Below are 125,921 nucleotides of genomic sequence, written 5' to 3'. Positions count from 1 at the left end.
TCGGTCGAATAAAAGCCTAGTAAATTCCTTTAGTCGACAACTAGAATTGACGCACTTTCTTTGGGCATTCTAGCACCATGGATGGCATACTTCACTTCCACTGAGCATCACAGGCTTTCACTAAAAGGAAATTAATGTTTTTTTTGTATCCTGCATTGATTTTTAGATTGATTGTGTTTTAAATGTTAAGCATACAATAGAAGAGAATTACGAATAAATCACGTGCTTTTTATGCATAAGTTGGTATAATAATACTATAGTTTCTCATACTTATGTTGCTTCGTATTTTTCTGCTCAACCATAGGTTTAACTTCGTGATTTCAGTTAAAAAAAATTAACAGAGAACATACCATTAATTATGGAGGGGGGGGATATTATAAAATTTGTTTTTTCTACATTTATAAATATCTATAATCGTAGTTTATTATATAGCCACAAAATAAATATTTCTTACTTTTGGAGATTAGTTATTACATGAAATAATATTTTTTAATTTATTTATTCATTTGTTTAATCGGATCACTTGATTGTGATTTATGAATTGAACATTCTTATACCAAACTTGTATTTCACCGCACATTATAATATTCCTTTGCTGCTGGTTTAATTATACAAGATTGCCTTTAAGTCCTGGTCATAGGAAAAATCGTTAATTTGGCGGTCCATGAAAAGAGAGGTTGTGTTTCCTCATCTTATATGTTGGAATATTTTACTTTAGGAAATGGTACCGAGCTACTCCTTTGATAGTTAAATATATATACAGTAAAACCCCGTTTTTACGTTCCCGCAATTTACGTTTTCCTGCCATTTACGCCATTTTCCGTTGGTCCCGTCTTAAAGCCTATTCTCACGATATATTGTTTTCCCCGCCATTAACAACTTGATGTGGACGTTATTTCCCGTAATTGGCGTTTTTTTCTCGGGTGGCAATACTGAATTTCGAATCGATTTCCTCTCATTCAAATCGATTTCCGCGGAAATCTGCACATTTCTGTTCCCAGATGGTGTTCCTTTCGTCTGTAGTTTCGTTTTCGCCATCACGGTGACCTGCACGCTTGCAGCAGTAATGTAGTGATGAGCGATACCATGATTTTTCAATCACAGTACGAATTGATATTACAGAATTTCTGCTACTTAATTTAGCGTGTGAAAATTGCTTTCAAGTTGCGGTGGTAGATGATCCATGTTAGTAAAATGGCGAAAAAAGACAGAAAATATATTTCGGTAGAAGAAAAGATGGTAATTCTGCGACGTGTAGATTGGCATGCCAGAACAGGTGTGCATTTAGCAAAAGATCTTGGACTCTCCATGTCCACTTTGAACACGATAGTAAAAGACAGGTCAGGTATTGAACTCAATGCAAAGCAATCTGGCGCTATGTCAAAAAAAAAAAAAAAACGAAAATATATCCGGACATCGACATACGATGAATTGGATAAACTTCTGGATGAGTAGTTTGTTTCTACGAGAGCGTCGGGAATTCCAGTCGATGGTACTATACTCCCAGCGAAAGCCCTCGAATTTGCTGCGAGGTTCGGGATTAATGGTTTTACTGCGTCAAATGGATGGATTGATCATTTCAAGACTCGTCACAATATTGTCTATAATCAAGTGTGTGTGGAGGAAGTAATAGTGCTGCAGGGGAAGCTGTAAACCAGTGGAAACATGAACCTAAGACTATTATTCAGGACTACGAACCGAAAAATATTTTTATTGTTCATGAAACTGGGCTCTTTTATAACATTCTGCTAACTAAAACATTGTGTTTTAAAGGAGAGAAGTCACGGTGGAAAACACAGCAAGCAGAGGGTAACTGTTTTCCTCATGGTCAATGCTGATGGATCAGAAAAATTACCTCCACTGGTAAGTGGTAAATTTAAAAAGCCAAGGTGTTTCAAGAACGTGAAAAATCTTCCTGCTAAGTATGATGCCAACAGCACAGCATGGATGACCAGCAGCATCTTCACATCCACCATGCATGCTCTGGATGCTAAAATGGGGCAAATCACCGCAAAATACTACTACTGCACCCTGAAGATCTGGAGCTCAGAAACATCATATTAGTGTTCTTTCCCCCTAATTGTACAAGTGAGCTTCAGCCATTAGATCTGAGCATCATCCATGCATTTAAATGGATATATAGAAAAATGCTTGTTGAAAAAAGCTTTGTTTATGCATGATAATGGTATGGGCCCAAAACAAATTACCATATCAATCCTTGATGCCATGCATTATGTGGCCAAAGCATGGTTGCATGTTACTCCTGAAACCATATCCAACTGTTTCTGAAAGGGGGTTACGTTTGTGGAAGAGGAGGAACAACTACAGGAGGAAGAAGAAGATATGTCAGAGCCCAACAACTGGTATGTGATGGATGAGTCTTCCTCATTTCAAGACTATGTAGATGTTGATGCTGGTGTGATCATATCAATGGTACTAAGTGTAGAAGACATCCTTTCCAACCACCTTGGTGAAGAAGAAGAGGAAGAAGTGGTTGAAGAAGACTGTGATCAAGAACCTACCGTCCCTACTAGTAAAGAAGCAATGGAAGCTATCTCTGTTTTGAGGCGGTATATTGCAAGTGCATCAGGAGACGTTGGAGCATTTAATGCCTTATACACTGTGGAGAGGCAGGTGGAATTTATAAGAGGGCAGAAAAAGCAAAAACAATCAACAATTAAAGATTTTTTAAAATATATAAATGTAAGTAATTGTAAATTCATTTATTTTCAGTTATTAAATTTTGTAATCTAGCATGTAGACTCACATACTAGCAGTAAGTCATCTTTTAGCCTTTTTTTAATGTTTTTTTTTTATTTTGCATTTCCTGCTGTTTACACTTTCCTGCTATTTACACTTTTTTCCATCAGTCCCCTGGAAAGTAAAAAAGGGGTTTTTACCGTATATATATATACGGTAACTTTGATGGCAATCTTGGCACACATGACATATCAAGTGAAGTGTGGTAACTGCTCATCCTAGCTACAAATAAATAAAAAAAAATAAGAAACATCATTTGCAACAAATTTCCCCCGTGAATTTTTTATTTATTTCTCCCCACCCAGATAATTGAATTTTTCCAGAACTCAGATGTATGTATATCCCACATTTTATTTATGTATGTAGGGTATCCATATATCTGAGCCCTTCTTATTACAGTATTATGGATAAATGCAGAGGGAATGTTATTTAATGTGAGTATTTTGGACTTAGTAGTGTCATAAATAGAACATTATTAATGCTGGCAGGTTATTATGGAGCTGTAATAAGAATCTTTCATATGTAATTATGAAGAATATGACTGATATTATGATAGCATCTAAACGGAGAACTTCACTATTGTCGTATACCGTTTTCAAGTTGTATGCTTACACAAGAAAATCTGAGCCTTCATACTTAAGGTGTGCATTTTGTTAACACTGCTGTGTTCCAAAACCGCTTACAGTAGTTGATATATTCCATTTAACTAGTCGTGGGTTTCAGAGTCGATTATGGATGACTTTATTGGAAGTTTATTGGAAGTAAAGGCATCACCAATACCGACTGAGGTATCGGTGATGCCTTTCGTTTGAAAACACGTGGGTTCGAATCTCGTTTAAGGACGCGAACAACCTTTGCAGAGCATTTTCAAGTGAAAGTGAGTTAGCTAGTCTCATACAAGGGGATAGGAGTTTTCATCCCACAAAATAGACAAACCAGACAAAACAGTACGAAGAGTTCCAATTCCATATACTTCAGGTATTACCAAACCGATTTCAAGAATCCTCAAGAAATACAACCTAGTACCTACGTTTGTTCAGTTCAACAAACTCTCCTCATGGTTTCCTTCTTCTAAATTAAAAATCTTACCCAGCGCATCATGGGATTGATACTGGCCACAGAATCTTTTGGTCTACTCCACCGATGCCATGCCGCTTCAAGTTCGAACGTTTATTTAAGAAGAGTGCGCCCTGTTGCATCGTCCTAATCCCTATTACATTGCATCGTTCCTTTTGCCACCAAGCGACTCGTACTTTTTTTTTATTTAAATAATACTTATACTTTATTAACGTTTTACTGTGTATTACTAACTTCCCTGTCACTGATGATCTGTTAATTTCACAATAAAATTTTATTATTATTATTATTATTATTATTACTTCTGGGTTGTATTTTAATCATTTCATTTATCTTCATGTCTACCTGTAGTCTGTTCAATTAATATAAAGAAAAGTTATATATCGGGTCTGACTACTTCGGAATATTTCACTGGTTGTCAAAAAATATGGATCATGTAAAGATTCGAAGTGTGTTATCTCAACACACTTCGAATCTTTACATGATCCATATTACAATGGGTGCAAGGAACTGATAGAGGTCCCATTAGCCGTGAATAATTTCTGCTAGAAGGGGAAAACCTTCACCAGAAATTAGGAGGTTATGCGTTACAGATATAAAGAAATTGGAATATTGATTTATGATATTGTTTGAAAAAAATAAAAAAGGAAATATCATTGTAGTCATTCATGAGATGAAACTTTTACATCATATTATAAATAAGATATAAATAAGATATATCAACTAACCACTTACTTGCACACGTGTAAGAACTCCAGACACCTCTAACAAAACTCAGCGAGTGGCACGGATGATGTACAGGTGCGAATTCTCCATGCTTGCTGCGCAAGCTCATTAATTGAGAAAGCAGTAATATTTATTTGTTAATAAATGCATGCATTTATAAGCATTCCATTTAGGTTTTTATTTTTGTAGACAGAAGACGTCTTAAGCTTGCGCGGCAATTATTTAGCTTAGCGTTGTGTATCGAAGGCAGATGTTTGCTCGTTTAGTCAAAGCTACCTTAGCTTGCTCGGTTGTAGGAGTTTACAGGTCCTCGCAGCAGCATTGTGATTTCATGCGCGCGTATAGCCATTTCACGTCGTCTCACCTTGTTGCTTAAACACGGGCCATACGCAGTGGAAGTAGCTCTAGCCAGTGAGCTTCAGCCAGCCTTTACAAGTGTGCATGTTGCTTGGGAAAATTAAGTTACAACCAACTTTTTATAACGACCAGTTCATAAAGAACCGTAGGGTAGAATTTGTATTCAAGTAGCTAAATTGAAAAAGATAGAATATCATTTGTAAAATAAATGTTGTATTTGTATGATTAAATGTACATAAATTTCTAAATATATAGTTTTAAGTGGTCAGTAATTCATTATTCCGCTAATCAGACTTCAGTCACACCTCTCACTCCCTGAATGATAACAAGAGCAAGCGTGAATTTCAAGACCAGCATTCGCCCCTGATGATGTAAGATGTCAAAGCTCACCTTAGTGGTAATTTTGCATGAAAAAAAGCTACGAAATTCATTTTTTTTTTTATCACTAAGTTATTTTCACGAAATTTGTAGCTCTTAAAAATGAGTGAGTAATTCATAGAATATGTAAAACTAGATTGGTGTTCGAAAATGTACCAGGAGGGGGGTGAGGACTGGAAGGTTCTGATAAACTCCTAGAACAAAAATTAATTAATTTTATGTCTCCTTATGTATATTAAAAGAAAAAGAACAAATTATTACAATTTGATGAAACATGGGGGTTAAAGAATTTTAATATATATTTTTTCTTGTGGTTATATCAGTTTATATGTTGCTTTAATATCATTTTTGTTCTAGGTGTTTATCAGAACTCCGCCCCCTCCCCTCGTAGTGTAAAGAAGCACTACCTCATATATCTGAATTAGTGACTACGGCATGGGTAAGCTGATTATTTTTCAATAAAGACTGAAGTGGAACATGTTTGTATCCGAATGGTTTGATGACCAAACTTCAGAACAATACGGAACTGATGGGAGTGAGGAGGAGTTTACCTTTCTTTGTTGAGACAAAGGAAAAAAACCTTGCTGTGGCAAATAACCCTTCTAGCGTTTTTCGCATATCTAGTTACGTTAGATAATTTTTGATATTAAAACCTTGATGATCATAAAAAAAGGAAAAACAAAGATTACATCTACAGTGCTAAAGTTGTTTGGTTTCCGCCCAGCCAAACCAAAGAGGGTTTTTATTTATTTATATTTTATTTTATTGGTAATAAGCTTAATATTCACTAACAGTGTGAGTTAAAAGAAATAATCATTAAAGACTGGAGGACAAAATAGATTCTGACTCTCTAATTTGGAGTTGTTTTAATCCAATATTGTTTTTCACGAAAATATGTGGTAGCTTTAGCAACAGTAATAATAATAATAATAAAAGTAATAATAAATAGAAACAAAGGAAATAAGAAACAAAAAAATGAAAGTAAGAAGGGAATAGTTTGAGAAAACAAATAAGTGCAAGCCAATCTATATGCGATATAAGGAAGAGGTGGAGAATCTTGAGTTACATTGTCTGTTTCATCGGAATTTGGTAGTGATACAGATTACGCAGTTAATTTTTTTTTTTTTCTTTCTTTCAGCACTGAGTTATTAGCCGATCTTGGAATTGGTATACTTCTGTACCGGTTTTTTTCGCAAAAGCATAAAACCGACTTAAACCCATTTTTCGAGTTAGGTTTATGTGGATATGCCGCAGCAGTTAGATAATTCTTGGAGTTTTATATCCATTGACATCTAAAATGGAGTTGGTGAAAAGATAGAAAAATAATTATTATTACTATAACTTTAAATCGCGTACCACCTTAGTAGCTTCCTCTTAGAATTGAATGAACAAACTTGTAATTTTTGGTTAGTTCATTAGATAAAAATGAGATTTAAGAAGCCGTTTGATTTTTAAGTGCGGAAATTAAAAACACGTGTTCAGTGAATAATCTAATTTTGGTGTACTTTATGTTTGGCATGGTCTCTTTCTATTTGTGCTAATCTAGTTTTGGATGTTTCATTTATGTAATTAGCTGAAAAATACGTTAATATTGTCATGTATTTATTAAATGAGGACCTTGTAATACTATTTCTGTATATTTTCTTTTTTAAGTTTAGTCAATATCGTCAATATTTTGGTACGTATCTGATGATGCTCATAGAGCATCATCAGATACATACTACTAAGTGATGGTTAAACCTCCATCCAACTTAAATTAAGAAGAAATTATTTTATTATTATTATTTTTTTGTATTGATTATAACTTAATACTTTTTTTTTGCTCTTTATTCTTGCCCATTCAAGTGAACACGGTACTAAAAAGGTTTTACAGAATAGTATTAAATGTTCACATGTTATTGAAATCAGATGAATAACACAAATAGAGCACAAAACAATAAGTTTAATTTTTTTTTCTGTTCACAGAATCATATTTGACTCCGATAATACAAAGAGCTTCTGCAGATGGTGTGAGGAAAATACACAAACAGGAATCACAAGAGATTGTAAACTGGGTAATGAGAACCTTAGTACATGGAATGTTACATACAGCTTGTGACTATATCAAAACATTTATAACTTACAACCATGCAACCTCGAAAAGTAAAAACAAGTTTTGCACAAGCTAAGAACCCCAAGTTTTGACTTCTATACTTTTTAGGGCGAATATAGTCGCCTTAGAACCACAACTTTTATGGTAATTGGATGATGAACAATGATAACAATACTACGTGGCTTTTTGTCAGTCTAACTGCGTATGGAAGATGATTTCTGCAAAACTCTAGTCGTTACTACATTAAACGAAAAAAGAGACACTCTTTATCTTCTATAATGGCTAGTCATAGTAAAATCTGTCTTTGGATAGAAAACATTCCTGCAATACTATAGAAAGAGTACACGAAGGCACTTAGGTACGGTTGTTGAAGAATAAACGATTTCTTCAGTTTAAATGGATAAAATAAACCCGAAATGGTACGGCTTAATCTTATGAGTAGTTCAACTAAAACAATTAAAGCTTTCTAAGTTGAATTGTATTATTAAACAAAAGTTAGATATTTTAACTACTGAGTTTTTTGTTTTTTTTTTAAACGTAATAAAAGTTTTAAGGAATATTTAAAAATTTAGTGTATATAGTTATTAATAGAATCAGATGCATCCCAAAGGAGGGAGGGAAAAAAGAGAGAATTTCGTGCACGTATATGTATGTGAGGCCATATATTTTTAATTATATACTGTGGCCGATAGAAGCAGGACTTTTATGTACAACTGTTTTGTAGTCGGATACGACAGTGATATCGTCATACCCCCGATGCTCTGTTAAATGAGGTATCAAATACCAACTTCGGAGAAGTCAAGGTAGGTTTTAAATATACAGTATATATATTTTTACAAATTTATGTCTTCTTTCATCAGTGTTTAAATCGAACAGAATGTAGCTTGTGCTCCAAATATATAGTCTGAATATTTCAGTCCGCGTGATGAAAAGTGATCAAAGTGGAATGGGCTTCATTCCATCAGATACGCACATCATGAGCAGGAAAATACAGTGCTTCGTGCGCACATTATGAGCAGGAAAACACAGCGCTTGTAGATCTTTTATATCCACTGCATATACAGATTTTTGTTCTAGTATTTTGTATGAAGTCCACATGATCTTCATTGTAATGGAAATGCAATGATTAGTTTACTGCATAGAAGCAAACACTTAATATCAAGCAACCTTTTTTTTTTTTTTGTCTGTCCCTGACAGAAATAAGCTAATTCTATTATACTATTAGGCAGCACATAACGTAAAATTGGAAAGCGAGTCCAGAGAAAAAGTTCTGCTGCAATTCTGCAGCAAGAGTAAGTAAGGATCATGAATCGTGCTTAATCCACTCGGAGTAGCCGCATCAAATGTGATAGGAAGTAAAATCAAATTCCTACTTACTGTGCAATATAATTTTTTTTTTTTATTTGAACTGAGGAGGTTACATTTAATATGGGAATTGCAATGACTTGAATATAGTTATGATATTATATCATGATGTTTATTATTTTCTTACAAAGTTGCATTATTTATATTTGTTACTCATTTCTTGGAAGATTTAATAGTAAAATAAACCAATTTTAGGTGAATGGGCGCTTTTGGAAGAGTAATAAATATATAATTAATTTAAATGTATATATTCTTAATTACATACGAACGTAGATGTAATCTGTAATGCCGGAATTCCATGAAACAGAAGAGGAAATTGTGACACCTCTTCTGTTTCCTGGAACTGCGACACGAAAACAAGTTATTAAAAATAATAAAGGTCATATTCGGTTTGTTCTTTTAAAATACAAATATGATAAGATGTTTATTTAAATAATAGTTCATCTTGCTTTGTTTTTATATTTAATTTTGTTGTTTTTTAATCTAAATTTATAATTTTATATGTAATATCTTCTCCGATAGACTGCAGTATCGTATGCAGTATACGTACTAAAGTCGTATTACCTACTTTTTCAGTTAGTATGTGAAATACAGAGATTTAAGAAAGAGGTCAAAACGCACGAGGCTCACTTACCACATCTTTGAAAATCAAAATAATTTATAATCGTTAGACTTGGATAGTTTTCTTATGTCTTAACCATCTAATTAATTGCATTTCAGTGAAAATAAAAACTAATTATTCCTCGTGAGGTTGCAAATACTCGAAACCGAGTATGACAGTGGAGGAAGGGATGTTCTTCGGTAAAGCGAATACCTTAGAAATCAGTTTTTAGACAACTTTTGTAAACATTAATTCATAAAATGTGTTTCATATCTGCTGCATACGCTGGATGCCTCCTTAAATTTTAAATCATTGCATTTCTATATTTATCTTTTCAGTGCAATGTAGTTATTTGGTGCAAACATTCAGCAGTTTTCGTGCAAGGTTCACATAAAGTAAGTTTTAAACTAGAGCTCTAAAAAGTTCTTTATCTTATTAACTACTTTATAATTTACTAACCGGAAATGTAACAATAGAGAAGCAATTAAAGAGAATTCGTGCTATCTACGATTTCTATCTCCAGAATTATAGACCATGCTCACATGGAACAAAATAATATTTAAAAAAAGTCTATAACCAACATTATTCAAGTTATAGGAGTATACAGAACTTCTTCATCATGGTTTTTCTCGCTGTAATAACACTTTAAACGATGAACACTTTCAAGCCGCAAGCTTTTCTTGCGCACCAGGATGCACTAGATTCTACATCTTCAAGTATCCAAACCATTTTCACTTACACAAGTATAACAATCACAACGACAATTAGAAATATAACCACCACAGCGGCCTTCTGTTGCCACAACATATTCCTATGTACCATCATTCTTCTTTTGGCCAGTATATTTTCAGTTTCAGATGCGGATCCAACATACGAGCTTGCATTGGTTTCTTTTCGAAGTATCGGCAAAACTTTTACTAGGGATTTTTACATTAAAGCAATTTCATTGGCTTAAAAAACTTCTATTTTTAATTATTATTACTTATCTAAATTTGGAGTTAGACTGAATATTCAATAATCACAAAAATCCGATTAGTTACCTTTACTAATTCTATTTGGTATCTTGTAAATATATCTTAAATAGATTCAAGATGTACAAAACAAAATTTTGTTTTTTTAAATATTTTAGGTGATACAAACTAGACAGTATATACAATCGTTACACTATTTAAATAAGTCATCATGTTACACACTTAATTACTACTACATGCAGACAGAGCACAGCTTTGTTCTAAGACAAATAAACTGCCATACGATACAAAATGATCATTAGGGTGCCAGATTATATTTCAAGTACCAAACGCTACATGCTACACTACACTACACTAGCCCTATGACACTGAAAAATGTGTAAATACCTGAGATGGTTGCCTGAGTTGATTTCGTGTTTGCTATTCTAATTGTGGGATATCTTCTGGCGGCTCCTAAAAGCAACCACATTAGTTTCTCTGTCTTTCATTTGTTTAAAACTACATTTTTTTGAGTATCTTAAATTCGATTTCCCGTTTATCTAATAAACTTTTCAGTAACTTTATTTGACGTCAAAGCGACTACACCATCAGTATATTCAAGTCGCTACGGTATTATGAAACAGAAAATAAATAAACTGAATATATCACAATATGTAAACACCTCATAGACATTAAAATAAAAGAATAATGCCACTGGATATACAAATACTAAATTTTAAAAAATCCCATAAATGGTAGAAAATAGGATGCTCTAACTGATGATTTGGATAAACTCAGGTAAACACCTTTTTTTATCCTGTCAACAAACATTAGTTCATCAAACAATAGCTACAAATAACAAGTAACTGAGAAATTTTCCAATAATTTGTAAGGATTTCATAATAATTTCTCTCTGAAAGTACATTTGGCATCAATGAAATCATTAGCTGTATACACGGTTTTATACATATCCATCTTTTGCGTATATGAATATATACATACATTATCCTGTTATATTCTGCTAATGCATTGTAATTGGCAATGAAGTTATTCCAACGCATTTTATTATTTAAAATATTCTACGGAGAATATTAGAACAAATATCTTGAAATAATTAGGCTCATTAATGGACGTGACATAATGTAATGTAAGCATGTGGTCGGTGATATCTTATTGTTCAGATATTACAAGTTCATTACATATACACGTAAACCAAGAACATCAGATTTGTTCAAATTGAAATGGAGAGGAAAGAACTCTCTCTCTATGGATTATGGGATGCGTTTTCTTGCGAATCGGTTTAAATCGTCATATAAAAATCAGATAAAAAGAGAGAAATACGTCTGAAAATGAGTTTTATTGCTTTATCCTTTAAACTTCCAAGTATATAAAAGTATTTAGGAGAAAATATAAAGGACTTTCATCATGTCTTAAGTGCATCCATCCTAGGGTTTTTTTTTTATTTTGAGGAAAGACAGTTATTGTAAGAAAGTATAGCGATATATATATATATATCGCTATCAAAAAAAAAACCTAGCGATATATATATATATATATCGCTAGGTTTTTTTTTTGAGGAAAGACAGTTATTTGTTACGAGTAGATATCAGCGATGCGACACATACACGCGCACGCACGCACGCAGAATCAACACGTGTGTGTGTGTGTGTGTGTGTGTGTGTGTGTGTGTGTGTGTGTGTGTGTGTGTGTGTGTGTGTGTGTGTGTGTGTGTGTGTGTGTGTGTGTGTGTGTGTGTGTGTGTGTGTGTGTGTGTGTGTGTGTGTGTGTGTGTGGTTCAATCACTTGTCGAAATGATTTCTTTTGTTGAAGATTTGAATTACTTCAGTGTTTTGATTTAATTATCATTCTGTGGAAAAATGTTTCATTCATCATTAAGAATGCATTGGTCACACATACTGAACAGAAAGCGAGGTACCAATATGAGATTATACTTCCCTGATCCCCAGATTGACGCGATTTTAATTGGTGTTCTTTTGGTAGATTCTGAAGTGAACTTCACATATAGAAAATAATGTTCCTCTAAATTAACGCAATGTGCCTATTAAAATTGTTCTTGGATTTTTCACAATGTTTCCATAACTAGAGAAAAAAGAAACAACAAAACTTGAGCTAATATAGTTATTTTAGCAATGTTACAGAATAATGTGCGTATATATATATAAAACGCACTTCAAAGGGTGTGTGTGTGGGGGGGAGGGGGTGATATATAAACGTACTTTCAAAAGACAAAATGTATAATTATAACATTTCTGAACATTTCATTATGCAATTTCAGTGATTTAGAACTTCAATGGTTTCGCAAGACATGTTATTACTGTTGAGGTGATTATTTGTTGAGCTCACAGGCGAAAAACCCTGTGAATACAAGGAACTTAACCACAAGGAATTTGATTTGGCTGCCAAGCAAGTTACATAAGAAAGTGACGAAAACAAAAATTCGAGGATTTTTGCTGGCAGCGAAATATTCTTTGCACGTTTACAGAAAAACAATTGTATATAACCAAAGCCTTTGTATAATATATATCTATATATATATATATGATTTTGGCTATAGTTTTAAGATTACTTAGAGTTATTTTCTCAGCTAAAACTAGCCTTATATTAGGAACTATAATAACTCAATAAACTGTTGGCTTCAGAGTTTCGCTGAACCCTAGAAATATTAAGTTGCTTTGTGCTTTTTTTTAACTTTTTTTTAAAAGTAGGGTTTAATAACTATTACTGCGCAGTACCAGATACGTTATTTACTACAGTATGATGGAAAGACAGATTTTTGTATGCAAACAGCAAATAGCAGCAAAAAATTATTTGCTCGAAGTCTTATTCCAGCTTTAGACAACAACGAAAACATACAAGGAAAAAACTGTTGTTAATTATTTGTACGTTTTGACAACGTTATAGCAGTCTTGATGTCATTTAACTTGATATTTGTTCATTTGCGTATGATCAACTTTATGAAATTTTAAACGTATTGCATTCTCTGTATGGTTAATCTTTTTTGCCTTACTTTTTTCCCTTTCTTTCCATTTCTTCCGAGGCCTGTTGTTCCATAATAAATATTCTCTACATTTTTTTTTATTCAAGATTCACTTAATGTTATAGTCAGGAGCTTCTCATATTTTCTCTTACCATGTCTTCACAACACACACACACACACACACACACACACACACACACACACACACACACACACACACACACACACACACACACACACACACACACACACACACACACACACACACACACACACACACACACACACACACACACACACACACACACACACACACACACACACACACACACACACACACACACACACACACACACACACACACACAATCTTAATAAAAATTAAGTCCCCCACATCTTAATAAAAATTAAGCCACACATACACACATTACACGCCACATATATTCCTTATCCCATCAGTTTTCACTTGGAAGCTATTTCAGTCTGAAGTAAAAAAGTGGTATAAATTATTTTAGTTCATGTTATCCAAGTACTTTCGTGTACAATTTCATTTTTCATATGGAACAGTATCTGGAAGAGCAGTTCCTTCGCAGTGGTATGAGAGGAATTCAAAACAGGCAATTAAAAAACAACAGTACGCTGCTTCAAAACCCCGTTGGACAAGATGTGATATTAAGCAGGTAGATAAGGATCAATAAATAAATTATTTTGAGATGATTCATCTGACAAAAAATCAATACGTATGCATTGTATTCCCTGAATATCTATCCTTTTCATGCACTTGTCTGAGTATTTTCAACAAATTTTCTTTTACGTTCCGAGTTTTTTTCTTTTAAGTTACGAATATAACTTTAAACATCAAGCAAATGACACTTTTTGCTTCCATTATTCATCTTTGTAAATTATTTTAGAGTTAACTAGTACAAAAATTACTATTAAAAAAAGAAAGAAACAGATCAAGGAACTTTGGCGACATTGCATTGCATTGCTTTTTGGGTAATTATTTAATTCGCAGTGATATTTCTAAGGTTATCAGCGAAACTTTTTCTTTCTTTGTTAGAACGAAGCCCATCAATAGAAATCTCGCAAGAATTGAGCATGTATTACACGGTGTTATTTATTTTTTTATTTTTGTCAACCGTGAACCGCTTTGCACACACACCTAGTTTGAAAGATAATCCTAATAACATGTTAAGATTTAGGAACTTGTTTCATCAATTTTATCAATCTACATATCTATATGTAAAATTAAAACACACTAATTGAAAACACGTGTAAATAGTTTCAGTTGAGGGAATATTAATAGGAACTTACACAACGTTTAACATCTCAGCACAACCACAGTCTTCAGATGTTCAAAACATTTGATGCTATGACATTGTTTAGATATCTATACACATCTAACCGGAAAAAGAAAATCCACATCGGTGGACTTCTTGATCCTACAAATCTACCGAATAGAAGGGAGAGAAAAATATGGTAACGAAGCAAAGGACACAAGAAAATCATGTATGAGCCCCGCTTTGAGAAAACAGTTATCCTTTACAAACATTGCTGTTTTGTTATGTGTACAGCATAACAAACAGCCTTTAACACTTAGCATTATGCAAATGAATTGTATTGAAATATTATTCATGCTTGTGACGACCGCCTTTGCAATATTCATGCATATGAGGTGTCTCAGAAGAAAGACTTAAGATAGAAATAACTTTAACACCTTCAGGGAAAATTTTTAGAAGAATCGCCATTTAAGAACTGCTTTTAAACATTTGCAGTTTAATGGAGAAACAGACACACGACATAGCATTTTTTTTTCTTCGCGCAAGTAAAACCTTATCGTGTTAGTGAAGTGACAAGCACGAAACTGTGCGTTCTACTTTTGCTGGATTCATCTTTGTAGTGATTGCAGGACGATGCATACCAGTATCAAAATGGAACCTTAGGGAGCAGATACGACAGGATTTTCGACTCTCTAGATGAACAGTTAGATTAGAAACAGCAGACTTCAGAATAAAAAAAAAAAGACATAAAATCAAGAACCCTATAATATTATAAACTAAAACCCTGCCAAAAGACCAGGGGAATTCTTGCTCAGTATTATAAGATATTTTTGGCTGATCTCTAGCTAATACTAGTCTTATCCATTGGGTGTAAAAAATACTGGCTAAGAAATATGAATTAAAAAATAAAACCGGCACACTACCACATTTGCACCTTTTACCAGAAGGGTGGGGATGTCCCTGAATGCGACTATAAGAGGTAGATTCTTAATGCACGGTTTGGCACGCAAATTTATTTTCCTAAATAGCAACTAGTTTCCATACGTTTATTCATGACAAATGAATCAGAAGTTTCTCAAGTCCAGTGTACAAAACAGAAAAAAATAGGAACCCTGTAGATAAATAACACAAACGCTTATAAATACCTAAATCTGGACATGTAGACATTCATTAAATATGAGAAACAGGAACAAGGCTAAATTAATTCATATTCAAAATATTTCACAAATCACAAAACCAAAATCGTGGTCAACTGAAGTCAATGTAAATTTTTTTTTACAAGAACTATAAATTGTTTTGAAGAAATCCTCAAAATTTTGGAGTTAGGAATCTTGAAAATTTTTGGAATTATTTCATTTATGTACACAATGAACATCTATCTAACATGCAAGGAACTTTACGATTATTTTTTCTATTTAATTCACAAATTCGTTCTTAAAAAAAAATAAGCAGAACAATATGCTGTCAGAACCTCGCCGCAGTTTAGAACTTCCACTTGACTACATATTACAATCTGGCCCGAATTACTTTGAAAACGTGCACAAAGTCGCTAAATTGAAAGCTAGCTAACTACGTCATATTCTAAAGTTGTTTTCTTATGGCCAGGAAGAATGAACTCTGGAAAGAGTTGAGATAAAAGAAGATATGCCTGGACGTTTCGGTACCAAACGAAGTACACTCTTTATACACGAGCTTTTCACACTGTGGCCTATCTTGGAAAGTGATATGGATGCCACAACAAGAAAGAAGATGATGTTGTGCGTAGTAAAAAATCAAACACTGGAACAAAACTCGGCCTTCAACTGTGGCAGTAGATGACTAAGGTAGTCTTACCTGAGGCTGACTGTAACTGACCCTGAAAAAAAAGTAAAGGAAAATATAATTTTAGAGTATCAAGGCAATATTGCCCCCAATCCATTACTACCTTCATCATCATCATCTTCGCTAAGGCAGTCGCCGTTGCCATGAATACGGTTATCTGAAGATTCTTCTTTCTCGTGTAATTCTCCGTTTACGAGCCGAATTTTCCTTTCGATTTTATTTCTATAAAGAGGGATCTTTTGTCTTTCATCGCTTGCGGATGCTTCATCGTAATCTTCATCCAACTCGTCGTCCACTAACTCAGTTTCAGAGTCACTCCTTGAGCTGGAGAGGTCCAGTACCCCTTCGACAGTGGAGTCTGGTGCTAACTTGGATGCGTTCGGTACAATAACAGCAATAGGTCCCTCGATGGATGGCGTAAGGCTCATGTCTATTGCTTGGGTTTGCATACTTCTCTTATCTCGAAGAAACAATTCACGTTGCTGAGGAGTGAGAATACGTATAGTGTGGCGTGGTTTCCTGCGAGACCGGTGGGGAGAGATATCCGCATTAACACTAGGCAGCTGCTCTTGTTCAGATGAAGAATTATTTTCTAAAGCAGTGTCTTCCGGTTCCGATGACTGAAGCTCTTGTTTATCACCTCTCATCTGACACTCTTCCTGAAGATCTTCATAGGCCTTTGGCGGTCGTCCTCTTCTTGGCTTGCCAGCATTAGCTTCGTCCATTGGGCACTTATGATGAATCAGATGATGCCGTCGACGAAACCGTCCCAAACATTCTTTACATTCAAAAGGTTTTTCTCCTCTGTGAATAAGCATGTGAGCCTTCAGCTGGTTGCTGTCAGAGAAGCGGGAGGTGCACATTTGGCAAGCATAAGGACGCTCTCCTGTATGAACCCTTAAATGGCGGCGTAAGTTGGCCACTTGAACGAACTGACGTTCACAGTGAGTACATTGATACGGTTTCTCTCCTGTATGCAACCTCATGTGAGTTTTCAGATGGTGATCTCTTGTAAACCTTTTCTGACATTCTCGGCACTCGAATGGCTTCTCTCCTGTATGTGTACGCTCGTGGTTTTGGAGCACATGCTTATATCCAAAACAGCGGTTGCAAATGCTGCATACAAAAATTTTATCCCTGTTATCGTTTTTTAACTTAGAACTGGTCTTATTAGTTCCTCCGTTGTCTTTGTCAGTACCATCCTCCAGCCCCTCGGCGACAACGACATCGATTAGAGGATAGTCGTAACAAATCAAAGGTTCCTCTTTGACGTCGCAGGAAGCGGCTTCATCTTCATCGGTTCCTCCTTGAGATGCTTCGCCTACGTGATTGTTTCTTGATTTTTCTGGTACGGAACATGAGATATTCGAAGGTGAATCTCCATTAGTGGTCGTTTTATTTTGGGTTGTTTTAGTTTCCACATTCGTAGTTGCACTTGTTGTGGTGACAGAAGGGTTCTTGGTAGATGCATCTGCTTGTCTGCTGCCATCTATTCCCTCTTCCTTCATGGTCAATCAGCCGCTCCTGTTGACCTGGAGATAAACATCATTCAGATTAGATAAATTAATAGAGTTGTCTATTTAATCAGATTTTTATTTATACCTATCTCTGGTCATCGTTAGTTCTGAAAATGAATATTTACATTTAAATGAAGTAGAGAATTATGAATCAAAAGAATACGAACAGCAGATGTAAACCAAACTGCATATATTCAGCATGACCTTACTATGATGCAAAGCTTCGAAGATAAAGAATGATATCGCGGGCTTTGTATTCCTTTGGTTGTTTAGCAAAAATGACACTAGTTGTCATCGAAAAATAAACAATCAACGTTGATGTTTGAACCCCTTAACCTTCCAGCTTTGTAAAGTCCATTGTTTAGCATACGAGAAACAACATTAGATGCCATCGAGGATTAAACAACCAATTTTAAGATTATTAATTCTCACCTGTCTAGAACCTTTGCAAATGTGATACACCAATTACGTATAAAATTTAGTAGCGTGTTTTACGGTAATCGAAACTGTGACCTAATGAAATATCTACGTTTCACCATTAGTTTTAAAGCTTACCTCCTTCCTGATACTGGTCAAAATAAAGGTTTTCTCTGAAATTCTCTACTCTGTGTAAATAAGATTCATTCTCATAAATAAGACTCATTAACACGTATGGCTGTTGGCAAATGATTTTCATCGGCTAACATGAGACTATAACCCTGATTGCTGAAGGGCTAGTGTGATTTTAAAATGTACTATAGCACACCCAACGTATTAATATACGATAGGTTTACAACCTTTCATGGGCAAGATTGTCATAAAAATATAATAAAAAAGAATAATAAATATGATGGACATAGCATTATGGGTAATTCTAGAATGGAATATTTAGAACCATTGGCATACACCTGACAGTAACCATTGACAGTACCTGATAGACTGCTTGATTGCCTAACAGTAAATTTGGAGAGGGGAGATCACTAACGATTTCCCTCTCCACTTTGTCACAGTGACTGCGGGGATTAATTGATACTTCAATTAATACTTACTTTTGCAAGTGGTATATTTATTATGAAATTTCAGAGTTATCCATAAACTTGCAGATAATATTGTTAATATGGCTGCCTCCTAGATATAAACATGCTTCTGTCATTTTCTCCTATAAAAGCATACAAACCAGTGCATGATAAAAGAAATGAAAAGAAAAAACGCGTGTAAGTGGCCAGTGCAATATCCTTTTCGAGCTGAGCTGTTTAGTGAGTATTACGTTTCTCCATACGTAGGGTTTTATCAATGAACTGTACTTTCATTTGAAGAGTTTCATTTTAAAACAGAGAAAGCCTGTGTTAGATATTTCAATTCTTGCTACCGCAATGGTTGGTTTTCTTTTAAGTGCTACGAGTTAATGATAAGCTGTCAAAGTTTCGAATTAATTTGTTACCAACAGCTGCACCTGGAACGGTAAATTTGAAAACCATGAAAGATTTTATTCCAATAAACGTTGTATAAAGTTTTAGGTAAAAATATTTTTGGCATGGAAACTCTTGCTGCCACCAGCTACTAGTATTATTAAGAAAGCCTTTCCCCCTATTATTTAAATTTTCCCTTTTAAATTAAAGGAAAAGAAAGGAACAAGCTATGTAAAAGTTATATATTGCAATAACATCGCTCTGACTATATATACCTCATTCATCCCACTGGCGCAGTTGGAAGAAAGCAAACAAGTGCATTTTGGCTGGAAAGGATATGTGCAACATGAGTTCAAATCAGCCTTCCAACCCAAATTGTAGGAAGCATCAAGGATGCAAGCGGTATTTTTATCTCCCTCCAGGACACTTGTTTTGCTCTCTCAAAACACAGAAACCGGCAAGTGAATATGCACAGTTGAGAGTTTTTATGTTCTTTTACGCTTATGCATAAACGTCACACTGTACCATGCATGCTTTCCATACCAGATCCGACAGAATACGATGGTTAATCTTTATTCTCGTGGTGTCCTATGCCTGTATGTGTATGTATTCTTCTGGCAATTTGCCCGTTTTGCGGGATGAAAAACGGGAGGAAAAAACCCTGCCATCTCCGTATGAGACTGGCTAACTCACCTTCGGTTGAAAAGTCCTAATAATGGTTCTTTAATTTCGACACAAGATTCGAAGAAGGTCTTTCCAACCAAAGGGCATCGTCGATAGGTGTTGGTCATGTATAATAGACAGTGTTGACATCGAGAAAATGCAGTCCAAGCTAAAAGTCCCATTTTCATTTGGTACGATTTGTCAGCTCGCGACAAAAAAATACTTGGAAATGCTCCAAATTTGTGAAAGGTAGGCTGTTTCTCTGAAAATGTTGAGGAAATACTCTTCATGTAAGACGGAGCCCCTCCTCCATTCTAATTTGTATGTATGATCCAGGAATAATTAGCTATTTACTAGGAAGACGCCGAAGTGCTTTTCGAAGGCTTGTCCCCAACAAAGTGTAAAGCTATGCTATTGACTTTTTTTGGGGAGGTATGAGTTAAAGGAGACAAAAAATATTTGAAAACAATATCGGTGATGCTAAGAAATTTTTTCTGGAAAAGTCAGCAGAGGACGTAAAAGAGAAATTACAATAATGTGTGGAAAATGTAACAGCTTATGATAATTTTCTAAACAATCAAATGAAAAAAAAAACCCTCACTAGTGATTGATTCCTTTATTGGTTAGCACACGAGCCAATTACTGTACTTCCAGGATTTTGTAGTTGTCCAATGAACTAAATTCCATTTATAGTTTAAAGTTTAGCTGTTCGTCGTTCTCTATTTATGATAGCTCTTTGTTGACCCAAACTACCAATTAAAGCAAAAGTTTAGACTATAAAGGGGGAAAAATCATAATTACGATATTGGGGGAAGAAGATGGGGGGATTAAACTACAACAAATATCGACATTGAAGGTCTTGATCTGATTTTTACCTTGCGTAACTTAAAGAGATAAAACACAATACTTCAGAACTGTAGCCGGTATTAGACAATCTCATTTTTTGCTTGTATTTCACGATTCGAGCCTGATATCTGACTCAGATAAATGTAGATTTTATTTCGTTAAATAATTCTCAAACAGTAAGCTTTATCACTCCACCACATCTAGAATGAGGACATCTTTTCTTAGAATGAGATGCACATTCTAAGATGACGTCACTCTAGAGTCGCCACTCTAGGCGTGAGGTTAGAAGGCACAATGCAGCATGGAGTGAATGAAAAAATACGACAGTAAGCGTATAGAGTTCCGTCGATCGTCTAACAAGGAACCACATTACACGTTCGGCGAACAACGCGTGTGGAAGTTTCTAGGCTTCATTTCAGTAATGAACGGGAAAAAGCAGCTTAGGGTTCGTGGCCACCGCAGGAGAATACAGAATACAATCCACATCAAAGGGAAAGGCTGCTGAATTAAAAAAAAAAAAAAAAAAAAAAAAAACCCAAAGGAAGAGGCAGCGCTAGAAATATTCTCAGAAAACGAGATTCTCCAATCACTTGATATAGACATTGCCGAAATACACACAACAACAAAAGCTTAATTTTAAAGGGCCTCAAAAATATGAACGCAGTTAAAGTTCGTATTATGATGCTCGTTTCCCCACGGATTTGTAAATAATATCTGATTTTAATATCACATACGGATTATTTCGGATGACTGTTTAATCTAAAACGAGTTTAGACTTGAAGATATTATTGGGGCAATGACCCACCAAATCGTGCTTATTGTGTATGGCAAAATTAGTGCAGTAGTAATATTCATTTTAACTGAAGCTAGTTAATAAAATCAGAGTTCACTTAGATATGCTGCTTTATCTCAAATACAGGAAAAAGGCTATTTAGAATTTTAAAAATCGCTAAGGTATAATAAAATTAAATTAAATAACGAAATTAAATTTTCATTCATTTTTAATACCAGATTTTCAAAAATTTCTCATTAAGAACTGGCAACCAAGTTGTTATCTATAATTATCGAATATATTGTTAATATTGTTAAATTAGCTACGAGTTAGCCTCCTGCCGAATTGTGTCGATGTTCGCTCATGTTTCTTTCATTGCTCAAATATTGACTTACGTGTGTAATCCTTGGTTTTCCCATGCGCTGAATAGTACAAAACAGAAGGGAAGACCCAACAGGTAAATATATACACTTTTGAATCGTCCATACTGATAATTTCTTTGCTTACTGTGATCATGAAGTGGCATAAAACCATGTTCGATCTCTAAAGCAGGACTCCTGGGTTGCCTAATACTCGGCGAACCCATGATAAAGATACACTTGAGGTTCATCCTACGGATAGAGCTTTGTCATAACTATCTGTCTCTTTCCCTAAATGAAATCCTAACCCAAAATTAGAAAATGATGACACGATGCAAAGAACAAAATGCTTAAATGCAAAATACGAACATTTCCAAGATACGGTAATGTTAATTAAAACGAGAGTTTTCCAAGGTTAAAGACGCATAGCTTGTTCAGTGATAATTATTTCTGATTACTAATCAGTAAATATCTGAGAACTGAGCACCCAAAAAAGGCAATGATAACAGAAACGCAGCATTATTGCATACTAATGGATCATGAAGATGCTGAAAGATCTGCAGAATGCACAGTTTATTATTATTATTATTATTATTATTATTATTATTATTATTATTATTATTATTATTATTATTATTATTATTATTATGTACGTGCAAATATATATACTTTTATTTATTATGTATTAGTATGTATTATTTATTATTAGTATTTATTATGTACGTGCAAGTATCTGTTATGCACAATTGTGTTCATGTAATGTGTTATAAATATTATATATAAATAATAAAGTTTGATTGGAAAAAAAAATATTATTACGTACAGAGCCTCCATATCTCAGTCGGTATAGACGAAGCCGTCGGAAAACTTCGGTTCGATTCCTCTCCAAGACGTGAGGAATCTTTATCTAGTCTCATAGGGAGGTATGTTTTTTTTGTTTGTTTTTTATCATCCAGAAACTCAGATTTTTTGTCCCCAGAATAGGCAAACTGGCCCCGTCAACACACCTCTACAGTCAGTCAACACACATTCTAAGTCCCCCCCCCCCCCAACTCCAGACTCCGCGACAGGCCGGTTGAGGATTTCCCACAGTTGCATAATCATAGTGGACCCTACACCAAGCGGGATAAAAGCGGTATAAAGAGGAAGAAGATTATTATTATTACGTAAACAGATACCGAATCCTCTAAAGCTGTTATACTAGATTTCTGTAACCAGATGAAGTCTCGAAATACAATAAGTGATTGATATAAAGATGATTGCACAGCTAACTGTAAAGCTCTTAGAAAAACCTCTGATTAGGTTACAGGCCCTGTTAAAATCTATTCTGAAGGCATTTAGAAAATCGGGATCTCCCGTCATTATCATGCCTCATTCCTGTAATCATGTTAATTCTTCTTTCTGTATATAATAGTCATAAATAAACACAACCCGCGATCATCTATTTTTAGTGGAAAATCTATTCCTTGGAAAATTTTCTTATTTACCTTGAAATGCGAATGTATTTTCTCATCATTTATTCCACCAGATCTGTGGACCATATTGAGATCTTAGGAACACGAATGAGTTGAGAGTTAGGAAGAAAGAAGTTTATTCTCAATGTATTTAAATTTCTGAAGACATTTCGAAGAATTTTCACCGAAAACATATACTACAAGGAAATTCCAGAAAATTACAAGTAGAATGACATAAGATGGCTGAGTGTGAGGAAAATTTTTCAACGATACAAAGCTGTATTATAGTGAAGAAATGATAAAGGCTGGCTCACAAGAACACTTATAATAGAAGATTAAAATAAGAAAAAACATTCAAAATGTATATATATCACATATCTAATGCTTAAGATCCAATAAATAAAATCTGTAACTAATAAGGAGGCTTAGGAATCTATTTATCACATCTTTTCTTACCGAGAAAATAACAACGATCGGCACATAAATAAAAATATGTAATAAGGTCATCAGAAAAAGATGGGGCACCTTATTTCAGGTGATATTTACGTGAAAGTTTGTGCCTTATCTTCAGCAGTATTCGATATATCGCAGTCATAAATAATATTTGGTTTTCCTGAAAGAATAATAAACGAATTCATAAATCTTCGACATTTACGTGAGATAACTTGATGGACATTTATGATGCTGTTTATAAACGATGTAATCTCATATATAAAGACGAAATACTGGAATCATCTGTCTAGTTGTCTGTTGGCTGTATATATTTGCACTGTTGGATTATCAACACTAATTTTTGCATTGCCCCTCCTTTGACTGTGGGAAACAGATAATAGTAGGCTGTCTTTGGACCTAAATTTCTGTCATTTCCCTTCCCACAGCCGTGCAGTTGATCTTACAATTCCATCGCTAAAGTTTTTTTTTTTTTTTTTTTTTTTCACTTTGTAAAGGAGAGCATGCAAGTAACATCCCTTAATAAATTAAAATTTCTGTTTTCGAAATCTTATTCAGAAATAAAGTACTCTTTCGTAAAATTCGTAGAAAAATACTTGGAATTTACATGTAATTCCTTTTACAACATTCACTTATATAAATACCACTAAAGAAAGATCTCCTATTGAAGGTGCATGTTATTATTATTATTATTTTTTTGGAAAAAGTAAATCTAATTGACTACGTTCAGAGTTTGTTTCTGGCAACACCAGATTGTCCAGTAAATAAAAAAGCTAAAACTAGAAACCAAATCTACAAGCAGTAAAATTCTTATTGAATATATTGAATATATAAAACAAAGCTCTGCGACACCTGAATACTTTATTTAGTTTTCTGATTCCCAAGTCTGCAGAAGTGACTGAGAATGGTTTGCATAATTAGGTGGACTTTCCTTCTGATTATATACGTGATTTATGCAGAAGTTTCTTAAGGAGAGGTGTTATCAATTAGGGAAAAAAATGCAATAAAACGAAGACATCCATTGGGTCTTCTTATTTGTCGAAGGACATTTAAACTGTTTATGCATTAAAATCGCAGAAGTCAAGGTCAGGGTGAAGAGGAATGAAAAGGTTTATATAACAGCAAAGAAATTAGGTTGGCTTAATAAATAGGAAATGAAATTGGGAAAAAATATATATATATATATATTTACAGAACGGAATCTAGTAAAACACACACATATTCTACAGAAATCAAACTAGTCTTCAAAACAGTCTCGAAAAATTTAATGCGGAACAATATCAATAAAAATACAACAGCTTCAAGTTATTATATAATGCATATGCATTGCATACTTATTTTCGAAGTTATATCACAGAGAAGTCACTTAATTATGAAAGCTAAATACTTTTTTAAAGCGTTCAGATTTCATAATTAAAGTTTTTTTTTAGGAAGGCTGAGTACTTTATAATAACTTTTATTTTCCCTGATATTAGTATAATCGGGACAATCTCGTTGGGAGACAGATATGCTATCTGCATCGGAATTTTACCCCCCCCCCAACACCCAAAAAATTAGATAAAAAACTAATAAGGTTGAAACATGAGCGACCAATAATTCAGAAACTAAAATTGTCGAAGAAGTCTGCAGAAGATCAAACCAAAACACAGAAAGCACAACAAGAAATTGTCCTTTCTCATTCATAATCAGCTTCACCAACAACTCTGTTAGAAATAAAATGCTAAGGATAAATAAAATAAAACGGCTCCCGACCATAATGCTCAGGCTTCTAAAAGCTGAGTTTCATGTTAGAATACTTTACACTATACTTTAGGGACTTCTCCCCATAATTCGGGAAATGCAAAATGATAAACAGAATTCTGTGCCACAAAGACACAAAACTGTTAATGAGAAAACGCTGCAACTCCAAAGTACCTAATCAAAAGTTAAACAGATCTCAACCAAGTGTCATAAAAATGTATATGTATAGTTTCATACCATATGGCAAATCGTCATATGGTCTGTGGCGACAGCAGTCGCCACAAACTTTAATAAGTCGAAATCAAAGTAACACACACACAAAGCAGTAACTACTATATATGCCTGATATTGCTAAATGCCTTCCAGTAAACTGTCTCCACAGCGAACAGAAACCCTCAGAATACCCTGCGGACACTCTACAGATCAGATCATATTGAAAACTGTATCATAACAAAAATTTAAATAAATCCTAAATAGCGCCTTTTTGCCATAATATCTTTTGGAAAGCAACATAAGTGATTTTCAAGATACCATGTGAATGTGACAATGAAGACACCGTGTGATGTATATCACGTATTGTCAGTTATTATGTTTGTTTCAGAACCTTGCTTAACTATTTAATTTTACTTACGTAAATAAGGTGTATATAAGAAGTTATTGTTATAGTAAAAATCAATCTACCACTAGAAATAAATCCGTCTAGAAAAGCAACGGCATGAAATTCATGAATTACCTAAAATCTAATTTGCCTAACTACACTTACATACACCACGGTGTGTGTGTGTGTGTGTGTGTGTGTGTGCGCGCGCGCGCGCGCGCGCGCGCTTTTCTTTCCGTAAACAGAGAAACTAGCCTGAGAATCATAACTAACACATGACTAGGGTTCATATATTTTTGAAAAAAAAATACGGGACACTTTCGGTTTGAATAAGCCAACAAAATTTTATTGCTTTTCTTACTTACGAACATCAGCAAATGGAAAAGAATTTAATTAATTATAGCAATCTTAAAATTGAACTTTAAACAATACTAATCATTGATCTTTGCCTGTGATATACTTCTCAGATGACTGTATTTTCTCAAGTAAAGAATGATTATGTTTTACCAAGTTATGAAATTTCACACAATCCTTATTGAAAAACACTTTAACAATGAGCATAGCTTTCACAGTTTCTACAGATAACCTATTCTTTTCGTTTGTCCATAAGGAGTTCATCCGGGAAGTCTTTCAATACTAGCATTTGTAATAGGAATGTAGCAGAAGAACTCAACAATCTTATTCAAATTTATTAATTCATTTACTCCAACACTGTTAAATAATTCATATAAAATTTCTCCTATAGATTTTGCTTTAATTTCTTCTTTCTTCTCTGTCATTGCCTTTTTCAAAATCATCACCTCATCAAACAGTTCGGTTTCATTGATTTTTGTGTTTGGGCAGACCTCTTCAATAGTTGTTACACTTTTCTTCACACTTTTCCAACTGAGACTGGCTTCTGGATTCTTCAATAAAATCCAAGACAAACTTTCAAAAGTAAGAGTGTCAGAAGACCATTCTTGGATGTATTCTATACAGGTGTTATAAAATTCATTCTTATAATTACCATAATTCTTCTCAGTGATGAGTCCATCTTCAATTAATGCCTTCAGTAAGGACTGTTCTTTCCTTGTTGCAAAATCATTATCTCGTCTCTGCTGAAGTTTCTCTAAGAGGCTTTCCATAATGGATTTTGCTTCAGCAAGAGTGACTTTCTCACCTTCAATTGCACAAATTGTTGCATGAAACATTTAAGATCGGCATTCTAGAAATGTGGCTATTAGCTCTGAAACTGGACTACTAAAGACATTTTTTAGAAACAATGGTGGTTTATCAAGTGAAAGAACATATGATTCGAGAACTTCGTACATCTCATTCATCCTTTTGAGAGCAGGGTACAGAGACAACCATCGCGTTTTTGAGTGCCCTAACACTATCTTGTACTCAGTATTTAAAAAGTCACAAAAACCTTTGAGTGTATGCATTCTAACAGTATAGATATAAAAATGCCGATATAATTTTTCAGTGACAGCTTGAACGTCCATGGGCAAGGTATCAGCTGCACATTTTATAGCATTATTTATGATATGGGATGAACAACCAACTCCTATCAATGTACGATTCAATTTTGATTTCAATTTATGAAAAACAGTGTTCTTTCCTCTTCTGGAACTTCCACCAAAATTTGTATTAGTATTATCTGCTGACAAGGCAACAACTTTCTTTTCAATATTCCACTTTGTCACTAGTTGCCATACGTATTCTGTAAGTTGGTCTGCAGTTTCACACGGTAAATCTAAAAACTCTAGAACCATAGTTTTGATGGCCTCTTCTGGTATGAAGTATCGAACTAGAACTGGAACTATTTTCAAAGCACCGTGGTTAGAACTGTCTATCATTATTGACACATAATTAGCTTTCTCAAGTTAGTTTCTGAAAACAGCCATTGCATAAGGTGCTAATACACTCACAATTATAGCTTGAGTCTTCTTTTGACCGCAAGTGAACTTTTTGTCATATAGTTTCCGGATTATTTTCGACGTGCAGTCCATCGAACTGAAACTCTGGTTGTGCATGCATACATGATATGCAAATGTAGCTTCATCAGCTGCAAGATTTCTTTCCATTTCACCCATTGTTTTTTTTAGAAAAATAATCTGACACTTTACTACTTACACTTGCATTTTCTGCTAATTTGTGTCTCTTCGTAGCGATGTGCTGCGTGATGTCTGACCGACCGCCGTGTTGTATGCTGAATATTGCATTACATTGTGTACATTTGACTTTCTCGTCGACTTTGCCATCACAATTATATGGTATAATAAATGGGTATTCAGTCCTTAGCTTTTCTGTAAGAGCACACTTTCTCTTCGGCATTTTAAAGGCATATAAAATAATAAAACTAATTACGTTTCATAACAGATCTGTGTCATATCAAATAAGCCTTGCTTAGTTATTACAACATCCGCTATTTGTACTATTCTCGCAACATGTCAGTATTGTCAATTGATAAGACAATAACTAATATCGAGTTCTTGGCAATTACATGTTTTTTGTTTACGAATGGGAATGTTAAACACAAATCTACAAATTACGGGACAATTCTGCGTCCCGAAGAGTTTTATTGGGACGCCAGGACACAAACTCGTAATAAGGGACAATCCCGTAAAATACGGGACATATACAAACCCTACACATGACACCTCAATACAACTAAATAATTATACCTGAAAAGTATCTAACTTGACTCTCTTAGAGTATCAGTATTATTTCCAGCATAATATAACATTCAGTATGTCAGTATGTGCGCATACCAAAAAGGTTCATTTACATGGCGTATGCAGTTTATTTTATTTGCGTATATTTTCATTTCTCGGATATTGCAAATGTCAATTTTTTTCTTTTATATAAGTAATACTTATACTACTTCCGTGAACGTGAGGTTTAAATAATGTTGTCCATTTTAAAAACTCTGCTAGCGTATTTATTTATACGCACAGTTAGCGTTCTTAGTTTTTCAACCGAACAAGTTATCCAGCTGATAGTTAGACCGCCCAGAATATATCGACGATGTGGAGCTGAATTTTATTTTTATGACTAAATGCTTTCACAAAACCACAGCTGTAGAAATAACTTTTCCTTATCTTGACTATCTGAACAACTTATGTGTATGTGTGCGCTCGCGCTCTCCAGCGATTAAATTATCTATGGATAAGATATATACCACAGGAATCCGAATGTTTTATGAAAGGAAATATAGCGATTATGGCAGGAAATCATCTAACTCACCTGAAATTTTCTCAGAATGTTTTACAAAAATGGTAATGAGAATAATCACCTTTTTCCGATGTGTGAATTGAAATACATCTACTACCACTACTATATGTTATTAAAATACAAAAACATAAGTTTTGCTTGAATTATCTGGCTGCAATTTCTGATATAATTGATCGCCAAACTGCCGTTCTTAATCATTAAATCACAATCTTAACCAGACTGGCTAAGAATTGTCCATTTTTAACATAATAATTACTGATTTTAATTTACAGACTTTTCATTACTTTTTTCAAACTTTGCTTCAGGACTTCCCTGCACAAACGATACATCAGAGCGAGTCCACAGCAAATAATATCAGCCTGATTTTCATAAACAAAACTCATTTTAAATTACTATAATATTTAAAAATAACAAACACAAAAGTGTGATCAACTACACAGTGGCTAGAACATGTACTGCCGTGATGTCAATTGTTTCCAAAATTTTAGAGACGGTTAAAAATTGAAATGTCCAAAATTTTAGAGAGATACTCATTTGTATCCAACTGCATGCAATTTATGTAGCAGTAGGCTTCGCTTTAAAAACAAATTTGTTGCAATACGATCAATCCATTAGTAAAGGTTTGAATGAATTTTGAATTATTGCAGGAAGTTTAGAGTGTATTTATTATATCATGACTAACAAGAAAAGTTTATATTATTATTATTATTATTACATTTATTCCTGGGACAGTTTAATGTCTTATTACAATGCACTATTATCATAGTAACATCTATAATCAACCACTATATAAGTGCCTAAATACGCGTATAAAAGAGAACTTTATGCCAATAATAATAATATCATTATTATTCTTATTAAAAATAATATATGTTAGAAATTAGGAAGGAAAGTAAGTGCGAATCATTTTTCAAAAAACAATAAGTTATCAGTTATAAGAAAGTGAGAGTAAAGAATTTAAAGCCAGAAATGTCTATGTGTATTTCCAGTGATTTATCTGTGATTAATTTCCCTTTAGTTTTCAAATATTCTCTACTTCTTCAAGCAATTACTTGATGGTGTAGAATATTAAATATTTTCAAAAACATCTGTTTGCACATAACGTCCCTTTAGAACAACAACAAAAATAAATAAAAATAGTACAATGTATATATATTATTAGGGATTTCTAATCTATGTTTAAAATATCTCTGCACCATATTCAATGCATCTGTTACACAGCATATTTATTACAAAATAATGGCAACTCAAATATATTCCATAACTAAAGCAGGAGACACTTGTAAGTACTCATTATTTTCTTCATCTCAGGATGGTTTGAAAAACACGATTCTTCATAATCATAACTAGCAACTATGTAATCATATGTTTATTATCATAAAAGAAATTTAAAAGCTCAGTGACGTTTCCTTCGAACTGATTAATTATTTTAATGGTGAAAATTATTACTATAAAATATTTGTTATCATTATATGGTATTGTGTTTTAAATAAATATACGTATACAATTATTTATCTAAAAGTGAAGTAATAGCATTCTTTAGAAAGCATTTTTTCCAGTCGGAAGGATGTAGTGAGACACACGAAAACACCACTGAAAAAATTAAAATGCAGAATATGCATACAGCGAAACATAATGAAAATTGGACACTCGATGGAAATATAACTTAAGTGGGAAGAAATTTTAAATTTTAAAAGCAATAATTAAGTAATAATATTTAATTATTAATTTATTTAGCTTAATTGACAAATTAATTAAATGAACTTTCACGTCTCTGTAGTAAGTACTAGCATCAATCCTTACATTTTAATCTTTCATCACTTGAATGCATTCAAGGGAAGAACTTCACAATTTACTTTTTTAATATTTTTGTTTGTAATGCAAAGCCAGTTTCCTAGTGAAGTTGATGATTCAAAAACTGATGCTGTTTACGTCATGTCAGAGATAAATTCTGTTAACCTTCATGACACAAACAGATTCAAGTTATAAGTCAATGTTTTGTACTTTACTGTCTATACTGTGTGCGTGCAACCTACCTGTAGCATTTTTTTCAGGGGTGCTTCCAGGGTCAGTGAGCGGCCCTGTCCCCTCTGCGCTGAAGCCATAGCCTTATCGGTAGGCGCCATTTATTCCTTCTGTGATTTGTCGGACACAAGAAAGCAGCACGCGACGCTGAGCTAATGGCGGCCGTCTCCGCTCACACCTGCTCTATCCCCATGTTAATGGTGCTGTTTTTAAGAGGGAGGGGTGACCAAACTAGCCAGATAAAAAAAAGAAAGTGTGCCATGAAGCCTGGCGGAGTCGAAAGAAAACTACAATCTAAAAGCATCTAAGAAACAACGCCTACATGTTTGAACTGAACTAGGATATGAAACAATTGGTCTGTGGAAATTTGTTATGGAAAAAACATAACGTCCCTAATCTCATCATCAATACCTTTATACAGTGCATGTTAAAGCACTGTGGTTTTTCTAACGAATGACGGCGCTCAAGAGCCAACAGCCAATCTCTTGCATCCACAATTCCACGCGTTTCATTACGTCACTCATTCACATTTTTCGGAGAAGAAGCTTATTATAAAACAGTTCTGATAGGATAGGATAGCGGATAAAAAAAAAACGCTCTGTCACTAAAGGAGAAGCGAGACTCTGCAGGGGAGAAACATAGCGCTAAGACAAGTAATCTTCCTAAGGAAAGAGACTCACCTGACATGGTTATTACTGCATAGTTACTGTTATTATGGGAACAGAATGACAGACGATGTTTGCCGTTAATCTTAGGTGCTGTCATAGATGAGCGTTTCCTCTTCTCGAGATAGAGGGATAGCCAATAAATGCCATTTATGTATTCATTAATTGAAATAGCTTATTATGCAGTCTTTAAAAAATATTAGCATGCAATTATGCTCTGATTTTTTCCTTATATTTGTTAAATTGAAAATTATTTTGTTTTGTTTATTTTTTCCCGCAAAATATAAATGTTTTATTGTCGATTTTTTCCCTTTATAGTAAATTGCAGAATTCATAATACTAGTATCATGAATTGGAAGAAAGAATGAAACATTATTGGATTAGATTATTTATTGGCTGCAGTTTGGGAAATACTGCTTAAAAATAAAAGGGCTGTAAGGTTGCTCAAGAATAGCAAAGTTAGAAAAGGTTAAGGAAAAGGAAGAAGTTGATGAGTTACTGCACATCATCGTTTCTCTCAAGCTCTAGTAATATAAAATTGTATTATATTACGTCTCAAGCTCGAGACCTAATGTAATAATACAAATGCATCCCATAATTATATTATCAATTGAACATTAAAGTAGTGATTTCATAGAAGAAATAAAATAGATCATAAAAGGAAAACATCAAGTACAAACATATTTCTCAAGATGGAAAGAAATCTAAATTTAATAATTTAACGAGATATCCGAAGTTCAGAAGGTTTTATAAAACAGAATCCCTGAAAACAATAACTAAATGCATCTACATAGATTCGACATTCCACCATCCGAATTTAAGGATTGAAAATGTTTTTTGTGACAAGAACCTATATGATGAAGCTATTATAAAGATGTTATCTTTATCTGAAGAGAAGCTATAATTTTATCTCCTTAAATCTGCTTTTCATTTCTGAAGTAATTCAAAGTGTACTATTTGTTTCAATATGTTGCATACACCGTGTCTAAAGTAGTTTGAAAGACTGCTACCAAATAATTAGAAAGGACTCAATTGGAGCCGTTATACAAAGAAAGAAAACGATAAAAAGTTACAGAACGATGAATCTGAAACTATTTCATATCAGATGATGGGCAGAATTGTCAGGGATAAGAATCAAGATTTCACCGGAATAACAGTGAGGTTACCATCAGTTTGCTATTGCAATTGATACTCACTAACTTGTTGTCATAACGTAGTGATCGCTATTAAATCATCTCACAGTCAGTATGATAATATAAAAGGAATTCATTTTCTAGTTCTACGTAGGTTCCCCCGAGGCGTCCTAAATTATTGAGATATTCTTAAATGCATATTATTACAAGTTGAAATAGAACTATCGATGAATACGTTGGAAGATATCCAAGATTCTGTTACTTAAGATCTAGCGGGGTTTTTTGATAAATTTGTCCCTTCAAGAATATTTTAATCAATTTTAAAGATTAATAAGACTACTTTTAAATATTTTCAAAAATTTCAAAAAATCTAATGTTTGATTTTTATTTGCTACTAAGTTAAAGCACCCAAGAAGACTACTTTCGTTGACATATACCGAAAGCCCGTTGTGTTGAAGATAGATTTATTCCACCGTTTCCATATGCCATAATATGGAAAAAGTATATGTGACGTGTCACATATACTGCCACTGTCGCATATTGACAATTTTGATCAAAGATGTTAATACGCATAATTTATGCTCAACTTTAGTTAGTTATTCATTTATGTGTATATTAAAATGTATAATATTTGTCATAACAAATTGAAATATGAAACTATAAATAAATGAATATTAACCTTTCAGAAATACTTAAAGACTGAATTTTTTTTATCAACAGTTACTGCTTATGAAGTGGGTTGAAAAAAGTTTCCAGACTGATTGCTGGATAAGACTACTACACTGAGCACAAAGCTCCTTTGTTAGGTAAGTAAAGTTTTCTGTTTCAAATGGGCTATAGAAACCGTCACAATGCTAACACCTGCTTTCAGAGAAGAAGCAATAAGCAGAACTTACATGTTAGATTGGATTTACAAGGCAAATGTGTAAAGACATCTGTTGATTTTGTGTATGCGTGTATGAAATTGTACATTTACAAATTTATTTGGAAGAATCCAACTATATACTTTGTGATGTCTGGAAGAAGATGTGCAGTGAAAACGGCCTGAGAGATAGCATACTAAGATTGATTTCTCCACTACCAGCACCATCCCATGACAACATTCCCGCTCATTCTGCTTTATTTCCGTATAAATTTATGGACTAAACTGCAAACCGGTTGTTCAACACTCTTCTTATTTTTCTAGATTTGGAATCCTGCAATTTGTATTAAATTTGGAAACTAAAAACATCATCACGATCCCCTCCCCTCCCAGAATAAAAAACATGTTCCCCGAGTTCAAAACACGATTTCAGCAAATGTGTTCAATCAACAATTCAACAATGACCCTGTGTCTGTGTCGCTTGTATGAAGACGCAAGGGAACTACTTCAAAGGATAGACAGAATGGAACAGCAAGCAAGCAAATACAGTTGTGTTATCGGAGAGAGAGAGAAAGAGAGAGAGAGAGAGAGAGAGAGAGAGAGAGAGAGAGAGAGAGAGAGAGAGAGAGAGAGAGAGAGAAGAATACAACTGGGAAAAATTTGATCGCATACTGTACATATACCACCAACATCAACAACAATAACAATAATTTTAACTTTTACTCAATTCGAAAGAAATTTTTTCTCCATTCACTTAAGTGATTTGGCAAAGTATAATTTTTTCCCCTTGCCTTAAGACTGTGCACATTATAAATTATTTTGCAGGACGATGTTGCTCTTCTACTATTTCGCACTTTGGGGAGTCTTCTAATAACTGATGAAAGAGGGACATTCAAGAGTCAAGATCTACCCAGATGTGTTATCGTTACAAAAGCTCTATTCATCGGATATATTCATTTTAATTCATTTTAATTAGCGTTCCACAGATCTTGACTTATTTTAAGGTAAATTAATCAAAATGAGGTATCTCTCGTTTTTAAATGTAGGGCTATAGGTAAATCTTAATGTCAACATCGTTTAATAGCAACCTGACTTAACATTTCAGGATAACCGCCTATCACGTTGAGATGAGTGGTTTCCAACAAGGATTACCTCTAACAACTCATTCATGGTTATAAATTATTATCCGGTACTTTACCAAGTGTTTACAGTTTTGCAGAGAAATGCAGGTTAAGTTGCAGATAAATTTATTGTCATCAAAATCAAAGTAGATTTATTTGAAATAAATTTCAGGTGAGAAATTTTTTTTTTAAATTTCAGTAACCTCAGCTGCAGGAATATTTTAGTTAGTCATTGAACTCCCCGCCAATAGGAGAATTGTAAATTGCATTAATCCAACTGGAATAGTTAAATGTTTACGCAATTTTAAAGAATGATCTGCATATCTTGATTCGTACATCAGTATAACAGGCAAGAACGAGCAAGGGCAACCAAAATGCTACCATCTTAAGCAATTTGTTCATTTTGTACATTTAATATGGCCATAATTGTATATAAGTGGCAGATTTCTCTTTCGTGATTAGAGACAAACATTTTTATTTTTACATGGATTTCTAGACATTTTAAAGTAATTTTCAACAATTATTCTAAATGCATAACACGGTTAGACACACTAGCTACATTCTCAATGAATATCGTGGTATATTGTGCTTCATATTTATACATTGCATCAGTCAACCAATCTAAGATTAAGGTAGTATATTTTGCAAAATTCCATTTTCATTAATCAATTGAGCTCTAATATATACATAAGGGTCTCACTATTTCATTCTGTATTGAATTCCCTTTGGCTTGAAGGATCTGTGTTCGAATCCTGTGTTTTTTTTTTCCTCCTGAAAATTCTGGTTTATCATTTCGCAATCACTCAAACCGGCATGCAAACAGGAACACATGCAATTTTTACACATAAATATATATTTAGGCATAAGACTAACACTTATCCTAAAATTATGGTTACGAAAGCTGAGTTCTTGGTTTTATATATATATATATATATATATATATATATATATATATAAATTATTATTTCTAGAGATATTTCTAGAGATCTGAAAAGAATGAAATTGACCAATTTCTATCTCTAAGCAATAATTTTTCTCAGAATCAAATATGTGTATTTAAATATATTTAAATATATTTAAATACACATATTTAAATCAGAATCAATGTTAATAAAACGGAATTTGCATTTAATAGATATCTTTATATAATTCCAGAAAATGAAAAGTAGATTAAAGAATCGAACGACTCCTCGTTCAAGAAAGTGACTAGTTAATAGAACTTTCTTATTGTGGAGTATTAAAAATGAGAAAGAAAATTTGCGTAACCTTTAAAAAAAAGTGAGTCAGTGAGGAAATTAACTGGGCTACATCGGATGGAACAAAATTATGTTCAAAGAAATAAGCTAAACTTTTACATTACAGTTCTGTACTATCGTATTAAGTTGCGTTACTGTATTGAGAAAGGCATTCATGAACGAATGTAGTTAACTTTTTTTAGTATATTTATTTTTCAAAGATAAATTTGCATCCATAATCTAAACTCTAAACTATCTTGCATTTTTTTTTGATATGATGTTATAGAATTAAAAAAAAAAAAAAAGAGACCCATAATACTTGCTTTGGCTCATTTTAAAACAGTCATTATTTAAACAAGACAAGACTAGAAAAGACGATTTTGTAATGAGACGAAAAACATGTGACAAGGTACATGAAACAAGATTTTAAGCTTCTAGAATTTTGACGCAGGAAGTGCAAACAGCTCACAAACCTTTCGAAATTTAACTAAGATCCTTATTAATTGAAGTTTCGATCTGTTCTAAAAATGCACAGTTATCTTTAATTTATTTTATAATGTTGTTTCATATTATTAAAATTCAGGCCTATTGTTCATTTTTATCCCAAAATTCTGTGCCATCGTATGCAACATATTTGACCATATTTTGCATAATAAGATGTGATTACCGACTGGTGTGTGATTCCATGGGAACAATTAGGTTCACGGAACTACAATTTATAATTAAGTGAAAAAAAAAAAAACGGGAGATGTTCGTCATCAGATCATATCTCACCAAAATGGGAAACATTATTAGATGAATTTTTTTTTCGCGTGGCGTCATTATAGTAGGACTCGTGCGCTAATGAGCGACTGAGCAGTTTTCTAGTGCTATGTAATCATGCAATATTACACAAGCGTTGTACGCTGAACTGTATTAGTAGAAATGCCATCACAAACCTCATTTAATGATGCCTGTGCTTAGTAAGGTCGGATATAGTAAAAAAAAAAAGAGAAAAAGAAAGCTCTTATTTATCTAATTATAAGTATCTGGAAGACACTTTAGCGGATTCTTTTGCATAAGCCCACAGTACATACAGTTGTATGTATAGGAGAAGTCTGCTCTATTTTTGTGTATGAATCTGATATCTGTGTGTTCATTTATTCATTTTTATGTACTTGCAGTCATTAATTACTATTATTATTTCTTATTGGCATTAATATAAAGACATAAATAAGCGATACGTTCTGTGTTTTGATGTAAACATTTAATGTTTAAGGAGCATTTATTGTTTACAACTATTTAATCCTGCATAAAATCCCAATCCTTTAGCAGTACCGCTCTCCTTTCAGTGATTCACTCCATTCCTTAACACGCAGAGACTCAGTTTCTGTAGAGGTTTTTGCATAATTTTAAGGGTATTTCTGAACTTCCAATTTCGAAATCATCACCGAATTCTTTTCTTACTTTTCATTGATATTGTTTTCTTTACAAATACCTTCATAAATCAGTATGCTTCTCCCAAAATACAACCTCCGATTGTTTGTCATATGTCCATAGAGAACGATTTTCCATATATTTTCTCTTGAACCTTCAACTCATCCACGCTAATATTCTGTTCCGGTGAAAACCATTTGCACTTAACCGTCCCATCGATGTTTGCTTTGTGATGATGACGTTCAAATGATCGGTGGAAGAATCGCTAAGAAAAAAGGTGTTGAGATGATATAAGGAACAAACTAAGATGATGACAAGTTATAAAGTGAATAATGAAGTGTATAGGACAGATTTTTTTAACTACTTAGAAATTTACGCACATATGATACAAACAATCGTAGGTTGTATTTTGGGAGAAGCATACTGATTTATGAAGGTATTTGTAAAGAAAACAATATCAATGAAAAGTAAGAAAAGAATTCGGTGATGATTTCGAAATTGGAAGTTCAGAAATACCCTTAGAATTATGCAAAAACCTCTACAGAAACTGAGTCTCTGAGTGATAAGGAATGAAGTGAATCACTGAAAGGGGGAGGGAGTTACTGCTAAAGGATAGATTTGGGATTTTATACAGTAAATAGTTGTAAACGTTAAATGCTCCTTAAACACAAAAATAAGACCTCCGTCAAAAGAAGAGAAAAACGTATTTTTTTCCGATGATGAGGTGGCAATAGAAGATACATTTATGACGTAAAAGCTGGAGGATATTGTTTTGATAAAAACATAAAGCTAACTTTGTAACGATCTACATTATTATAATTGAGATATTCTTTTTTTTTTCGATAAAGAAAATAGGAGAATGAGTTTTAATAACAGTCAAATTAACTAAATTATTTCCTGCCCCCCCTTTCGTGTAGTATACTAAAATAGTAATTAAAGAGATAGTGATAGATATCGTTAAGGAATTGCACATTTTGGGAAACGAACAGGATTGCTAATTGTATTGTGAGTCAATGAAAGAATGAAAAGAAAAGCTATCGTCCACCATCACACGGTGTAAGCATCTAAAGAGAAAAGCTGGGTTATAAAGAACCAAAATGCAGCCATTACTATAACATGCAATGACTGAACGGTTGTTCTTTTATTTAAACAAAATTTCTTCGCATTACATGTGCCTAATATTTCTATTAGCCCAATTTTCACATTTCTTGGAAATTTTAATGAATAAATTTAATTTTCTTAATTTTAACTTTATTTTCTGAAGTTGTATTTTTTTATTTGACAATAATAAAATATTGATTTATTCAAAGGTTTTTCTTGTGGATCAAGAAAATTAAGTATATCCCATTTTCTAATGATTTATGTAATAGGAAATAGAGCTTTAGTATTTCAAGTACGTCATGTATCCCAATTTTAAATGAATTTAAAAAATTCCATTTATTGTGTGAAAAGGATTGATTTTTTTTAAAAAAATACCATAAAATCGGATAAGTAGGACGAGGAAGCATATTTTAAGAAGACATTTCAGTTACTATTGAGGCGCAAAATTTCGTTCAAATGAAATAAATTAAAAAAAAAAAACATGTAGGCATGCAAGAAATTAACATAAGCTGGGTTGGAAGACCCTCATAAGATCATTAAGCACGGCAGAGTTAAATTTTGCTGCTAATTACAGAACGTTCCTGCATAACAACCGTTGATATCATACACGCTCCATGCGTTTGATGTACGCGTTCTTCTGAATTTGTAAAAAAAAGTACATTTGTATTCGGTTCATTCCTTCACGAACAGTTAAGTTGTTTTGTATCTCTTTTATACACCCCTGACGAAGCCAGACGGCTAAGTTGGCGAAACTTGTGGTGTTTTTTACTTAGTATCAATTATTAAAATCCTTCGGTCAATATACAACCACGTTTATGTTAATTTCTTGCATTCATTAGATGATCGAAAATAATATACAGTCGTTATGAACATGTAGGCATATTTGCAACATTACACATTAAAATCATTCTGTATCTAAACAACCAAGTAATCTGGAGTAGTGAAGTGGTACGTCAGGTACCTCAGACAATTAAAATTTATTAATTTTAATTGTCTGAGGTTATTAGATATTAATTGTCTGAGATTTATTAACAGATTATTAAAATCCTTCGGTCAATATACAACCACGTTTATGTTAATTTCTTGCATTCATTAGATGGTCGAAAATAATATAGAGTCGTTATGAACATGTAGGCATATTTGCAACATTACACATTAAAATCATTCTGTATCTAAACAACCAAGTAATCTGGAGTAGTGAAGTGGTACGTCAGGTACCTCAGACAAATAATTAACAAAATACTGTAAAAAATACAAATATTTTCTACTTGAACTACTTTTTTTAGAATATATTGTTCGGTTCTCAATATGGACATCACCAAAATCAATGCAATGCTGATAAATTATTATACGTTTCAAGATAACCAATTTTGGCATTAAGGCGCGCTACTATCCGGTTTATTTTACTTAGTAGGCATTTTTAAACCACAGTTTTAAAATACAACAGTTGCGAGTTAGGGGGCAACGTTGATGATGTCGACCTTCCTGTTAATTACTGTTCAAAGGGAAGAAATGATTTTCTTCTAGTGATCGCAAATCCCGATTGTGTGAACTACCAAATGTTTTATGCACACTTTATTCATATGTTATAAAAACTTTACTATGGCTTTATAGTTATCGCTCTATCATTTTGCTGCTACTTAATGTCCATCTAACTCGACTCCGGAGAGTTGGGTCCTAACTGTTCCTCCTTTATCAGACAGCTTGAAAAAAGCAAACCTTATTAAACTATCTCCCTTCACAATATAAAAAACGTAGTGTCCACGCGAACAGCGGAAGGTCTTTCACAAAGAAAGATGACGTCTGAGGAGTTCAGCAAGTACCACACGGAAAGTAGCTGACAGCTTAGCAAACAAAATCCCTCGGCTCAATTATATCCCGGTCAAGTTTTTCTACAAGGTGCTAAAGGATACACACACACACACACACTCGTGTCCTTACGTTGAGGTGACCGGTTTATCGCTCCTTCTATCTCTCCATTCATACGTCATTTTCTTCCTGCAGCCAAACCTTTTCCATGACACTCACCCTTTGGACCGCAGCCATTGAAAGCGTGGCGTGGCGCGTGCGCTCAACCTAACAGGTACACATGACGCTTTTTTTCAAGATTACCTTTCCCTTCGCTCCCGCATGGGGAATGAACATCAACCCTTTCCTGCCTTCGCTTTGCTGGACAGTTTTTTCGCGCGTTGACTCTGGTAAAATAAGGCTACGGAAAGCTTTAAGCATCATCGAAACTACATAGAGGCTTTAGGCAAGGTTGCTGGTAGTTAGAGCTGTATAAGAGAAAATATAGACTTCGTGTGTTTTTAATTTGGAGAAAAAAAAATAAAGGAGGGGATGAATTATAGCACATATTTCCATGCAATAACCCAGATAGTAAGCCAAAATGAGTAAAAAAATTTTATAACCATCTACTATAAATGGATTATATTGTATTGTATAACTCATGAGACGATAAATTCTTTTATTTCATATCACACATATAATAAGAAATGTGCAAACTTTCCGAAAATGAAATTATTACAAAAAATCACTTACAATAAAAAATGATTGCATTAACAGTGGCAAAAAAAATGTCACTCCATAGTGACAAGGAGTAGTGTACAATATAAATTCCATGTTGATAATAAAATATGAAATGGTTTATAAATATATTTACCATAAAACTATAAAAGAGTTAATAATAATTGTCGCTTAATAAATCAATGCTAAACGTATCTATAAAAATATAAAGAAGTATTTAAGAAAACAACTAAGTAAATGATCGCAGGCAATCATAAAAAGTATATTTTTATAGCATTATTTTATAGTGACATGGTTCATTATCATAACACTTAAACCTGGAACCGTTTCTGGATTCTGCACTGCAATCATATAATTTCGTTTTACATAATTTTAAAGCATTAAAGAAGTCCGATTGAAACAACCGGCACATTTTAATAGGGATCTTAAATACCAAATTTCATTAAATTGCACCCAATGAGATAAAGTTCTCAATTCACAATGCAGTTGATATTTTCAATATTTCTGCCTATTTTCATTGTCTTTGTCTTTTTAATACTGACCTTCATACCATATCTATTACAACAGTTATTCAATTTAGTCAGGGAATCTGGCAGACTATGCGGATTTATTTAGAAGTATAACATCGTTCGCATAAAGCAAAGAGCTGAGATTAACACCTCCAATTCTGATATCAGGTTTAATACCACTTTCCTTCATAATGTGATCTATATAGATAACTAATAACACAGGGGGATAATGTACATTCTTGTCTGACACCAGATTTAACATTAAACGATCTTCATGTACCTCCTTCAATTCTAACTGCTGACTTACAACTCAAATAAAGACTAAGTATTGCTTGATATAATGCCCCACTGACACCATATAACTGTAGCGTATTGAATAGCTTCTCTCTTGGCACCTTGTCATATGCCTTTTCCAAATCGACAAAACTTAAATACAGATCTTTGTTATATTCCCATGCTTTCTCGACTATTTGTCGTAAAGTGAAGATCTGATCCTGACAGCCTCTATTTGGCCTGAATCCAGCTTGTTCTTCACCAAGCTTTTCTTCCACAATTCTTCTCAACCGTTTCTCAAGTATACTTGCATGAATCTTGCCAGGAACACTCAGTAGGGAAATACCTCTGTAATTCTCACATTCAGTTTTATTTCCCTTTTTATATATGGGTACTATGAAAGCTCTACTCCAGTCATCTCTAATTCGTCCCTCTATCCAGGCCTTCTGAACTATGCAGTGCAGCCACTGTAAGACTTTTATACCACCATACTTCAGCATTTCTAGTCGAATATCATCTACTCCTGCTACCTTTCCACATTTCAAGCCTTTGATGGCTTTTTCTACTTCAAGTATAGATATGTATTCCTGACTGCATGTCTGGTCAGTGTTTTTTACCACTGTGCTATCATCACTGCTTGTTTCATTTAGCAGTTTTTCAAAGTAATTACTCCATACTTCAAGGATATCTTTTTCTCCCGTTTCATGTCACCTTTATCATCTCTAACTCCTTTTACAGCACTCTTTCCTCCATTCCTAAGCTTCTTCAACAACCTCCAGAATATCTTGCCACCGTCTTGATATTTATTTTCTATGTTCTTGCCAAACTCCTCCCATGACGTTTGTTTAGTCAGTTATACACAATGTTTAGCTTTCTTACATTTGTCTCTCTATTCTCTAGGAGCACAAGCTTACTTATTCCCCAGGAACTTTCAATATGCTTTCTTCTTTTCCTTCACTGATTCTTTAACTTCCTATGTCCACTATGGAGTTCTGATTTTTCTATCCTTGCAGACAACCTCACCACATGCCTCTCTGGCTGAATCAATCAGTGTTTTCTTCATGGCTTGCCACCTCCAAGGTTTGGTTCCTCCTCTCAAACTCTTTCATTTTTTCTTGAATAATATTTGTGTATTTTAGTTTACAGTTCACATCTCTCCGTGAAATGTAAACTTAAAAAAAAAGTGATGTTTTCCCACTGGTGCAGGACACCAGCGTGTACACAGGATTTGAAATTGGAAGTGATCACCATTTAGTCTCGAGCAGGATAAAAGTGAATTTCATATTGAAAAGAATAACATGTAAGAAAGTTTTAAAGAGCATAAAAGTTGAGCAGCTCTCAACTTTTATGCTCTTTAAAACTTTCTTACATGTTATTCTTTTCAATATGAAATTCACTTTTATCCTGCTCGAGACTAAATGGTGATCACTTCCAATTTCAAATCCTGTGTACACGCTGGTGTCCTGCACCAGTGGGAAAACATCACTATCAACAATAACAGTCAATGATACTTTTCTTATTCCTAGCCTCTTCTCTCCATGTGAATTCGTGCACATTTTTATGTTGGAACATGGTGTTAGTAATAACCAGTCCATGTCCTAAGCAGAAATCCAACAGGTTTTTGCCATTATTATTAGCTTTTCTTTTCTCCTAATTTTCCCAAAATATTTTTCTGTCTGACAATCATTTCCTGCTCTGCTATTTAGATCCCCGAAAAGGATCAACTTTTCCTTTTTCATTGTGTCAGTTGCTTTCTCTAAAGCCTCAAAAACATTCCTCCACTTCTAACTTAGTAAAACCTTCTGTGGTATCATAGGCACAAATAAGTCTCATTGTCCTGTTCCCCCCATTCTCATATTTGTCCACACCCCTCTATTTGAGACTGCCTGCCATTCAAGAAGATTAGTCTCGTATTTAGTGTTGAATACTATGGCTACTCCTTCTTTTCCTTGATTGTCATTGTCCGAATATAACATTTTGTATTTATTGCTCAGAAGGATCTCACCAGTTTTTGTCTTTTTTTTGCTTCAGTCACCCATATTATGTCGATCTGATACTTATCCAATTCCTCAGCTAGCTCCACTTCTTTGCCATTCAGGCTTCTTATATTGATAGTACCAACCTTGAACTCTGGTGACGTTGAGTTGGGGAAAGTTTTAGGATTTGTTCCAGTAGCTGACTTTTCGCTGTTTGCCCTGGTTCCCTGGCGAAAACAACGGGGGCCTTGTTTAACCGGGCGACGCCCCAGCCGACACGAAATTCTGTCATGTTGTACCATCATTTGAAATTTTGGTTTAAGCCAATAAGAATACAATTTGGTCGGCTAAATCCCAGATTGCCAGCCATCCTCGTCCGTTCAGCATCCACCTAACATGGTGCACCACGAGAAGTTGAGGATTGGACATTAGGTCAGAAGTTTAGGGGCGGCTCGTGCATAGGCACTGCGGAACTGCAGCACCACCAATTTTTCTCGATATATCCTAATAAATATATTTATTAATTTATTTATATTTGCTTGCAATATTTAATTTTATCATCAACAATCCTATAAAATTCGCTTATTTTGTATAAAAAATAATAAAAATCCATCTTGTAGCACTTAGGAGGGCGAAGGACGCTAGCAGCACTGTGTTTACCACAGTATCATATTGCTATGCGCACAAGCATATGCACATCATAGTGAGATACGAGCTATTAGCGTAATGCGCACTGTCCGTTGCGCAGTTCCACTGTTGTTTATATGCAGTTTGCGCCAGTAGTAGAGTGTTCTTAGTGCTTATCGTGTTTACTCCGTCTCTTTAAATATTCGGACATTACAATTAAAGGATTTAATTGTAATGTCCAAAAATTGTAAATCCGTTCCTTTAATTACAATTAAAGGAATGGGTTTTATTTTTAAGTAATTTTGAATTATACTAAACTGTATAATTTTATCGATAATAAACAATATTTTTTCATGAAACAAAACAAGAAGAATATATTTTATTTTTAAGCAATTTTGAATTATACTAAACTGTATACTTTTATCGATAATAAACAATATTTTTTCATGTTTAGTTTTTTTTTTAATTTTTACCATAATTTTGATATTTTATCCAAACATATACACACTGTACTTACAGTGTATATGTATATTTCGAAAGTTACAGCACCCAGACGATTTTAAGCCAAGAGCCGCTACTGGTCAGAAGCCCTGGTCGGTTCTCCGCATTCCTATGAAGGCTATGGGAGGGCTCCTCTCAGTTATATAGCTTTGACCCTTAAGCACCCACAAATGTTAACCAAGATCTCAAATATCAAATTTCATTAAATTCCACCTATCTAATGCGAATTTATTAATATCAGCTAGAATCGTTTTGCCAATAAAGTCACTAAAAAGGATCCCATTGCAATAAAAATTGGTTACATGAATTATTGTTGTGTACATTTTAAATATAAAATTTGATTAAATTCCATAATTTCAACAAGTTTTGTTTCTTTGTGCTTCTAGATGGTCCAAATGAAAAAATAATATAAATAAATAAATGAAATGGTGTGGCAGAATTTTGTACGGATGAAAAATAACGAAATTGAATAAAATACGTCCATCCAGAGTTGTGCATAATTTATACCCTGATGGACAGACAATATGCATCTAACAGACACTTACACATTTTGCGAAACCTATGGAAGTTGTCTCAAGGAGGAATATGGCGTGACACAATTAACATGCTATACCCGGAATTTCAGGCATCGCTGAATTAGAATCATGGTCTAAGAATATTTAGTTGAACTAGTTGGAGATTGCTGATCTTTCCTTCTGAGATCACATTAAATCGCAGTAACCTGAATAATTGCGCATAGTCATTAATAACAGCAATATCTTCTTGCGCTATTAAATTGCCATTTTTAAATTGAGAAAGTTGTGAGGGGAGAAGGAATTCCGGAATTGATTGACTTTGGTATCTCCTCAGCTAATTTTTTGCATGTTTGGTTGAAATTTTATTTACTCTCAGAGTAAAATACATTTTTTGAATAAATAGTTTTGAATATTTGATATCTTTCCCCCTTCCTCTTCAAATTAAGACAGCTTAGTTTCTGTTGAGTTTTATGAAGACATGAATACTGCCATTTCAGAATAATAACTTTCAACTGTATAATATAATCAATATGTTTATATGAAGAAATGTAATCGTAGGATTCCTAAAGAAAATAAAAAAACGATTCCGGAAACCTCAGAAAACGAATCAAAAATGAAATTGTTCATTACCATGGGGAATGAGGATTCCCCATGGTAATGAACAATTTCATTTTTTCATTTTCATTATTTTATTTTTATGTCTCCATATTCTGTACGCTATTATTTAACTTAACTCTCTTTGAATTCATCTGGATTGCAACTATGTTAACCAACTTCATTGGACAATTTATTACAGCTACTCACAACTCTCTCGTTGAAATTATATTTAAAATAAACAGTAAACTTCGTACTGCTTTCACGATTTTAAATAATCGCCCTTTCGTAAGCATGTTTTCCGTAATTTTTTTTTTCCAGCGATAAAAAAATTTCTGCTTAATATTGTTCAGTTTAGTAAGTAACTTTACATTTGAACCATACACACGCAATTGTTTTATTTCAATAATTACAGCGACAAACCTTGAACTATTCAACTCAAGTAATATCTTCAGTTATATGCTGTTTGGGACTAGTAATGCCACTAGAAATTTTGGCTTATCCATATCTTCTTGGATAAGCAGAAGGGCATCATTTCCGCTAGCTGCTTGACCAGTTTTAGCGTCTGCAAACTCAAATAGCAACCTTGTAACATCAGCAGCGACATCATTAATGAAAAGTAAGAATAATAATGGTCCTGCATTATGGGGAACACTGCTAGTTACTTTACTCATTCCAAATCCTAATAATTCAGCGCACCTCTTTGCTCTTTACCTTGGTTGACCAGTCCTTTATTTAACGTATACCTTCACTTGCTTTCCAAAGTTCTGTATTATAATAACAGATATTTATTGTGGAAAGATATCATGCTTTGCCAAGATCTGAAGAGCCGTGTAGGCCCAGTCGGTAATCATAATGGTCTTTGATTGAAAAAGAACTGGGGTCGAAATCTCGTCTAAGATAAGAAAACTCTTTTTAATGCTTTCGAGCTGAAAGTGAAAACTCTTCCATTTCCGTATGAGACCGTATCCGGTCTCATACGGAAATGGAAGAGTTTTTAGTCCCAAAACTCGGATTTTTCGTAAAACAGGGACAAACCTGCCAGCAGACCACATGCCTAATACACCGGTCTCATAGCTTTCGTTGCATCTGTAGTATTTCAAAACAACCCAAAGCCGAAATCTAAATATACGAAATCAAAACAAACAGCTCCTTGCAGCTAACTCTTCAGTCGCGCCCTAGTAAGAACTAAGTAGGCTCGTAACACGATCTATATTTTATAAACTCATATTGGAATTCCTGTAAAAGATCTTTCCATTCAATTGTTACTATAAATCCTATCTAAATACTTTCATTAAGTTTTCTTGATAAAAAGTTCGGCTTCTTGATATCAAGTTGCTGCACTAGTCTCTAATCTCTTGTCATTCAAATGTCATTTTCCAGCCTGTTGGTATAACTCTCTGGTTCCACGAGGACTTAATGATCACGACTAAAAGTTTACAGATAATTTCTATAAATCACCTATAAACTTTGCATATAATTGCTTTATATGAAAGATGTCGATCAAGTTTTCACTTTTGCCGTTGGGCCTTTCTTGAACAGCCAAGTAGTCATGTTATGTCATTATAAATAGTTTTTTTTTAAATATCGTTTTTTTCATAAAATTCTAAATATTTTAGATAGAACAAGTAAATACCTTCAGATACTTGGGATGTGATTTATCATCCCAAGATAGTTCGTATGATTTATCATGCGAAGAAGAAAAGACACCAAAATACCAAACTTTGTCAAAGTAAATGGCATAATAAATAATATATTTAAGTCATCGCTTGTAGAAAAACACACTAGAATCAGACTATATAAGGTCTTGTCAAAACCAACTCTACTATACGAAAGCGAAACAAGGACCATAAAAAGGAAAGATGAAAAACGAATTCAAACAGCAGAAATGAAGTTTCTCAGAAAAACAGCTGGATATACCCAAGTGGGACCATAAAACAAATGAAGAACTTTTACAATCCCTGAATATAAAACCAATTAATTACTACATAAGACAGTATAAACAAAAATGGATAGAACATTTAAATCGAATGGACAAAAGCAGACTACTAAAAATATTATACAGATACAAAATAAGTGGAAAAAGAAGAATCGGAAGACCAAGAAAGAGATGGCATGAGATCGGAACAGGCCACGTGGCCTAAAATCCATGTTAGGAAGAAGAAGTTCATAAAAGGAATTTAAGGGTTTTTAAGATCAAAAATATCTAAATATTTTACGAAAAAATTGTCAATATCTTTTTCTTTTTTTGTTTCATTTATTATGGCACGTTTTATGTGCCATACCTTAAACAAAAATTTTTCAATTGTTGAATTTATTCTGTTATTCAAATTATCATTCAATTATTCAATTTAAGCTATCCATAGTAACTCTTCTCAATGTACTTTTTAAGTAAACTTAAAACTATTTTTTCCACGAAATTCTAAATATTTTAGATGTATAAAAATTTGATTTTTAAAATCACAAATATCTAAATATTTTAAAAATATGGTAATAAATTTTACGTTCTTTTTATTTATTATGTTTTATGTGAAATGTATTTTTACCAGTCTGTAGACTAATGCAGGAAAAAAAGCATCGATTAAAAAACAGCAGAGAAGGAAAAATCAGAAATTTGAAGAAAAAAAAAGCAGCAAGGAAGGAAAACCAACAACATAACCCCCCCACACACACACACACATCCCCCACACAAACGGAATGCTGACTTAAGCACTTTTCGTAGCATAAGCCAAAAAAACGCAATAGCGTGGATTTTGACACCCAGGAGAGGTGTTAAAGTGCGGAGTCGAAAATGACCTTCATGTTTCCATAACTAAATACGGCAGCTATTTAATGTGGCCTATGCATTTGGTCCAGGTCTGTATAATGGAAAGATAAATAAATCGCCGACCTGGTTGGCCGAGTGGTAAGCGTACCCACTTTCCAACCAACAGGTTACTGATTCGAATTCCACCGTGTGCATGGATGTTTGCGAATGTCTTGAGGTGGGAGATGATATATATATATAATAAAAAATAGAAAGAATCCTTAGTCCACCCACGGCATGAATGTACTATGGTTTCATAAAAAAAAAACTTCGTGGGTGGGAGCCACATAAAAAAGTTAATTTATAAAGGAATCAATCTGTAATATTCAAGATGCAGGCTTACACGAGTTATAACTAGCATCTTCATCCCCCTAGGTCTGTTATTTATTAATAATGGATGTGTTGGTGAATAGTTACAAAATGTTTTTAAAGCCTTTCCATTCTGGGAAAGTTATTGTCAAGTGACCACTTAAAATAAAAATCTTCACTCAATATAGTTCACTTCTGGAGAAACTTAAATCTCTACCTTATATCTGACTTTTCAGTTTCCAGACAATTACCAGTATTACCACTGCATGGTCGTTCTATGCCCACCGGGCTAAAACGGAAGAATCTAAAGCTGATTACATTTATTAGCTAATTTAATATTTGATAATAAATAAATTAAAAAATATTTTGAATTGGATATTCAAACTATTTTTGTACCATTAACTGATGTGTTGAAAATAGCAATAATCTACAACAGCCAGAAACCTCTTCGTGGTTTTGCCTTCCTAAATATTCGAATCATTTGTTTAGTACTATGTGCTAAGATTAAGACAATAACGTGAGATTTTTCCTGGCAATTTGCCTATTCTTCAATGTGTAAAAGTACAGTTAGTCCTCAGCTTAAGGTTGGGTTTCGTTCCCAAGATTCCATCATAGGTTGAAAGGGTCGTAAGTTGGAAATCACTATATGAAACCACAAGAATATGTTAACAATTAACATGCATAAGTGCTAACATATGTTCGTCAGTTTGTAATATTTTTAACAAATTATACTCTTTATTTATAATGAAATAATACAATTTACAAATTATAGCACAAAATTAGTGTGCACAGTACTATACTATAATAAATAATGAAACTTGAGTGTACAGTGCTTCCCTGTACTTAAAATAATCAGCTGGAAACATATGGAGCAGGAGAAATTTTTTATAACTGCTGCTTTATTACCTGGACGTTTCATCGGATGAGGCTGGGTCATTAACAACAAATTCTTCAAATTCAAGTACTGCAAAAGTGTTCTGGCAATATTTCGTCAATGTATAGTGTGGCCATAAAATAATTTTCCCTCTTTGGAAGCATCTGTAGCTAAAACCAATAAACGGAATGAGACCAAATTTTATATTTAGACTTTTGAAGGATTGGGGAGATGATTTCAGCGAAAAAAAAATTTAGTATAAAAAATCTCCGACAGGGGAAATTTTGGCGCTGGAGGAGCCGAAAACAAGCGGATAATTACATTAAAGGCAGATAAAATGGAATAATAACATTTCGACGGTGTAAGCCACAGCCGCGTCACTCATTCCAGCTGACAATGATAATAAAAATAATAATAAATAAACTAAAACAACAACTTGCGAGAGAACACAGAAATTAATGTAGTGATTGAACTCACAGGAAATTAGGTTTTATTCATCAGAATCAAGGTCCCCTGGACCACATACACGATTTTCAATGTGCTGACCTTTCTTGCACTGCTTTCCTTCCTCTGCCAGGTCTAACTCCTAGTGATCCAGTTTCTTCAAACTTCTTAATCATAGCTCTCAGTGCTACAGCTGACATAGGACCTGTACGCAGGTTATGACGCCTTCTAAATTCCCGAACGGCCACTACGGCATTGCACTGTTTAAGGTAAAACAACTCAACAAGTAAAGCATGCTGAGGCAAGGTAGGATGCATATTGAGCACAATTCGTAAGTCATTCGAATAACTGCCTGAACGTTTCCCAATCCCTTTTTAAGTGGAATTGGTGGCGCTGCTGCCACGTACGCACAGTAAAATTTGCATAATCCTTTTTACCTGCGTTTACTACAAATATTTGACTGCTTTCGGCACCTCCAGCACCAAAATCCCCCTATCGGTGACTTTTGGTACTAAATCTTTTTTTCGCGGAAATCATCTCCCCATGCCTTCAAAGGTCTCAATATAAAATTTGGTCTCATTCCGTTTATTGGCTTTAGCTACAGATGCCTCCAAAGAGGGAAAGTTATTTTATGGCCACCCTGTATAATCTGATTGTTTAGGCTCGTCTGCAGGAATGATGAGGTGACTACAGGAGTGGGCTTTAAAAATAAGTACATTACGTCCAACTTTGTACGGTATACCTTTTTTTATATATATAAATTTATTTGTAGCAAGCAGCTGCAGCTTACATCATACTGACTACTTTGCTCAATCTGTCCATTTTGAGGTCTGTTTCCTCAAACAACAATCCAGTTTTTTAGTGTAAACTTTTTTTTTTGGGGGGGGGGAGATAACGTCTTTCTCTTCCTCTTGCTCTTCTGCAACTTTCTGCGCACTTCCACAGCTTCCACTATCTACTCTGTTTCTTCATTGTCAACCTTCAGTTCTTTAGTTAACAGCACTACCTTGTCACCAATCTCGTGTAAGGCCTTGTCTTTTCTAATCCTGTGAATGTATTAACATATATTTTCATTGGCTTATTCCAAATACCGTTCATACACTTTTCTATTACCTCTCTGCATATTGCATCTACACAAACTATACACGATGCAAGATATTCTATTACTTTCAAAAGTTTGAAGGTTTTCCTCACTTTCAGTAGCAAAGCCTGAGTAAAAGTATTTTTCTTAAAAAGTTCCTTGAAGGAAATAACACTCTGGTCCATGAATTACAGATGTGAGGTGATATTCGCTGAACATCTTGATGGAATGGACTGGCTGTAGTAGAGAAGACATTCATGATAGAGTATCATGCTGTTTCTTTGACATGATGCTCCATACTACAATATGCATGCCAAATTCTGTTTCATCTTCTCTTCCCTTTAATTTTTGCCGCTAATCTAAAGTTATTCCATTTTTTTAGGTGAACCTCCACCCATGAAAAGTTGTGAACCTGTCGTACCGTGGGTGTGCAATTAGAGTCAAAATGGTCCAGGGAACTCTGCTCAGGAGAAACAAGCATGATCTTTTACAATTGTCTTCAGGCTTCCGATAAGCAGGGTTGTTGTCTCGCACGTGGAGAAAATCGTTTGCCACCTAAAGGCCATGATACATAATTATATATGTCACAGTAGATTTCGAGCACAGAGTCTGCTGGTTAGAGAATGGAGATGCTAATCTATTCGACCATCAAAAGCTACTTTCACTATGATTATAATCTTTCTCTTTTCTTTTGGTTCATCTGCCACTGAAACTTTAACCTGTTGATGATTTCTGATTCAACATTCTACGACCACTTAAAATAAAAATCGGTTCCAAAAATATTCCCATCTCAGTCATGATTATTAAATTTTGATTTTCATTCTAATCTCGTTCTTAAATCTTAATTCTAATACATCCAGAAACGTAGCATATTAGTGCTATTTTTTTAAACATTGCATCATATTCCATCTGCATCATATATGTGGACGGATATTGAACTGAACCAGATCAAATCATAAGATGTAAATGGGTAGATATCATATTAATTGAATTTTATAACGAAAATCCAGTTAATTTGACATAATGTCCCCTCCCTCCATATGTTATTATTTCTCCTTCATTTTTTGATAATCTCACAAAGTCATGCTACACTAGAAATCGGGATTTCCAGTGTAACACTGAATTTCTATTGAAATTATCGAGATTTTTTTCCCTAGGCTTAAATTAATTTCTAGAAGTAGACTCAGCCATGGATGCAACACCTTACTCTCAAAATTAAGATACGGAAGAGGAATTATTATATAAAATATAAATAAATAATATGGGAAAAGTAATAATAAACGGAAAGGGAGTTTGTTATTATTACGAAGGAAAAAGTACTTTTTTAGATATGTCTCTAGCATGATCAATTCAACGTATAATTTCACAAATACGAAAGATATATCTGGATGAAATTAGATTTATTTTGATATAAATGTAGCATAATATATCTTTATTTCCTTTCAGACAGTTATACCGCTTTCGCTATTTAGGTAATTGTGTATCTCTTCTTCAAGTAAATAAACATTAAACAGGATAGCAAGCATCGTGAAATATACATCGGTTCTTTCATAAGAAGAACGGTATATGTTTAGACGAAAGACCCTACACAAATATTTTAATTTAAAATATTTGTTATGCTTTTATCATATATGCATAGGTCGTTTTATAAAATAGATTTGAACAATACTTAATATTAGTTAAGCCTTTTTAGGCATCAATCAAATATGAAGTTGATAAACAGTGAAAAATAAAATATGGAACTTTAATTTATTATTCAAATCAACGAACGTAACTTACTCCTGCCTCCGTCTTCCACTTGGTCTTTACCACGACATCTGCTTCCTGCAAGAAAATATGAATATTGAGAAATAAATAATGCATAATGATTTACTCTTTTTGTGCTCAAGTATCAAGTATAATATGTGAGATCGTAATTCATTTCTTTTCCACTTTCAGTAGAATTCAGTGTTGCAAAATAAAGGAAGGGATTGAATTAATTTAAATTTGATTTATTCAGTTTAAAGGATTCCCCCAAAACTTTGAGAAATACATTCATATATTCACGAAAATACTACAGAACTGTGAAACTCTGGTGTTACTGTTGTTATATTGCCTGCATTGTATGGGGGTAGTGCAGAGAAGCTACCTTCGTGTCGAATACTTCCCCCTCCCCTATACTGTCACGTTCATGCCACAGATGATATTTATTAAGCATGTGTGTGTGTGTGTGAGAGAGAGAGAGAGAGAAACCGTTTGTTTAATTTAAATATTTTGAATTGATTTAAAGAATTATCTTAATATACGCTAATTTATAATACTTAAAAAAATAAGCATCGCATAACAAAACAAAGGGGGGGGGTGTTCAGAAAGCCTACAAAACATAAATGAAGCTTTTCTATCTAAAACTTACAGCAAAAAAAAAAAGAAGGTCACATGCATTTTATTCAGTTAGATTTCCAAATGACTATTTCATCTTGAATAAAGAAGAATGATTCCAGATCAGTTTTGTAATAAGAAAAAAATCACAATTTTCTCCATCGCTAATCAAATTTGATGCTATAACCAAAGAAAACAGAAAATTACAGAAAACTAGCATAACCTATAATATATAAAGAATATGTTCGAGGTAAATACGAAATTAAATTAGACCATGAAGTCTTAAAGGTCGTAAAATCTTTGAGGTATATAAAGCATATGCCATAGAGATGGAAGAGTCAGTTTGTCTTCTGCAACTGTTTGGTGGGTTTGTTCAGATCATTGGAAGAAATACCAAGATCAAATACAAAGTTTGTCACTTGACATTTGTGGAGCATCTCACAACCAATATTATTTTGAAAAAATACGTGAAAGGTTAAATTGTTGAAATTATGCTTATTAGTCGAACACTTTCACAATTCCTAGAGCGCTGTTACATGTAATGTTTTTTTCAGGAAGTTCAGAATTCAGAGATGTTAAATCATTTCATGTGTAAAATCCTGACATTTTTATATTAGCTAACAATATTTTAAGGATATATTTCATGATACATCAGTATAAAAAACAATATTAATATAATTTATAAGAGATTAAGTTGTTTATGATCATTTCTTCCACAAAAGGTTGGCAACTCAGAGAGTATATTTAGTGCTGTGGGTTGGCTAAGGATTAGATAATCCAAAATCCTACTTTAAAGAGAATAAACATGGAATTTTTTCTAGCCTGTTTAAGCTTTCATAAGCAGGAATAATGGTCTCACATCGGGTGAAAATCATCTAGTACCTAGACTTTTTTTAAAAAACATCTATTCAGCAATAAGATTCGAACTCATAGCCAGTATGTTGAAAAGAAGCGCTGTCAATTCAGGGAACCTTCATAGTACCAGATTTTTAGGTCTTCTCTACTAAGCTATTCATAAGTAGAAGGTTTGAAGTTCTCCTTTCGAGTGGCCAAACACTTACAGTTTAGAAATAGTTAGTATTTCTAAACTATCAGTGTTTGGCCTAAAATGCAGTTAATATTACGTTAATATATAACTTTGTAGCATCGTTTTTCTAAAAACTAGGTTTATTCACATATTCTTGCGTCAAACATGTGACGATCAGATTATCAATAGTAAAAAAAATCATCATCATCATTCATCATCATTATCATCCGAGAATAAATTATATAACATCAACCTTCCTATCTTTGCCAATGCTCTCATCTTTTTTGTATCTCTCACCTATGAAAGGTTATACACATATAATATATTAGCATCGTGGGTGAGCTAAGGATTTTTTTTAAATAATTTTTTTTTATTTATTTAAAAAGCTCTTTTTATTTTTTTAATTTTTATTTTTTTATTTTTATTTTTGCAAAATCAGGAAATCCTACGCCATTACCAGACATGGGACTTTTTCAAGCCACTTCTACTAAGTGGGTCTTACACCGTGATGAAATTCGTGTATGAAACACTTAATATTTGTTTCTTCATAATATTTCAATCGACGTATGGAGCATCTTTTTACTTACTGAACTTTATGTAACCATCTCGAAGAAACTGGATTGCCATCGGTATGACTATCTTTTACACAAGATTAAAAGACAACCGACTATCAATCACAAAAATAAATATTCTCTAGTGTCCAAAATGCAAAAAGAAGTTTAGCTGTAATAAAATGTAATTAAAATTATAAGTAATTTTAGTATATTTTAAACTCTATGTTTCCTTTTATAATCACTTATAAAAACAATTCATTAAATCTTATGAATATGTGTAATTTTGTTACATTTTCCCCTTTTAAACACTTTCTTACTTTTTCTATTTCAGCGTAAAGGAAATAGAAAATTTTTAATTTTTTTTTCTTTTATACACAGCACTCTTTTTAAAATGAATGCGTTATGATTCTAAAAGAAGGCTAGAGCAGTACGTGAAGCTATCACATAAAGTTACACTTGGCAAGTGTCTAAATTGTAGATTGTGTACAGTTTTTTGCTTGTTTGATATCTTCAAATGACTATTATTATTGACTATCCCAAACATATAATTTGTGCTTGTGAACGTTGTTAAAGTATTCAGAGTTGATAATAGGGTATCAGTTGGTAATATTATACACAGTCGGCCTTCGTTATGACTAAAAGGTTTGTCATAATTTGATGCTCAATCCACTATCGTTTCTATAATAAATTTACCGGTTCAGATACACTTCTATAGCACTGGCAATCAATACTTGTGGGATAAAGTTACCAACAATAGAAATCGATACTACAAAAACTTGTTCTTATTTTATGTAAGGGAAAACTTTGTTAAAAATATTTTTAACTGCAACTACGAAAACATTCTTGCATAGACAAGGTTAAGACTGCAACAGATTGCAAGTGAAATACACACACAGACACATACTAACAAAAAAAAAGTCAGGAGGGGGGGGGGGGGAACGGAATAGGTGCAATGAGAACAAAGCACAAGCGTGTCCGAAAACTTCCCTGAAAGTTTGCGTTATTCTATTTTTCGACTACGGCTGGCTGCACGAGGGACTTAGGACAGGAAGCGGCCAACGTCCGTTTCCAACTGGCGGTACATGACCACAACAACCCCGCCTCCACTAGACTGGTTTTTCTCTGATCCTCCAAACTATCAATTTTCCCAATGTCATCAACTGTTCACCAGTACTAACCACTACCAGTGTGTCTCTGTGTGTGTGTGTGTGTGTGTGTGTGTGTGTGTGTGTGTGTGTCGTGAGGACGGGTCAACTGGCCAACAGAGAAGTCTATTTGTCACAACAGGAAGACAACATCTGTTTATTTGTGATAAGCATGACACGCTCTCTTTGTTACTTTAAAAAAAAGCATTCTAAATAAGAAGGCTTCGCTTAGTAGCAGCTCTTAAAGCGAGACTAGTGAAGGTTTATTGTGTTTTTTTCTGATAAGGTACGGAGGTGTCAGCAGCGCGAATACTGATAAGTATATAGTATCAAAACAAACAAAACATCATTGGATCTAATTACAAAGCTGTCCTGTTTGGTTTGGCATAGTCATGATCACTGCTACCACTATACCAAACTTTATCCTTAAAATTTTAGTGAAAGACATCAGTGAAGTGTGACACCTGGATTAAAAATGTCTTGTTTTTATATCTTTTACTTTTGTGGGGATAAGTGTAATTTACAGGGTGATTTCAAATAAAAGTGTCTGCTTCATTGTGGTTATAAAAAAAAAAAACTATGATACGAAATGAAAATTTAACACAAATTTAGTTTAGATTTACTATATACTTGCTAAATATATATATATATATATATATATATATATATATATATATATGCTATATATATTTACTGTATATTTGCTAAACAGTTTTGCTATATTTAGCGATGAATTGCAGCTATTTCATTTTAACTACTGCCAAAACTTGTAACAGCTGCAATTCAGCTAATGAAAATCATGCTTTCTTCATAAGATAATGATTTTGGTGACTGTATGGTATACAGTATTGTTCGTCAATTAAATATTTCAATTTATTGACAATGTAGTTCGGTGACTCAGTGCAGTGTATTGTCAGATAATACACAGCACTCTGTTGAATAAGGCTAATTTAACAACACAATATTGCAGTTTTCATGCAAAATGACGTGAAGAAAAGAATAATTGGTTCAGCCACTTTATGCTTGCTACGGGAAAAATTCCACTATGTATTCCACTGTCACTTCTGTCGAACACTATATGTTCATCAGAAGGTGAACATATGGGATTAATGTACTGACGAGATGGGCACGAAATCCAAAATAATCCTCTGATTCAGTTTCAGATTCAAATAAGCTTGTAGCTTATTTGGATTTGAGACTATGACCATATTTGAGATCATGACCATATTATTGAATTAATAACTAGCTGACCTTTTCTACAGGGCAAATTGAGAGAGAGCTAATAAAGTTCGAACAATAACACAGCAAACTTAAACTAAAGGAATACCTCATTATTTTCAAAGATTTTGGCCCTTCGAAAGCGGAACATATAGTCGTGTGAGTGGAACTAAAACTCAGTGTTCGGGAGGCAAGGTTGATTCTTCGAGATAATACAAAGAAATGAAAAGGGAAGTAGATGTCGGGGATGGGTGGTTTGCATGACTAAGAAAGATTAGTGAAACAGGAAGGGCTCGAAGTAACATTAGATACGCTCAATAATTAAGTGCCAGTCAATGACAGTAATAATTATAGTAATAACGGTAATGATGTTCGCATAATATTAATAATAATGTTTATAATTATGAGCTTTCTAGTAGGACCTCTAAGCAAGCATATGTGGGACATTGACAACCGTAAGCGACGACTGTCATTGTCCCACATGTAGCTGTCGACAAAGCATAAGTGCTTTTTTATTTCGTTCAGAGTTTTTTCCCTCCATAAAAACATGTTAATAACTAAGTACGTCTAAATGACTGCTGATGCTCTGAAACGACATCCTTAATGGTTGTTTTCTGTGATGTATAAAATTCATATCGTTTATTTATTTTTGGGTATTAGTTTTTTTAATCCATTTTCATTAGCAGTTACATTAGCTGTAGTTTTAGTAGGGAGAAAGAAACTGATCTGCTTTTATTTATGTTCTCTATAACAAGCACATACTATGCTGATGATAATTCTTCAGCACCTTTCAGCTTGGTTTGTGCGTGCCTAAAAGTATTTTGAGAAATCTTATGTAAGGTTTCCTACTATGAAGACCTCTGCGAATTGCATTGCTTCACACTAATACATACGCATACCTAAATAACCTAGTTAAAGCACGCACACATATTGAATCTTTATCGAAGAAGCCATTTCACCAGTTGGAAAGGAATCTTTTGCAGAAGAAAACCTATGCAGTGTGAGTGAAACTAAAACTTTGAAAATAACGAAGTACTGAATTCCTTTGGTTTTAAGCTTTCTGTCTTATTGTTCGATTGTATTGCTTCTAACTAGTAGCATTACTTTGTTGGTACACTGACATATAAATTATGAATAAATCGGTCCGTACGGTATAATGGTACTACCAGTGATTTTTCAAAGAAATATATACAGTGCTGACTCAAGACATTGTAGAGTCACAAGCATTATCAATTTTGGAAATTCCAGCGACTCTAAAATTGGAGTCCATGTATAAACACTCAGGATAATTATTGCTGTAATTATCCTGATATGCATTTCGCTAATGAGAACGGAAACAATTTAATGTTAAGCATAAAACTATGCTTTCGTTAACAGAATATTAAACATAAATATATAAATATTTTGATGATAAAAAAGTAATTTATTTTAAAATAAAAGTTTGCCTTCGAGCTTTTGAATGTATAAAATCATATAAAAGAACCTTGGTGACTCAGTTCAGTACACGTCATCACTATAGAAACGTCAAGCTTTTCCTTGTAATGTAATACTAAGGCAAATAGTAGAACGAACTCTACTTTCTTTTGGTAGTTTAATAAATTATAGTTGAAACATAAGCTCATAAGTGCTGATTATCTTAAGACCTGCAAGTTATTATTTCATTCAGAATTATTAGCCCAATTATTATTAGCATTATATATATCGAATATTTCATTTTTATGGACTTGCAAACGAAGACTGCACAAATACATCTAGTGATCTACACAAAAAATGTAATTTGGACTTGAAATAAGGTGGTGAAAAAGGAAATCTTTCTTTCGAGTTCCCAATTGGCAAATTATTATATACTGTAGTCTGACACGTTAAATGGATTTTACTGAAGTTCTCTAAAAAATCATACAAATGTGCTTTCTTTTTATTTGTGGAATTGCAACAACATCGTATGCTGCAAAAGCCTCTCCTGTTGTACTTTTTTTAATGACAAAAAGCCTCTCCTGTTGTACTTTTTTTAAGAAAATAATAATAATATGCTTTATAGACATGAAAAGCTGTCTCATTGGGAAAAATTCATTTTGAAAAATGAATTAAGTTTTGAATCGAAGTGAATTTTAAAAATACCTAAGAAATTGGAGCGTGTAAAAGTTAGATGCCTGCCTAGTAGATGAACAGGTCATACTGCTATCCAGATGAATCACAGTATACTATTAATAAAATAGCAATATGGGAAGTTAAGATTTTAAATGCCCATGTCTATTAACTGAATTTTACTAAAATTTGCATATCATGACGTTGAGTTTTATAAGATAAAGACGGACAAAAGAGCCAAGCATATTTCTGATTTGTTTCGGATATCTTTAAATAATCACTTTCTCTTTTCTTTTTTTCCCCTGCATGCTGACTTGATAGGGTATGCAGTTAGCTCACGGTAAACCTGAACTAGTGTAGGGGAAGGAGACGCGCCATCGAATATAAGAATGAAAAGAGAATAAGCTTTGCATGTTTAAGAACTACTAATGTAAGACACAAATTACTGTTCTCTTAGTGCGACAGTGCTTTAGAAATGATCGTATTTGTTTGAATCACGTATTTACTTTTAATTCTTAAAATAGGTTTATTGTAAAATTATTGGATTTTCACATGAAACTAAATAGGCAGATAATCTGGAATCATCGCTCTACCCACGAATAAGAAAAATATTTTGAGCATCTAATCAAATTAATTTTTCTGTCTGGTAATTGCTTTGTTACTACTTTTTTAGGGAGAAAAAAAATGGAGCATTGAGATTAAACAAAGATCTTGAAAGAGATGTCACGGTTTTATTTTTTATGTTCATATTTTACTTTGTTTATTTTTAAGGGAATTAATCTTTATTTTTTTAGAATATTTTCCAATGTACGAGTTTACATGTATGTTGTATCTTATTTGGATACAAAAAGTACCAAAATAAGATTAGATATCTTATTTGATGGGGTAAATGTCGATACTTATGGTTCATGAGCTAATATTTAGAACATCAGACTTAATAAAAGCAAAAATATAATTAATACTAAAACTGCAATTCTATAATTAAACATACTAACTTAATGAATATTTAATAATAATATGTCATAATACCTAATTTTCAATTTTCTAGCATTGCAATCTTAATTTTCATCTGTTCACTGTCAGTGAACAGATGAACTGCTGTCAGTATTTTTTTTTTAGCATGTCCACACATTAATTCTCACGGATTATCATTTTGTTGAGAGTAACTTCTCCAGCCCATCGTATACTGACAAAGAAACTACTAAAATTATTAATTACTTTTGTAACTAAATTTTCAGTTAGAAGCAACCTTTCCCTTAACATTATTTCTTTCTGCAATTGCTTAATATTATCATCCTTCGCGTCATCTCTTTGCTGTTTTAAACTTTTTATATTTGCCTGTGCCGATCTTTATTGATTGATTATTGTGCCATCTGTATGAACAAAGTAGTCGACGTTTCTTGTTCAAAGATGGGATTGTCTATTAAGTGAGAAGCAGTAGACATTTTTGCTTCAAATGATCTGGAATATGCTGGTTCATCAATCCAAAAACAGCAAACGGATGCCAAGAAGAATAATATTAAGCAATTGCAGAAAGAAAGAAATACAGGTATTAAAGGAAAAACATGGTTTCTTCCATTTGAGAATTGTTACTAAAGAAAACAATAACCTTACTAGTCTCTCTTCAGCGCATGGAGAAGTTACTCTCAACAAAAATGATAATACGTGAGAATTAAGGTAAAATGATGAGAAGGCAGGCTGCAAATCGTGACAGAGAAAAATAATCTGTATTGTCTTTTTACAAACTCTAAGTAACGCTCTTTAAGGATATTCATTAGAAATAATAAATTAATTATTGTTTTGTTGTTTATAAGAGACGCTTGTGCTATTAGAGATTTCTTCAATTAACCATATATGGAGTTAAATAAATAGTATTACTTATCCTTTGTGTTTTTTCCTGTTAATGGAAAAAATTAATTAGTTTTTACCTATCCAAATACAACGTTTCAACAGAGTTACCATCCTTATATTAAGAATTTAACTCTTGAGTTATTTACGTAAACTAGCATTAAATATTCATACAAAATCATCTCTAAAGACTTGCTTCACTATACAGTAGAGGTCATAATTTCCACGATTATCTTGAGATAGACGTGAAAATAATAATGAGAATGACTACAATAAGAGACAGTGGTGTATAATTATCTTCAAGACAACTAAGGCCATGAGACGTCAGTATATTTTGTCTATCAATTGTATTGTTTATTTTTTTTCCTCATGTTTTTTGTCTGCTTCGTGAGAAAACTCCGAATTTCCAGGAGCAAACAGTTTGCCCCTTCGTTCTTCGAAAATGGAAGGGTACTTTCTCTTGGAAATTTAGAGGAGTGTTTTTCTCCATAAAGAGTGTAATTTCCCGAAATATTTTCTCCTAGAAATTTAAATCGGTGTGAAATCTACTAATTCAGATTGATTTTAACAGGCCTAGAGATACTAGTAGTCGCATACATTTTTTGGATTAGATTTAGAAGTGTTTTCAAAGAAAAGACTCTGCGCTAAGGTTAACAACAGATGTTGATTACCAGCTAGGTAACACGTTAATAAAATTATGAAGAAATGTTCTCACAATCCGAAACATGTTTTCGAAATTCATCATTAATGGGAAGCGCTGACTTTTTGAATGCTCATATCCGAGAAAGGCAAACTATAAGTTTCGTCCTCGAAATGTTGAAGTTTTAGTTTAATGAATAAGTAATAAGTATTCGTAGAAGAAGAAAAAAAACAGGGTTATTCCTCTAGGAAATTATCCCCAATTTTTTAGATTATAAATATTGCGAATTGTTTCAACTCCTTCACATGCACTTTTTAACTACTGAATATCTTAGGAACAGTATGTTTATCATCCTTTTTTACGTGGGTCCGCGAAAGGGAATTCAATTTTATTAGATTAGGGGGAATTTTATCTACTCACAGATGGGACTAGCATGTAAGATGAATTTGTCCTCTCAAGATCAAGTAAAAAACGTAAGAACAGAGAAAGAGAGAGAGAGATTGCTTGAGGAGCACAATGCAGGAATGATATATTGAAACTGCAGAGATTCGGATGAAAGCACAGTGCACCTTAGCATGAATTTAAATTTCGTTTACAGTATAGCTAGAGGATGTGCATTCCCCCCCCCCCCCAAACGAAATATTAGTTGATGCATAAGAACTATTGGCGAGCCACAATGCTATGCTGAAAACTTTCATCGTTAAATATGACAACAGTTATGAGGACGTCTTAAATGGAGTTCAAATGAATTTTAATTTTTTGACGTCTTTATTGGTAAATTAATATAGGGATTCATTTGCTGTAAAGAACGCCCAAAATTCGGATATAACTTTTGTACATGAAGAGAAACAGTCAAATAGGGTCCACGTGTGCGTGCTTTCTCACATTCTGCGAGCGTGCAGAATACCAGTGCTGCGAGGGGTATAAAAGGAAATCATCGCTTTTAGAATGTCCAACCTTCTTAGTGGCGTTATCTATGAGGAAGTCAACATTTCGCTACAGATTGTTACCCTATACTTAAAAAAAAAAACTCAGTTTCAATAAATGTACGTGACTCACATCATCAGATTAATATAAACGGTGCCCAAGGAAATTATAGAGGAGCTTATTCATTGTTGAACAATGCCTTCGGGTGAAAATTCAATTATACAGGCACCAAAGTGCTTATTAATGGGTAAAAGAATGGTTCGGTGGTTATAGAGTCATTGAAGACTAATTGTGAATGTTAAAAGAATCAGACTTTCAATAACTAACTTCTTTAACCCACAGATGCAGTACTGTATTTATAGATTTTTTTGTTTTTAGGTTTAGTTCAAAGGCAATAAATGAGTCAATAAAACACTGCAGAATGGATGCTCATGCTTAGCACTATCTGCTTATTGACAAGGTTAAGATTTACGAGTGGCTAGGAGGGAAATTTAGTTGGGAATAATAGCTCTGCCTATCACTAATATTCCCTGTAATCCGAATAAGTGAGTTGATCAATCATTCCTATAACAAGTCCAAGTACAGTATATGGTATAGTATACATAACTAGGTACCCGAACGTTACCGCTAAAACAGCAGCTTATCCAAGTAATAAGTAAATAATATATAACTACAAAAACGAATAAAATTAGATTAATGCGCATTTAAATATTATTTAAACATTTAAAACATTTAAACATATGAGAGTGGAGTTATCTGCTGCGATATATCATATCACACCAGATGACGCCACTCTTGAGCGAACCTGGTGCATGTGTATGGAGAAAGTGAAAAATTGCATGGAAATTAAATTTATTTTAGTTTATTTAATGAAAAGGAAATTTATTTTCATTGAAAATTAATTTAGGTGACCAGGGAAATCTGCAGGGCCACTGACTGCAGTGAGACAGACAGTGGCCCTGCAGTGAGACAGAAAAGCAATCCTAAACAAGATTGAAAACTTCTAAGAATACACGAAATATAAAAAAATTAATAAATCTGTGCAAGCATAACTGCGTATTGTTCTCACACCTGACAGTACTTAAAATCATTGCAAGGAAGAATGGAATTACAGAAGAGTCATGGGATGGATATATAGGAGGCGCGCACGCACGCACACACATATATGCGTCTCCGTAGCTCAGTCGGTACAGAAGAAGCCATTAGGTCGGAAAGACTTGGGTTCGATTCCCACCCATGACAAAGAACCTTTATCTGGCTCTTTCGACTAAAGGGGAGTTAGTCGGTCTCATACGGAGGTAGGGTGCACATCCTCTAGCTATACTGCAAACTCTCTCTCTCTCTCTCTCTCTGTTATTATGTTGTTTACTTGATGAAATGACAAATGCATCTTCCATGCTAGTCCCATCTGTGGGCAGATAAAGTGCCATAATCTAATAAGACTGAATTCCCTTTCGCGGACCCACGTAAACATGCCATGATAATATGATGATAAACATGCCGGTGTTCCTAAGATATTCAGTAGTAAATAAGCGCATATGAAAGAGTTGAAACAATTCGCAATATTTATAATTTACAAATTGGGAGTAATTTCCTAGAGGAATAAGGAAAGCAACGGGACACCACCTTGTTTCATAATCATTGCTTGGTAAAATAGCATATTGCTATTCAACCAACCATAAGGTTGAATAGCACACGCACACACACACACACACACACACACATATATGCACCCTCTGAGGGAGGCTATTCACCAATGTGCGGCCAACATTAAGTGGAATTTGTCTCTCCATCAAAGCAGCACTGAGTTCAGCGACAGATCGAGAACGTGCTGTTCTGGACCTCAATCACCGCTCCAATTCGTTCCACAGGTGTTGAATGGGGTTGAAGTCAGAACTCCGTGGGCAAGGGCAGTCGTTTAATACCCATCTCTTCATACCATTCCATAACAGCTGCAGCTTTGTGGCATGAGGCATTGTCGTCTTGATAGTAACACGGGCTCGTTTCATAAAAACTCCACGGTGTTGGTGGCACCTGCTATCCAGAATATCAAGGTACTGAGCTGCCTTGATGGAACCACGGACAATAACCAGTGGTCCCACTCCAGACCTGCTGAATGCACCTCCCACACCATTACTTCTCCATCACCAAACTTTATTTTGGGTACAACACAATGCTGTACGTTCAGCAGGCTGTTTCCACATCCTGCCATCAAACTAGAAACAAGGTTCACCTGTTTCTAGTTTGATGGCATCCTTTGAGGGAGGCTTTCCACCAATGTGTCGCCTTGTTCTTTGTTGTGATGCTCGGCTTGTGTGCCGCTGTTCTCCCGTGGAAACCCAGCAAATGGAGTTCTTATCATACAGTACTAATGTTTACCATGATGTTACTGGCGCTCTGGAACTCATCACGAATGGTCTGCGCCGATTGTAGCCAGTGTTTGCATGCCATCCGTTTTAACATCCTCCTTTCCCTGTCAGTCATTTTCGGCGGCCGCCCTGGATGTTTTTCTGCACTAGTGATGCCAGAAAGTCTCCATTTGTTGATCACATCGCCAACCGTTGATTTGGGATGCTCCAGTTGAGTGGCAAAGGCACGCATGGACATGCAACCAATGTGACAGCTCACGATGACACCTCTCTCGAAGTCGCTGAGTTCACGTCGTGTTGCCATGCCGCTGTATTCAACTGCTACGATGAAATACTGCTTCCTACTATTCCTACTATCTGTGCACCGGTTTTTATGTTATTAATAAATAAGTGGAATGTTCCATATCTCAAATAAGAGGAGTGTCCGGACTGTTATTGGCAGATATGTATATATATATGAAACAAAACGTACCTTAGAACATTTATTGTACTAAGGCAGAAAACACATGCCCGGGTCGAGAAACGGCATGAAAAGCTAGTACGTGGATGATTAGTCAATTTAAAAATGTGAGGTACGATGTAGAGCACAATATATGTGGACGTGTGTGTGTGTGTTTTCTCTTTCGTGTTGAATGTTAAAGTAATATTAGCTTTGGCTCCTCTCTCTCTTACTCCAATTATTCTTTTAATTTATTTTCATTAAATTATATATTTTATTATCTCATTTATATTATATTTGGTTTAATCAAATACGCTGCACCAGGGTCAAGTTAGGATAACAACTTCGAACATGATAAATTGGTGCCGTCATTTTCGTGTGGCAATTAACGTGTACTGTGGTAATCGCTCTTGGCACAGCGCTATACATGGACACAGTAATGTATTAATAATGAACAGTGACTTTTACACGTATCATAATTAATAATTATGTTTTTTTTTCTGGATAACTAGTATCCAGTTCCAGTAATTTTTCTCCTTTTATTTACTCTTTAATTTTTTGTAATTTTTGTAATCAGTTAAAAATACTGTTGGTTTGGTTGGCTAGGACAGCGCCTTTCTCTCTCCAACTGATAGGTTGTGAGTGCGAACATGGAGGTTCATGAATGCTTTAGGCGAAAATGGTGAATTTCACCATTTTCTCCATTCTCACAACGGGCGGTATGAGAGCGTACACTACTTATTTGGAAGTCATTAGAAAAGTCCTGTGCTTAGTCTTTCTACAGGATTTTCGAATTATCTAACCTTTATTTCCCACTTACTAATTAATGTACGATACCATTACAACTTTATCGTGGGGAGTTACATCATTAATATATATATATATTATCCAATCTTTTAATATTATATATATATATATATATTTTTTTACAAAATAAGTTTGAAAAAAAAATATAGAGCTGTCTCGATCATCCTTCCTTGAGTCATTAAGCGTTCCTACAAAACATACTGGAATACACCTAAATTACCGAACATTCCTCTCTGAATAATGAATTTTGGCATTCAACACTTAAAACATTTTTTTTAAAACTAAACGAAATAGTATTTTCAATTCACTCCATGGACAGTTCACGCCAGAGCGGCTTACTAGTTCACGAAGTTCCAAATATTTATCAAACACTTTTTGCCGTTGTTAATATCTTATACTTAAGCAGTTCTCTTCTTTTCTGATTCTGAAAAGTATATAATTTAAGATTAAAAAAAGTAAAGTATGCTGTTAGCCAATTCGCAAATAAAATACATGCTGTTTCTCCAAATACTACCTTGCTTGCTCAACAAATAAACGTTTACTTTGTTCTTCTTTGAATGCATTCAAAGATAACCATCCAGTGAGTGCTCCTTCTAGTCTATTTCGGATTGTCTTTGTAACTATGTCGCATATAAGTTACTTACTCATACGAAACATATCTGCTCACTAAAGACGATCTGTTGGAATCAGATAGAAATATTTAATTTTATAAAGTGTTATTAAACTTCTTGTGCCTAGGTGTTTCATTTTTTTTTAATATCATAAACGCTACTATTAAGTCGATGTTATAATTTAAGGTGACAAATGATCGAATATGTTCGAGTATTTTTCACCCCCTAAAATTTAATTTAATTTTTATTTATCTTTACAGTACCAACAGTAAACAGTATTATCATCACCGTGTTTCGCTTAGCAGTGTAGAATAAAGAGTACTCAATATATACCGTATCATTATATATAATATCAAGGAAACATGAACCAATAATGCATTAAAAACATTAAATGCTAAGAAAGCATAGAAAACTCTCTCAAAACACTTCACAAAACATATTGCAAACCATAGAATTAGCAAAGTAAAAATCTTACCATGACTACAATGTGTTAAGATAGTACAAAAAAATCCTTCCGCATGTTTCACTGTCAGCGTTCAGCATCACATTGCCAGATTCCTGCGGTTTGTCTCGCAGCGAATGTGTCTCCTGTTTTAATGAGAATGGCAACATGCACCACAGATAACTGAATACATAAAAAAAAAAAAAAAAACACCCTTTACCTAGCTGCTTTGTTAAGAAAGCACACGTGGTCTGGAGGTCGCCAATCACATCCCAAGATTTAAGGGTCTATTTCAGACTATTTAAAAATAGTAGTAGGGTGGGAATTTTCGGGTCAGTAACTATATGACCTTCAGTGTCGGCTTCGGAAGGCGTCCTTTAGTGGTAGCTTGCCAAAGTTTCGGTAAACAGGCGCGTCACCTTGCCGGTCAGTCAATGACCGTCGGAGTATACCCCTCGACGGTAACCATGCAAATATCACTAGAAATAAACACACAGACACACACACACAAAAAAAATTGTGAGGAGGAGATACAACTGAGTACTCTTTTTCTAATCAGACAAATTAGTTTATAGTCTTAAAAATAATTCTATTATTACTTAGTTATTTCGTTTTTGTTTTTCTTGAACAATATATATATATATATATATATATATATATAAATTTTACTGTTATAAAAACGATAGATAAACTGCTCAGAATAATAATAAGAAAAAAACACTGAGTTCTCATTGAGAAAAAAGGGGAGGAAGCAAATAGTTGGTCAATTTTGATGAGAAAAAAAAATTAGCCAAAAATAACATTTGAAACAAAAACTATGTTGTTCTGTATTACTACATGATGATGTACCGTTTCAGCTATTCCTTCCTTACTGTGTGATGGTACAGCTGTGAGTGCCCTTTTTACGGGGGGGGGGGGATATGGCACCATCTAGTCCTCCCAAATTTTATCCGGAACCGGCACAGGCTGACGAATCAGGCCTATGGCTGGGTCAGTATTCCTGGCTGTATTCCGTGTGTGTTCATGAGACCGGTTTGCCTGCTTTCGGGATGAAAAACCCCAGATAAACTGGCGGAAAAAACCCTGCTGCCCACGCCCAAGACTGGCTAACTTGGCTATGGCTGAGGAAGATCCTTAAGCTCCTCACGTCGTCGACGGGAATCGAACCTAGGACACTCCTTCCCCAGGCATATGGTTGCGAAGCGCAGAGCCATTAGGCTAACCGCGCGGAGTTTCAGCTATAATTCAGTGGTCTCGAAACTTTTTTATCTTTCTTTCATGAGCTAGTCAGATGCTCAACTGCTGTGATTCTCGCAAAGCAAATTAGAATTTAGAAAGAATCTAGATTGCTGATTTGTAACGCCAACTGTAATAATAATAATAATAATAATAATAAGCACCAACTGCCTATTTTACTAGGAACATTCATTCTCTTAATCCGATCAACAAAAGAGGAAGAATATATATGCCGTAAAAATCTCATTAGTTTTAAAGAAAGATTAAAAATACATTTGTTTAATTCCCAAAGCGAACTACCGTATATAGCGTAAGGAAGAATGTTATTGATAAGTGTTTTCTGTGGGAACAATTAGTGGATAAGATTTCGTTACAGGGAAAAGAGTTGGTTGTGAAAAATGCTATTCTTATTAATGCCATCGTTAGTTTTATATCCCCCACCTCAGAACTGGTAAAGTCTTACCGTGGGGTCTGAGAACATGCCCATATGCAATGTTAATAGCTTATGTTAACAAAAACTGTAGCAGTTGTGACACAATATGCTAAGAGTACATAAAAATGCTTAAAGAAAATCTTCAAATTGATAATAAAAAATAGCATTGTGTTTGAGGATCAATGACAGCACCAAAAAAAAATTGTAAGGAACCAAAATTGAAGAAACGTATAGTAAGCAGGCAAGCCAACTGACGGCGCTAACTGATATAGGCAATAACATAAACTTTCACAGCGTTTTAATGCCACAGGCTGTAACTCTAAATGAGAGGTGTCAAACTCAGACAACCAGTAGATAAGTCACAATGCGCACTTGATGGCACAAGGGCACAACCATGATGTTCACTGAAAACGGCTATTCATCGGGTTTCGCCATTTCAGGTTTTATGGCTAAATAGTCACGCTGTTCATACTTCTCAAAATAGAATGGTGGCGAGATTCTTAAATCTGTAGGACTTGACCTGTAATAATATCAGACGTAGAGAAGAAACGAAAGAAAAAATCTGCATTCCAATTACATTTCTTAAATATATATGTTATTACATTGCGGGGTTAAATGGAGATTTTTCATAATTACTAATAATTATTCACAATCCTCGTGGCTCGAAATAAATGTGTCATTTTTTTTTTTTAGTCGTTATCACTTACAGTATACCACTTATTGTATACAACTGCCAACAACTGTTGATTTTGTTCATTAATAATTTTATCGGTTAGTTAATATAAGCTCCAAGAAAATCACAAACCACTTGTATTCCAATTCATTGGAAAATGAATTGGAATGCAAGTATTCCAATTCTTTATTATTATTACTTTATTATTACTTGTATTCCAATTCATTTTCCAATGAATTGGAATACAAGTGGTTTCAAGTACAAATATGTTTATTAAGAGAACTGTAAAGTGGTTTGCATATTCAACGTATGAAAAAGAAATATTTTTAAGTTAGCTACCTCTGCCTTTTTTATGCATCTATTCAAAATGAATTATTAAAAAACTACAGATATTTTGATGTAATGTTTGTGTCAAGAAATGCAACAAATAAGTCCTTTCTGAGAATCTGAGTGATAATGATAAGGGAAGGTGAATTGACATATATTATTATTATTATTTGAGAGAAAGTACTGCGGTTTGGTAGCAATGAAGTTGATGAGGTTGTCCGTATCCGATTGAAGAATGAGAGAAATAATTTTTTATGGCTTTGGGCTGATCTTGAAGTTTGAAATGTTCGTACCGAAGGTTTGTCAAATAAGGAGGAGAAATGGAGTGCACTGTCATCTGCAAAACGTCGGACGTGAGATTTGCATTGGTCGGGAAATCTGAAGACAGGAGGGTTCATTTACTACCACACCCAGTGAACAGGCAAAGAAGAATACTGTTACTGAGTTGCCATAAAATTTATTGTTTTAACGCCGCCAATAATACCTATGGTATTCTTGGGATAACCTCTCGTATGATCGCGATTCAAGACCTGTAGCCTTAGTGTCCTCCTCTTGCGAAACTCCAACCAGAAAATTGTTTTCGAATATTTTTCTTACTCCTTCCCAGGGAATTAATTTTTTTTTAAAATTAATTTTTACTTTTGACCACGTTTGTATTCGTGTTGCTTTTTCTGAAGTCCAGTGGAATTTGTGAGTCATTTTTTTTTTCGTTTTCTTCTTCACTTTCCCCGTCTAGAGCTTTGTCATTTTCATTGATCATATCTACAGCTGCATAATGTATACTCAGACAGTGTTCATGAGAAAGGACGAACTCTTAATACCCACTTTCCTCAGAGTTCAAAACATGGCTTCGTGGTATGTCTTATTTTTCAACTGAACACATAGAGTAGAGAACAAATTAATCCGAACAAGCCGAATTTTCGTTAAGTTTTTGGTTTGATTTTTGTTTCAGTTCGCAATAACTTTAGTTTTGGTTTACTATTTGCGGTTTTGGTTTAAGTTCACTATTTTGGTTGAATGCTGCGCGTTTTAACTGTCTGTACAAGGTTTATTACCGTTGCGCGTTTTAAATAGTGTAAAAAAGTTGACATTCGTAGTATTTTATTCATTTTGTGTCGCTATAAAATGGATACATCTCCAAGAAAGCGCTCAAAATTATATTCTTTCGTAAAGACAAATTGCCAATGAGTGTGGTGTTAGTTTGGTACTGTTAATGCGATTTAGGGAGACAGGCACCCTTCCCCCTGACAGAAAATGAAAATGTGGGCGAAAAAGGAAAACTACACTTACTCAAATTGTTTACTAGATAGGAAAAAAATCCAAGTTTGTCTGCTGTAGACTTACAGACGTGTCAGTTCATGGGATTAGTGTTTCTGACATGACAGTCCGTGAAAGATTGTTAGAAGCAGGGAAGACTGTCCATAGACCAAAAAAGTAATAACTGTTGAAGAAAACTATGCATAAAAGAGGCCCCAGTGGGCAAAAGTGTACAAAGATTGGACATAATAAGTGGAGGGAAAAAGGTCATATTCCTAGATAAGAACCATTTCTTTCTCCAAGGAGATGAGTACGTTATGTTCGCAAATTAGTAGTTGAGAAGACTTCTCCCGCCGACTTTCAACAAGCTCCTAAACACCAAACTAAAAATATGTTCTGGGATTATTTTACATATGACAGTCCAGGATCACTTACGTCTATTGACAGTATGATGAAAAGTGACCAATATATAAAAATATTAGAGAAAAGAGTGGTCCCACAGCTCCAGAAACAAAGAACTCATATTCCAACAGGATACCCACTTTCCTCAGAGTTCAAAACATGGCTTCGTGGTATATCTTATTTTTCAATTGAACACATAGAGTAGAGAACAAATTAATCCGAAGTCCATGTCACATTCCAAAAAAAGTGAAAGAGTTCCTCAAAAATCACAACATCCAATTGCTTCAGTGGCCAGGTAACTCTCCTGACAATTAACCCAATAGAAAATTTGTAGGGACAATGTGAAAAAGAGATTTGAAAAATGAAATTGTGATACAAAGAATAACTTAATACAACCCATTATAAAAGTATGGTTTCGATTACTTAAATATAATGAGCCAATAGCCAACGTACTAGGACTACTTGCATTAGCTTACGCTAGTAATCGCCAATTTTTTATAGTTTTTATAGTTTACTATATTCGGCATGAAACTCTCTGATTCCAAACTTTGAGTTTCTTATTCGGTTTTAAAACAATGTGGGATTTAATATCCCCTTAATTTAAATAATGTTTATATCGCCGAAATGAAGCCTATTGGCTCTTTATATTTAAGTAACTTAATGGGTGCACCTGTTTAACAACTCGTATAGCAGAGTATAGAAGTTCTTTTCGCTATACCCTTTGGTATTAATTTGGTCTAGCTACTCACTGATGAAGCCTCAAAAAAGGCTGAAACCGGTCTGGGTAGTGACCTCCTGCCATAATGTAATAACAGCATACATTTCCTAGGAAATGTGTTTTTACATTATGGAAAATACCAAGAATAGCGATCAGAACTTTACCATCTTTGCTGCGACTTGCCCGGTATTGTACTACGTACTAGGACTACTTGCATTAGCTCACGCTAGTAATCGCCGATATTTTTATAGTTTACTATATTCGGCATGAAACTCTCTGATTCCAATCTTTGAGTTTCTTATTCGGTTTTAAAACAATGTGGAATTTAATATCCCCTAACCGAATTAATGAACTTATTTAGGAACAGAGGAGCTTATATAAATTATTAAGTAAAGTAGTTAAATTTTTGTACTTATTTTCTTGCTAAATTAAAATTTTTCTTTAAAATGTGAGTGTTCGGATTAATTTGTTCGCTACTGTAACATACGCGCTTCCAGCCTGATGCGGAATTTGGTTGGTTTAAAACCAGGTACTTACATTTTCAGCATCTTAATTTCCACATTCAGCAGAACCTTGAAATGTACCTGAGTAAACCGTACGTGATTTTTAACTCAACCTACACTGAACATGCTTCCTCCACAACTTTGTTTACAAACTCATTATCTTTATTGCTTTGGATGAGCATGGAAGTACTAGAACTTATGAATAACAAAATATGAACAAAACTGCATATAAAAGTGTACTGATCTTGGAAAATGAAACCAGTAAAGCCTTTTTAGTCACTAACCGACTTTTTATTTCTATCTTTATTTTATTTTATCAAGTAAATTGTCATTTTTATCATTACCAATTTTTCTGGAGGTTATCAAACTTCGGTTATTATCTAATGGTCTCAAATGCCTGTTACGGCCATACTTGGCTTCTTGTATACCTAATTTTATGATGTGATAAAGGGGGTTAATCCTATATCCATACTCTCATTTGTTTATGGCCAATCTGCCTGCCTATAACCTGAGTTTTTGCGGGACGAACAAACCAAGTTTACAGGAAAGAAAGAAAACCGTCTGTCTGTGAGATCGGCTATCTCATCTTCACCTGAAAAATTCCTCATAAATGTTTCTTGCCTCCTAGTTGAATTCGAAGTTGTTTTTCCTGGCAAAAAAATGCGTCCTTGTCAAGTAATATAGGTCAGAACAAAAGTTTATCGGATGTCGCTTAACGGAATTTCAAATCTTCAGCGATAACGTATGAAAGAGATAGACAGAAGAAAGAGAGATAATTCTCAATCAGTGAATTATCTCTACTGTGCTGAGTTCACTTTATTAGCTGAATGAAAATTCGAGAGATAACTGCTTAATGCTAAAGAGCCGATAAGGAGGATAAGGTGGATAAAGCGGGTACAATTATATTATGAATAATTATAATTGTAGAGTTATTTTTTATAATTGTATAATAAAAGTCTATAATATAATTGTGCATATTTTATAACGAATGTATTTTGGCTAGAAGAGAAGTGGTGCAACCTGCTCTGGCGAAATTTTTGTCAAAGCTTTTCTCGTCTCCTTTTCCATCCTCAGAAGTCCATTTATATCATCCCTTTTTCACTCAATGGCAAGAGAATTTTCATTTCCTCCAACACACACACACACACACACACACACCGCCACCACCACAACGGTTTCATGACTATCATTTTTATTGTCTTTACTGTTATATTTTTTTTATCTCATGGCACTTAAGTGATCTGTTTATTCATTCCCATTGTAAATGTTCGGATAAAACAAGTCAATTAGCTGAATATAAAATATGCAAGAAATCGATAGACGTTGACCAAAGTTATTCAAATATAGAGAATAAAGAAGTCGTCTCACATTCTAATGGATAAAGAAACAAAACATCAGATGTAAGAACAGAATCGGTTGTGATGACGCTGAGTTTGTTAGGAACGTGATTAAAATTTTATGGAGTACAAAGAGAATGCAAAACGTACTCTCTTGTCTGAAAGAGAGAGTTTATTCATATGAATCTCTACCACTGAAAATTACATATTACTTTTTGAAGGAACTATTTCTTAGTTTTCTTGTTACCTGTAATTTTGAAAAAAAAAAACTTTCTTAATTCTCTTTGTCTTTCAGGCGTATACAAACTTAAACCTAATTAACCGTCTACAAGGAATGAATAATTTTGATATCCTGTAATCTTTTGCGAAAAGAAACGCCTTAAATTTAATAAATGTTTTTAATGGCAGAGAAGTTTGTGTAGTGATTGATGATGTGCATCATAATTTATTATGATTACACAATTATACAATTGACATTATACAAGTGAGGGGATGATTTCCCGTTAACTGATATTCAGTTTAGTTTATCCTCGTAACACAACACTGACATCATCTCAGGTTTTCATGATATTTCAAATCCTGTTCCAAATCCTCAACATTTATCTAAAATTCACAAGTTTGCTTTCTTTATTTTCTATCTCTATGCTTTTCATAACTAGCAATTATTGAATCAAGCTAGAATTATTACATAAAATACAGGAAGAGGGATATCCACATCAGACTTCTAGTAATTCATGAAGCTATCGTATTATTTATGCTAAACAATACAGTTTTTTAACTGGAAGATATCGTGTGAATAACCACTGGTTCTTTACACTTCTTCCATGAAACAAGCACACCAATCCATAAACCCCGTTTATTTTAGGGACATATCATACACATCATTACAAAGTCGTCTGTCAAGTGTAGGGATTTATGCTCAAATTCTGCAATATCCTTATTCAACAATGAACATATTCATGTTAGAAACAAAATAAACTAACACAGTGAAGTAACTGAACATACTTTATGGTCACCGCTTTAGATACATTATATCAAATCAAATAACACTTAATAATCGAAAGAAGTAAATATAGCAGTATGTAATCAGCATAATTTACATTTGGAATGTTTATCATTAAACATCAAAAACGTAAACTAAGGTCTGTTTTAGATGTTTCCTAACATTTTAAACTGCAGTCTGTTTTTTTTATTAATGGAAAAAAAAAGACGAAACCAAGCAATTCGCTTATTTTTGAGATTATCAATTTGGAACTACACAGAAAATGAAATAATTAATGCGGTATTTTATTTTTTAACATTTTGTAAATTATTTTTATAAATTAAATTACTTTTAAAAATATACATTGTACTGTACTGCATATTTAAAAATTCTTAACCACTCTTTTTTGATCAAGTTATTGTAAAGCATGACTGAACATGTGAGTGAGAAATGCTCGAAAGAATAATACGGGTTCGTTTTTTTAAATTCATCGAATGAGTTAATAAAATACAATGGCGCGTTAAAGGCAGGAAATAAAACTCAGAATACAGCATGCAAAGAGTAAATCACTTTTTTATGATAATCCATTCCACAAGATGGAATTCTAGAGCACATTAATACCACATGAATGAGAGCTATTATAATCAGGGATCACTGTTCTAGAGATCCAACATTTTAATTTTTCAAGACATTACAGGCGTGCAATAAGCAAGGCATTAGTCTCACACTGGAAGATGATAATCATCAACCACTTTAAGATATTCTTGAACATCAGTACCACAACAGAATTCGAGCCCATAGCCGGTTGGTACCAAAGAACAGACGCTATCCACTCGGCTGCCATGGGGGCCTCGTTCTCTGCGATTGGCGATTACCTGAATGTGTAGATGTCAGATTTGACTGCATCTTCTATAATTAAGGTCCAAATATATCAATATATATCATAATCAATGGTATAGCAAGAGGCTGCATCACGAATGATGCAGCCTCTTGCTTTAGCCTCATAATTTCCTCAGGCTCAAGATTTCCTTGCCTCACGTTGTTGTTGTTTTCAGTTGCTGCTTACCGTTCTAATTTTGATGGTTTTTCTGACTTCTTTGATTATTTATCTCTGAAAGTTGATTACATACAATCTAATCACCCGAACAATAGAAATTTCAACGTCCATAATTCAGATTGTTTCTTCCCCTTCTCTAATTTACAGACCCAGCTGGCAGAGAGGCTGAATTGTTTACTGTTAGTAATGATCTAACACATATATTCAACCTACCAAAATACCAGATAATCCTCATCATTCTCCCAACACCTTCGAAATTTTCTTAAAAAAATTTCGAGGCTCTTCTAAACACATCGTTCATGTTAGCTCTCCTCTTCGCAACTCTGACCAAACCTTGTCCATGTTTCTCTTGCTCCGATCTAATCAACTGAAATTATTCTTGCTAGTATGAGTGCCCTTATTCACACTCTACTCAAAAAAATCCTGACGTTTATACATGCACTTCCCACAAATATGCCAAAACAGCCCAAGAAAAATTCAACATATGTTCAATGACTCAAGCTAAAAACTCCAGTTTCTCACTCAGTTTATACAATAGTCAATAACAGCTGTAAAATGATTATCAACAAATCAAAATCAGACTTTGCACGGGTAAAATGATTTAAACTTGCTCAAATAGCAGTCAAGCCTTTTGGTCTCCCAACAAGGCAGTGGTGGGCAACAACTTCTGCCTTTCCTTGTTTCCACGTTTCTCTCCTCTTCCTAATATCATCTAAAGATAAGGCAAATAAAGATGCTCAAATAGCCTTCCTGCAATCCTATAACGTTTGCTGACGACACTACACTCCATTCCTCTTCTTCGTTTACAAAACCTTGTGGTATTCAACTGACTCAAGCTTCAAAATTTTCTATAACCAATGACTTAAACACTGGTCTCCTGGCCATTCTCAAGTGGGTGAAGAAAATCTAGTGAATCTCAACGCTATAGATCAGATTTTACTGATTGACTCTCTCCAGTTGATTTCCTCATTAATGTTGCTCCACTGAATTGTCCACTACCATTACTAATGCTTTCCTCTATTTAGGTAGAAAATATGAAGCGGCTGGTCAACATTTATAGAGTTCCAAATGTATTCAAACTTCTTCTTCCTTCATTCAGTGTACTTCTGTTCTCTGGAATAGTCTTCCTCATATGGTTTTCTTTAATGAATACAACCCCCAACTCTTCAAAAAGAATATTAACAGATTCCTTTCTTCTTCTACCACTTGGCCCCACACACACACAACACTGTCGTGTTACACGTCTCGAGTCTCTTGTGTGTGGCGCTGATATATTAAAATAATAATAAATATGACCGTGGATACAGTATAGTTACAGTGGCGCCAGAAAGATTTGCAACGCACATACATATTATGTGTGTGTGTGTATGTATGTGAAAGGGAATGTAATTTCAGTCTTGTTTCTAAATTCCTCATTGATTTCAGAATATAGTACACAAACTCGTTTTCGTTCATCTGCAAAACTGGCAGCAGAGCATGCACGTAATTGCGTAGTTATCCGACTGTTAACGTACCCGCTCAAACCAACGGGCTGTGGGGTTAGATTTCATCGTGGGAACGGATGTTTGTGAATGTCTGAATATTCTTCAGTATTTCTACCACCGTTCTGTTACTTCTTGTTTTCATTTAGCAGTGTTTCAAAGTAATTACTCCAGACGTCTAGAAGATCATACGTCTTCGAACAACTTCACCACATGCCTCTCTGGATGAATCAATATTTTCTTCAAACTTTTTCATTTGTTCTTGAATAATATTTGTATATTTGAGTTTACAGTTTATTCTTCTTAAAACTTTTGTGTATTTTTCTTTGCATTTTTATCTTACTCAGAGCTATACAAAAGTTAAATGGTATTTGCCAAGACAGATATGAGGTTTTTTAAATGTATCTACAAAAAGTATGATCTTTCCACGCTGGATAAATTGCCATCGTTTGATCTACCTTCCATCCTCTGTAATTTGGGTAGACAGCTTTGTCTCTGATTAATCATTACATGGCATGCTGGGTGGTTCTTTGACTTTTTCAACTCATGCCAGAGTACATCAGAGCTCTGTCCTGTCTCCTACGTGATTCTGTATCTGCACACTGCATATCCAACTTTGTAACTTAACCGTCAAAAAAATAATCATATTGTCATTGCGATTAAAAAACCTCCCTCCAAAGATAACACGAAAAAATATTTTTAAAAAATGCCTACCGAAAAATAATATAATAATATCCATATCTACTACACTAACATTTACGTCATAAACATAAATGCACATCACCACTTCTCAGGCTTACACCTGTTTTTTACAACCTTAACTTCCAGCTGCAACAATCAGAGTAAATTTGGCTGTCCAAACTATAGTCTCTGTAAACTTCCTTCTGCTTCAAGGATGGCACCTGTGCCTTTGTGTGAATTAGTATTCCATTCAGAAAATACCACACTGGTACCTCCCTTTTTGACCGCTAACGAAAGGTTTCTCTATCACTTCCACAAATTCCGAAATCTCTCTGACTTCTCCCTTAAAGTTGAATTTCCGCAGTTTGCGGCAAATTATTCTGCATTTCTTCCAGCTTGATCAGTGGTATTGTAAAATGGAAAAATTACAATACCACATTTTTATATTTATTTTGATAAACCTTTCCATTCTCTTATATTCCTTGATCTTTTCCTGACTCTGGCTGGCCGAGTGAAGAGTACATCCGCTTTCCAACCAATAGTCCGAAACTTCGAATCCCTCACGGGGCGTAGATGTTCCTGAACGAATTAAGGTGGGAGATGAACTTCATCGCCGGTGTGAGAACCACCACTCTGCTTATTGGATATATTTGAAACTGCCTTTATATGTACGATAGATTTACAACCTTTCGTGAGTGAGATTCACATTAAAAAGCAGTTCTCCTTTCAAGTATACTATAGCGGTTGCTCTCCTCTCGGTAACAGTCCATAATCTTGAAAGTGGTGCCTGTTACAAAATGTCCTCCCCTCAGTTGTTTTCCACCTCTTGTTCTTTTGGCACTCAAACGGTGACAAGTGGGATGTCTACAGCGACTATGGGACGACCTCGGGTCTTCTACTCTTCCCTTTAGGGAACAGTACTGTTTCCAATCTCTTGATCCGAGCACATATTCTGATTGAGTTAAGTTATTCTTGCTGGTGTTTATTTCCCCATTCCATTCAAAACTTCCGCCCTCTATTCAAGCCATAGATTAAACAAGTATGCCAAGGCAGTGAAAGAAAAAAATTCGGCATATTGCAAAACTGTTGAGACAAGAACTCCAGCCCAATTATCACTGTAGCGTCATGCAAGCAACATGACACTGGACAAAAATGCTACTCATATGTGCTGCTGCCTCTCTTTATTGTCCATCTGGACAATAAAGAGAGACGTCCAATACCTAGAAATAAAGCTGACTTCCTGGCATAATTTCTTCCTATAATTCTGTACAGATAAGCAAAATCAAACACCTGTAGATTACCAGAAAGAGTGTACTACTTATGCCTTGGGGTATTTTGCAAGAAAGGTATAAGAATAATCTTAATACCAAAAATGCATCTTGGTCCTAATGTATTCTTCCCAGCTGAACTTAAAGGCTGTGCTCCAAAACTAACAACCGTTCATCTCCACACTCTTTTATATTCAGCTAGCGTGTACCCAACAGCATGGAAACAAGCCCATATCAACCCTTTCGGGAAAAAAAGTCATAAATGTTTGGCATCCAAGTAGCGCCCCCTTTGCTACCCGAGTCCTCTAAAATAATAGAGGTCATTAGCTTCTTCACCGCCTAGAGGTTCGACCATCCAACCATAACCACCAGTATAGGTTCCGCTACTCTAAATGCACGGCAAATTTCCTACATCACATTACATCTCAGGAGAGAAGCCACGGAATGCTTGATAAACCTGTGTTGTTCTTGTTATATATATATATATCCTAGTGGATATCTCAGAGAATCGGTTTCTGCATTGAAAATACTTTCTAAAATTTAGAAAGTATTTTCAGCTTTTCTTGTCCATAGCTATTTCCACGAACGTTGTTCCACTGAGCTGACATCATCTTTCCACTAAGCCTATTAGAGTATAGTATCAGCAGCTTTTAACACTTTTTCGGAATCTAACTACCAATTCACTAAGCATTTCTTTTCTTCCCTGTCATCCCATCTGCCTCTATTTTCTGGAAAGATCTTCCTCACGAATTGTTCGTCAACGACTACAACCTCCATCTTCTCTCCTACCATACACAGCATAAGGTTCTAATATAAGGTTCTGCAACTTCTCCTGCGTGCGATTCATAAACCGAAATTGAGCACATTTCATTTAACTTCAAAATCTGCTGTTAATAAATTTCGATGGCAAAGAATAATTTTTAAACATCGCAGAAAACATATTAAGTAACACGCTGAAATCGATCCCTGTGATCAACTCAGTTAACCGATTGACGACTCTTTTCTGTCAAAGCCGTGCTGCGAAATGCAATTCTGTATACTTGCTTTTAGATGTTGATCTTAAGACAGATTTGTTTTATTTTATTTTCCAAAATATCATCGCATTAAAGGCAGAATTATTTCCACGCCTTTTCAAATGGGAGTGTTTAGCTGGATGCCACCTCTTTCTGAAAACTGTTTGCGATCTTATGACCTCGAAATAGCGCAAGCCGGTTTTAAGAGTACGTTGCATATGATTATAATATTACGATACGTAACTTTTAAAAGGTATATGCTATGTTTTTAGCACTTTTGTAAATATTTCTAACTATTTAATATAGCGAATTCTAGGTTATAAAAAAGCGTTGGTTTATTATTTATTTCCGAGAGAAATAAACTACATTTGTAACATGCAAAAAGTTATGACCATGACGTCCTATCCGTCGCAAATAAGGTTTCAAAAGCAAAACAAAACATTTATCTTGAACCAGAGTATATGGTAACAGGACTATTTAAGCAGGTGGGGCTTTAGAAATGAGGTATCGCAATGGCCTTGTGCAGAGTCACACCCTTGTGTCACTTCGTTCAGCAGCGTATTGCTGTTCGATTTCACACCTGTCAAATTCTTTTTCTTTTCCGATGTTCGTAGAATGCGAAAGTAGTTAGCGTCACTTTATCCGTCTTTCTTCTTGTCCGTAAGCATGTTAACTAGGAGATTAGAGCACAGATTTTGACAACAGAATGCAACTACACATTTCAGGTTTAATCAGAGCTGAAAAAAAGCCATTTTTTTCCCTTTTTTTTCCTGCTCCTCATATGTGTGTGAGTGTAACACACACATATGGATTTTTGTTCACGTGACTGATCGTCTCCGTTACTGTTAATTTAATGGAAATTTTTGTTTGATCTTTCTATCAAAAGGACGTTTCAAAGGGTGCACAAAAACAGAAGAAAAAAAAAGATTTCGAGAAACACAAATTTAAACATTACACATACAGCAACCGGCATTACTCTAAGAAAGGACTGCCAAGCTTTATGACTATTTTGTCGTTCTTGGCATTTTTATCTCCTGTAGGTGGTCTCTCTTACTCATTAGCTGAATCATAGTTGAGTAACAGTCTGATATGTTGCTGCTAAGGCTTATATTTAGATGGCCAGGGGTTGGGCATAATTTCTTAGAATTCCAATATCTTTCGTCTAGTTATCACTAGACGAAAGATATTGCAATTCTAGATACTGGATATGGGCGTATGATCACCGAGGCTTTTCACTTTGTATCTTGTAGATTGGCCATCGTTTGGTTCAGCAGAAGATCGTAAGTTCTCTCTCTCTCTTCCTCTCTTTCTCTCTCTCTCGCTGACTTATTTTTGTATACATTGTTCTGTGGTCGCATTTCGACGAGCTACAATGTACTCAGTGCGAAATGATGTAACAAAATCAGAAAATATCTTTTAATAACTGATTTTTTAAAGTATTGTCACATATCTGCGATGATAAAAAAAAAAAATTTTAGTTTGAACTTGCGACATACTTATTGAAGTTCTTCCCGGAAACCGGTTTTTCATTTCGCAATATATAGAAATAACACATTAGCCTCGCATCCTTAATTGTTTCGGCCGTAAACCACAAAACAACTTCTATATATACAATATTCAATTTGGTGCCACAATCAATACTACAACGGCTTGGTTGACTGAGTGGTTGGCGTATCCGCTCTTCGAAGAACAGCAAATTCGAATCCCGCTACAGGCATGGATGTTCATGATTGTTCAAGTAACTCTGTGTAATCAGAGAACATGCGATCCTACCACTTCTTTAGCAGAAAGCTTTACTCCCCCAAACCCTATGAGTTACAAGAATGGCGTGTAGTGACGTCAAAGGTGAATAGCTAAGCAGTAAAGCTTAGTCATACTAATTAGTGCTTCTCCTCTAGAATTTTCTCTATAGAGAAATCTCGAATTGATATCCTAGATGCTTCGGAATCGGATGGTTTTGGCCTTGACAATAGAAATCCTACGAGAACTGAAAATGGCTACCTGCAGTTCCAGAACATTTTAGCAGATGTATGCGGATCGCAGATTGAAGATCTTGAAAAGATCAGATTGGAAGAAAAAAAAATCTGCGCATCATTATTGTTGTGATATCAGAACGAATACTCTAAGTCTTTCAATAAATATAACAATTCTAATTACAGTGTTTTTTTTATAATCTACATTTTTAAAATAAGTACTGGTTTTTCGATTGGGCCCATATTAAGGACAACCTGGGAATAGAAAATTAAAACAGAAAACCACAATATGTTTAAGTGACTAACACAAAACTACGATCCCTTCATTACTTCCGACTCTGTTTAAGAAGAATAATTGAGAGTTTCGAAACAGTGATGATTAATTTTGTATGTTGAACTTTCACGCCACGTTAAGTGTGATATGTGGCAGCATACGGATCATATCAATGCATATATGGTCCAGCAATGACAAACGGGAGAAAGCACATTTTATAACTTGTTAACAATCCTTCATTTATTATTAAAAATAAATAAATTTGAATAAATAAATAATACAAAAGTAGAGACAAATTTTTATTTTCGCTGTGAACTAAGACCAAGAGGAGAATCGACAGAAATATTAAAAATAAATCAGAGCGAGTCCGATAAATACAGTAATAATATTATTTTTCGGCAGTGACAGGTAAATCTGTTTAATAATAATAATAATAATAATAATAATAATAATAATAATAAATGTAATTCGACGGGCTACAAGGAAATATCAATAGAGAAAAAGAGAAAGCTGAAATTAACATAGGCATTACAAACCCTTATTTCACTGTAATTAACAAAAGCTCCATCTGGTGTTCACATTCATAAAGATGAAACCATCTGGTGTTCACATTCATAAAGATGAAACCATCTGGTGTTCATATTTATAAAAAGAAGTGAAACTTCGAATTTAAGTTACAATCCCACTTTGTTATTATTCTTTGGGATTACGCCGGGTTGCTAAGGATTTAAAGGCTAGCGTGTTATGTTTGCCAACCGCGCGAACTCTCTGGCCGATTTACCTGTTTTTTTTTTTTTCTGGTACGTGTGAAACCAAATTTCCGCGAATTACACAATAAACCTAATATCACATCTGTATGAGACTGGCTTACTCACAAATCCCGTATGGGATGCCTTACTTGCATCTTATACGGGATTTGAACCCAAGTTCTTTTTAACCACAGGGTCTATGTCGTTCTTCAGACGGCATCAGAAGTACTCTTCAGTCACACAGGACATTTAAATGTTGAGCATGACTTACTATAGTTTCTTTATGCTTTATGTACAAACGAAATTCAGGACAGATATTATGGATGAAAATACAGTTTTCTTTATATCAATTTAAAAAGATAAAGACTATAACCAGCGCGATACATTTTTTTCCGATATATTTTATTTTTCGGAAAAAAGATAATGTATGCAACGACTAAAGAACATTTTCAGAATCAGTAATTGGACAGTTCTATCGCATTGCTACTATATTCTTATTTAAAATAAATGTTATTATCAAATGTATAACAACATAAGTAACTCTTGCAATTAAAATGGATAAAGCCGGTCAGTGACCTGTACACGACTGAAGCAAGATAATGAATGCCTTAAGTACTTCATGATATAACAAAAAAATAAATTTAAACATTAACATAGCTATTTTAAAAGTAAAAAGTGAAAACACAAGAAATAATTAAAGGAATTGGCAAGCGACTCAAAATGAGCACTTACGTGCTGATAAGGTCTGTGAAGGTCAGCTAATCCTTTGAAGACTTGGGTTAAAGCTTGCAATGTCTTTTAGACCTTTAAATAACAAAAGTCATCACAACATGATAAATGTTCTTGAGATTATCTTCCTGGTTGTTGCTAATCACAGTTCTTCACCAAGGCAAACATATATTTGATAGTGGCTCCTGAGAAAGGGGTGCTGAAAGAAGTTCATCAAGATACTATATTCCCCTTCCGTGTAACCCATCCATCGGGACATTAGGAACTAAATCGGTCTATAAACTTAACTGATCGCGAAGAATCTTACGACTGGCGCGCATGGCATTATGGGATGGGGTGGTTTCGAGCAGAAGGGAAAATTTTGAAACTAGGACACATACTACTCTGCAGAGACGGATGGGGGAAGGGACAGGGTTGGGCAATAGCTAACCGGGGGACGAGAAAGCTGTTGACGTGTAGATTCTGAAAACCGATTGGTAAGGAGGTCACTGACTCCCATCTTGTTTTGAAGGGGCCATCTCTGGGAACACACTCTACAATAAAATGGAGTCGAAAGAACTACCCAAACCGAATTACAAGCACACTAAATCAGACAAATACATCAACCTACCTACGCGCAGATCAGACTAGAAAACGAAGAAATCCAAGCAGAGGAGTGAAAGAGGGTAACTGAATATTACACATATTTTAGGTTTAATCCCCCCCCATTTCAACGCGCACACACACAAACACACCAATATCAAAACATATATACTTCTTTAGCAAGTCTAGTTTACACAGTGGTATAACAGAAAAGTTTCGAAACTTAGAAATAACCAAGAATCACAGGAATGAAACCTAGCAACGCATCGAGAAGGGACATGTATGTGTGGTACATTAATGAGATTTTGTATATTTAATTCTCTCTCTCTCTCTCTCTCTCTCTCTCTCTCTCTCTCTCTCTTTCTCTTGCACATATTCAAATAAATAAATTCTTTTAACATTACTTTTAATAGACGTATAAAAGCAATTCAATTTTTTTTTAACAAAGGTATAACTATATATGATGTTGTTTTTAAAATGAAAAGGTTAAGTTTGTCATTAATATTGTCAATAATCGATATTACTAAAAGTCCGGAACTGCAATATGCTCATTCTCCAAAACAAGGCTGAAGCATATCTAATCCTTGTCCCGCGCATGGCACGAATGTAGTATAGCTTATAAATATTTCAGATGCATGAAGCAGAAATACCTAAAGGAGCTTTGAAATGTCCGAATAATTATCCTTAAATGAATATATCCCCATTTCTTCATCACGTTCAGATTCTCAACTGCAATTGCATGAATATTTAAAAGTGGCCTTTTATTAAAACATGCTAAATTATTAAACAAAAGAAGAGATTCGTGATTCAGTGCATATGATGGTAACGTGTTAGGCAAAGCACATTAGCTATTGCTGGAGAAGAGCGGGACTTTCTCCAAGTTTATTTCTTGTTGTGGTGATGTTCATAAATAAGTAATGCCTACGAACAAAGTGCATAAAGTGTAGTCAGCAGAATGAGAATAAAAGACAGTTTAACTGTTTGCTTCTACTCCTGAATAGAATATGAAGCTGGCTGAAATGATTCCCATCTCTGTATATCAGGGCTTATCTACTGTTTATCAGTAGTCTGTGAATATTTGTCGGGATCAGATAGAAAAATCAATAAATATTAGTATGCACAGAATTACACAAATAGAAATGATTCTGAAGAGCATTCTTTAATAATTTTTCAGGAGTGCAAGTTTTACTAGCACTACTTTCCTATGTTATTCTCTCATAGCAGCCCCACTTTGCAGAGTTTTGCGTCACTTTCTGAATGAGAATGGTACTGAACTTAATCATTTCAAGCTCATAAAGAGCCCAAATCAGTTCTTTGAGTCTGACAGTTTGGATTTAATTTCCCGACTGCTAATGATGTGAGAAGAGCATATTATGTTTGCCAGATGAGTGTGTTCACCTGCAGGCTTTCCTGCTTTGCGAAAAAAATAAAAAATTCTCACCGCTGACTGAGAATGGCCAACTCGGCTTCCTTTTTGTTTTGATTATATCATTTATCATTTAGTCACCTTTAAATTTCGAAAGGTGTTTTTCTTCCATAACGTGTAGCTTTAATCCAGTTGACGTTTCTCCTTCTAATTCACAATCAGATGCCTTATTTTTGCAGGACATAGTAACCTTACTGCCGAAACTATTTCATGGGAAAATTTAGGACTCAAAATTTTGAGAAACTACTAAATTATGTTGAAAAAAAAAAAAAAAAAACGTTTTTTTTTTCATCATTATTTAGTCATAATTTCATCATAAACCATATCATATACACTTAAAAAAGTGCAATTTTAATTCTCGAAAGAATGTTTAAAAATGGATAAAAAATACTTAAATACACACTACTCTAGAAATACATCTGTATTCGTATTTTTATTTTATTTAAAATTCTAAATATTAAAATTTTCAAATAGTATTAGAAAATTCTGTCCAGTCATTTTTTATAAACCAACCATAAAGTGATGTAAAATAGAGCACATCTGTTAATATAACTAAAAGTGCAAAAAAAAAAAAAATCTACTTTGTCTGCGCGCATCCTAACTTCCTCAATGTTAGAAACTGAACTTTTTTTTCTAGTGGCTCAGGGTCGACGTAGTGAGGTCTTTGCCCTGTCCTTCACTAGGAGCCAGGTGGAAAGAGTGCGATTTCCACTCCTTTATGCAATTCATAAAAGAAAAAAAGGTTGTACGACCCCTGGGAGAGAGTGGAGTTCATTCGCCCCAGTCCCCAGAAACTTGACAAAAAACACGTTGGCCTTGTTCTACCACTCATAAAAAACATGAAAAAAAAAAGCGGACGCTGGGTACCTACTGCAGAAAAACGGAGTGAAGCGGAAAGGCCCAAGGGGGTAGGGCAAGAAGCTGTAGTGCTGCCCGAGGGGGACAGGATCTGATTACCATGTCTATGAGGCACCGAGTAAGGGATCGAGGAAGTACATGCGAAGGCGCCATGCACATATATGAAGGGAAAGCGTCCAAGAACCCGTGGGTTACTATTTTTTTTTTTTTTCGTGAGTAAAAAAAAGTCTGGGCGTTGGGAACCAGTTTATTGAAGAGTGCCTACAGGAGGTGCGGTCACGGTCGGTCACCGACCTAAGTTGAACAAAAAAACTCGCCAATATGGTGACCTGGTTAACAGCATCTTCATAATACATGCAGGATTAAAATATTATTGAGGGTTAGAACTAAAATCACATGCTCACAAATATTATTCAAAATCGGTGACTAATGCAAAAAAAAAAAAAAAATCCGTCGTTAGTCACTAATTATTTTAAACAGCAAGAAGATATTAACTGTCTCGGGTGTTTTATTTAAAAAAAAGTCAGAAAACGTTTTTGCTAAATGATATTCAATGGATTAAATGGAATTATATTATTATAAGAACTTAAAAAAATTAAACAGAATGCATGAAAAATAATTATAATTATATTAAATATAATTAACAACTAGATAGTATACAATTAATGTTATCACAAGTATGCTATGACAATGTTTAAAAGGGATATGCTTTGTTTTAGAATTTATTCAAAATTTGAGTTCTTTAAAATAATTTTATCCATTTATTTATGCTAAGTTTTAGGATTTATTTCATAACTTAAAATATCTTTTAAGTTATGAAATAATTTAAAAGATATTTCTAAAATTTGTTTAAAAATTTTAAACAAATCTACACAAAGTAATTTACAAAATATTAATTTATGTAAATTACTTAAAATGTTGAATTACAGGTTATAAATTATTTCAGAAAAATAAAATGTCGCTTTATGAATGATAAAAGTATCATTCATAAAGCGACATCCATCTCGAACCACACAAAAACACACGCACACAGGTGCGCCTGCGCTCCTCCGTAGCTGAGTTGGTATCAACGATACCCTTTGTTTCGAAGGATCTGCGTTCGAATCCCGTCTAAGACGCGAAGAACCTTTATAAGGACTTTTGCAATAGAAGGTGAGTTAGTCGCTCTCATACGAATATGGCAGTATTTCCCCTTTAGAAAACTTCATCCAATAAAACGGACAAACGATTTAGAAAAACGCACGCAAACATAATACACTAGCTACGTAGATTTAGTCACTTCGTCTATCACTCCAAATAGCCAAATACATACCCACCCACACACATGCACACGATTGGAGTTCCATAAGTTATACCACAATGGCGTAGTCATTTTACCAGTGATATGACGCTGATAATTACTAATTATTAGGCAACAAGTTTTGTCTAATAATTAGACAAAATTTCCCTCCAAATGTTTTGGAGGCAAATAAGAAATTATTCTATTAAAAAAGATAGTATATTTTCCTTCTCAGATGGTAGCTGATGTAAACTTTATCATTTCGTTCGACAGTTTAATACTTAGTTGTTGTTAAATGAACTGACGCCTACAATTTTCCTATTACGTAATGCCACAGTAAGATAAAGATTCGGTATACTAGTTATCAAAGAATGATATCACTACCATGAATTCAGGACCAGCTTTCAATAAGAGGAGCCCTCCTCTTATAGAAAGCTTGACTTGCTTTCTATATTGGCTTTTTACACTGGCTTCCTCCCAAACAGACTGACTTTGGACATAAATTGAACACAACCTTAAGATTTCTGAAGGGAAAAAAAAGGAAATCAAAATCATTGTATTGTATTTTATGAAAAAGCGCCTAATAAGGAGATAATTATTACTTTAATATTAATAAAAATTGTATCAAAATTAATTGTGACCCTCACTGGGCAGAACTGCATCGCACTCAATTCATAAAGACAAATTTTTAATTAATTAAAAGAAACACACGTATTAACCACAGTGAAAATTATTTGATTGTAAATATTTCATCCTAAGTATCTTAGGACATCATCAGTACAGTAGTTTAAAACAATAATAGGAATAACATACAGTTAGGGCGCATGATTACAATAGAATCTCATTAAACGTGCGTAACGTGCTACAGAAGTAAAAATAAATAAAAATAAAAATAATAAAAAAATATTTAACACAATTTTGTATGACAATTTCCCATACTTTAGGAATAGTAAGAAAGTCGTTGCGGTTTAAGTTTGGTCTGTGTAGTAAGGCTTCAGAACTCTCCTTGTATAAACGTTCATGTTTATATAAAGATCTATGTAAAATTTAGACTTTTCCCAATGGATCCTATGGTTTGGACTTTCAATTCCGTGTTGAGAGAGGCCAGATTTCTGCTGTTTAAAAAGACGAATGTGGTCTTGATGTTCCGAGATGCGTTTCTGAATAGACCTACCTGCCTGTCCAAAGTAAGACAATTTGCATGAACATGGAATCTCATAAACGCCAGGCAACATCAAAGGTGAGAGTTTGTCCTTAGGAGAAGGTAATAAGTTGTAAATTTGGTTGATAGGTTTGTAAGTAGTCGCAAAATTGTATTTCTTCATAATTTTAGAAAGACGTTCGGAGATGCCTTTAACGTAAGGTATGGGAATCCTATGGACTTCTTCCTGCCTGGTTTGATGTGTGGAGAAGTGACTGATGATTTTTTGAGTTGTTTTAGGATTATATCCATTTAGGATGGCTATATTTTTGATTACTTCTAATTCCTAGTTTAAAGATTCTTCAGAGGAGCAGAATTTGTGTGCTCTGGAAACTAGTGATTTAATAATGCCAGATTTCTGAGATGGATGATGAGCGGAAGAATTGTGAATGTAGCGACCTGAGAATGTAGGCTTGCGAAAGACAGACGTGGAACCGTCTTCTTTTCTTTGGATGTGTAAATCCATAAAGGAGATATCCTGTGGAGATTCTTTTTCTAACGTAAAGGTGATGCGATGATGAAGAAGGTTAATTTTATCTATAACAGTTGTAATTCATGTTCGGGATGATCCCAGACTGCAAATACGTCGTCGACATATCTTAACCAAATTTTTGGTTTGGGTTCAAAAGTGAATATTTTTTTCCCTCTCCTTTATCACCAAACTTAGAAACAAGTTTGCTAAGTTTGGTGATAAAGGAGATCCCATTTCTGTTCCTTCTTGCTTGTAAATTTGACATTTCCAGGTGAAGTAACCTGATGCAATAACAATCTTGAACAATTCAACTATATCAGACGGAAATTTTTGAGTTAGTAATTCTATTGTTTCTTTATGGGGAATGTTTGTGAAGAGGGAGACAATGTCGAAGCTGATTAACAAGTCAGTTTTTGATAGTTGAATGTCTTTAATTTTTGTGTGAAACTTAGTAGAAGTTTTGATTGAAGAGACTGAGTGGCCTATGCGAGGGCGGTGAAGGTTAGATAAGAATCTTGATAACTTGTAAGTTGGACAGCTGATACAGTCTACGACGGGTCTAAGTGGAACATTAGTTTTCTGTAGCTTAGGTAAGCCATAAATTCTAGGAGATCTTGCATGGTATGTCTTAAGTAGCTACACAAAACTAATGTTCCACTTAGACTGTATCATATCGTAGACTGTATCAGCTGTCCAACTTACAAGTTATCAAGATTCTTATCTAACCTTCGCACTGAAAATAGTGCTACATACACCCTCGGTTCCAAAAGAAACCGAATTTTTCGAAAATAGAAGAAACTAGTGGCGCCACCTGTTGTGTCTTTTTGTTGTCGAAAGCGGCAACCTTCAGTAGTGTTGTGTCAACTGTTTATGACATTTGTTTCATTAGAAGCCGAGTTATAGTGCCAAGAGTGACAGTGTGTGTTTTGACGAACGGTCGGAAAATGAGTTTCAAACAGAGTTGCGATTGACTTTTGTGTTAAACTTGGTAAAAGTTTTACCGAAATGCATCAAATGCTTCAAAAAGCGTACGGTGATGAATGCTTATCCCGTACTCAAGTTTATGAGTGGTTTAAGCGATTTCAAAGTGGTCGTGAGACGCTTGAGGACGACGAAAAGCCGGGCAGTCCAAAAACTGGACTGAGCGAAGTTAACATCCAAAAAGTGTGTGATTTCATTAAAGAAAACCCAAATCATACGTGAGATTGATTGAAGATGAATTGGGGATTCCAAAATCAACTGTGCACAACATTTTGGCCGAGAGTTTGGGCCTTCGTAAATTGAATTCGCGATTTGTTCCCCACAAGTTGACCGACGACCAAAAATGTATCGAATTGAACACGGCAAGGACCTCATTAAAACCGCTCCTAAGGACTCAAACTTACTTGAAACGATCGTTACGGGTGACGAAACGTGGTGTTTTGAGTATGAGCCCGAAACAAAGCGCCAGAGTGCTGAATGGAGACCAAAGAGGGGCATCCAAAAAAAAAGTCGCTTGGAGAAGTCAAAAGTAAAGACAATGCTGATTTGTTTCTACGATTCCAAGGGCATTATCCACAAAGAATTCGTTCCACCTGGCCAAACGGTCAATGGTGAGTTTTATCTCGAAATTTTGAAGCGATTGAGAATTTGTTGCGTACGGCATGAATGTCGTGACGACCGACCGTTCGTCAAAACACACTGTCACACTTGGCACTATAACTCGGCTTCTAATGAAACAAATGTCATAAACAGTTGACACAACAGTGTTGTGACAACACTAATGAAGGTTGCCGCTTTCGACAGGTGTCGCCACTAGTTTCTTCTATTTTCGAAAAGTTCGGTTTCCTTTTGGACAGAGGATGTACTATGGTCCCACACGTAGAACTAAAAGAGACCTAAGCCCCAACAATATCCTGTCCTATCCTATCCGACTCTAGACATGGAGAATTGAGAAATCATTCTCTGTTCTCAACGCAACCAATCAGTGTGCCCTGCAAGGGAGCGTCTTGAAGTCATCCCGAGAGATTCCAAATAGCAACCCCATATAGGACATTGGTATTAATCCATCAGTGGGCTAAGGGTTAGATAATCTGGAAATTCTGCTCTAGAGACCAAACATGCATCGTTTCCAAGTCGCTTCAAGTCTCCAATAAGCGGGGTACTGGTTCACTACTGATCAGTTAGCAACATCACCAAGTAATTAGTATTCTATTATTTATTTATTTATTTTACATCCCCTCCTTTTTTCTCCTTAGTCAAAGGAGAAAAAAGGAATTTTTTGTTGAATTTAGTTATTTGCAGCTGCTTACATAAAATATTAAAATCATAAACGCATGTCTAGGCTGTGTACTACAGATAATTTCATCTACAAATTAATCCAACACTTTAAACTTAGTTACTTGTAATACCCTCCGTTTTCATGACGATCCCACCATCTTCTTCTCGGTCTTCCTCCACTTCTCTTTCCCTTTGGCATCCAGTTCTTTACTTTCTTTGTCCATCTGTTATTTATCCTACATTCTTTCTGTATGATTTTTTCATTATTTTTCTCATTTTTGGATCCAATCGTTTATTGATTTTCTCTGATTTGTGAGCTCCTAATTTTGTTTTGCCGGCCTGGTTGGAAAGGGAATCTTCAACCCAACCCCCTTCTTCTAGCAGAAGGCTTCATTCCCAAAACTCTGAGTCAAGGGAGTGATCCTTATGGATCATAAGGATCGCTTATTGTACTTAATAAGCATCCCTAGTTGCAGTAGAAATTAAAAATTTACAATATATGTTATCAGCGAAAAATTCGAATGAATTATATTAATAAAACAGAATAGGTTAATATATATATATATATATATATATATTTGAAAACTCTTTTATAACATTTCAATTCCTTTTCCTTCCTGTAGCATTTCAATCGTTTCCCCAATCTCTGTCTGAATCCGCTAGTGGATTTATAACCGTTTGCATACATAAGAATATTCTTTGAAACTATTCATTGCAATTAATCTATTTCTGTCTTTGTCTACACAGTTTAATTGATATCGATATAGCCAGTTATTTTCCAAAGGCAAAACACCATTACAACTTTTTAGGAACATTTTCTGAGTAGCGATCATAGATGAAAAAGAAGAAGAACGATTGTGTTATTAATACTGTCGATTCGTGCATGCGCAGCTGACATATAAAATTACTGTAAATGTGTTAACAAACAAAATCAGCTATTACATACAGTTATTTCCAAGAGGTAACGAAAATGCAAATAATCATCAACGATACTCTTGAGCACAATGAAAATCAAAACTGTGACAAAGCAGCTGTTAGAGAAAGTTCACAGAGTCCTCCTTATATGACAAAATACAATACGGAATGGGGAGACTGGTATTCTAATCAAGTGCTTTCTCTAAACCAACTACCACACAGCTGTGAAGTCATCTCTAACGGCTCTGCCTGCTGGGCACTAACATATACAATAGAAACTGTTGGTCTCAAGGCTGAAATTTGTTATGGATTATAGGTGGAGTAAAAAGCAAAGAATTTTTATCCACCTTTATATGCAAAGTAAATAAAGTAACAGAAAAAACCAATTGTAAACGAATTTTATAGTTTACATTTGCTTTTCCCCCTATTACTGTATGTATTAGAGTGTACTGGAGTATCTTAAATGCGATTAATTACCATTTATACACACTTTTTTAAAGCGATGTTTTGAATTTTTTAATGAATATTTTATTTTGTCAGTCTTTCTCCAGGTATTTTAATTGTCGAAATGTTCAATGTTCAATTCGATTACACAGTCATCTAAATTGTATAGATTTGCAACAGCTTTTTTTTATTTTGGTTAGGTGGTTTTTTTACATTATAGCAAAACAACTAGAGCCATGAGGTGAGTGTCTTATGTTTGTTCTTGGCCTTGTTTATGTGTTTTGAGGAATGAAAATCTGCAGATTTCTCGAAGGGAAAACCTTGCCGCTCCGTATATAAGACAGAGTAATCACCTATAGTTAAAAAGTCCATATATATGTTCCTTGTACTGCAACAGAAATGGAGTTGGCCTCAATTTTTGCCTTAGGGAGGAGCGGTCTCTATTGTTCTACCTTTTAATGTAATTGTTTACTTCCACATTTAGTAAAATATCCATTAAAATTTTAAAAAATGTCATTTTTTTCTTCAGACTGCTAATTTCCTACCTATTACTGAATACGAGAGAGAGAGAGAGAGATCAAGGAGCACGAGAGATGGGTTGTAAAAAGACAGGAGGAATGTCGATACAGGGAGGAGAGTCATTATGCCAGGACAGAATGAAAGACGTGAGACTGGGGTAATCCAAGCGAAACCCAGGAGTCGAAATTTGAGTGCAGTAATCCGATGTGGTGCATCCAAGTCTTATAAAGAAGAACAGTAGCTTCCTTAATAGCTGCGAGTAAATAGCTTCTTCGTTCTCGAACCAACTCGTCGTGAATTTAAATCTCATTGCTATATGGATGTCTGTGGAAATGTTTAAATAGAAGACCATTTCGTCTCCCAGTGTGAGACTACCACCCTGCTTATTGGAGGGGCCTGAAGTGACTTAGAAAAGTGTATTGCGTTTGATCTCTAGAGCACTGAAACCGAATGATCTAACAATTAGTCCACCTACTGCACTAAATATACTAAATATCGCTAAGCCACTCGCCTCTCATATTTCATTCTTGACTACAAAACATACAGATTACTCTGCCACCTAGTGGAGTGGTGAAAATATAGAATATTTGTGTTATATTCGTTTGTTTCATAGTGCCTGCTTGGTTATGTGGAAACTTTTCCGTTTTCATAACTCTAGACCACCAAAAAAGAAAGAATGAGAGAGAAAACCAGTTTCGGTGCAATTTTAGTCGTTGAGTAGAGGAGCTTCTAAATTTGTTCAGCCAGTTTCTAAGTTTGTCGACATTAGGTGCAGGCTAATATGTGGTTTTTTTATTATTATTATTTTTCCATCCCTGAAACTCGGGTTTTTAATCCTAGAAGCGACCGTAGAAGTTACACTACTTCAAAATACTAAGTTACGATTTAGAAACTTAGGATGGAGATAGGCGGCTGCTATACTCTGCCACTGAAGTCTTCAGAAATCATCGATAGTCATGAAATCATCTATCGGTGACAACTAAGAGTGAAGACCAGCTGTTTACCAATTTTCGAAAGTTAATTAAAAATAACTGAGGCCGCCTTTTTCCTTTTAGAAATAAAGCATTAAACTATTTTATTTATTTCCTTTGTTTCCAATGAAACTATTTTATTAAATAGGTTTGCCGTAGTTTATCCTTTTAAAAAGTAGCATCTTAAGAAAGAGAGAGAGAGAGATGAAACACGTTTACTGTTAGATTTATATTAAAATCCAATGAATTTCTGAACTTTTATTTCAATTTTAACATGTATTTTGAATTCTCAATTGGATGTATTCTTTCAACACTTTCTTCTTGTTAAATAACAAACAGACCGAGGTTTTTTTTTATTTATTTTTTTTAATCACATCTTCCATTTTATCCAAATAACGTCTTGTTGTGCTTCTTTCTAATGGAACTATCGGGCGCTTTGTCCGGCATTTAAAGACACCTTTTTTGAGACGTACGGAGGTAGCATAGCAGCTGGTCAAGAAAACACACTGCTCAGAACGAGAGTGTGGAGTGAGAAGATTTCATATTTCATTCCAATGTTTATTACAATCCTCGTTTTTGAGCCCGATAGTTCCATTTTTTTTTCAGTACTATTAGAAACAAAGGTCGCTTGCAACACGAGATTTTGGCAGTACAGGCTCCTAATAGAGAGCACGTTTCATTGTCCATGGGATTTCTATTGCGACGTTATGCTTTTAGTGATACTATGAGCTTGGTATGCAATGCTTTATCAATATACAGTGGACACGTTTATACCAAATTAGCAAGAAAAGTGAATGCACTTGAAACCAAGCATTTGAGCATAATACCAAATACTAAATAATTATTTCGAGCATTTTCTCGAAGTATGTTTGGTTTCGAGTTCATCCATCAAAATACTGTTGTGTTAAAACATCAGTCCTTATCTGCAAGCGTGTCTATATATGAATCGATCAGAAGAAATGCAATGAAAACATTGAGAATATCAGCCAATGTACGGAAAATGAAATCGTGAGACTGAAATACAGGGTGGCCATAAAATAACTTTCCCTCTTTGGAGGCACCAATAAACGGAATGAGACCAAATTTTATATTGAGAGTTTTGAAGGCATGGAGAGATGATTTCCGAGAATAAAAAGATTTAATACCAAAATTCGCCGATAGGGGAAATTTTGGCGCTGGCGGAGCCGAAAACAAGCGGATAATTACATTAAAGGCAGATAAAATGGAATAATAACATTTCGACGGTGTAAGCGACAGCCGCATCACTCATTCTAGCTGGATATGTGGCGCGTTAGAATGATAATAAGAATAATAATAAATAAACTAAAACAACCCATTCAGATAAAAATGAGCCTCATCACCCCACAATATTCTCCAAGGCCAGTCATTGTCGACCTCCATTCGGACAAGAAACGGTAGCGCAAAAAGTCATGCGCTTATCATAATCTGCGGTAGTTAGTGCTTGCACACGACTGAACTCATACGGATCGATGTGAAGCATTTTCCGTAAGATTTTCCAGACTGTACCATAAGCCATATCAAGTTTGCGAGCTAATGCACGAGCGCTTGGACCAGTACTGGTCCCTGTGTCGTCGAACACCGCAGTAGCAACGTCTGTTACTGTCTCTTTTTGCACTGCTTTCCGTCCTCTGCCAGTTCTAACTCCTAGTGATCCAGTTTCTTCAAACTTCTTAATCATAGCTCTCAGTACCACAGCTGACATAGGACTTGTACGCAGGTTATGAAGCCTTCTAAATTCCCGAAGGGCCGCTATGGCATTGCACTGTTTAAGGTAAAACAACTTAACAAGTAAAGCACGCTGAGGCAAGGTAGGACGCATATTGAGCATAATTCGTCAGTCATTCGAATAACTGCCTAAACCTTCCCAATCCCTTTTTAAGTGGAATTGGTGGCGCTGCTCTCACGTACGCACAGTAAAATTTGCATAATCCTTTTTACCTGCGTTTACTGCAAATATTTGACTGCTTTCGGCTCCACCAGCGCCAAAATTTCCCCTATCGGCGACTTTTGGTACCAAATCTTTTTTTGCGGAATTCATCTCCCCATGCCTTCGAAAGTCTCAATATAAAATGTGGTCTCATTTCGTGTATTAGTTTTAGCTACAGATACCTCCAAAGAGGGAAAGTTAATTTATGGCCACCCTGTATTTACGACATAGCAAATTTGAATAAAACAGCGCAAAAAGTCAGCAAGTGAATCGAGCCACGGACTAGAGCCATGCTGCGCTCACAATTTCTACAAGCGAACAAAGAAAAGTAGCCGCACTATTAGCAAAATTTTTTGCTTAAGAACTTTCATTAAAATGGTTGCTTGAGCTTGGTCCTATGATAATTAAAACCCACAGGCCTTGTAATCATCATATGAAGATTGTTGTCTTTGTTTTAAAAAAAAATCTTTTCTGTTCACAAAGTTCATCCATTTTTTTTTTAATGCTGAATCAATTCTTAGCTTATTTATTCCAACACCGGTGTATTCGTCTTGACTGTTTTTGTAAATTTGTCGGCAGAAATGCAGACCATTCTGCGATTAGTCTTCGCGTTTTTCACTTTGTGAATTTCGAATGGCAATATGAATGCTACAATTAAACATTAATTCTATTTGCGAAGTAAAAAATGGCAGTTGAGGAGGAATGGAAAATGAGAAGGTGATTAAATTTCATTCCCCTTACCAGAATTTTATCAAATATGGGTGTGTATCAAATATGAGCCACCCTCTTCGCTAGGGAAACGTATGTTGAATCGGATGTGAAGACGTAGAGTCTGAGGTCGTTTAGCAATATCTTGGAACAACCACCTGAGAGTTTTAGGTGTTTGTTTGTTTGTGAAACTGTTTTTCAGCTTTTCTTTTTCGCTTCGTCAAAAATGTGGGCATAAAGCAAAATCTGTACACCGTCCAAAATGAGTTGTTGATCATGTCCAATAATATGCGGCTAAATTTGCTAAGAGAAAGAGTCATACAAGCAGATCTTCCTCCCGAGTTTCAAACTCACTCAATTTTGATTATGATGCATTTTTAACCAATTTAACTAATATTTAGCTAAATTTATTTCACTTTTAGAAAGAGAATCAAAACCAAAGCTATCAAACTTAGCTTACTACACGAAGATGAGGTTATTTTACTCCTTAACGAATTTGTGCGAGTCTCAGGATTCTTGAACTAAACTGAGAAACAGCTGTAACAAATTTGGCATGAAAATCAGCAATAAAAATAACAAAAATATAAGAATAGGAGAACATAACTTCAACAGAATGGGAGATGAAAAGATAGCAAAGCGGATGTCTGATGCAAAGATGGCAGGAAAAGACCTAAACGGCAGCCACGATCTAGGTAGATTGATGCAGCAAGAAATGCGTAAGAAGACTGAGATACAAGATCTAACAATACTAGATCCTGACAAATAGCAGATTAATTTAGAGGAAATTGTTAGCATAATCGCTTAGTACTGTCATAGTGTCCTGTACACATTGAAAATTTAGTGATGATTAGAAACAGCAGGGTATAATGGAAAAGAATGCCCTCTAAATGATCATACTTCTCTGAAGCACTTGAAATGGAGATTGGTCTATCGTTCATCGACTTCCAGTTGGTTAATGTTAATCAGTTGTTCATCATTAATCAGTTAATACAACTGCAGCACCATTAAAACATTCCAGTTAGCCAACGTAATTAGAAGACGGGGAGGTGATGGTGAAAAGAAATGCAAGAAACAGCAGGTGGATCACATTAACAGAAGGAAAGAGACAAGAAAATGTTAAAAAGAGTTGTGCGTTTTTCCCTTTGTGCATCACTGGTGGTTCCTTCAACAAGGAAGCAAGGACATGAAGCTGCTGAGGTTTGTTTAAAACATTAGCAATGAATTCCATAGTCTCATTTTCTGTGGAAGGGCTGCTGCGTATCCTAAGCACTGTTCCGGTTTGACTTGCATACTGCAGCTCTCGCCGGAACTGGATTGTAGACAGTCGAAAAGCTGTGGTATGGAGTGGCGAAGTCACTCTGTATCCAGTAAAATGAACATTGAAATTCGTGTTGTCATTTTGGGCAATTCGTTTACACTGTGGAGGTTCTATAGAAATAAGTTGAATATCAACACGTCATACCGCAAGTGCTGTGTCTGTGTTTGAGGTAGGGGAAAAGAAAGGATTGAATGACCAGCTTAGAGTTTTGGTCGAACTTCACTGCAGAAATTGACTGCTATTTTGCTAGAGGAATCACCAAAAGCTGCCCGCTGACCAATATTTAGTGGGGAGGTCTACCCAGAAGGCATCTGTAATCGCAGTGAAGGGTAGGCAAAGTAAACTGTGCTTTGTTAGGCATCCAGGTATCCGAATAATTTTTTTACAAACATAAGGCCGAAAGCCATATTATCTATTATGTGTTTCAAAAAAGTAAATTGGCTAAATCAATCAATCAATCACTATAAATTATGTGAATACGTGGAAAGGAACAACCAAAATAACAAAGAACTTAAACAGAAAAAAAAGTAATTATCACACAAATATAAAAATGGAAACTAGAGAAAGGGCAATCGTAATGGCCATACGTAGACCATACCATTTGTATTGAGGCCAATAGTTACTCTCCTTATTATATATAGTGCAATAAATATTAAATAAAAATAGATAAAACCTATCTATTTTAGAAACTGTAATAACGAAACAAAACTAGAATATATCAAAAGCAAAAAAAAAAAATATGCAAATAAATCTTTGATACTTTTTCTCATGCTATTCCTTACGCATGAAGATTAAGTTAAAAAAAAAAAAACGTTGTCTTCTCCACAGTATTATATTACACACAGATTGATCACGATTTCCATACCAGTTCCACATCATATTCTAAATAAGACAGTGAACCTTCAATAAACATATGAACTACTCAAGTCCATTATAATGAAGTTTAATAAAACTAGAGAAGAAACTGGTTATTACAAAAATTCGTTCTGACTGAAATCATAAATTTTAATGAAAAAACTGCGCTGTGGAATTTCTTTAACAAGGCGTAAAATGTATTGCAATTAAAAGAAATCAGTTGTTAAACTAGTTTCTTTTCCTTGAAAAACAATCGTGCTTTGTATGGTACGGAAAAATGCAACATGTCCAACAACAAAAAATAACTTAAAGAGAAAGGAGGTTCTATAGAAATAAGTTGAATATCAACTTATTTGCGAACATGCGAAGGTACACTTTTGTCCGGTACAAAAGATCAAATACAAAGCACCATCTAAACATATCAGGATCAGATATGAATCAAACACCAAGCACCGTAAACAAATTCAGAAATGCTGTACTACTGTTCCTGCCGTGAAACAGAGAAGAATCTTCAAAGCTGTAAAAATCATAATCATGCTGTATCAATCTCAACATATACAGATTTGAGAAAAAAATTACTGGCGTATGACATTTTTTATTTTCGACTATCGTGTATTTCTGCACTGAGAACAATAATACCAAGAAGCCTCATTAACTCGATAGATATTATGGTTTAAATAATTCGGCAAACTTGTGTCATGGTTTGAGATTGCTTTTTTTTTTTTTTCTTTCTTTCTTTTTTTTTTTTTTTTTGCTCATACAAGTGTTCAAGGCAGAGAAATAACGAATACTTGTATGACTCAGGATGTCAAATCACGTGAACTGGAATTGTAAAAACCACACAAAAAAAAAAGTCACAAAACTCCATTATTCATCAGGATCGAACACGGGCATGGCGATAAAACTCCAGTATAGTGTCGCTACCTGCACACTGATTCTTAAGTTCTTAATACCAAAAGAGATAGCATTCCCATTATGTGAGAATAATACGAATACCTTATTTATTAACATAAAACTTTCGCCCTGGTTTCGTAGGTATTTTCATATGAAACAAATAGAACAAATACACACGGAAAAATCAACAAATGCGACGGTTTGTTGCTTTACTAAATCATATTACCATAACCATCAATTAACACTAAAGTCAAAATTACAAAATTATAGGGTCTGTTAGCCATTATGAGCTTTATGATATTACTGCTATTAAGCAGTATGAAGAATATAGTAGAAAAATATAGGTAAAAAAATTCCCGATCCTAGAAAAAAAATTATAAAGCATTTGTAATGACTTATACAAAATGAACTATGTTTTCCATTTAAGCTAGTGTTTAAATTCTCAAGTTAAGAAATTTCATTAAACAAGACGGTCGTCACCGGTATTTCTTTCCTTTCTCTCTCTCTCTCTCTCTCCCTCTCTCTCTAGTAATGCAAGGAAAACGGTGAGAGGATCCCTCTGCTCCTTACACTGTGAAATTCGTAGTGGTAGGAAAGGAGCACGATCGCCAGCGGGTTGTCTGTTTTTGAGAAATGAAAAAAAAAGAAAAGAAAAAAGAAACTAATCTTCACGTCCTTGATAGGATTGAAGTCTTTACGATCACAACACTTGCGCAAAGGATTGACAAGCGGCACATTTGATCAAGGCATCAAATTAAAAAGGTGCCGATTTACAAACATTTAATTATAATTACATTGATTTACTTTAATAGGAACGGTTCCAATTCACCCAAATGTAATGTTAAAAATCCAACACTTACTTTATACCTCGTGCGCCAACACTATTCATCCAAACAGAATGTTCTTTCGACTGCAAGATTAGTTAGTTTTTCACTAAAGTAAATTATTCTGTATTTTGTTACTTTTAGATTATTAGTTCTTCATAATTAACAGCTAACTATCACCAGTTAGTTAATCGTTGACAATTACATTTTGGATGCATTATTATTATTATTATTATTATTATTATTATTATTATTATTATTATTATTATTATTTTAATGCTCTCAAATATCCATATTTTAATAATGAAATGATACAAAATATTTTGTTATGGGCCTCAAATTGTTTTTTGCAAGAATTGCCGATATTTTCTACGGCATCTTCTCCCAGATATTATCATTGTTCAATTTTAGTAATTACAATATACAATTCAGTATTTTCTAATGCACGTCTAATATTTACTTTGGCCCACTCATCCTGAAGACCAGGCTTACCCATTTTATATTCTTTTCACGCATTACTTAATATTATATTTCTTAAATTATAGTTATTTTTATTATAATTAAGATAATTTATAAGCCGACATATCACAGATGCCATCATCTCTTAAAACACTTTGGAATGCTAAAAATTGTAGAAAAAGATTTGAAACTCGTCATATGTTTCACAGAATCAGATGAACTGTTGATTAGAGGGAAAATAATTCAAGTATACTTACAGTATGCATTATGTTGTCTCTTCCTAAAAGTGCATATTCATATTCATATTCAGCTTCATATTCCTGTTTTCTTTTTTAGTCAAAGAGTTAAAGATTGGTGAAAAGGCTGCTCCAGTCCATTTTGGTTTCTCTGAAAAAAAAAAAAAAGAAGTTTATTGATATTTCATGTGGAAGAACGTCAGCAACAAAATTAGACCATCTGACTCTGATATGAATTTAAAACTAAAAATTCTATATCGCAACATTTATTCACAAATGTTGCATTATTACTAAAATAAAGAGCCAAAAGGCTTTGTATTATATTTATATTGGCTAAATAATAATAAACTACATGTAACCGTATGACGCCATTCAAAAATGCCTACCCACCAAGTAAAAGTCACATATGTGCCATCCTTGTTGACTGAGAGGTTATCGTATCCGCTCTCCATCCAACACGCTATGGGTTGGAATCCCACCTTGGGCATGGATTCTAGTGATGTATCTCAATGAAAGGGCGCCTCCGTAGCTCACTTCGTTATGACAATGACATATTTGCCGTTCTTGGAAAGACTTGGTTCGAATCCCTTTCGAAGAGCAACTCCACCTTCTTCAAGGTGAGTTAACCAGTCCTTGGCAGAGAGTAATACACCTTCGTAAAATATTACTGCAGTATTTACCGAGCCTCCACAGCTCAGGTGGTATGAACGAGTTCTTTGGTTGGAAAAAGCTCGTCGTTCGACTCATGTCTATGACGTAAGGAACCTTTATCAGTTTTTTTTTTAATCAAATGGTGAGTTAGCCAGGCTTTTTTTCTTCCGGAAGTTCAGGTTCTTCGTCCCTCAGAATAGGCAAACCGACCTCGTTAACACACAGATCTACAGCTATGAATACTTGCCCTTCGGAGATGCAGCAGATGGGTGACGTGCCGGCTGCATTGAGTCGTCGTGATCCTAATCAGGAGACTCGACTCGTCCTAAGTGACAGATAGGTTGTAGAAGAAGATTCATATGTGCCGTCCTTGTTGGCTGAGAGGTTATCGCTGAGAGGTTCCAAACACGCGATGGGTTGGAATCCCACCTTGGGCATGGATATGTGTGTGATTGTCTCGAGGGGAGATGAATTTCCTCGTCTGATGTGAGATCATTGCCCTGCTACTTACATATATATAAGTAATAAAAACAGAACAATTGCCCTTAGCCCATTCACGGCACTAATGTACTGTAGGTTTATAACCTTTCATGAATAGGAGTTTTCACAATACTCCTGTAAAAAAAAAAAAAAAAAAAAAACCCTCTTCATGGAATCAAAAGTGCATAAAATAATAAAATATAAGCTAACATTGGCACAGAAAATTTGAGATAACTGAAAGCATAAAGTTTTTCGTACCAGCCATGTACAGTAAATATCAGGTATGCAAGGATTATGTTTTGCATAGCTGACGCAGAGGGAAGATCGGACAAATGATATGTTTCTGCTCCCCTCGCCACCACCTGAGACTGGTATTCTCTGACATTTCGCTTAAGAATATCAAACGAAGTTTATATAAAAATATCGCCAATATAAATGTAATAGCAACACAAGATAGTAATATTGGTAACTCCATTCTAAAAAGTATGCTAATTTCTTGTCACCAATTTTCTTCCAAAAGTATCCCTTGTCAGCACTCTGATATTGTTCGGATTGAATCAACCCACTTAGTCTTCCTACATCTTAACATCAAACACCTGTTTTGCTCCTCTCCCATTCTGTTTAATTAACCATATCACCTTAAATTAGATTTGCTCACACATGTTTGAATGCTAATAACTTCCTTCCTAATATCTTCATTTTTAATATGCCATATTATTGATGCCCTATGTTCCAGCCCCTAATTTTTCTCACAACTCCTATATCTGTGGTCTCTGATCTTTGATCAAGTGGATTATTTCTAACTCAACTCTTAGATCCGCAACTTAAAACTGGTTCGAACACTGTCTTATGCACAACTAGTTTAGCGTTTTGACTAATTTCTCTCTTATTCCATATAAATTTATTCGGCTGGCTCCCCACCATACCAACTTCGCTTATTCTGTTATATATTTCCATATTTAATGTAAACAAATTCTAATTAAGTAAATTAATCTTTATAATCATCCCGCCGTGGGTATGGATGTTTGTGATTGTCTGTGGAAATACGAGTGGTGGTGGTGGTGATCGGCGGTAGATGGCGTTGGTGTAGTTGCGGTCAATTGGCGAATTGAGTGGTGGAGACAGAGTTGTAGAGCAGGTGCCCTCCCTCGATGAGTCTTTGGACTCCCTGGAGGTGTCAAATAATCATCATAATAATAATAATAAAAATCCATATTTTACTATGGCAGTTTTCATTTTAATTCTCCTTCCGTCTCGGTTAACTCTACTTTGCATAAATAGGTGTAAAGGATTTGACTCGTTGCATATGAATTAAGGACCTGCAGAAATCAGTGATTACCTCATTTCTTTATCCCCCCCCCCCCTCCGCGCTATGCTCTAGATTTTTCCTTCTTTCCTACACGTACATGCAGCAGAAAACTAACTCCCTTTATAATCATTAAGTGATCCAAAAAAAATTAACATTGTAGAAACCACTTGGACGAATACAAAATTAATATCCTTTACTCTCATGGTATCCCTTTGCTATGTGATATTATAGAACAACCATGTAACTGAAACTTACTTGCATATTATACAGAAAAGCAAATATACAGGAACAATTTCAAAAATTTCCCCAGAAATATGAGTGTCTAACCTTATGATTTCTTTAACGTAACATTTTACTTTGAGAATTAATGTTTCTTAGCAACTCTGTAGGGAAGGGCGGGGACAACAGTTAATCTTGCAGCTGCACTTAGTGGCGATGGTAGAAAGAACATTACAATTATACAAACAATGCTACATGCACAGAACAGTGGAAAACGCAAATTCAATTTGACTAAGTAGTTATTATGCGATTTAAATGCAGTGATAATGAGGATAAGTGCTTCGACACAAGAATATCTTGAAACGTTATCCTAGAGAAAATGAGACATGTTCATACCAAGATAAACTACATAACAAACATTCAGCAAAACTCTGCGTATTTTAATACAAAAACAAATATTGCTCTAATTCCTCCAGTCTTCGCTTAATGAAATCAAGCTTCCATTAACTTCTTTTATTATTAATAGAAGTTAATGGAAGCTTGGTTTCATTATATGCTTAGGTTTAATGCTCAGGTAGGCGATTCTCATTACAAGGAATTACTAAAATAAAAAGAGAATAACTAAGACGTTAACACTTCCCTGTGAATACAATCTTCTTCCTTGAGTCACGTCATTTAGTCCCCCCCCATGTAGACAAACTTTACAATATTCGCGATTTACTAAAGAGGTGCTTAGTTTCTAAAAAAAAGATAGAGAGAAGAAAGCTGGTGCATATTTTCGTAATAAAACAAAACTTCTGTTTTTTCGTCTCGATGATCTTCTTCAAAAATATAGTATTTTGAAATCTCTGCTATCAAGAGTACACAATGTTTGTTCTAAAGGTGTGTCATACCTTTACCACACAACAACAACAGAAAATGTTCAAGGTTTAAAATAAATTTGATTCACTAGTTGTAATGTTTGGAAAGGGAAGAATCGCTGTTGTTATACGCCAAATATAGCAAAAAGTCTGTGAAAGCTTAAAAGTTCTGTGGTACCAACGATTCCTGATATCTTTCATAAATTTTGTTCTTCTACAGCAAAGTGCTACATTAAGAAGAAGAAGAATGATTACCTTAATTGTATGTGCCGATGGAGGTTCGCTTGGAAAGATCTGGGTTTTCAAATCCCGTTTAGAACGCAAGAAATATTTGCAGGGACTTCAGTATGAGTTAGTCAATCATGGAGGTTGCAGGATTTTCCTCTCGGAAACTCGTCTTTTCATCTAGCAAAACAGGCAAATCGGATAGAAGAGCACACGCAATGAACAGTCATAAAATACTCGTCTCGTAGACTTAGTTGTGTCGGCCGTAATTCAAAGCAAATCAAACTTGTCGGAAACTTGGATTTTTATTACCGAAAGAAAAAAAAAAGGACGAAACTGGTGTAGAATATATGCATATAACACAACTTAATAGCCTCGGGTATAATTCTAACCAACCCTACTAGCGTAAATGATTAAATATTATGATTTCGAATTATGATTTTCCTCGACCACCAATTAAAGCCGATGAATGAAATTTTTATCTGAAAGTCAGCGATATCATAATTCTCAGGTCTGATACAAGTTCCTAATTTTCGGCATATCACTAAACATGCACTGTTATGGAAAGATTATTAGAATTTATTAGATTCTAATATTAGAATTATTAGATTACAGATCAGAAGAAAAAGAAAGAGAGAGAATTAAATTCGAAACTTTTCAAAAGTTGATTCTGAGACTTCAGAGGAGAGGTTTGGAGATCAACTTCAAAAAAGCAGAAAACTTTAGGAATCTATCCACTACGAGGGAAGGGGGGGGGCTAAAAAGTTCTGATGAACATCTAGAACAAAAATGATATCAAAGAAACTGAGATAACCACAAGAAAGAACATATCTTAAAACCTTTCATCCCCCATGTTTAATCAAATTGCAATAATTTGTTCTTTTTCTTTTTAGGATATCTTTTAGGATATATAATAATGGCAGAGGATTTGAAGAAATTCGAAGACATAGAAGAGCTGGCCATCATCAAATGTTTCGTCCTGCAAGAAAAGTCCCAACTGTGATTCACCAAACTTTGTGTGAGATTTTAGGGGACTGTGCCATTGATGATAGATGAATAGCAGCCAAATACATTGCAAAGACTCTGGGACTATCCAGGGAACGAGTTGGGATCATTATCCACCAAAATCTGGACATGCAGAAATTTTCAGCGAAGTAGGTCCCCCAAATGCTTGATTGCCGACTAAAAGAGAGAACGTGTGCTGTCATCTCAAGGGATTTTATGTCATTTTGAGAAATCAGGGTGCAAATTTTTTGTGACTCGTATTATGACTGTTGATAAAACATGGCTTCATCACTATGACCCAGAGAACATACAACAGTCAATGGAGTGGAGACACAAAGATTCTCCATGGCCAAAGAAGTTCAAAACCCAAAAGTCAGCAGGAAAGGTTCCAAAGTGCCATTGTCCTTTGGGATATGGATGGTGTAATCCTTACTGAGTATCTCAAAAAGGTGAAACTGTTACAGCAGTAGTTTATTCAACAGCTCTGACGGAAGTAATGAAGAAAAAATGCCGCAGGAAACTGAGCAGAGCACTGCTCATGAAACCCTATTCGCCAGACCTAGCCTTATCTGACTATTCCTATTCCCAAATTTAAAGAAACAGTTGAAATGAACAAAATTTACCATAGATAATAAAGTCACATCTACAACTGAGGACTGGTTTGTGCGACAAGAGAAAGACTTTTTTTTTTTTTCTCAGAGGATTGCAAATGATGCAGCAGCGTTGTAACAAGTGAATAACACTTCGTGGGGAATACGCAAAATAATGTGTAAGTTACATGGTTCTACTTCAAATCCTTCAAGGTAATTATCACATCTTTTCAACACACCCTCGTATAGTCGACAGATCTTAAATGCATGCCGTAAGAAATATTTGTATTATCAAAATAAAATAAAAAAAAAACAACAGATGACATTCGACAATTTTTATATTTGTATTTTTTTTCAATATGAATATATGTTTTTCATAGCACACTCGCGGAAAATAGTCACTCTTTTCATTTTCTTCTGGAAAACAAGAGCTGAGGCAGTACAATATTACTATTGTAATTAGCACAGTTTCTTATGCTCTGGAGATCCGAAAACAGCCTTAAAAATACCTACTGGGCTGACTTTTAACATCTTAAGTTAACATTTAGCATACCGGTCTGACCTAGGAACTTTCTAAATTATTCATAAGCAAATAAAAACGAGTATTAATGTATCATATTTTCAGTTTAAATTGTAGATGATGCATTAGTCATTATTCAGGCAACAATAATCTAGATAAGTTGTTTTTTGTTCATTGATTCTGTTCAAGCTCTTTGAAAAAGCAATGTTTTTTTGTTTTTTTTTAATAATTTTACAAGTGAAGTAGCTTATTTATAGATAGAGAAATTGTTGAAAAATGTGTATTAGTGATTCAAACAATGCCATTAATCTCTTGACACTGCTTCTATCTGAACAAAACCTAACTGCAAAACCAATGACACAAGGATAATTTGGCAAGTTCAATGATTTACAACCTTTAAACCACTATCGTGAAACTGCTACAAAGTAAAAGAAATTTATTTGATGTGATAATCGTTGAAATGTGTTACTGAGCTGTCTGTCAAACGGAGTGGTCTGTAAGAGAATGACAAGGAGACCAAACAGTTAATCCTGAGGGAAAAGTAATTATGTTAAGTGGTGCAGAAATTCTCCTGGCATAACCATTATCGCAAATAATCGTCATCAACCGCCATGGAAACTCACACACAAACAATCCAAAAGTCAAAGCGGAGACAGGATGGCGGATGCCACAGCCCTAACAAAATACACAGATTCGGTCTCTTCATTCGTTATTTTATCTAGTTTCAGATCTGATTTGTGAGAAGAAAAACCAGAGCTATCGGGTATGGGGGAAGGGCTATATCCGTCTCAAAAGGCTAACTCGAACTCACTTGAGTAGGTCTACAGCACGTTTCACGATATGTCTTCCATGATGTCATTAGTAGAACGTACATACGATCCTTAATCAGTGTGGAAGAAAGAAAAAAGTGGTCACTGTTTTAGCGGATTTGTCATAAAAAGAATAGTTGTGAAGTGTTTAGTCCTTATTCAAGGAGGGGGGGGGGAATGTCTAAAGCGTCGAAAAGTATCATCGAATACGAACTGTTATTCGTATTAACTCATATTAGTAAATTAAATTGAATACAAATTTCGTCTTTAATTACCATATTTAGAAAATGTGGTAATTAAAAGAAACAACTGAAAAGAAAAATTGTGGAAATGCATTATTCTTCACTAAAATAGGTGGTTATTTAAATACACTCAGAAATAAAATAAAATTATGCTCGTTGTAATATGTTTAGTAGGACAAAAAAATTCTTAACTAACAACCAAGGAAAATGCAAAATTAATTTTAATTTTAAACTTGAAATATGTTTCACGTTTTTCATTCAACCTCGTAAGAATCACAGCGAGTTGTCTTGAATTGTTTGCATTTTTTTTTTTTCTTCTCCTTAAAAACCCAAACTTTTTTCCTAGAACTGATGCAACAGATTATTGACGCCAAGTTTTCAAAATTGAATCTAACGTAACGCAAGCACAAAAGTTCAGTTTTATAAGCTGCTTCGCCATCTTACGGGCTCATATAAGGACAAAAGTGTGCACTTGTGTTTTGGTATTATGTAATTGAGGGTTTTTATGTTATGAACTTTACGTTTGTGATTAAATATTCACTTGAGGAAAAGTAAAACGTTTTCTCTGTTAAGCCTAGTTGTTTGATATGATGCTTTTGAGAATATCTAAGAGCAAAGGGTGTTTGGTCCGCTTTCGATGGCATCATTAAAGAGTTTTCCATATGGAAAACTTGTATTACTAAACTGCCAACTTCTGCGCCCACATTTGATTTTTAAAAGTTTACCTCGCTTATCTGTTGCGTAAATTCTATCGGAATAAGAAAAAACATCGCTGTCGATTAGGAAGTTTTGTACTTGTACGAAAACTGTTGTGTGCGTGTGCACGCGCGGGTGCGTGCGTTCAGGGCCCACTGATCTTCATACCCCACCCTTTACCGATAGGTCATAATTTACCGACAGAAGCGAGCCTTGATATGCTGCCCATAAGTGCAAAACTGTGGAGTAGATAGCATAACACACACGCAACCTTAATATTTTTCAGTAAAAATTTAAGTCGCAGGAAAAGTATTATTATTATTACAGCTTGATACCTCCAAGTAGTCCAAGAACACACACGGCGGGGGGGGGGGGGGGAGACACTCTACTACTCCGCTACATGCATAACAAATAACAGAGGAATGGGATATATTTTGACTTATACCAAAAAGTATTAAAATATTTAATTGTAAAGTAAGAATTATGTAAAATATCCCTTTCAAATTAATAGAACTTTTAATATATTGTAGTCTAAACGTCTTCCTCTTTATAGTTTTTTTATCCCGCTTATAGTGCAGGGTCCACTATAATTATGCGACTGTGGGAAACCCCAACCGGGCAGTCTCGCGTTGGGGAGAGGGGGAGATGGAATCATATATCAGTTGCATAAATTGGAATTCAGTTTATGCAACTAATTTTGAAGTTCTGAAAAGCGCATAAAATCTTTAAAAATCAATAAATTAATGATCGATGAATTGATATCATACTGAAAAAAAATCAACTTCTTTACACAAATAGATTGCTAAAAGAGTTGCAAGTATTTGACGTAGAATAAAATTCGGTGCACTTCCGTTGGCTTAGCTAATTAATTAAAAAAAAAAAAAAATTTTAGCAGCGTCTAGTGTCTATACATCCTTGACAATCAAGTTTGTTGTGCTTTCGGCATTCTAACCGTTGGCTTCCCCCACCCCCTTCATTCCTAGAAATGGAAAAAAAAAACCCTCATTATCGTGCATCTGAGAACTGTTTACCTTATTCCTGAAATCATTCCATGAACGGGCAAATATATATATATAAAACATTCCCTGCAGAACGAGAAAAGGAATAGGGTGGGGGAGGGCTGAATAGAACAAAACATAGGCCAGTAGAGCAGAGCAGAGCTGTTTAATCAATAATTCTGTCTGGACCCGTGTTAAGTGGCGCTTCTGTTGGCAGTGAAGGTGTGGCCAGCTTCCAGCAGGTTACGTTTATAGCGAAAGGGGAGGGACAAACGGTGACATCTGCACATACCGACCTACAGCACTAAGGGCTACTTTGCCCATCTAAACAATTCACGAGCACTCAAACCCTAAGGGAAGAAGAAATAAAACACTTTTCGTTTTCTTTATGTGCCAACAACACAACAACTAAGACCCTTTAAGCTAACAAAAACTACTATTTTAGTCGCAAACTCGGTCATAGATTCAGGGGTCAAATGACATTTTCTACTAGCGACACTACACTTTACTTGTCCTCCAGTACCCAGGTGTTTGTTAGCGTGTAAGAACACACCCATGCTTCTGTGTAGATGAATATACAAGGAGAAATAATTATAGCCGCTTTTTTTATTAATATGATTTTTTTATTATTATTATTTCCCTTGATGCGTTATGGAATGTACAATAGCAGCATCGGCCATCGTTCTCCCCATCTTCCAATTACGTTTACGAACAAAAATTACAGTTTCTGTTCGTAGTATTCAAGAATAGGCTCAGTTTGTTTTACATTTCAAGTCGGTTATGAGCACAGAGTTAATTGGAATCAAAGGCTGCCCAGTTTTCTGAAGGAGCTGAAGACCTATCCAAAGGCTTAAAACATTTCAACCAAATAAAAAAGCATTAGTTGCACTTATATTACAATATTCTCCGTTTAGAATGATTTCACTTCTCACATTTCATACTATCTTTCCGTTGTTTCAAATAAAGAAATAACATTATTCCGAATACAGTTATTACGGATGTGTATTGTGAAAAATTTCTCATTTATCTTATTAAGACAAGTATAAACTGAGATAAATATAAATATAAAATTAAAATGTACGTATTGCGCTTCTGTTCACTTTAATTATCATCCCAAAACAGGAATGATAATTATCATGGGAAAAAAGCACAATACTAGTTTTTTTTATTGCTCCGTTTTAATTATTACTAATTTGGCAATTGAAGAAATAACAGCTATGTATCGATATGAAAGATATTTAACGACATTGAAAATTTAAATAGTGAAAAAAAAAAGAAAAAAAAAAGCAATTTCCCTGTATTTTTATTTATTTATTTTTTTTTTCTAATAACCAAAACCAGACAACATTTTGATGTCGTTCAGTCAGGGGTATATACAATTTTTTGAAATTTTTACGGATTGATTTAATGGAAGCTTTATAGCTTAAATATCTCACGGAATATAAATTTGAAATTAGATATAAAAGTCAGGAATAGTAAGAATTCTAATCCAGTTTTTTAATAATTAATTTTTTTGCTTCGGAACTACAAACAATTACTACGAAAATTATAACTAAACTTGACATAAGATGATATTTAAGTTTTGGGAATTAAAACTTTTTTCAAAAAAAAAAAAAATTCTGAAAACAAAAACGTACAGTGCTGTATTTGCTACAGCCAACTACGATGAAGCTAGAAATTTACACTAAGAGGAATTAGCCGTAATTATATCAGAATATCCACAATTAGTCTTTCACCACACACAGATTGATCTAATTAGTATTAATAACGATAATTATAATAACATACAATCGAAAAATCACTGAATAAGAACAAAAAATCATTTGAAGGATGAAAATACTATGGAATTTTAAAATTCAGACAAATCGACATTTAGAACATAATTATAACATATATGTGGTTGAGAAGAAGAAATTAAGCTTCATTGATATAACAGTACCAGAACACAGTAAAGTAGAACATCTAAAAAATAAAAGATAATAAAATACTGAGATTGACCAATTATATACTGGAATAAGAGTCGGTGCAATACTTAAATAACTTCAAAAATATCCACATAAATTAGGCCTCCTCCTCCTCCTCCTAGAAGTAACATGTTTTCAACTAATATATATATATATATGTTAAAGATACCAAGCAATTTTATATATAACAGTTAAAGTTAAACCTAAAGAAAAATGCAACTTTCTTGGTTTCTTTCTATTTTAATTATTTATTTATTTATTTATTATTTTTTTTTTGTTGTTGTTGAAAACGGTTTACATCTTACGAGTTAAAATTTGATTCTTTGGTCATGAGCAGGGTGACCACATCTAGTACTTTCGTACTAGATCTAGTACGTTTTTATAAATTTTTAGTGTTTTAGTACGTTCACCAACAGATCTAGTACTTTTCCCCTTCCGAATAATAATAATAATAACAATAACAACATGACAGTTAGACATATGAGTTTAATATTTTCTCTTCTCCCACCTCCCCATATATCACGTTCAATGACACGAGAATATGATTTCCCTTTTTTTCCTACCCCTCTCACTGTTCGCTAGTCTTCTCCCCCCCCCACGATCCCGTACTCACGCAATCCAACTGGCATTAGTCAATGAAAATATATTCTTCGCTGTTCAAACACTTCTCGCGCGTTATAAGAAGTCCAGTGTTTTTATTAATTTTATTAACAAAAACTTCTTTAATTCTTCATCGAAAATATTATTATTTAGATTTTACTTTTAAACATGGACAAGAAAAACTTTCTAAATTTAAATTTGATTCTAAATCTCAGGGGAAAAGTCATTCATTCAGTCAGTAAAGTACATAAAATTGAAAGTGAATATCTCAATGCCAGCCTTTCCCACTCACAAGAAACCACTTCTCACACAGGTAATTCAGATAAAAGAGAAAGTGATGTCAGTTATGATTCAAATTCAGGTTTACAAGGTTCATCTAAAAAAGACGAAAAAATCATATAAGCAAAAATTCAAAGAAGAATGGTTGGAGGATCCCATTCTTAAATCCTGGATTTATTCAGGTAAAAGTAAAGGACACACTGCTTATTGTAAATTTTGTGATATAAGCATTAATGGTAGCAAATGTCTATTGATTCGTTATGCAAACACTCCAAAACACAAGCAGAATGTAGAATCTAAAAGAAATCACCAGGTATAATGTCATTGTTTAAATCCAGTTCCAAATTCTAGTCGGGAAAATAAATTCAAAAGGCAGAATTAAGATTATGCGCATAGCATGCAGACAGGTCCCTTCCGTCCAGGGGTGCAAACAACCCAGGAGGCACAATTTAGGGGCGATATAATCGAACACGTTCATAAAAAATAGGGAATAAATAATACACTGAACTGTCTGTGCATATTTGTCACCTTCGAATGTGAGAGATTTCAGTGAGGGGCTGAGTCGCTGGGTAGTTAAATAAATGATACGAGCTTCAACACAACGTACTTTAATCACTGCTTTCAAGCACACTGAACAAACATTCTAGGAGTTTCTTGAGTTTTCTTCTTGATGAACCTGTGTTTCACTCCGGATTTCTCCATGAGTGCAGGTCACAAAGGTGCCTCCAACGATCTCGATCTTGAGCCTCTCTCTTCCATGTTATACCCATAGATTTCACTAGTGGATTTTCTCATCTTGTAGGTGGTATTCCTGGTTTTCTATTTATTCTTGTTGCCAGTTGAATATTCTATATGTCCATCTGTTATTCCTGAGTTTGGCTATGTGACCTGCCTATCTCATCCTGCTTTCATATACTGCAGTTACCACATCTTTTATGCCTGATCGCTTTCTTAGTTCCGTGTTTCTAACATGTTCCATTTTGCTGATGTTACAAATCCTACGTTCAATTGCACGCTGAGTTATTCTGAGAGTCTTCTTCTTTTCTTGTCGTGTTTCATGTTACATTATAGGAGTATGTTTGTTTATTATATAAAAATAAGGTTTTTTACTATTTGTTTTTTTTTTCTTTATTTTAATATACATTCCTCTTAATGTGCAGTATAATAAAATGATTCGTAACGTGTTATTGTACTCGGGATCTTTTAATTTTTAATGGAAAGGGGGGCACAAAATTTTGCATTCAGGAGGCGCAAACCAACTGAACGGGCCTGAATGACAAACACAATCTGCTTTTGTGGCTTATGGATACTCTTCCAACTCTATTGAAAACAATTGCTCCTGATAGTGAAATTGCTAAGAAAATAGTGTGGACGCACTAAATGTAACTATCTTTATTAAAAATGCTTTGGCTGTAGATTCACGCAATGAAATCTCAAAAAAAAAAAAAAAAAAAAAACTCCTTTGATGAACGGACTCCTTTTGACAAAAGAAAAATTTAAACATTCATCAGCTACAGATTTTACTATTTCTGAAGAGTTAATTAATTTAGAAAAATCTGCTAAAAATAATGAATAAATACTTCCAGTGTTATAGCATAATAAATAACTGAAGATTTAATGTTACATTATTTAAACACTAAAAATTATATGGTAAATTAATACACATGTGAAGTGTTAGAGTTACAACTGGGACTTCTATTATGATGATTGACAACTGCAGCTCTTGGACTTGTAGATGACTACAGTGAGGTGAGTTTTGACTTTTTTTTTATTTTTTTATATTTGTTGTACATGTGTTAATTTAGCGGTTTGACATTGATTTCACTTATGATAATAAGGTAGTAATATCGTAAAATGCCCTACATAGAGTGAAACGAAAGCAAATGAAAATTTAGTACTTTTTTTTCAGATCTAGTACCTTTTTCCTGCATAAGTTAGTACGAAATATTTTTGCTGGGTGGTCGGTCACCCTGGTCATGAGGAAAGGACAAGCTTTGATGGAGAAATGCCGAAACAAAGCGACGAAATTTCAATTTTGATGATGTAACATGATCGTTGTACAATAAATAAAAAAGGCTGAGGCTTATGGTAATAGAGCTACTCCTTTTTACCCACCACCTTTTGTAATGGAATAGCTTCATTACTACAAAGTTTTAGTTTTTGTTCATTGTGCTGCATTCAGAATATTCCAAATATAGTACTTCTACTACTACTACTACTATCACTATAATAATAATAATAATAATAATGCATTACTTAGAGGCTAAAAATCATTAAACAAAATTAATGAGTATGCAAGAAATTGCATTACATGAATTTTTATTGATATACGAATACACTATAACATTTCTCTATCATTTGATTATTTTCATTACTTGTAATCATTGATAAAATCAGCTATCGTCTTGATCATTTCTATTTCTCTCTCTCTCTCTCTGTTTATATATATATATATATATATATATATATATATATATATATATATATATATATATATATATATATATAAACCAGTTAAAGTTATTAAACCTAAAGATACAGCCTGTAATAAACGGTAAAGATCGGTATATAATATAATCATTAAACACAAAAACTTGTATTTTCTGACAATGCAATTTGATAGCATATAATAATATATGGTCACGAAGCATCGGAATCTCTTAAATTAATTTGTTCTCAGGATTAAATAAAAACATAAACATTAAGTAAAAAAAATTCTTTATATGAGATATTTTTCAACTGAAAGTGAGGTAGAGGGTTTTCTATACTGTGACCCGTCAAAGATCGAAACCCACGGTGGCATGGTTGTTTATCTTTTATTGTGTGCTTTGATCCACATATCAGTTTTTTTCGGTAAATTATTATCACTATTTTGCATGCATTGCTTAATTTGATAAACTCAAACAGTTTATCCAAACTGCAATGCATTTTAACTGCTGTAATGTTTTTTTTGGTGTGTGTTTTTTAACTGCAGGGGTGTGTTGAGTAATGTCGATACAGTGCATCGAGTGGCATATTTCACCTATGCAAGAGCCCTAGTTCTAGGACTCATGCATAGGCTGTAACTGTCATGTTTCCTTCACACTTTACAGTATTTGTCCTTAGCAGAACACTTCTGGAGAAGGCAGTGTCCATCGATACCATCCTGGCTAATCCTACTTAATTCTAAGACCATACACTATTTCCTTCCTTTGAATCAAAGTACTTCAAAGAAAATCTTAAGTAGATAGTAATATTATCAAAAGTGATGATAATATTTAATATCATCTATGCTGATATTAAATATTAGATTTACACCAAAAGAGATAAGTTCTAAGGCTGTGTATTACGTCTTAATTAATTGTGTGGGCTCTTCGGTTTTTCTCTGGTTTTTGCAAGGGTAAAAACGCCATCATCTCCATATGAGCTTAGCTAACTTATATTTGAAAATTTATGTAAATATGTTTCGTGTCGTAGACGGGATTTGAACCCAGGTTTTTTCTGATTAACAGGCACGTTATTCTACACACACACACGCACACACACAAAGAGAGAGAGATCACATTGCACCACCCTAACCAACGACTGATACCTTCACCTTAGGCCAAGATTGCAATCACCACCTGCTGTAATCGAACAATGTCCATGACAATAGGAAACTCTGCGGTCTCCTGGTTAACATTCTATTAGCAAACCACTGATGTCAGAGGAAATTGGAGAAAAAAGAAGTCAATGATCTTTGCTAAAAAGATCTACATCTTTTTAGATATTATTATATTTCCTTCAGAAACCCAGATTTCTATCTTCTCCTCCCATAAAGCAAGCAGATTTGAGAATACACGCAGTTAATTAGTAAAATGCGTTTAATGGGTAGTTTCCCCCTCGTGATGAGTCCTGGGAGTTCATGGAGGAGATATGTAATAATGATAATAATATATAAAATCTCATCGTGATTAGAAAGCAGAGAGATAAATATCTTTTGCTGATTTTTACTATCGTCTGCATGTATACAAACGTTATATAATGTAATCGTGGCAAAAATTTTGTGACAGATTTTGTGGTATTATTGTACTTGCAACATAAGTTCCAAAAATTATAAACAAAACAATTTGAATATCTTGTAAATACTGGAATTAGTTTCAACATCGCTTTAAAAAAATAATAAAAATAAAAATAAAACTCAGTATGATTACTTGTCCATTATACTTTCAGTTATCAACAGAATACCTTCCATATCATTTTTATCTCAGTCAATCATTTTAAACGATTCAATGGAAAAACACTAAAAATGGATTAAATGAAAAACACTAGGGAAAACAAAACAAAACGATGTTAGCATGGATTCAGGATTTCCTTTTGAATATATAAATAATTTTACTAAATCATTCCTGTTGAAGCATTCATTTGACATGTGAAAAATAAAATAATAAGTAGCCTTGTGTTATGTTTATTTAAGAAATCCAGCCAAAAGATGAATAATTGAATTAAGGCTGGTTAAAAATTTGTCCCAATTGTGTTCGTTTTGCAATGTGTCCAGCATCCCTTATACTTCACTTCTCCTCCACTCAGGGCGAGTAATTTGAGAACAATTCCAACGCTGCAAATTTCCTTGTCCAAGACTCGCAAAAACTGACAATTTTTTCTTTCGTAGTTCTTCAAATTGTCCCACTCCCCAATTCCCTCTCGATGTCCTACTTTTTGGTAAACAGGAAGACCTACATCCGACGTCAGACAGTAGCAGCTGAAGAAAAAAAAAATGAGAAAAAAATACTCCGCCCTTTCCCCTTCCTCTAGGGTCAATTACGGCAGCTGAGGTAAGCTTTACGTAGAGGAGACACTGTTTGGTCCTAACGTCGACGGTCGCAGCTTTTCTTTTGCCAGTCGGGGATTCCCTGACCTCGTAACCAGGTGGCGAAGTGGGGCATAGAAGAACTGGAGTCTCTGCGTTCAAATTACGAAACAGAATTTTGTTAAAATGACATGAACAGTAGACCAAAATGAAAACAAAAGTCTTAAAAGCATTAAGACTTTTTTGTGACAAATTATAGGTTATGCAGATTTTGATTAGAAGGAAGTTTATCTCATCTTCTTGCAGTAATATTTAGCAGCCATGAACATTTTTGTCATTCTTCAAATCCATTCTTTATTCCTGATTGACTGACGATTAATTTTCAGATGATTATAAAATCTACGCTTAATAAATTAGCCATCAACAGGAACAAGAAAAATCTATCTGAAGCAAGATTCATTTTTGCAAAGAATAATCACAGTGTTCCTTTTAAAACAACCATAAACGGAAAGATACCTTGGTACATTTGATGAATGATATTGACTCTTTTTAACTGATAACAGCCAACAAAGAATAATAATAAGCCCGTTTTCGGATTTTACTCGGTCTGGAAAAACAACACATATATGTATGCCAATTAATCATGAGTTTTGTTTGATATAATTACAATTTATGTCCGAACTCCTTATTATTATATCTTGTCAAGCATTCGCAATCCTTACAAATGATCACGGCATAGCAAATCATAATTAAATTTCCCATTCAGAGTCACGAATCATTCAGAATATTTTCAAAAGTTTAGCAGATACTCAATTTGTCCACATTTATCCTTTCACCTATGATTCCAATTTAATGGGAACATAAAGTTGTTTCATTATGTAAGCCCATATTACATTAAATTATACATTTACATAGCAAGCCTACTTTAATTTCCTCACAATCCTTCGATTGCATATAGGAAAATAACAAAAAAAAAAACGAACAATTTTGCAAATGAACAAACAAAATACAAAATTGAAATGTAATATCAAGATTTTGCAGATATGCGAATCTTAAAGCATCTTTAATAAAGAAGGTTTAGTAAGTTTCCTATAAATCTCGTTAGTTGTTTTTCTTTTATTATCCATAAAATTCTCGAAAATATCAACTTCACTTATTATTATCTTTCTCAAGTTCGTTCTTCTCATGTAAACTTCAAGCTGATGTGGGGAAAACAAATAGCACAGATAGCACTTGATATCAGATTTTTCGTATTGAATTCAATCGTATATAGTTTCGTATCACGTTAATGCTATTTATCAAGCACTGTTAAAGTGGAATACAGTATACGATACTTCATTACTGTATTCGTATTATTATTATTATTATACAAATGTACAATATCTGTAATTTTATACAAATAAAAGCCTCAAAAATTTGACAAATTATCAAGGGGTAGACAGGATGAAATCAGTAAAACGTTAAAATATCGGATTTAAAATTTTATTTTAAATTCATATTTTAAAATTAACCTTAAAAACAAAAGCAAACATAGGTGAATATAATAAAAATGTAACGAAGATTTATTAACTGAATATAAATCAGTCCTTTCCATGCCAAAAATCCTCCTTGACAAAACTGTATTGAATTCTTAATAAAGATTAAAATAAATTTAACTATCCTTGATATACTACATATTGTCAAATACTTTGTGCAATACATGTGCTAACAAGAAAGAAAGAAAAAAAGTAGAGGAAATATATGACTTTAGGTGACCATTAATTTTCTAAGTAGAAGTGGATATTTTCAATTATGTTGCTGCATCGGCCAGAAATTGTTCAATGTAATTTTCGTTTCTGTTATAAGAACACTTTTAGGCAATAAAAATATAAGATTTAAAACATTTTTGCTGTAAAGCAACATTTTATTTAAACACATCGGTACTTTTAAGTATTCATTTTAAAATTAAGAACTTCGAATCTATATAAGCACGATTTTGCAGCAGTTATTTTTCCAATAAAATGTCAAAAATCTTTCAACGCAAGCACCATCTGATGAAAATGATGAAACTGCTTTATTTTAAGAAGTAACAAATTCTTCAAATCATATCGAATATCCAAAACAGAAAGGACTGTTTAATGTTTTTTTAAATATTTTTTTTCATGTCTAGTTGCGCTAATTTAGTGAACTATGCATTTTATAGGCTTAAATCTACACAATCTATCATACCATACTTATTCTAGCTAATCACAGTTGCATTATGATTTTGAGAAATTAAAGAACATAACTTCCTTGAACCCTTGCAAGGTCATAAATACTTGCAAACCAATAAGCGTGTAATTTATACCATCTCAAAAAAAATCATTTCCATCACATTCATAAATATTTATAATAATACCTATATTTATAATCTAGTTCATGTATTCTTCGAATAATTCAGAATGAGATTAATTTTAATGAAACTGCGTATTTTCGTAATTTATATCTAGTCTTTGAAAATATCATTCCCATGACTATATATATAGTCCATTATATATAAAATTATATTATAAACTACATTATGTTATATATAAATTATATGCTAGAAGTAAAGTACACATTTTTAATCAAATGTATGTATTTTCATATATACATTTCATACATATATACAATCAGTTTCCTCTATGTTATGAAATATATATTCAACTAAAGTTGGACTTACTGATTATAAAAAATACAAAAGGAACCTTTTAAAATCTTATTATGATGATATATGTACGCTAAGATAATATTTGTTCCTGCCCGACAATATTGAAATACAAATAAACATTAGTTATAAACATTAGTTATAAAAATTAGTTATTTGAAATACAAATAAACATTAGTTATAAAAATTAGTTATTTGAAATACAAATAAACAGTTATACAATTTCTTCATTTCTTTTATTAAAATAAAGTAATTTTTTCAGCATATGCATCAAAGCAAAACAAACAACTTTGCATGCATGATTAACATAATGTGTTCTTTCTATATTATAAATGGCTTTCCATCGCCATTCTGATATTTATATTGACCAAGAATGGCGGTGGAAAGCCGAACAAAATTAGTCTTTAAATGAAAACCTAAAGAAATATTTACATTAAAATATTATTAATTTATAAAGATATGATGAATTAATAATGTAAATACTGTAGCACTTCAACAAGATCTACTTACATAATCAATGATAAATGAGTTAGAAAACATGAAGCAGACGATAATAAACCGTATGATAGATATTAGATCTATCAGACTGCATTAGATATTAGATCGTCATTTTGATTAGATGACGGACATTTCAGTTTACTTTTTTAGGATTTGAAAATAATGAGCATCCATGAAAAACATTAACTTTATTTATCTATTTATTGCAAATTTTTAAAATGGGATCTGCAACTTATAGTGTACTTTCATCGAGGCTATAAAGTTGTAAAGATGTACAGATTCATGTAGCAATTAGTGCGTTATATACAAATCTTATTACATGATTATGTTAAACTTTCAGACAGCAAATACAGAAAAAATAAACGAACCTTGAAACTGTCTCGAATTGCCCATAAATAGGAACCAGAAATTAATTATTTTAATACTGATATTCTTTGAGTAATGAAGCACCTACAACAACATATGTATGACTGCTCATACCTATGGAAAAAGCGATTTTGTAAATAATACAATGTTTAAAATATTAATTGAAAATTAATAAAAATAATTAATTTTTATTAATTTTCAAGCCATACACGTAAAAAAAGCGTGCTTTACTTTATTTAATTTTACAAAATCACAAATTATACATATGAAATTAAATATCAGTTAAATGGAATCACTATACTTATGCCAATGCCCTTTATTTGGCTTCCAGTTTTATTAGTTTTCTTTTCATCCAGGTATCGGTAGCATAAGTAAGTGATATTAAAAAAAAAAAAAAACTAAAGGTGGTAAAGAAGAAAATGCAAACAGATTCATGTGAAGAAGGTGAATACGGCACAAAAAGATAGTCGTTGTTATTCCTTCTAAATAAAGATTATTTCAGTTTATAGGAATAATCACTTCGGTTATGTCAGATGTTCATTTTATTTATTTATTTTTTGCTACCTTATATGTGCCTATTTTGTATGCTTGTTTTTGTTTACTTTGACTAATCAAAAACGTTTTACCCTAACGTAAACTGCACACTGACATTGAAAAAAAGAAGGAAAAAAAATCACGCATCAGAGACATCCGACATATTAAATATCACAAACACGTGCGCTTGTACCTTTGCATCAGAAGAAAACTGCAGCAGACGAAAATAATCCGTGAATGAGAATTTATTTCAACTGGAATTAGGTAAAAATATCCAATGCAGTCAGTGTCATTATATGACGCTTTTCAGCAAATTAGCTATGAGTGCATAAAATAAAGACTAATAATTAGCTTTTATTTTATTTTTTGATCCACAGTTGAAATTATTGAACCGTGAGTTAAATGTATAATTTATCTTGTACTGCCTCTTGTGTAAAATATATACAGTAATAACAGATATTTCATTATCTTAATACATTACTGAAATAAGATGCTGTAGCAGATTTAATACTATAAAATATATTGCGAATGAAGCCATATTGCTTAAATAATTTAATATTATGATGAGCGACAATATATTTATATTTAACAGACTTAACTAAAAAATGTTCAGCTTAATCAGCAATACGGCTGAATGCGGTTAATTTGCATAATGACTTAGAAAAATCAATTTGATACAACATTTACATATTTCTTAAAAATAATGTTTAAAAAATCCTCACGTAATAGACTTTTTTTAAAAAAAAGCGGCTCACCACGTGAAGAGCTATTCCTTGACGTAATACTTCTTATTTGATAGGGGGGTGTAGAACAGCACAACAGATGTAATGACTAGAAGAAATCACAATGTTTCCTCCATGGAATGAATGGCGTCAAGGCTATATATCTTAAGTTTTCGTAACGTTAGCGAAATCCCTGTTATCATGTCTACCATGCTGCCATTAAACCGCTGTTCTGATTTTTGATAACACCGCCCTCTCGTGGATAGTTCTTAAACAATTTTGCTTTTCTCTAAATTCCGACAGAAGAGGTGTTCGCAGCCAATTGTTTAGATAGCGGCATCTGATTGGAAGGTTGGCTTAGTAGTGGGTGGAGCTATGAAAGAGAGGGACACTTACTGCGTACCCGTGGGCATGCAATGACGATCCTTACAAGCTAAATCGATTGGTGTTCTTAGAATCGGTAAACACAGCTTCGGAACGTTGTTTTACTGCTTAAATTTATAGTTGTACACACCCCTATGCTTCCTGTTATGGAAAACAAACTAGAAAATGCACGGGTGTGCGTGCGCCATTTGAAAATTGCGTCTGCTAATGGCGCAATAGTAGCAATATATTATAAATACTGTATATTTATCTCAAAGATCTGGTTTTTCTATTTCTAGCCGTGAGGATTTTTGAACGAACAAAAAAAAAAAAAAAAAAAAAAAGAAAGAAATGATTGCGTCAGTATTACTTATATTTGATTTGCAAAAGATATAATGGACAAAATATACATTATCTATAAAACTCATTATTTTTGGCAAAATGGCTTCAATTATAAATATCATCTAGTGAAACAAACAGTACTTTAACATAGTGACAAAAATTTTTAAAAAAATTAATTAAAAACACTACCGAACATGCAAACATTAAATTATTATTTAAACTTTTTTTTTCTGTTTTAAATAATAATATGGAATTAAACAAAATTCCATATTAAAAGCCAACATTTTAAAAGCCATTATATATTTGAGATTTTTATTTTATCTATAATTTTCGATATGACATGAATTTGAAGATTTGGAGATCTGTAAAAGAATCGTGGAGTTCCGGGGGGGGGGGGGGGGGAGCGTAATATACTCCTGTACAATCAAAATAGACAACGTTAGTAAGTTATCTTAAAGAAGCGAACCTTCGCTATTTGAATAAAT

General features: G+C 34.1%; 1 protein-coding gene and 1 long non-coding RNA gene across 3 annotated transcripts; one reads left to right on the top strand and one right to left on the bottom strand.

Annotated features, from left to right (window-relative positions):
- Positions 1-7,244: 7,244 nt before the first annotated feature.
- Positions 7,245-117,102, top strand: LOC150092737 (uncharacterized). The gene is made up of 3 exons (XR_016550504.1): positions 7,245-9,751; positions 33,951-34,036; positions 117,088-117,102. It is a non-coding gene; the product is annotated as an uncharacterized LOC150092737 (long non-coding RNA).
- Positions 15,922-124,940, bottom strand: LOC150092736 (uncharacterized). 2 transcript variants are annotated; one of them, XM_090414402.1, is made up of 4 exons: positions 124,765-124,940; positions 103,753-103,882; positions 53,780-53,824; positions 15,922-17,936 (listed from the first exon to the last, which is right to left on the bottom strand). In XM_090414402.1, exon 4 carries the CDS (start codon positions 17,910-17,912, stop codon positions 16,476-16,478), a length of 1,437 nt encoding a protein of 478 aa, XP_090270528.1. In that variant the 5' UTR covers positions 17,913-17,936; positions 53,780-53,824; positions 103,753-103,882; positions 124,765-124,940; the 3' UTR covers positions 15,922-16,475. The 2 variants fall into 2 exon arrangements, with proteins under 2 accessions (XP_090270528.1, XP_090270529.1); XM_090414403.1 differs by having other exon boundaries at positions 124,768-124,940.
- Between the last annotated feature and the right edge of the window lie 981 nt (positions 124,941-125,921).

Source organism: Typopeltis vanoorti, chromosome 25, assembly GCF_054136105.1.
Source record: "Typopeltis vanoorti isolate ZY-2024b chromosome 25, IOZ_Tvanoo_1.0, whole genome shotgun sequence".
Lineage (NCBI taxonomy): Eukaryota > Metazoa > Arthropoda > Arachnida > Uropygi > Thelyphonidae > Typopeltis > Typopeltis vanoorti.
The sequence above is the reverse complement of the archived record's forward strand: the minus strand, read 5'-3'. Positions and strand labels throughout refer to the sequence as shown.

Coding starts and splice junctions, on each gene's coding strand:
- LOC150092736 (XM_090414402.1), bottom strand. CDS start 17,912: ATGAAGGAAGAGGGAATAGATGGCAGCAGACAAGCAGATGCATCTACC.